A 141,657-nucleotide genomic window follows, 5' to 3' on the forward strand; every position below is an offset into this window, starting at 1 on the left:
TAGAGTTTGAAGATTCTGTACTAAGACAAATTTGTTTCACAGTACAGAATCTGTCTTGAAAATTTAATACTTCATTTAGGTGATTAAGAAATACGAGTGTCCTTGAAAGTCGAAGATTCGTTACTGTGTTCAAAAATAGCGCAACACTGGATCCTGTATCAAAATACTTGAATGCAGCCACAGTTTATCATATCATCTACGGTCACTTCTCCCATATTCTCTCCTTCTTGCAGATTTTCCTGCAAAATAATTACATGCATTTCTCGTTTCCCACAATATGTTACATTTTCCACCCATCTCATCTTCCTTTGTTTAATTATTATAGTAATAAAAATGGAATGAATAGATCATGAAGCATCTCGTTTTGTATTTATTTCATCATTGTTTTTCTAGTTTTCATTGGGTTTACACACGCTCCACGAGACGCTTATGAAGTCAAATACGATAACCGGAAACCGATCAGGATTCGAAGCTGGAACCTTTCAAAAATGAGCTAGACACATTACCGCTGAGCTCACCTGTTCGGACCGTCAATTCGTAACGTATAATCAACTGGATTAACGGGATTGGTCACTTACGTTTTATAATTCTATTTGAAGTATGAACAAAAAATGTCAATTTGCATCACTGAGGGAAACCGTGTAAGTTTTCGGTGGTGGATACCCCACTGACGACTGTTTCGTATTGTAAAGGTACTCTCTTAGCCGTGAGGTACTGAGAAAAACATGAAAATCCTCCGTCCAGAACCGCTTGAATACGAAATCCGAGCTGTGCCCACAACTTCCCGTGTCGTCTATTCTTTTACGGATCAAATTCAAACCCGTCTGTGAAAAATAAATCGATTATTTAACGCGACCTTGGACATCCCTAACAGACGTGTAATAAACAAGCCCCGTTCTGACGTTGTTCTGCAGTAACAGGTGACACCTTGGACCACAGGCTGCAGGACGATGCCACACTGGCTCCGGGCGACAGCCGACATTCTTGAAACTGAAACTTTAATTACGACGAGCGATGACAAGAAAAGCAGAGAGAAGGAGAGAGTTAATTTAAATCAGTGACATCAGCAGGAGAAGGAATATTAGGAGATTCTGTGCCTAGTGCCACGTGGTCTCCTTGTCTCTTTCACATTATTATATTATATTATGTTATAATGGTGTTGAGATTGAAAACTTCGAGTCTGTATTATACAGCGCCAGTACAAGTGTCGCTGGATGTGCCAACCATTCTTAACGCGGGCCAAGGCCGAGTAGAGTGAGGACTTGGTAAAATGCATATTTATGGAAGTGACATATACTCGACATTAATTAGGCTAGTTCTTGTCTGCTACATGGAGAGACTCCAAGGGAAACATAATTATATTCTCTCTCTCTCTCTATTTTTGTATCTAGTATATCACGTGAGATAGTTGAACGGAGCTGAGTGCAAAACAGGAAATACCATAAGACATGTTAATTTTAAAGGGTTAGTAATCGCAAGTACAAGAAATTCAATTCATTTATTTAAGTGCTTTACAACTGCCAAAAAGGCCAATAACTGCCAAGCACTAAACCAGAGTACAGGATAAAATATAATAAGTAATTAATTTATTTCAATAATAATAAAAGTAAAAGAAAGAAACAAATGAAACTAAATATTAAATGTACCATATTAATAATAATAATAATAATAATAATAATAATAATTCGATTCATTTATTGAATAATATTTCACAAATAAATGGGCTAAATACGATACCTAAGTAATATAATTCAATTTAATAATTCTAAATAAAATATATAATACTAAATAATAATAATAACAACAATATTTCAATTTTTTTGTTGAGTGTTTGCCAACAGCAAAGAGCCTATGACAGGCAAACACTAATACAAAGATAGAAATTTGATAAAAAGAAAATAACCTACCTAGGTAAACACTAATATAAGTGTAAAACAATAATAAAATATAAGGTACAAAATAAAAACATAAATGTTCATATTTATAGCGGGATGAATCCTGTATCTGTAATTTTAATTATCTCGTTTGTCCAATTTGAGTGATACTTTGATAGAATTTATGGTAAATGAACAAAAAAAATTTATTCCTAAATCCTGAAGAAGGAAGCCGCTTTGGAGACCAGGTCGTAGATGGGAAATTTCTCACGGACTCTGCGTCGTTTCCACCACAGAACTTCAGGCTACTATTATATTTCTTTTATTGTAAGTAACGAATTATATTACACAAAGGTGTGGATGTAGTGTTGTATACTTCGTTCAAAAGTTATTTGGAGGAAGAAATACAGACACAGTGACGCATAATACGCTATAAGCCTTCCTTTCCTTAAAAAGTAATTAGGCCAAATAGTTGTGTCATCTCTGGCAGTTATTGGCTCAGCTTCCTAAACAGTTTCTTCCAACAGGCCTATGACCCCTTTTTATGGCTTAATCCATTTCGTGACTTGCCTTTTCTTCGGAATATTCTTGTATTTAAAAGCTTAAGGTACAATGAAAGGACTCTTAGTTACACAATCATATAGAGTAAATACACTTCAGAAGTATAAGCTTAAGTGTTGTTTCACGCATTTAACGACTTCTGCACTTAATTTACAAGTAGAACTGTAAAAAGAGAGACGTTTGTTTATCCAAAAGGCAAGATTAAATTAGAGCATGTTTTATCTCTATCACTCAAACTTGACTGTCATTCGAGACGCCAGGATAAAGACCCCATTTACATAGCCTACCACTTTGTATATTATTTCTATGGTGTGTGTTAAAACGATGAAATGGTATAAAGAACTCTGTTAAACAGACGCGAGCATGGAGCTGGATTTGAATGATTATCTTCGAAGCGCATTGCAGAAGCTTAGGCGGGCAGGCAGGTAAACGTGCACTAATCCTACCTATAATGCCCCGTAAAATAACAGTCTGTCAGAAATATGAATCCTGAAGACACAGTTAATTTACTTTCCGGTTTACTCAAACCACTATAATAATGAGTTCTCTCGCTCATTTTGCGTTTGAAGGAATACGTAAATGTGATAACTCAGTATGAACCCCTCTAAGCTCTGGTCCTACAGGTCTCATTTTAACATACTGTAATGTTATTACTGTTATGAATATGAGAAAAACCAGCGAGAGGAAATAATCACAAAGTCTGTTTACTTTGGGTATGCATATTCTCTTTCGACACTAATCTAACCCAGGAAGTACACTACAATTAGAATCAAGTTACAGAATATTTTCAATAAAACTGCCTTAATTATATAACAAGAATGTATCAGCTACAGAGGAAGACGTTAATGAATTTTCACGAGATTATATTTAGGAAGACCATTGATTGTAACTATACATTTTTCCTCAAATACATAGAAAATTGCTGATTCTGTAAAGGATTGTGACAGTGACTGATTCAGTTGGCCAAGTGTGTTGATAAATCTTTAGCCGTTCTTGTATTTTGATGTCCTTTCATGTTTTATTAATATTTATTTAAGTGGATACATCTGTAAATATTTTTCCTCATGTTTCAGTGCATTAATCGAAATAACGTAATTTTCTAAAGTTGTTTTTGTTGTATAATGACCACCTTCAAGTGAACTGTGCCAGTCCAGGTTCGTAGTTCGATTCCCGAACGGGCTGAACCTTGAGATGAAAAGATAAACCAGACTTTGGCGCATTAATCTGGTTTATAAAAAAATTGATAGGCAGTGTCGGACACTGCCGCAGTTATTTTCGTGGAAACGTCAATCGTGTATAGTTCTGGTTGTACTTTGCCCTCATATATCGCGACATTTTAAGAAAATCGGGAACTTTTCAAACTTTTTCAAATTCACAGCCTCGTATCTTTTTGAGTTTTTGAGACACACACTTGGAGGCCAAGATGAGTTGTAACATATACACTCCTCTTCAAAACAACACTTGGTTCACTCGGATCGGATAATTAGTCTCTGAGATATGATCCCGTTTATGGACACGTGTCGAATCCGGAAAGTCGAAAATCGTGAGTTCACTTTGCGCGTGCGCAGTTCGCGACGTCCGGCCGCCACGAATGTCGGAGCGGTACTGGCACAAACGTTCATCCTTCCTCTCTAGAACGAGACTATGTCTATTTTTAGCCGAGTTATTGAAGTTTGAAATTACTTCGACAGAAACTGTCGCTCATTTGGGCGCGATTGCCTCCCCACACCCGGCATCGATTTTAAAGACGTCTTCACGTCAAAAGGAAGGAGGCGTAATTAGATGGTAATTAGACACGCCTTATTTCATCAAAATTTAATTAATTTCGTGAACGTTGGCATTGTTTAATGTATCAAATTGGAAAAGAGAAGCGACAATCAGTCGTTCTTTCCAGACTTTCCGTCTAGCGGTGACATGACTTCCACAAAGCTCTAGCACTCGTTAAACTTGTTTACGAGGCGAAAAATTAAGCCTTTCAAGATAAGGAATGATTATTGTCAAAGAACGGTAGCTGTGGGGCGACGGATAAATGAAATTTGAATATGTCTTTTCGGCGTGTTTCTGACGTCATGGGGAACGAATCGGATCTACGTATTCAATTCAAAATTTAGTACAACTACAAAATTAGGGGGTATTCTTTACCTGGCACTTGTGCTGTTGGGCTGCTTACGTTTTGTTCTCCATTCGATCAGACACATTCTACTTGAACCTAAAAATCTAACAAATAAAGACAAACATCCGAATCATCGCGCTGCCTTACATTAAGTGTCTGTATGTCTCAAGTGACAATAAAAGTGTACTTCTCCAAGAACATCTCAGTGTCGTCTATCAGTTGCCCATGACAAGAGATTTCGCTTCCTTTGTGCTTCAACCATCGGTTTCCCCGTATATTCCCTGAGACTCTTGTTCACCGATAGAACCCGCACAAAATATTCCTTTATATCCTTCCACCTACCTAAAAATATATCTTAAGTTGTAACCGCAGATGACCGGGCACGCTACAGGGTTTGAACCCGTGGCAACTTCCGTGGAGTGACAAGGCAAAGCGGAGGGAAGGTTACAGTACCCTTCATAATAATAAGAATGATTAAGATGAAGAAGAATTAGATGAGCCGGACATGTAGCACGTATAATAACTATATGAAGCAGAGATCTGCTTGGGAAAATGATTTTACGATCAGAAATTGTTTTCGTCTTTTGTTGAACCCGAAGTTCCTTTGCCTGTTCACAAAATCTCAACACCAGTACCTGTCCCGTGCCAAATGAATCTAGTCCACACTCTCCAACCTTGTCCTTAAGGTTCAATTTTGATATTATTCTCCTCCCATAGGTCTTCATATCTATGGTTTCCAAACCAAAATGTTGCATGCATTTCTCATTTAAATCATAGTTGCTGCATGTTCTATGCATATCATCCTAAATGTTTTTTATTATCTTTTGTTTCTATTTCGATAATAATGCAAATTGTGACGCTGTTCACGGATTTATCTCCAACCTCCCATAATTTCATCTCTCTCGCGTCGAAGTTCTGGAATGTGGCGCCTATGTGGTTTGCAGACCACACGGCCGAAGACAGCGATCTTCATATTCTTCGCCGTGAGAACTTCAATTCCCATTCTTAATCTGTGTTGCTTCCACAGAGACGCCAAGTTTTACACCTTCAAAAACCGAGCCACATAGTACAAAAACAGAACGCATCAACGGCGGAGACTCATTCTTTGCGTCATGTGACCTGCGATTCAAGGCGAAAAACTGTGACAAATACGTTCAAACAGGGCGATGAGTGTCTGTGACATACTCATCTTCGTTCTTGTTTGTTTCGCACCGCCGTGATGGAACTAACACCTTTGAAACGTCCGTAAACGCCTACCAAACCACACGGCGCAGCCATCCTCAAGGTCTTATTAAAGCTTGCCCCTGTTTGTCCGCAGTCTGACGGCCGCCCCCCGCAACCAACTGCTAGTGAACTCGTCTGGCAGCCCAGTACAGGTTAGCGTGCCGACCGTCCGCTAGGCTTCGCTCTTCAGTCAGTAGGGTTGCGACAGGCGACGTGTGTGGAAGCCGGTTGGTTAGAGCTAGGGCTCACGTAACGCGATCAAATCCCGCTCAACTCGTTCTTTGCACAGTTTTTTTCAACACGACACTAGTGACATATATGAATAGGAATTGCGTAATTGTTCTGATATTTTGCGCATTTCATGATAGTTTTGAGAAGTGTTTGAAGTGATTGTTTTGTTGTTAGTCCATTCCTACATATTTTCTTAATACATATTGTGGATGAAGAAGATACCTCTAACACGCAGTTTAAGTGTATTTTTTGTGGAGGGAAGTTGGAGAAAACGTTGTGAGGTAATCGAACCACTCATCAGGGATTCAGAAGAAACGGATGTCGACAGTAAGGTAAGTGGGAGCATTTCCATTATATTCTAATGAACCGAAGAATGTGGGCATCTGGTCAGACTGGAAACGGGGAGATTGATAAATCATTGTGATAGTTTTACATCCAACAGTTCTGATGCACGCTTTCGTGGGAGAATGTTAGAATAGCACAAATTTACGAATAATTGAACAGTCGTTTGTTCAACGGCCCTGCCTATGACTTTGAATGTTGAGGTGGGAGGAAGGTGTTTTACTTGTTTTGAGATACTATCCCAGCATTCGCATTCTTGGACTATGGAGAATTATGAATCTCAGAAATGAAATACCTTAGGGGGAAAAAATCGAATGTGCTACGCGGTGAATACGAATCGGCCATGCTAACCACTTACATGCACATCTTCGTAATCGGGAGGTTAATATTGAATACAGTTACGAGTGCGTTTCCGCGGATTGTGCAAAGTTGCACAAAATACACATTTACAAGTCGTGCTTCGTAGTATCGGTCGTTGCCTGTGGGTAAGAAACAGGATGACTCATGTACATTCTTGTGAACAGAAGAATAATAGGACCGCATCTGTATCAGTGGCGTGACGTCCTTCCTTTATTCTTGTTTATTCTGTAGAATTTGAAGTTGTTACAAAACGCGAATGAATAATAGCGACAGAAATGCAGCTTGATTGTGCAAGCCGACTAAAGTTACAAAGAACTAGCTAGTTCTGACTTCGGATTGGTGTATTTTACACTTTTTTCAAAATTGTCTATGGATTTATGTATTGTGATTCGTGTGAATTTTTTCTAGCTTGAGGATAGCTGTCATTTTGGGTTTTTGCGCTCTGTAGTCTGACAGAATTTTACCGACGTTTCAGAGGTGCTTGTTGCCGCCATCGACACCCTGAAACATCTGCCATACTACAGCAAGCCGGAAGACGACCATTTTCATATTAGCCGCCAGCTTTCCGGCATATTGCGCCTGTAGTATCATAAGTTGACCAACGCTTCGGAGGTGCGTACTGCCTCCGTCATCAGGACGATGATGATGGCCATCTGTATTGCTGAAAGCTGCCGATAGGTGTTCGAAAATTTACAATGGCACTGAGCATTTGGGGAAACTTCAGAGTGTAATATATACACGTCAAACGTATGAGAGAGCAACATGAACAGAATGATTTGCACAAATTCACGACTGTCAAATGAGATGATTAGAAGCGATTAATTTGTCATCGGATAGCTGCTAGTGACGGTCTCTGGTGAACAAGGTAATGAACTTTCGGGTTCTGTAAATATCTCTCCATTCTCGAGGACTTTGCCCTTTTATAGACAGTACCGTAATTTATATTGGTGTATAGTTGCAATCAAAAATGGTATTTAGGTAAAAACACTTCCCATAAACATTTTATATTTCCCATAATTAAGCTGCTTATTTATAAATATATGCTTCGCTGTAAAATGTGTCGTAAACACTAAAATAAACGAAATTATTTCACATTCGTCATGTTTTTGTTTGTCTGAGTATCGTTTAAGTGGAGTTCATGAACTGGCGTCCACTTGGTTAATGTTTTTAGGATTATCCATATAATTTCTGTACCTAACCAAATGCTTTCTAAGAATAGGACTCTGCCAGCTGACACACGCTTGGCGCTGGTTCACTTTGACCAGCTTGCTGTACCACTCTCTCTTTCGTATGTACTACGCATTTCAAAAACGTTTTGTATCCTCAGGCTATAAAAATAATACTGATGACTGTACACAATATATATTAATGATTCTAAAAGGACTTTACAACTTTGAAGGTATCTAGAAATTTAATCAGAAACCTTACATAATCATTTGAGGTGTCAAATTTCTATACACTTTCAAAGTTGTAAAGTCCTTTTAGAATCACCCTGTATATTAATGATTCTTATCGATATTAGAATGTAATCGAATAGCTTGGGAACAAACTACTTTTTGAGGCCAGATATCAAAAGCTTTTTCAGTTCCTTGGTGTAAAGAGGAGGGTTCTGAGGAATATATTTGCGCCCAGGAGTGATGAACTGACTGGAGATCGCAAAGAATTACACAGTCAAGAGCTTGACAATTAGTGCTGTTCCCGAAATAATTTTGGAATAACGAAGTCGACGATGAAGTCGGCAGAGTGAAGATCAGAAATTCGTACGTTTTGTTTGGAAAGCCAGAAAGGAGAGGCCAACCTGCGGGCTTAGGTGTAGGTGCGAGAATAATACCATTAATGAAATTAATCGTAGGGAAATGAATTTGGGAGTGGAAACTTCTCCCTGTTGTTTATTATTATTGTCATCATTTTATAAGTTTTTTTTGTTTTGTTTTATATAGTATTATTAATTGAATTATATGACTTAGGTATATTTAGTTTATTTACTTATTAATTATTTTGCATTAAATTAACACTGTACATTTATATATTTAGTTTTTTTTATTGTATTGTTTGTATTGTTAGTGCTTGGCTGTTATTGGCCTTTTTGGCTGTTGTTAAGCACTTTAATAAATGAATTGAATTGAATCATTATTATTATTAAACAATTATATTATAATTTCAGAACCGGTTAGGTTTTAGGCTCGTAAAGCCAAATTCATGCACTATAGTCCAATAATTGGTATTTCTTCTCTTTCTGGAACATTCTGGTGCATCTGTGTGTGCAGCAGTGCATCTTTGTACTTTAATTAACTGTGGTTAAAAGTTCTTGTACCGAAAGTTCGCGTGATTTTTCAGCGTTATTAACATGCATTCAGATTATCGACGGAAACCCTTTAATGGAAGAGTACTTGGGAGATTGAACGTAGGTCGTATGATACAATACTAAAATGGATTTTAAAACAATAAGCGCGTAGGGACGTGCACTGAATTAAACTGGCTCAGGACAGGACACGGGTTCCATAAATGGCGATGTTATTTATTAATTAGCTGAGCGGCTATAATTTACCTTTTCATGGTGTTATAATTGGACGATGTACAGCTTCCTAAAATGTTGTTACTTATCAGCTCAGACGTAAAGTCGTATTTAAAAATGTGAAATAAGCACATGCTGAGACAGTATCGAAATCGAAAATTGATTGGCTTCTTGTCAGTGTAAAAGTTTTTAAAATTGTAGCTATAACTCTACTTGATTGATGATGTGGACTGTTCAATAATTGATTAGCGTTTTTATTTCTAAGAACTGGTGGCAGGCCTATGTTATTATTTATAAACTTCTGGATTAATGCATTGGAAGTAACGCATTCTGTTGGATGCTGTGCCCAGTATGTGTAATGTTATAATCTGGGTGACAACTCATGCATTGGTTTGTTGAGAACTCGTGGTTTAATTTTGTAGGCTTACGACTTGCTAGGTTTGTTCAGCGGGATGCAATTTGGCTTTGGTATACTATACTCGTAAATAGCAGCATTGAATGCGAAATTGGCTAGCAGATCAGGTTCAGTTACCGGTTAGCTCGTCAGGAATTAGCAGAGGATGAACTTGCAGGTTTCCGGTCATGTCAGACACAGCTTTTATATTGTTATATACAACTGAAATATTATATTATCTTTGCGCGGTCTAATTCTGGTTTTTGTTTGTTTTCCTTGCTTCAGCGGCTAGACCAGCTGTTCAGCGACAGAGCTGTCACTGTTCTTTATCCATGGACTGTCTTCCGTTTTGGTACAGGTGATGTGGAAATTCGGTATCTAGCATTCTGGAGATGAAAGTTGCAAAAAAAAATGCATCTTTTGTCTTCATCAAGCCTTCCTGTTCGCATTCAAAAACTCTAAAACGGCGTCAGAGATATTTGTGGAATTTGATACTGGACAGTGTTGCTAAATTTTGTCGACACTTTCCAATTTTGGTTGAAATCTGACAAAAATAGCTGTCCCTTGAGGGCTATATGCGTTTATGTGTGACGGAAGTAAGAGCAGCCGCACACCAACTGCGTCAAGACAAGCATCAAGACATGAGACAAAAGACGCAGTCTTGCTTTATTCGTGATTCAGACTCGAGTCCGCACACCGAAGTAGCACGTGTCTGCGTCTTATCACATCTTCTCTAGTTGATGACATGACGTCGTCCAGTGGTTGAAAGTACGTAAAGGAAGGAAATGGAAGTGGATTCATGACTTTAATGAGTCGTGTGCTCAACATGGTGCGTACGTTTTAGCGCGCGACTTGTTAAACGATCCGATGAAATTCCAGTCTTATTATCGAATGTCCCCAGAATCCATTTGTGTTCTTACTTTTTGAAACCAAACGTAGCTCTTCATTTGTAGAATAAGTACACTTTAACATAAATCTTTTCGTTTTATGTGTGAGTGAGAGCAGACTTGTACGAAACGAGCTTAAGCTCAGTGTGTATAATAGTTAATTCAGTCATTAGCTCATTAAAATAAAATTAATCAGTGCACTTTTGAAACTGCATGCCAAGCTTTATCAACCTCCTCCTTGTTTGAGTGGCCCGGGGTCGAATAATCGTATATTACCGGGAATTTCTCAACCGTCTGCACTATCTTAATATTTGTTATTCTTCACTCATGTCGATAACGTACACTGGTCCTGTTACTTGAGTACTGATGTCTCAGTCCTGACGCACAGAAAAGGAACAATCCGAGTCTCGCTGCACGTGTCTGCAGCATGAAGCTGACGTCAACATCATGACTCAGACCGGTGTGCGGCGGTTTTCATAATCTCATTCGTTTCAATTGTGCTCTTTCTTTGCGTCATGTCGCAGACATCGTGTCTTGACTGTTACATGTCTTGACGCATGCCGGTGTGCGGCCTACCTAACGCGTTGGTGATTCCAAAAATGAGAATTCTTACGTACAGAATTCGCAGCCAGCCCCGCAACAACTTGGGGAATCCCCCGTGATTACGTCATAATCCAGACAGACAGGCCTCACGCATCTTTTCCGTGCATACGTTGTTAAACCCAGAAGTCTTGAAGTGCGATGTTAAATCAATGTCTGGGGCCGTGTGTGCATTAAGGCAACTGGAAACTGCAACTCAGTTTCAATTGCTTCTGTGTTTCGGTGGAAAACCAGCTGTTTCTTCAGTGCGTGTAGACAAAATAAATCTATCTCTATAGTTAGTTGTTCAGTAGTCTTTGTAGGAAAGGGTCTTAACTATGAGGAAACTGACATCCTGAATTATTTCTCGGTTGAGTTTCCAACATTTTCTTGCATGCGTTTTGTTCAGTCGTGGTTCATTGCGAGATGAGTTGAAGTTGAATTGCAGTTTCCAGGTGCCTCGGAGCACATCTATCCCAGGTGTCACGTGGGGTGTGTGTAGTATTATTAAATGCAACCCCCCCCCCGCTCCCGGAACAATCACACCAGAATGCGAAGGTATTTTGGTAATAATAATATGCAATCTCGCAGGTGCGAACATGATTTTGGTTGAAAATGAATGTAAGATTACTTATAATAAACTGAAAGTGTCTGACATGGAAATAAAATCCAACCAAGAAATTGATGAATGATTTTCTGCTTGAATATCTATTTGTACTGCGATTTATGGAATTACATTGTCGTAAACGGGTAAGATTTTAGTCCGACTGTCGATAAAATGTGTAATGAATATTTACTTTGATGGAGAAACATAATGGAAAGAAGGTAAATAAAATTGCATACGTCTTAGAAAGTGTATTTATTGAACATGCTTGTGATATGCGTCATAAATACTCGGGCTGCTTATGACGTGTGTTGAACAGCATTTTCTAAGTACCTCTACTCATCGCCCTGATGACGGAGGCAGCAAGGACCTCTGAAACGTTGCTAAACTTCTACCATACTACACGGCGCTAGAACCCAGAAGACATCCATAAAACTCCAAGGTCCTTTGGGATTTCGATATCCGTAAGCAGATTTGATGGTGCTTAAATCAAAGCACGTGTTCTTTCGACTTGAATTACACAGTCTTAAATTACCCTCTATTTTCGCTCTGTTAAAGAAATGTCAATGTCAAATTATTCGTGGACTTACTTGGCTTCATAAAGGACGTTATTTTTCCTCGCTTCTCGTGATAGACATAGATACATAGATAGAAGACAGCACAGCATCTGTTTGCTTTCTGTATCTTTCGTACTGCCCTCTACTCGATCTGCCCCGGAAGCTGTTAGATTCCCCCTGGGTTTGTGCTAATGCTCACAGTCTGAGACCAGCGTTGCGCAAATGTTCTAGGCTGTAGACCGACGTGGTGATTAGCTCATTACCCGACCTTCTCAGGATTTGAAAGTGGCAGTCAAGGTTATCATCAAATGATCACAGATACAGTGAACTTGTTGTCCCTTTATCTGGTGTCTTGCTGTGAGTCCAGTAAAAAAAAGCGAATACCTTGAGTGGGAGTAACAACCATACATCTTTAAGTCATATGTGCTAAAAGATTTTCGATAGATAAAATAGGAAACTTTCTGTAATCTTATGATTTTTTAGAACGTAAAATAACATGACCGTGTAAAAATGTTTTTTTTAAAACTTACAACATAATAGCTACAACTGTAACAAATTATTGTCTGTAATAGATGACTTTTGTATGAAGACAGATAATAAGTATTCAATAAAATATTTATGAAATCTTCTCGGGATATCATCCATTTCACTTGGTTAAAAATCACCGATGTTTCGGGGACCGTCTGTGTTCCTATAATTAGGTTTTCGACGTGATCACATATTTTACTTATGTTCGTTGCCGTGAAACCTTTAGATCAGACCTTACGAGGGACAAATGGCTTCAGAAACATTGGTGATTTTCAACCAAGTGACATGGCTGATAATCCGAGAAGATTTTATAAGTGTTAGTCACCATGAAAGCTTCAGATTGTGCGCTATAAAATATTGTTTGTAAATCAATTTCAGTTTTGGATTTCCGTAAATTATGCCGAAATTAGAATTGGTTGTGTACTCGAATAAGGCCATCGCTTCACAGCTGAACGACATTGTTCCATTTCAGTCACTCTTGTAGAATGGTCGGTGTCTGGGAGATGAACACACACCATCGCGGAAACTCTGCGACCCTTAGTATTTCATCGCCATGAAATTACCATTTCGTTTCAATCCTCGTTTCCATCAGACAAGATTTCATTAGAAGAGATTTTGAAATCGTGTAACTTCTTGTTTTGTGAAGTAATTCTCGCCAAGTGGAGAACCGTTCTTTACGATCTCCAATGTGGAGACAAGACGTAGATAGAACAACACAAAAGCTGATCTAGTGCCTTTTTTTACGGAGATGAACTGACACCTGGCGTTCATAACAATACGGATTTGTTTGTGGATACTCCAGTATTTATCTCCAAAACGGAATGCTGTTACGAAGTTAATCTTTATGCCCTTCTTGTGTGAAGTATGTACAGCAAAAGTAGGATAAATGAGTAGTGATGACGTCATTGTGTAATGCTGCCTGGTTGCAGATACCTGCAGCTGGAATGAAAGGCAGCTTTTGTTACTTACGTGCCTGAAGACGCAAATGAATAACTTTAATTCAATCCAAACATAAGTGACAGCTAATCCAGACTTGAATTCGATTCTAATGTGTAGATCATCGGAGTCGAGACTTCTGTTAATTCCTGCTACGAGGTTTGGCGTGTCACTTAAAATTTGATGTTGCACAAAAGGCCGGCAATCTTGATTTCGTTGTATTTCTATCACAAGGGCCAGCTTGTCCTGACTTTTAATTCATTCCTCTCTCAGGGTCTCGGCCGATCCTGACGTCAGTTCAATTCCACACGCGTTTCGGGAAAACTTGACTTGAATTCAGTTCAGTCACCTCAGAGTCTGTTGCACAAGCTTCTAATAGCTGTTGCAGACCAACAGTTATCCAGCTCACTGGAAGAAACGATAATACGTAAGTTAGGCGTCTGAGTCGGAATTCAAACGAATTCAATGGAGCAAACACCCTGAGACGCTGATAGTCGCTCAGCTGGTCAAGAAATTAACGGCCCCTTGCTGTGGTGTTCTCAACAGCCCGCTGCTGAGGTGACACGTAATCTGTAGGTGTCCAGGTTTAATTTTGAACGACTATAAATGTTAAATCCTATCAGTATACGCCAACTTGTGTTTACACTTCGGCAACCTTCCATTAGGCAACCTTAAATAGGTAGGATTTACTCGTCGCCCTGATGATGGTGGCAAGAAGAACCTCTGAAACGTCGGTAAACTTCTACCATACTACACGACGCAATAGCATAGAAGACAGCTATCTTCCTAACCTTAAATAGATAACTTAAGTGCCAAAGGTTATAATTAAGCTGAAGGTAGCCATTCCTTTGCATCCTGTTTAGTGGGTGTGGGTGTATTTTTCACTAATCCATTTTCTGCAATGCCGTGGCTACTTAGAGTTGCTAATTCGTAATTATTATTATTTAGTGTTCTGTCTGACGACAGGTCCATATGAACAGGATCCTTCCATCCTTTTCTCTTCTCGGACTGGGACCTGTTCATATACGTTCTTGGCAGATGATCCAGAAGTGGTTTGCCATTGCCTTCTTCTGTGTGTGAATGGAGTAATTGTTGGGATGCCACAGAGGAAAACTCCGTGTTGCCTAGACCACGGCCTTGCCCAACACAAGTTATAAATTCGAACCCGAGACCCCAGGATTACAAGGCCAGCGTTCTAACCGCTAGACCACCTCATCTTATTATTATTTAGTGTTCTGTCTGACGACAGGTCCATATGAACAGGATCCTTCCATCCTTTTCTCGGACTGGGACCTGTTCATATGCGTTCTTGGCAGATGATCCAGAAGTGGTTTGCCATTGCCTTCTTCTGTGTGTGAATGGAGTAATTGTTGGGATGCCACGGAGGAAAACTCCGTGTTGCCTAGACCACGACCTTGCCCAACACAAGTTATAAATTCGAACCCGAGACCCCAGGATTACAAGGCCAGCGTTCTAACCGCTAGACCACCTCATCTTATTATTATTTAGTGTTCTGTCTGACGACAGGTCCATATGAACAGGATCCTTCCATCCTTTTCTCGGACTGGGACCTGTTCATATGCGTTCTTGGCAGATGATCCAGAAGTGGTTTGCCATTGCCTTCTTCTGTGTGTGAATGGAGTAATTGTTGGGATGCCACGGAGGAAAACTCCGTGTTGCCTAGACCACGGCCTTACCCAACACAAGTTATAAATTCGAACCCGAGACCCCAGGATTACAAGACCAGCGTTCTAACCGCTAGACCACCTCATCTTATTATTATTTAGTGTTCTGTCTGACGACAGGTCCATATGAACAGGATCCTTCCATCCTTTTCTCGGACTGGGACCTGTTCATATGCGTTCTTGGCAGATGATCCAGAAGTGGTTTGCCATTGCCTTCTTCTGTGTGTGAATGGAGTAATTGTTGGGATGCCACGGAGGAAAACTCCGTGTTGCCTAGACCACGACCTTGCCCAACACAAGTTATAAATTCGAACCCGAGACCCCAGGATTACAAGGCCAGCGTTCTAACCGCTAGACCACCTCATCTTATTATTATTTAGTGTTCTGTCTGACGACAGGTCCATATGAACAGGATCCTTCCATCCTTTTCTCGGACTGGGACCTGTTCATATGCGTTCTTGGCAGATGATCCAGAAGTGGTTTGCCATTGCCTTCTTCTGTGTGTGAATGGAGTAATTGTTGGGATGCCACGGAGGAAAACTCCGTGTTGCCTAGACCACGACCTTGCCCAACACAAGTTATAAATTCGAACCCGAGACCCCAGGATTACAAGGCCAGCGTTCTAACCGCTAGACCACCTCATCTTATTATTATTTAGTGTTCTGTCTGACGACAGGTCCATATGAACAGGATCCTTCCATCCTTTTCTCGGACTGGGACCTGTTCATATGCGTTCTTGGCAGATGATCCAGAAGTGGTTTGCCATTGCCTTCTTCTGTGTGTGAATGGAGTAATTGTTGGGATGCCACGGAGGAAAACTCCGTGTTGCCTAGACCACGGCCTTGCCCAACACAAGTTATAAATTCGAACCCGAGACCCCAGGATTACAAGACCAGCGTTCTAACCGCTAGACCACCTCATCTTATTATTATTTAGTGTTCTGTCTGACGACAGGTCCATATGAACAGGATCCTTCCATCCTTTTCTCGGACTGGGACCTGTTCATATACGTTCTTGGCAGATGATCCAGAAGTGGTTTGCCATTGCCTTCTTCTGTGTGTGAATGGAGTAATTGTTGGGATGCCACAGAGGAAAACTCCGTGTTGCCTAGACCACAGCCTTGCCCAACACAAGTTATAAATTCGAACCCGAGACCCCAGGATTACAAGGCCAGCGTTCTAACCGCTAGACCACCTCATCTTATTATTATTTAGTGTTCTGTCTGACGACAGGTCCATATGAACAGGATCCTTCGATCCTTTTCTCTTCTCGGACTGGGACCTGTTCATATGCGTTCTTGGCAGATGATCCAGAAGTGGTTTGCCATTGCTTTCTTCTGTGTGTGAATGGAGTAATTGTTGGGATGCCACAGAGGAAATTTCCGTGTTGCCTAGACCACGGCCTTGCCCAACACAAGTTATAAATTCGAACCCGAGACCCCAGGATTACAAGGCCAGCGTGGCTAATTCGTATTATGCTTCCTTAAACTTGCCTGGTGCAGGCTGCACGCTGTTCTGTTAGATCACGAGCTAGTCAATGGTACGTGAACCCTTCTGCGAATGTTTACGAACCGGTTGTGTTACTTTGACCAATTCCTTGCTGTTCAGCCATTTTTTTTGGGCCGTATGCTAAAAGGGAAAGTTTAAGAATGCTGGAAATTACATGAAGTAAGTTTAGAACAGTGAAAGGGCAATCTGAAGGAGTACGAACTTGTGTTCCAACCCTATTCTGGGTATGTATGTATTTATTTTGTGTTTGTGTTGTCTCGTGTAGGTAGTGGCGTTGCAGTATGCCGATCCTCCTCCTAGGGAGTCCTACCATATACCCAATAAGCTGTTTAATTCATAATTCTGAATCGGAAGACAACTTGTCCATGACAGTTTAAGAATAAGAACTTCGTCGCTGAAGATGGAGAAAGTGTGTTTCCCAGATTCGTTGGTAAATTACACATGCATCGAGGTAGCGCGACCCCATAGCCCACAAGAACATCGACAGAAATGTTAAAGTTTTTAGTGTCCTTTTATGTTAGTACTCTTTAATATGGTCATATTTAATTTGATTTTGTATTTTTTATTATTTGTAATAAAATATTGAGTTTCAGGACCTTCAAAGGTCGATGTTTATATCGATTAGAGAGCAAATATTTTCTGTTGCAGACACGGCGTTGTAATATTGGTAAGATAACCGATGTTAAGCGCCATTTTTGTGGCCGCAAATCTCGACTCTTCGTTATAGGATATGTGGATTTATCTTTGTATGATTTGCTTTGAAGAACGAACCCAGCTGAAGACACGTTCTCCATGTCTACTGTAAAGAATTAATCCTTATAAGGTTTAATTTCCCACCTTTGTTCTCTTGAGTGGTAGTACTTACTATTTTCTTCATGTGTGTTATGACGTAATGGCTGATTCAGCTTTGTATGCGAAGGGATATCTGTTTCCATTTTCAGCAACATCTGTGTAGTCGGTCATTCGCATACTTTATTTTTTAAGCAAAGGTGTGCATGTATGTACTGTGACGACGACTGCCTTCATTAATAATATTAGAACTTCTTGCCAGAAACCGGTGTCCCGGTTTGATGGCCAGCAATCGTGCTTTGTATTCGTGAGTTATCGGTTTTAGACGTAGGCTTGGAATTCTGCTGTCCTGATTTAAATTTTTAGTCCCCGCAGGCAAATTCTGAAATAATATATTGAAATAGGCCAGGACCGTTTTCATCCTTTTTTGTCATCGTTAGAAATTATCCAAGGCAATTAGGTGTAGGTGAACAGAAAACTAACTTCGTAATGAAGTCGAATTTTCTGCCAATATCCTTATGAAATGTGTTAAAGACGCATAGCCTGTAGAATATTAATTTACACATAACACGTCCTTACAAGCGGTAAATACAAGTTTGTTAGAAACAAGCAGCATCATTGTTTCAGTACAGTTGATTGCATGAAAAAACCGTACTTATAAGCTGTGGGGGGGGGGGGGGGGGGGGGTTCATCAATATTATTAAACTCGTGACCAAAATGGTTTTCAGTACTTACATATGCACATATTTTTGGGTTATATAATTATTTATATTAACTATTTCAATTTTGTTTACAATCACAAAATTATTTGTAGTCTGTCTGAAAAAGTAGCAAAATTGGTTTTAGGATAATTACATACGAAACATACCCCACAGTTTCATGGTACGTTCATTTCGATTTATTTGCTGAGGGCTGCATCCTATTTCAAATAGAGGAGCGCCACAAAACGTTTGTAACCCAGTTTAAAGGACGACCAAAATTTTTTGTTAAGACGGAAGTTATAAATTTCCACGTAGAGTTTTATTTAGTAAGTCACTCTTCTTTGCTTGTAGTATCCATGGTGACGTAGGCATGCCTGAACTCATGAAATGCTACAATAATTTGAATTAACAAAGGAAAGGCAAAGAAAGTAATTTTTGTCATCGGCCTCCACCTTGGTCGCCTCTAAATAATCGATCTGTTCATGTATTATTTATTTATTTATTTAGTGTTCTGTCTGACGACAGGTCCATATGAACAGGATCCTTCCATCCTTTTCTCGGACTGGGACCTGTTCATATACGTTCTTGGCAGATGATCCAGAAGTGGTTTGCCATTGCCTTCTTCTGTGTGTGAATGGAGTAATTGTTGGGATGCCACGGAGGAAAACTCCGTGTTGCCTAGACCACGGCCTTGCCCAACACAAGTTATAAATTCGGGCACCGCCGGGAATCGAACCCGAGACCCCCAGGATTACAAGGCCAGCGTTCTAACCGCTAGACCACCTCATCTTATTATTATTTAGTGTTCTGTGTGACGGCAGGTCCATATGAACAGGATCCTTCCATCCTTTTCTCTTCTCGGACTGGGACCTGTTTATATACGTTCTTGGCAGATGATCCAGAAGTGGTTTGCCATTGCCTTCTTCTGTGTGTGAATGGAGTAATTGTTGGGATGCCACGGAGGAAAACTCCGTGTTGCCTAGACCACGGCTTTGCCCAACACAAGTTATAAATTCGGGCACCGCCGGGAATCGAACCCGAGACCCCAGGATTACAAGGCCAGCGTTCTAACCGCTAGACCACCGTGGCGGTATCTGTTCATATAGGCTATATAAATTATCGACAGGCCTACTAATTAGTTTTACCCCACATACTTAATTTTAATAATGGTAACTATGTAACACCATTTAATTTCATCTGACGTAGCTCATAAATAATTATCAAGTAAAGAAATTTTTGTGTGTGCATTTTTAGCATGTCTGTACTTCTTTTCTATGTTGTACAGTGCTGTGGAAAAGAATAAATCAAAATGTGGAATCTTTTATTGTATAATAGTCAACATTTTAACATGTCGTGACAATGGTAATGTTTTGTTTCGAAATCTGTGTTTGCATTTGAGGCAATGCGTGTAGCAAAGTACTAAATAATTCTTTACAACCCTCGTCCAGTAGATGGCAGTTCAATCGAAAGCTTTTTTTAGATCCTGTAGTTGTAGGTTTGTATAAAACTTTGGGTAATTATGATACAGTAAATTCACATAATGAAGAGCTTCATAATTTTGTACACTTCGCTACTTTTATTACGGTTACGAAAGTAATTAACATGTGATGCATGAGGCATGTAGTACACATTACGAAGATGACAAATGCATACACAGTTTTCGTCTCAGAAGTTGAAAAGGCTTAAACATAGGTGGGAGAAGAATATTAAAGCGGTTCTTAAAGGAATATGATGTAAGGCTGTGAACTGGAGTCATCTGCCGATGATGGTCTTCTGTCGTTTGACGATGTGTGGACTCGTAGTTGGATACCCGCTTTTCGGATTTGCCAGTCTTCAGGGTCGAAGAGAGAAAACCAACACCCCCATATTCACCGCAGTGAGAACCTAAGAGCGCACTTGGATTCGTCTGGTTCAGGATATTGCTGGGCGGGTTCTTTAGACCACGGTAGTGATCCTTCGGGTTCCGCAACTGGCGAGGAGTTGCTTGATAAGCGGAGAGAGTTTCAGCTTATCGAGGAGGACTTCCGTGATAGAGGTAATTACTTAGGTACTTACAGTTGATGACAAATTAATGACCAGAAACACTTTAATCTTGTATCTAGCTACGAGTATGAGGACATGGAAACCTCCCGTGCCTAGTTTAGTACTTTGCTTATCGTTTCTTACTCTGTTGTTATGATTCAGAGTTGCAGTTGGTAACGCGTTACACAAAACTCTTAGCCAGTGGAACAGTTTATGTAATAAGCCGATATGTCAAATTCACATCTGTCGGCCATTGTGCGCAAGTTAGCGCGTTCGTTTGCTCAATGTACAAGTTCGTAATAAAAGTTCTCAAGAATACCGATTATTTCTTCTATTATTTTCTTCAGTTATTTTCTTCCTTCTAATTTGTTCGTCTGCACTGTAATTAAATTTTAAATGACGTTACACTGTAAGGTCCAGCACACAGAAACTTCGTATTACTTTGAAACAGAAACTTTCGTTCTTCAGCTACTGATTAAGATTATTTCGACTTCTTTTCTCATCAGTTTTTTTTAACCTGAAGGGGAAATCAGAATCAAAATAAGAACTTAATTCAGTTCGCTTCCTGTACAGGGATTGTTCTGAAAAGTGAATGGCGGAATATCTTCCAGCCCACCTCTTTCAATTATCCACTCTGTTTAACTTGCGACAGGCAGGCTTAACTTTTCAACCCTTCTCTTTCCAGTCTGTCCGCTTCGTAGATTACTCTTCAAGTGCGGATGTCTGTAAATCCCTCGTGAACAATTTCCAATGGATACTGTTCTTTCGTTCGTGATCACTTTCTCGAGAAGAATTGTGTGCGATGGAACGGGGAATAGATTACAAATTATTTTTCTTGCTTTTTGTGGTCGTCTCAACTATTTTATATGCAGATGGCCGACGGCATTTCTTATCTTAATGCAGTCCGCACCGTCACAACTTATTTCTTAAAATCGATTTTAATATTGTTCTACCATCTGCTATTAAGTCTACCAAGTACCCTCTTTTGTCGAGGTGTTCCTGCCAACAGTTGAAATATTTATCATCAGTAAGAAATAATAATAAGATCAATCTATGTGTTTACGCAATGTATAACAGATTATGAAGCTACAAGATTTAATTTTTTATGTAGATTACTGCTGTAGGTCTGTAATTACATAGCCTGCTTAAATGTCTCGATAGGACGAGAGAGAAGATATTCGCGGCTGGGTCTGTAGTCTCCTTGGTTCGATTCCTGGAGATTCCGCTTTTAATCATCAGTCCCGGGGTTAGTTATTCTGCATTTTTTTTTGTCTTTCTATGGTTCCAAAAGTCAAGAAGGCCCGCCTAAGACAATCAACTACCGTTTCCTTTCATATCCATCCCAGTTCATTGTCTCATATATAAAACAAATATTGTGTGTTTATGTACGTATGTTCGCCCGTAGCGCGAGAATGGATACGCCGCTTTGAACCAAACTTGGCATCCTTTTTTTTTTGACACTATGAAGAGATTTTAGAAAGGACAGAACTCCGGAAAATGTCTTGTCGTCTTTGCCGATCGATTGGTTATAATTTTTTGTTTTAATTCGTCAAGTCCCGAGACGATTCTCACGGACGCTGTCGTTTCGTGCTAAGGGAAAGGAACTGTGCTATAGCGAACTTGCGATGTTTGCGAGTCAGCCTGTGCGTTGTGTAGAACACGTGTCGAAAGGCCCACTTGGCGGTCGGAATGATGACCAGGGACACGACGTTGATGGTGATGGACGTCGTCACCGAAGAATGTCTTTCCTCTCTCGTCTTTATGGAAAGAGGCACACGATTCGTGCGAGAAGCAACGCAGTGCTGAGAAGACCTGACACGCCGTAGCGAAGGAAAGCCACGGGTTTCCGAGCTCTGAGGCAGCGTATGAATTATTCACGACGCCCCTCTGCTCCCTCCACTATCTATTTTGTCCCTTCTGTCTCTTTGGATCCTCCTTCAGCCAGAAGCTTGCAAAGTGTCGCTGTACTCAGCGTCCCTGCCATGGACAACAGTTCAGTCATTGCTGAATTTAAGCCCATCTGATACTTGTATTCATCTTTTCTGTTATTCTGTGGTTTCGAACAAGTTCATCTAGCGGTAATGCACTGTACTCGCTTTCGGAAGGTACTCCTTGCGAAATCGACCAGATCAGTTGTTTTTCTCATGGTTTTGGTGATTTTTCTGATTTTATTTAGGAGGTTGACAAGACAGTACTTGAAAATAGATTACGAATAATTCATTTTGGTATAATACCTCCTTGTCGTTCATTACCTTCTTTTCATATCTTCTGACTGTCTCCAGTTGAAACAACTTCGTTGTATAACATAGGAATCGTTTCATCTTTCGGCAAGGACCGATCAGCTTACACTGATAGTATGTAGTATTTTTCCCTCTGTCCGAACGACGTTTCGGGAATTGCCTCTGTTTTGGTCTTCAGATGATTGGTTATCATCGTACCGATACTTGCTGATAGCAGTCATGTCTGGTCCGCTTCGGTTCTCTGGTGGAATCATGGTACTACTTTGTTAAATTATTCAGAAGGACATTGATTCGATCCCAAACGTCACCATCAATATTAAGAGAAAGATGCGACGGTAGGAATCGAACCCAGGACCTTTTGAATACTGCATGGTGTTATAATAAAACAAAGTGCGGGCCAGCATGATGACAACCCATCATCTGAAGAAGGAGGTACATGCAACTCCCGATGCGCGATAGGTGTGCTTCAGACAATGGACATTGTCGAATGTAATACTGGTGAAACTAGTTTCAGACGTTTCGAAAGCCATGGTATTTCGCGTCACTCTGTCTTGTACGGTCGTTAGACTTACGGGATGTCCGATTGGGGATTCCGGTTCCAGACAGGCTGCGTACTCCACCCAGCCTCCTCTCCGCTTTGTACCGGGCACTTTCCGTGGGGTCAAAGCGACCTGGCTGTGAAGTTGATACCGCCATCTGCTGTTCAGGTGAAGGTTGTGGGTCTTTGTCTCCACACCACTATGGACCTAGTTTTTGGTGTGTTGCTTAATTAAGCGCAGGAACTGTGCATTTCCAGGTTCAAGTAGAGTACCTCCTTTTTTTTTACAATTTTTTCATTTCTGTTCTTTTCTATTTGTGCCCCCCCCCCCCCCCCCCGGGACCACGTTAATGTCTGTTCCTGTGAATTCTCCGTCACCACGGCCACCCGCATGGCAGCTGGGCAAAGTACTCTCGAAGGGGACCTCATGGGTTGCAGGTGTTTGAGAACGGGATACAGGCGCGATATTTGGACCTATGCGGAAAGCGTGAACGAGAGCACAGATGCAATTGCATAACGAGGATTATCATAATTTGTGCTGTTGATGAAATAATATTGCGGTGGTGGAATACAGCACCCCCATATCCTATTCTCTGACATCCTCCTTAATATTTGCCAATTCTTTCGTGATTTCCCAGCCAGCATTCTGTTTTATGCTCTGTGGGTGTCAATCTTTAATCTATGGCTATATAGGAAAATGCATATCGATGTTTTTGAAAATCTGCAGAGGATAATTAAACACTAGAATCAAAATCGCTCGCCTTTACGAAGTAATAATTTTATGTTAATGTTGCTGTCCTTCGTTCTGATCTGTAGGATGTGGTTTTCGGAGGCGCTGTGTATTTGTTTGTCAAGTGAAAACTGCTCTAGAGTTTTCCCACTGTTGGAGCCTCAAACTCGCTTGGCTGGTTACTTTGCAAGTTATTTCTGTGCATTATGGACCCCAGTGCCCTCACTCCAGCACTGACTTTCTGGCTGTCATGTTCTTTCTTGTCGATACCGCAAAGATGACGCCCTCTCCTTGTTCGCGTTTCACACTTCATTCCTGATTTTGCGAGGGACTTCGGTCCCAGCTGTGGGAGGTTCCTTTCTTGACTGCCTGTACACATCCTCTTTGTAGCTTGACTTTGGCTGGCGAGTTTCCGTCGAACAGGGCGACGTGTAAGCTCGGTCGACTGTAATCCGCTTTGAGCAGTGGCCATGCACCCATCCCGTACTGAGGGTCTCTTCGTGTGTTCTGTTCCTTACGTATGGGAAATTGTTCACACGCAGAGTGGCTTAAGAGGCATTTGTATGGTATTTGCTCTATTTTAATGCGAATCACAGGTGTGAAGTTTGTATTGAACGTTTCTAAGCGTCCGATGTCATACGTGCAAAATTATCTCTTTTTTTTAATATTGTGACGTCATCGATGCATTAAAACATTTTGTGGAACTGTATTCGAATTATTTAACGTGTTAGGTTTATAAAATTTGGAGGAAGTGCTTGTTACATTCGACCAGATTTCATGTCTCACACCAGCAGTTATGAAACTTTTCGTTAACCCATGTAGCCTAATGGAGGCTGCATGATGTAGGCCACATGCCCTGCATTCATATTATCAAACACCAACTTTCCTACGTATAAGGAAATAAATGACTGGTGTGTATGAACGAATTGTCTAGTTCCTAACATTCGAAGGTTAAAGTTCATTAATTACAACCACCAGAGAGACGTAAACAGTGCCTTCATTCTTTATAACTTATTTTGTGCCAAATTGAACGCCGTCACTTCCGAAGTTACCGCAATATTAAATGGTGGAATAATATTCTGTATTGTAAGTGGAACAATATTTCCTCAGTAAGGAGAAGTTCTTCGTTGCAATAGACCACTCTTGCTATTGTAGAGCAGCTTCATTCCTGAATGCTGAAGAAGTCAAACCAGCTGTAGATGAAGCTGAACTTGGACCAACTAAGGCTTGCATAATAGCGGATTTGTCGGCCATGTTAAGTGCGGTAATGGAAGGATACTGTTCTGTATTTTGTTAGGATGAGCTAGAGGACAGAAGTATCATTTGAATCTCTCCAAGTCAGCACGTTCCAAGAGCTAATAAATTAGAAGGCTCCTTACAAGCGACCAGGAGTAGAGCAAGAAGTTCTGAGAGGGACTTCCGACATGTGGTCTCCTTTAAATGTTTCACTGTACATGGCAAGGATAACAAGAACAGTTAATTAATAGGCCTAAGGACGCAATTTAATAATCCATTTCTGTCTATAGCGTCACTAGTACAGAATCTGTCTTCCTTAAAATTTGTCAGATATAACTTAAGCGTTACAAACCATCGCTATGTTTGTAAATCTCGCTAGGTTCATAAATTTGTGTCATACAGCAGTCGTCAGATTATAAAAAATTAAACAAAATTTTCCGTACAAAATGTTGGCTCTGTATTAAGCTGCTTTACCTTTTTTCGTATCTCAGACGCCCACAAGCTGTCACGCTAGTTTAGTTGATGATTTAAAAATAGGTATTGGCTCTTCATGGGGTGATGCTTAGTTATACACAGAGCCAACAGTAAAAAAAGCTGTCCCACTATACGCCATGTAGGCGCTTGGGGGGAGTGGAGGTATAGCTCCTACTCATTCTTGACCTCGGCACTAGATGGGGTGAGTGGTCAGCATCATGCCCCGGCCGGCTTTACCCCCGGAAAAGGACCCGGATTCCAATTGGATAGGAGGCTGGGTGGACCCCAGAGCCGGTCTGGACGCAGAGGCTAGAGGAAAAATCCTCTGCCCCCGTCGGGGATCGAACCCCGGTCGCCCAGCGCCAACAATACATTATTAATATTATTATATTTTGTTTTTATTTTGTTCCTTGTATTTTATTAGTGTTTACTTTTTATTTATTAATTATTTTGTAATAAATTAATTTTGTATATTTATATATTTAGCTTTTTTGTTTGTATTTGTATTGTAAGGTTTGTATTTTGTTAGTGCTTGGCTGTTATTGCCGTTTAGACTGTTGTCAAGCACTTTAATAAATGAATTGAATTGAATTGAATGAATTGAATATTGCTGTTGTTACAATAATCGTGTTTGGGCCGGGTGCTGATAATGGTTGATTTGATGGAAATGAAGGATACTATTAAATGGTCTTCGAGAAGTAGGGTGTGAAGATGTTAGCTGGATCTCTCTTACTAGTGATAGATCTATGACTGTTTCGTATGAACACGGTAAGAAACTTCATAGTTCCATAAAAGATGACTAACCCGAACTCCTGTTTTAGCTTCTTAAGATGCCCTGTACTGGAGTTAGCTATAATTATAGTAGCCTACGGAAATAATACGAGATTTTATTAGGAATCCAGTCGTATTGCCATATCGGATTCTCTTTTCTCCATCTGATACACGTAGATAATTAATACGGTTCGTGGTTTTATAACATAGGCCTACATTCCTCTATTGATCCTCGGCAAATAAAGTCAATGAAAGAGGTTTCGTTAGCAGTTGGCAGAGTGATTCATGAGGCCAGCCAGATAAAATATGAATAATGTGAATGTGAATGTGAAACATGGCGAGACGTCAGTCACATGCACCCAGCAGGTGGGACAGAACTAAAAAAAATCTCCGTGCTACTAACCACAGCTCACATATCTGACTCATTTCCACAAACTAATCTGGATCAGTATTCTGTATGGACCGATCAGGAAGGTAATTCAAAACATAAAGGATATGGAAGGAAGCGATCTTTATTTGTTTGTCGGTCATATTTAAATAACAGTTCTTGGAAAGGAATTCCTTTAGTGTTTGATGTTAATGTGAGGAATATATTTTATTTTCGAATATTCCTCACGAACTTCACTCATTATCCTGATGATGGAGGCAGCAACTACCTCTGAAACGCTGGCAAACTTCTTCCAGACTACACGACGCTACAATTCGGAAGACAGCGATTTTCGGACTCACCGATGCGAGAACCACTTATGCTATTTATTTGTGGTTTATTTTACGACACAGTCAGTACCTTAGACAGTATATCATTGAATGACTTGATAGATAATCCATAATGAATTGGAAAGGGTATTTGAGGATTCAGATATCCTCCATATATGTTCCTCCATTAGAATGAGGGACCAAGACCAACATCGGTATGAACCATAGGGGGAAAAGATACATTTTATATATTTTGATCTTTGGGATTTTAGGTAGAGTACGAAGGTAAAAGATTCTAAACTAGATAGCTGCAAGAATTTTATGATTGATTATAACTTAATCAGTTTAATGGCGGGGTTAGTCCCAGCAAGGGTTGGACTTTCCTCTTTTCCACCCAGCCGCCTGTGCAATCGATATGTAAATTCTTTTTCTTGGGGGCTAAGGCGACCAGGGCGTGAAGCTGACCAGTTATCTCCATCAAAGTTAATAATGCAAGAAGCTGTACCTTCCGTACACCATGCTAAGCACTAGGAACAACTTCAGTTTTACCTGTGTCGTTTTGACCCTGAAATTTAAAACGTGACGATTTCAGTTTGTGTTGTAATTTGTCCGTCATTTTTAAAGGGCGAACCAATCCTGTTTCACTCTAGCTTTTCCGCTACTTTTGGAGGGCGCTTAGTGCGAACTGCCTCTTCTCATTTGTACAGCGTATTTCTTTGTTTTGGTCCAATACGCGTGATACGAAAGATAATATCTTATGCTATGCTATTTGTCCTTCTTGCATTGCTCACACCCCTTGCCTCAGGAACTTCCTCTGCAACTTGGTTTATTTTCGAGTTCCATCACGAATTTCAGGTTTGACTTATGTCCCATAAAATATAAACTTTTTTAGGTATGTGACTATTCTGGTAATGGATGAGTGTATGTAAGTAACTAAGCAAAAGAAAATCTACTTTTATTCCAATTGTAGAACATTTTTTTATCTTTCTATGAGCTTAGGGATTAGGACTTGGTTGTGTGCATTCTGTGAGCAGGTACTGGGATTTGCCCTGGATTGTTATTCTACAACGTTACAATTGTTCATTGATCAGTTGCTTGTTTTTTTTTTTTAGAGAGAGATTGGTAGGAGGGCAGCTATACCCGATTTATTGCCTTTTGTTCAAAATAAGCTGCCATATCTCAGTCAATAAAAGGACGGAATACAGGTCAGGAACTCTATTCCTGGAAAGGATTTTGAGGTTTTCTGTTCGCCGCTACGTTGCTGTTGTCCTCACACATGTCCAAGGCTTGTGGTTAGGTAGTCCTCTTCTTTGCCAACCCTGTTCTCGTTGTTGATTTGAGGCCTTGTGCGTTCCCTTTAGCAGACCTAGTCCTGAAGATTGCTGAATTCTGGGGTTCTGCACCGTTTGTCTGGTAGAAAGAAGTTCAGCGACTTTTCTTAGGTGCTTCCTGCGTCCATTGTCTTAAGCTCGCCGCTAGACGGAGCTTCACGCTCCAGTTACTTCAACCCCAGGTGCCCAGCGGATAGCGGAGCAGGTCGAGACGTTGCATAAACAAGAATTTATCACGCTTCGTTGTCTTGAATAGATCGAATTTGACTCTTTGTCTGCAGCCAGTCACACCGAGTAGAATCTTTTCTGAGAAGCAGATGATCGCTCAGCTGTTCAACTAATTTATGGAACCCCACAGTTGATAGTCGTTTTTAAAACAGCCTACCTCTGGACTTCATATTGAGCGCAGTGAATCTGTTTTAATATTATCCTCTCATTCACGCCTACAGTGCCCAGGTGGTCTGTTCTCTTCAGGTCGTCCACGATTCTACCAGAATGTCCCCCACATCTCCATACCCGTAAATACGTCATACTGATAATGCTTGGCGAAGACTAGATCCAGTTAGTTAGATAAACACAGATCCAGTGAAGCCTGCTTGTGTTCGCGTCGAAGTTTCCGGCCGAGCGCGAAGTGTTGTGACGTTTGTGTGTGGTGTCCAAGCAGTGTACAGGAATAGTGCTGATGAGTCACAATTTCTTACGCAATGTTAGACGGCGGAGGTGGTCGCCCTCTGTTCAGTCTGGGCCAGCGGGCGTTTGGCCACGACTCGTGTGCGAGCGATCAGTAGGTCGTTAGCCCCTGCTCTGTCTGCGTCTATGTTAGTATTCGTATACAAATGAAGGTCCGGATATGGGATTCGAACAACGCTATTTCCACATTTTAAAGTGAAACTGAGAAATGTTTCAGGCTTGTAATACTGATGAACACCGAACACCATGGACGTGTGGTTAGCATTCCTTCACATTCGGGAGGTCTAGGTTTAAAGTCTCTACCCCAGAGACCGACTATCCTGCCAGGATATTCATGAGTTTTGTAATTCATCCCAGGCAGATTCCGGGATAGTACCTTAAATCAGGCCATGAATTTTCTGTCTTCCTAACGATACAGCAATATATCCAAGTAATATGAGTATGAAAAGCCACAAATAATACGTTTGATGATACATTTCTTCATTGGAGTATGCCTTTCCTCTTTAGTATTAATATACCACTGAAGTTTTAAAAAAATGCGATCTTCGCCGAAGATCATTCCGCGGGGTCGGCCTACAAATGGCGTTGAACTTGAAGGATGTTCGGATTTGTACCAGACGCCGTAGCAATTAGAGTGGCGCTTGTGGACACTTATTCTAGAGACCTGTCGGGCATGGTAAGGTAACCAAGCCTCGTTCCACTCTGGCGAAATAACGCCCATGGTCTCTGTATAATTAAAGCCGGCTTGACGTCTGAGGCTCTGAAATGGCACGCCTGTAAGTTAATTAATTGCATCGGCTGAAACGTACGTGTAAGAACAGAGATGTCGATATTTATCAAAATACGTCTCCTAAAGGCACGTTTTAAAATCTGTATTAGTGAAGACAGGTAACTTATTATATACCAGTCAGTTCGACCCGCCCGAATTTGTGTTCCTCAGAACCTCAACGCTAACGTCTTTATTTCAAGTCGTAAGAAGAAGTTCATGTACAGGTTTGCACTGAGGAAAAATGACATATATGAAGATACTGAAGTCTGTTTATTGTTGCCCGCCTAGTAGCCAATATGTGTTCTCAATACGAGAAACTATTAAAATTTACCTCCATGGAACAGAGTCCTAACAGAAGATAATACTCGCTCAGTCCCGCCTTTTATTGAACCCAGTGGTTCTCTACCATATTCAGAAGACCCCAGCCTGAGCCAGATTAAACCTTTCCACAACCTCACACCCAGTTTATTCATGATCCATTTCAACTTTACCGTGTCTTTTACGCTTTGATATTCCGCCCAGGTTTTAAACAAAAATTATGTACACATTTCTAATATTTCCAATACCAGAGTAATGTTTATAAAGAGTAAACTATTTTCGTTGCATTAGTATTTTAATAGCGCTTCAGCTGTCTTCGTAGTTTTTGTTATATGGAGTATTGGTCCGTCTCATTGCCTGTACCTACACACGACAGTGCTAAACAGCGTATCCTTACATCACGAACAAATTTGAACTCGAGCACACTGTTTGAGTGAACTAAGACTTAAACCCGCCTAAGATTTGGCTCAGCCTGAGACCCGCAGATGAGTCTTTTAACCACCGAGTAAATCTGTAATTAAATTGTTATTTAGCGTCTCGTGTATTTGAGTATATAATGTAGCATTAGGTAACCCATAGTTAGTAGATTGGATGGTCGAACTAGTTCGTTTGGCTTGTCATACTCCCGTAGCTCACAATCGATTGCACAGTTATTATCATGAATTGTAAATGATAATTAACGACTCGTTAAATACTATTCAGAGTCTTGGTACTATTTCCTACATGAGATAATTAAGGCTGTCTTCATGACATAATCTTGTTTCATAAATCAGCCCATAGAACTGTTGGAAGTTTACCAACAGCAGGCTGTACGTGGAAAGGCCTTGAGCATCTTCGCCAGGAACATCTAGGGATGACGGTGGTTCCACCCACACCGACCTTTTCACTGATGCTCTGAATCTTCGAATGAATGGCTGGACTATCAAAGTTGAAATTATATTTTGTAGTCCATCCTTAGCTGTTTGCTGTCTTTATTGATTCGGGTCATTGCCCCTGATATTTACATTTTTATGAGTGGTTATTTCTTATTGTAACCATAACCAATTCTGAAAACTAAGGGATATGAAGTTCAAATACCATATAGAAAAGTTGAAATACTTTGGGTATGTTAGTCACATATCGAAATCTTAAAAGGTCTGTTGACTTTGTCACGAAAATGGCACGTCAGCGTATCAGCAAATTGCAGAACAGAGTTCGTGAGAAATAATCGATCATTTGGTCAAGAAATTCCCTGACTTTTATGGATCCTGAAATTTCAGTACCGTGTCCACAAAAGCCGGCCACAGATATTAAATTAGAACCTTAAATCCAAGGGTACGTGTTCGTCGTTTCGAATATTTTAGTGTGAACGCATCATTTTTGTAAAGCTTCCTAGATGTGATTTGTGAGTGACTGGTGCCATGGCAAGTTCAAAGAACGGGAACAGAGACAAAAACTCTGACTTGAACAAGAGAGCTAGCAGCTTGCCTTGGGGGAGCCTTTCATTCTTAAGAGTTTTCGTAATTAAACATTTGGGAAGAAGGCGTAGCATGACTCAGTACTACGGAGACACCTATGCCGTTGCTCTTGCCGCGTTCACATTGTTCCTTCAGCGTCTCTGGAAAGGAAGAGGAAACACGCTGAATCGCGAGGTCACGTTCAGCATTGCCTATAGTTGGCAGACACCACAGATGTAAGATTTGAGGTTTTCACAGCGGTGAGTATGAAGATTTCTGTCTTCTGAGTTGTTACGCTGTGCAGTCTGGCAGATGTTAACCAACTTTTCAGAGGTCATACTGCCTCCGTCATCAGGGTGATTAGTATGAAGATTTCTGTCTTCTGGGTTGTTGCGCTGTGTAGTCTGGTCGATGTTAACCAACGTTTCAGAGGTCATACTGCCTCCATCATCAGGGCGATGAGTATGAAGATTTCTGTCTTCTGGGTTGTTGCGCTGTGTAGTCTGGTCGATGTTAACCAACGTTTCAGAGGTCATACTGCCTCCGTCATCAGGGCGATGAGTATGAAGATTTCTGTCTTCTGGGTTGTTGCGCCGTGTAGTCTGGTAGATGTCAATCAATGTTTCAGAGGTCATACTGCCTCTGTCATCAGGGCGATGAGTATGAAAATTTCTGTCTTCTGGGGTGTTGCGCTGTATAGTCTGGTCGATGTTTACCAACGTTTCAGAGGTCGTACTGCCTCCGTCATCAAGGGGATGAGTATGAAGATTTATGTCTTCTGGGTTGTTGTCTGTGTAGTCTGGTCGATGTTAACCAACGTTTCAGAGGTCGTACTGCCTCCGTCATCAAGGGGATGAGTATGAAGATTTCTGTCTTCTGGGTTGTTGCGCTGTGTAGTCTGGTAGAAGTTTACCAACGTTTCAGAGGTCATACTGCCTCCGTCATCGCCGGTCTCCAAACTTCTTACACACCGGAGCGGCTTAAAAAATATAGCAAACAAAAATTGTTCATCTTTGAGAAACAACTGTGGGATGTTATTAATTTTTAGTGTATTTCGGAAAGAGCGCAGTAGTACCCAAAATACAGTTTATCGCATTATGAAAATTCAAGCAGCTGAAGGTTACCTAATGATGCATCGTAGAAATAATATATATATATATATACACTGTTTTTGGATTTCCCGTTGGTTTTTAGTATTTGGTCAGGAACTAATTCTGAAATCCAAACACTTCTACATCCGATATAACCATTGTTCGTACCAATTTGACTATTGCATAAAATTTGTGATGATACCTGATTGAACTCAGTGATTAATATTCTTCTGCATCGTATTATTTTCTGTGTTTGTTGCAGGTGTAATTAAGACAACAAGTAGAAAACCCGACAGGGAGAGCCAGGCCGAACACATTTTGGAGGTGAGTACAAGTAAACCTTTTTACCTACTTTATTGGAGTTTCAAATTAGTACATTCCGTTTGTGTTTTTAAATAGATAATTTGTCAACCTGGTCATATACGAGTATAATTCCTTGCTTGGGGTAATGATTTGCGTATGTATACCGCGAACAGTCGCGGTTGTTTGGTCTAACTGTCAAAACCTGGGAGCTTATCGTGACGCCACATCCGCGCTGTACCGCGGTTATTTTGGGCATTGTCCATTTCCTGAAGTGTATTGAATATGACCTCTTAAAAAGCTGGATTTTCTTCCGCCTGCAGGCGTGCTACAGTTACAGACACTTGTGAACACGTAACGAAGTTCGGGTTGCTTAGACGGCGGGGGATTTTTATATGGAAGGAGGGAGTGTTGGCAATCTTGTTCGAAAGCACTATCTTGGCGTTCGTCTAGTGTAACTGAATAAAACGACGACAAATTAGGATTAGGGGGTAAAGTTTCGAATAGCAAGTCTCCCCGAATGAAAAAAAAAAGATTAACGCTTGATGCGTTTATATGACGCCCTATACCTGGTGTTAAACGTAACACAACAGCTCCTACGGTAAGACGGTGTATCGTTGTTCTGTTTCATCTAGAACGTTTTACACATCTCTCTGCAGTGATCTGGTTGTATCCCACTGTCCAGAGTGCAAAAGTGTTCTCCTTCTTGTTGCACGTCCGAAAGAAGGAGGAAAATAACAAAAGAGTCGCAGAATATCGGCGCTTTGTCACAACTATCGTGTGTCTGACGTCACTTAGGCCACGGTTGTCTGGCGACCGGATTGTGTGTCTTCATTGTCATCCGTACCACCTTTACAAAAACTCTACCGTCGTTATAGTGGTTCTAGTGTGTCTCTCCGACGTCTAAAATTCAAACAAATGAGACAATATGCCAAGACGTCTTATTTTTACTTCCTTTTTGATAAGTCTCACCTTAAAAGAGGATTTTTTATTGGAGTAAGAAGGTCTATGCGATATTTCTTTGTCTATCGAATTAAAAGTACGGAAGCGGGCTGTATGTTCGTAGCTTAACCACGAGTTAATTGGTTCTTAGATTATCATTACGTCTTTTCGTTGATACACAAGTGAACGCTTGATAGGGAACTCGGAAATTATTTGTGTACTAGTGAATGAATTTTAATCAAATATGTTGTTGATCGTCTGCATTAAAAAATGTTACGAGAAGTTCTTATTCTAGTTGATGTGGGTCTTATAGGTATTTAGGTATACTTAAATTTGCATGGAGTTCAAATTAAACCTCGCCAGTTTTCTTATACAGATTATTGGTAGTCCTATATAATGCATGAAACATTTTTAATATGGTAAATATTTAGTGAAATTCAAGGAAAGGTAGTTACCGACTGTAAGTTGTACATTGTGTCTATGCTACGGTCAATTTTTGCAACAATGATCTGCCTCTCCTGCGTTATCTTATCTGCCATCTGTTGTTGGTTTTCACCTATTTATTGTTGCCATGAAACGCACAAAATAGAAACTCATTTTTATTTAAATTACATCCCACGTGAAAAAGACAAAGAACGACAAATGTTTGTGTAGCATTCATAAAAGTTTCTTTCCATAAATTAAGCTACGCATCATAATTTTGAAAGGACATTACAAGTGCGTCTTGAATAATTATTAGGTTTAGCGGTATGCGCAGTGCATAAGACTATAAAGAACTGGTTTTAGACGCAAGTTCCCTGACGTTGTTCTCTGTGTTATGGTCTTGTTCATGATATCCGAGTATTACATGAACTGTTGAGATGCTACACGTTAGCCAAGGGGCAGAACAAAGTCAACAGAGCGCTGAAAAGCCCGTTTCCATGCAAATGAGGAAGTGGATGACCGTTACTCCAGCTTTGTACACTTTCTGACTAAGTAGACGATAAGTATTTATTTTCTTACCCATTCTCAATATGTATTTGCAATATACTCTATGTATTGGCCTGTATGTGTGTGCCCAATGCCCGCGTTTCCACTACGTTCTGCAGAGTATTATTCGATGGTAGCTTTACGTATTTTTATTCTTCCATTTAGGCCTGCATACTACTATAGATTGACGTCGACCTGTAAGTTTACGTGTTGCAGACCGCTTCAACGACTGTGCAGTCCCCTGTGAAGCCATATATTGTCACAAGAAGTTCCCGGCCTGTCGGATAAACGTTCTGCATTCAGTCTGAAGTTAGGGGGCCATATGTTTTTCCTAAACTTAGGAGGATTTGCGACTAGAAGACTCGAAACTGCTAGTTTGTGCCACAGTAACAATATTCTGAACTTAGAAACTTCATCTTGCAACGTAGTCATTGGAAAGTTGTGCTCCGATTCCTTGTCCAGAGGGACTCTTTATTTTGTGAGTGAGTCACAATAAATTCATACAAAATTTTATGTTAGAAGACTTTGCAAGGAGTGGGTTGCATCGAATTTTCTTGGAACCTGGGCTAATTGTGGAGTTACATGATGACGATAATGCGACTTTGCGTGCTTAAGCCAGTAAAATTTGTGTTACAGTCTACGTGAATATAAGCGAAGAATTATCTGTTTCGATGGAACTATGTATGGGTATGAAAAGGCCTCATATTAATATTGCTTTTATTAAATAATTATTACCATTAATTCATTTATCTTCGTAGTTTGAATTGTCTAGTTTTTGCTGCACCGAATTGCACAAACATTTGTTAAGGACGTTGAAGAAAATGGTCGTGGCCTATTTTAGACACTATCTTGGCGTTTCCTTTAGATGTTGCTAAGACTTATCAATAGCCTCATCATGTTATCCTCGACGTCGAGATTTAAACCCGAGACCCACATACGAACCAATGAAGTTGGACTTCCGTGGTCTTACCGTATCTTATCACCTTCCGCGTTTGAGGCATCACATATGTCAAAGTCGATATTAATGAGTTAACACAAGCTGTGTGTAGTTGCGAACTCTGTAGGCCTAACAGTTTTCAGATTACCTGTCAAAGCTAATGCGAAACGATCATACTGAGGGGTGGTAGACTGATCAAGTGATTACAGATAATTTAAATCACGAATGACATTGATTTGAATTGTACAACCTGCATTATGTTACATATTGGTGATACTAACCATTGCACGATTTTGAATAAACGCATGCAATTATACCACGGGCATATTCATGTAAGTAATTGAATTTTACCGATACATTGTAATTAGATTTGTCAGTAAATTTATCGATTGAACCACTGTAAAGCTCGTCGTTGAGCTACTGCACTTTAACTTTTTTTTTACTGTTTGAATCTGTAGAAACCTAATTGACTTGTTTTCCAAAACGGCTAAATGTTTTTAAACGTGAAAATGGGCAGAATGTGTTTTTAGTAACTTGTAACCGCATACCTTTCGCGTTAATAACACACGGGAGGCAGTTCCAATTTATCAAGTTCCTAGAATAGATTATGTCTTCGAGTTAGTTTCCAAGTTGGTTTCTGTACGATAAACTGGGACTCAGAGAACAGTTCCCTTGCTCTGACTAAAATGTTGTTTTCTGAATTTCATAGCTCTCCGAACTGAGATGCGATGGCTCAGTCAGTAGGCTACTCTTGTGAATACGCTACGGGCTGGACGACCTAGTTTCGATTCCTGACAAGGCAGGGTTGTTAGGATTTTCCTCCTTGCCACGACGTCTGGACCGGCACTATGGCCCGCATAGCCTTCTACACAGTGGGTACGAAATATCTTCCCTCGGATGCAAAGCGGCGTGAGTGTGAAGCTAACAAACCTCTCATCTCCATCTAATACTGAGGTTAAGAATGTTTGGAGCTATATCTCCACACCTTCCATACGCCTGCATGACGTAATGATTAGTTAAGCACCGGAGACACGAAGCACCATAAATTTACACAAATAATCTCTGCTTTTTCTCTCTTGTATTACCTTAGGAAAGGGAAATTTGTGCTTCTGGACACCACTGAACCTAATGGCGCCATAGGACATGACACTGGCAACCCGACGCTCAGTGTCGCTGACATGAGATTTAGAATAAGGCGAAGACCAGCCTCGAGTGCTATCTAGGGGCATGTCTGAGATCGTTTTAGGCGTATGTGAGAACAAACAAACACCGATCTGGATTTCATATGTACAGAATGTACAGATGGACATCTTCAGAGGGAATTTGTGCCTGAACGTCGTAGTTTCATGGGAAGCCAGAGGTCTTTACAGTTGAAACTTTTTCTTCTCAACAAAGTAGAAGCTCTTACCAAAGATTAGAAGTTTGTAAATACAATAGTATAGGTTTCTTTTTTAGAAATACCACACACTTGAGGATAAACAACCTCTTCTTGTATTCAACACTTTCTTTCAAGACAAACTTCAGAAACTTTGAACACAGTAGTTTAAACCGAAATCGGTTGAGTTAAGGGTTAGCGTTTTCGCCCATCTGGGAAAGCTGTCCTTGTTGTAACTGCATGGTTAGCTTCTTGAAAGTGTAGTATGTGGATGTGTTTCCAACTTGTGGAGTTTCTATCCGGCATCACAGAACGCTGGTTAGAGTTTCGTCGCTATAGAATGTACGGACAAGCCATGAGAGACGGGCATGCAGACGAGGTTTAATATTTCCCGATGTAATATAGGATTATTCTTTTTTGTTTAAATATGCGTGTTACGTAAGTAACTAGCTGTCTGATTGAATAACTACTACTTGAATATCCTGTTAAATATTCAGCGGGCTGACAAATTAACGAATTAACTAATTGACTGCGATTTTGGACTCAGATCTCACTAAGCCACGGATTTGCGTCGTAAGAGAAGGCGGAACTTTATGTTATCTTGAACGTGTTGCTGTAACATATAAAGTTGTTTACTACGGCTAGTCCTCAACAGTAGCAGAGTACCCGCTTAAGTACAGATATTTTATTTGTTGTTTATTCAATTCATCGAGAAATATTCTGTTATGAAACTGTAATATTCTTCTCCGTCATGACAACATTTAACAGTTGCACGCCATTTCGAGCTGCCTCGGTCCAATTTGCTAACTACTGTCCAGGTAATGCGATAGAGTACCGAAAAAATTACGTCTGTTTCCGTCCAAGTATGCCATACATTTGTTACCAACAGTAATAGCAATTCTTTTCAAAACACTAAACTCTTACTTAGCGTAAGAAACTTTTTAAGGTGTGGTACTTGGAAGGGACAATGAAAGAGTACGTAATGAGCGGAAATGTCTATGTCTTGTACGTTACTGACATTTCTGTTTCTTAATGAAGCTTCTACCCTGCACGTCGGTTGTTTTCATCGTACTGAGTGAACCGTAATAAGGCTTACGGTGCACGGGGATAGCGGATTCACCATACTAAAGGCAAAGAAACTGAGACCAGCCAATAACAATCGGAAGGATGTATAACATGACGTAGGACATTGATGAATTGCCTTGTCAGAAAGTCAAGGTTAAAGATTACCGAAGCGCTTGGGCGGAACTGGGATGTTCTTCTGTGCGTGCAATCCTCATTCGCCTCTGGGACATGGCTGATTAAGAGGTAAGGTTTGATGCTCCCAGGGGGCTCTCTAGATAGGAGGAATTAATGGCTCGTCGCGGGTAATAAAAATGGTAACCGACACGCTCCTAGTCCGTCCCCCCCCCTCTGCCCCCCCCCCCCCCCCGCCAAGAAAGACGACAAGATCCAGTCTAACTCTTTACGTTTCTGGAAACGCTGTTCCGTTTGGGGGTTCTTTCTTTATATGTAATGACCCTATCTGATCTCCCTGGATTATATGGCTACTGATGATTAATTAGAACTGATGGAGGGAAGTTCTATATTCTTTTAAACTCTGAAGCACAGTGGTAACTATCTGTACCAGCTGCTTTAAAATTAACTTACTCTGACTCGTGCCCAGCCCGACTTGACCCTTTTAATCATATAATTTCATAGTTTTCCCAGGATTGTATGGGGGGGGGGGGGGTGCAGCATTCAAGCTTTACCTCGGGAACAAATGTCCTTCGGACGAATCCTGTTAACACTACGTTGAAATAGGAAGTGTCGGAGATGCGCATTTCGACGGCCATCTATTGTAACAGGTCGATAAGCAGATGCGGAATAACCGAAGAACGGTCATATTAGATTGCATGTCGTATTAACACTGCGTATGGAAAGCAGCGGTTTAGAGATGACGTAAGGCCGGGTTGTGAAACATTGTATTCGGACAGAATAAAATAACCAGTCGAACTCTGGATCCAATGCACTGATTATAACATCTAATTACTGTGTGATGATTTTGTGTGAATGTCTTTTTTTTTTTACTGTCTTCGCACTTTTATGTTGCGGAAATCAGTAGCTTCATATTAGGGGAGTAAACTTTTAGAAAGACCGGGAAAAGGATGTGGGAAGTCAAACAGACGGTATGTTCTTATAATGAAAATTGTTTTCAATTGGCTCATATTCGAACCCACTTCCTGATTGCTGTATTTTCCAATCCAAACGATTTTCTTCTAAGTTTATACTTTTCGTCTTCCGTATTATGTAGTTACCCATTTCTTCGTGTTAGGATGTAATCATCTGTATCGAATTATTACTTGATATGTAAACTTTCTTTGCATATTAGGCTTATATGTAAAGGACCTGATTTCAAGATTAATTGCAGGTATATAAATGTTTTACGAGTTTGTCAGTTATATAAACATATGAGGAGTTCAAAATGACAAGCTCTTACGTATGACCTTTCCTTGTTTTAATAAATTGTGCATTAATATTCCAATAATTAATGAACTTTAAATCGTGTTTTCAGTAACGACAACCAATATGAGATACCTAACGACTGTCAGCACGCAAAACGCAATTAAAACTAAATTAAACGTCTACCAGTGATTAATATAAAAATTGTACAGGCAGTTAAAAATACACGCAGTCTAAAATCGTTGGAATAATTTAAAGCTAATCTGGGAAGGAATTGTGTGTCTGTACGAATCAACATGCAAAAATATTTAAATTACAAGTCATTTCGAACTAATTTTGTGGAATGTGGTAAATTTATCTTTTGTGTGTTCCCTCGATCCAACCACAGTCCGACTTTCACGTGGGAGATAACGTTCGTCTCGCCCAGTGTTGGCTGCAGTGCTGTGTGTTCATACTCGGTGCCAACCTCGCTTTTTTGACACCCAGTTACCGGCTGGCTGTCACTTTGTCTCCCCCCCCCCCCAAGATTGATGTGCGTGAATTATAAAATTCAAAATTCTGTTATTATTAAGAACTCGACTGTTACCACAGGTACGGAAACAAGAGGAAATTTAAGTTCAATCATTCGTTTCCCCTTTTAAAGGGGAGATAGTCTAAACATGCGGAAATTCAAAACTGTACTTCGCTTTGTTGAAGGACTGAAGCTGAACGAGAAATTACTTAAGGCACTTTGTTTATAAAAGGCGCTGTAACCCAGTGACAAAAAACGTCTCTATCAGAGTCAGATGTCATTCAGTTTTGCCATTTCTTTCTTCATGTTCTCTTAGAAGTTCCTACTCGATTTATTTAACTTTCACTGCCCCATCGTCTTGCAGCTTAGAAGTTTACAGCCACGTGTTTGATTATAAGCTGCTTTGTGGAATAATTTCTGGTGTTTCATTATTCTTTGCAGATCTTCACGACATCAGTATTTTATTTCAGAAGTTAGTTTATTACACTGTCATGTGTTTTTGAGAAAGGCGAACTTGTCACGTGTATTTCTCGTCTGTTCGGTGCGAGTTTTTGTTGAAAAGTAGAAATTATGAAGCTCCATATTATGTAGTTTTATCCATTCTCATAATTACCTATCTCGGATCCAGAAGTTATTTTGATTACTTTGTTTTCATAAAACCTTGATCTGTTCTCTCCTCCCTCTCTCATGTAATTTGTTAGTCTGTGTGGAGTGTTTGGTGGCGCGCGCATCGTGGTTTCGAGACTGTTTAAGCACACTTTTGTCTTTCTTTCCAGGAAATGAGTTTTGAAGTGGTATGAGGGGCGTCATCTCCGTAATATGATATAGAAGTGGGCATGGTGTTTAAACAGATAATGTGCAGACACATCCACTGTCAGATATTTGAAAGTGATAGTTGAGTTGTGAGGAAAAACGTTTAGTACAATTGAAGCAGCGGAAATTTTTTTAGGAAATGTTAAAATGACTATATTAAAAACCAAGATATACGCAAGGAACTGTCTACTTTTTTCAAGTTGACAAATACATGATTACTAAGAAGTTCATCAAATATTATTTAAGAATTTAGTCCGTACCGCAAAGAAAACAACGCTTAACCATGACTAAGATATATGTATTAATGTTGTTTAAGGAAGTAATCCGTTTACACAGAAATTTGTATAAGACTCATAAATAAAGAAAAACTTACTCTTATTGGTGGTACATGTGGTTCAAACTAGGCCCTGCTATATATAGCGTTAGGTGCAAAATAGTAGACGTTGAAAAGTTATATTTTAAAATATACCTTAGTGCAGAAAGCGACATTTTAGCGATGGATATCTGCCAGTTTCAGATCGCACTAGTGAATTCGCGTCTTTGCCATGCACCTGGCAATGTGTCGGTTTACCTACCCGGAAAACATACGCCATACATCGGCCCATCGTGTTTCTGCGTGAATGCATGTGGATGATTATGGCTGCAGTGGATATTACTAGCGAGTGAAGCCTACATACACTAACTATTATCAGCCTAGTTGGTTCAGAGCATATTAGCTGAGAGTTGTAATGGGTGATTGTAGAATGGTTCGCACATCGAATCCCGAGGTTACTAACCAGATTAATCCCACCCTGGTGGTCTAATAGTTAATCTAAAAGTGCAGTAGAAATGTCGACATCAAAAACTGTTTGGCCACAGGCAGTGTTAATTACCGTCGACTAAAGTTTACTTGGGGGCGGATCACTGTTTATCGAGGCGCTTAGACGAATTGATTTCGATTGGTATGGAACTGTAAATTATGTGTCGTCGTGTGTGTGTTTTATGAATGACTATTTAAAAATTTAAAGCATGAATTTTTGTTAGAAACTCTGTTTCACTACATTGTCTCTTTCTTGAGTAAATATTTATGTGCCTAATCGAATCAGTTTTGATCATTATGGGATAAAAATTGTATCACATGCGCCTTGTTCGGTTCTGAACATTCGATTAATTACTTAACTCTTACACAAGAATTTATACAGGGAAAGGTAGGATGTGACGTACCAGTGAACATTATTTGCAGTATCTAGCTTCGAGCTATGGTATTCATTTATTTTTCAGTTTCTGATTTTGTTGCTGAACAAGGGCAGAGAAGACTGGCTAAAATCAAAGGCGTGCTAGCAATCGTGTTAAATATTTGATAGTCTGTATTAGGTTTTGATTTCTTTAGTCATAGAATTTATTCTCTCACGCACATGAAATTATATATATATATATTTAAATATACTTTAAGCAAAATCTAAACTTCTACAGCAGCGCAGAGGTTTTGTACAAACTTCCTTGGGATATGACTGAATAAGAACAATTTTTGAAATCCAACCGATATGCTCATTCGTATCATAAATTTTCGTATGAAACCTACATCTAATGCAAATTGGCACGTGTGTATTTATACGTATGCATACGCACACACACATACATACATACATACATACATACATATATTGTAGGCTGATTATAATATTCAGTTTAAAAAACTATGGGCGAAATACTCGTAATATTTGATATCATAATAACATTCTCAGGCTAATATAATGCGTTATTTAAGCGCGTGGAGTCGGGGGTTTAACGTTAAGTATTTCCTGAACATTTCTTACAGACCGTCTTTAAACATTCTGAATTAATATCCTTGAGTAAAAGAATTCAGGGATAAATCCATCTTTCCTACTTTGTATAAGAATATATTAGTGAAACCGTATTTCATTTTCTGTTAGGGAATGAAACATTTTATACATGAATCATTCTGGCGGTTCGAGCTACACGGATTGAAACAAATGTTATAAAGGTTACGAAATGCTTCAAGCATTGCTTAAGACCGAGAGAAATGCATAGAAGTGATTTATATGGGTAGATATGTGTAGGTGGCCCTATTAATAAATATACAAGTGGTTAAATGCATTTTTGCTTTTAATGTTCATTTTCTGATTATTTTCCCACCATTTTTATCTGAATTCTTTGAATGACCGCCTTCCTGAGGATACAATGGCGTAATGGCGTGGGTGTATCATATTCCGATATACCGTTAAAGAACCGAAGAACAGGCTAAATCAGTTGTAATAAGCGGTAATGGACAGTGGTGTTTACTTGGGCGTCGTGTTTCAACCCTACTGTAGGCCATCTTCAGGCATTTATATAAACTGACGCAAAATCACAAATATATAAATTTTGAAACTGAAATTGTAACACTTTTAGTAAGTAATTACAGGACCACAATTTTATTGTGGTAGATATGGATATGTGATGGGAAATTTCATTCGCTCTAATAGCACAGCTGTCAGAACTGACAAATGACTTCTTTCCTTCTTCGTGATTAAAACAAACTATTCCTTTGGATCAAACTGTGTCACGTCGTGTCAATATGAAAAGTTATTAATTTCACCGCCGTTATTATCGAATGTAGCAGCCATCTTGAAAAAGCAAAACAAAGGTGACATACGAAGAAACACTTCCATTTTTCACTTGTGGAGTAACTTCTTTAATGTGTAAGGTTAGCATATTACTTGTGCAAAGATGAAATGGTTGGGAACAGTTGTGACATAACAGCTCGAAGGGAAAGTATGTGTTCATTTGCGATCAATAAGGCGTTTGTAGACAAAGTGCGCAGGTAATTATTTGTACCTGAGAATGAGATCCATGAGATATTACGTACATGAGGAGTAACGTGCACTTCAAAGACCGTTAAGGAAACTTTGTAGGATAGCTGAAGGATCGTTCTTAGGCAGTCAGGTTGAGAGGTGGGTCGAATTGGCTCACTGTCATGTTCAGTGATGAGTTTGGTTGAGTATTGTTGGTCTTATGCTACCGGAATCTTTTTTAGAACAGCAAGGCTAGAGCATAAAACCATTCTTTACAAGAGAGACTAATTTTCTGATTTTAATTAAGGGATGAAAAGATTTCTGAGTCAGGACTTCTGATTAAAGTAGAAGTAAAATTTTATCAATTTCGGTTTGTCATGTTTCAAGAAGCAATTTTTTTTAGTGATGAACATTATGTTCGTTTGCGAAAGTCTTAGAAAGCAGACATGAAAGGAGCGCTCCTGTTGGATCGGGGTCAGTGGGCAATAATTAATGAGCGCAGAAAGAGTAAAGATGCTTTGATTAAAAGGGAATATTCGAGTTTTCAAAAGAACTGACTGCCTGATGCTCTTCAGAGGAGGGGCGTGGTAAGTCCTGTACCGGTAGACGAGCTGCTGTGACGTCAGCTCCGGTATACAGAACTAAAACGAGCAAAGGAGCGTAACGAGGAAAAGTGGTAGAGCAATGCATTTTGATTTGGGAGTTTCATGTACAAAATTTAGATCCGAGTAAAGGGAGTTTTATGATTTATTATAATTGGCTCAGTTAGCGAAAAGGCTGAGGAAATTTATATTCATCCGCCAACACCCTTCCCCCGCCCAGTTTTTATATTCCTTCGTATGTGTTTGGCATTCTGTTTTAAGAGTGCGTACTTTCTGGAACACTTACGTTACGTGTGTTAATACGATGCTGTGTCTCTTTTACAAGATTCTGCTGTGTGGCGTTAGCATAAGACACGAGATTCCTGCGAAATCAACTCAGCTGTCGGTGTCTTCATTAAAAGAAATTGACAGTGGAACCATGGTTGAATAACGTTTAACTGTAGAAGTATATTTGTACTGAAATAAAATTTTATTTACACATTAATGTATACATTTACATCTTATATATACGTGACGTCATCCGCCGACAGCTTATCTATGTGTTGCGTCATGTACTCAACACACTCACTCTAGAACCGTTCTTTGTTACCAAATAAATGGCCAGAACTCCTAAACCGTAAGAGTTAGCTGAAATATGTTTGCAAATTTGAAAAGCTCGTGTTTATTTACGTATTTCACTTACAATATGTCTAGATCTAACTCTTACGCTTTAGACGTGGGAAGCGGTTGAAGTTAAGGAACGAGGGTATAGTTGTTACATGTTTTGGGTAATTAATTCAATATGCATTATAGAATAAAGCAAACATCATGTAGAAAAAGCCCTTTATTTACTCTTTAATTTACATGTAGGTTTATATTCTCTATCTTACATAGGTCTCGAGTTATTGGCGTTTGAAGAAGTTACACACCATTACCTTACATCTTACAGTGTCCGTCGAGTCTACCGTGATTTTACAAACGTTATTCAACGTTAAAAATTCATTGAACTTATCACCTGTTTCCATGGAACCCGAAGTTTCACGAGGCGGGTTATTAAAAGCTACCACTGGATCCGACCTTTAGCAAGAACACGAAAAATCTAAATCGGTGAGCTGGTAACCCACATTATAAGTATAAGCAGAAGGATTACTCTATGCCTGCTGTCCATGGAACGTATTCTCAATTATCTTGAATATCCTTTATCCGAAGACCATCGCCTGTCGTGGCGACGTCGCCAAATTTAGCGCAGTTAAGTCTCGCAACGCCGCGTAATGACGCCATATTTAACATAGATTCTGTCGGACAAGAATTTAGTTCGTCACGACAATTATCGTTGCAAACTCGCCACAAGACGCCATTTTGTGCAGATGGGTCAAAGGACATTATAATCCGGCATTTCTGAAGCTGAAATGAAATATGTGAAGATGATTCTTTTGAAGGGAATCTTTTTACTCTGATAGGCACTTCGCAGTTTCCACAGGCGAGTGATCTCTACCGCCTGTTTCCAAATTTCGTACCTAGTTATTGTTCATTATTGTTTTCTCATATCATTAAATGATGTATATTATTTAGAATCGTTACATAACCCAAAGGTACAATAGTTCGGCCCGCTTAAGGTCCTCGATAACATTAATATTGACTAATTTTAATATTATCCGTTCATCTGCAGTTTATATAGCACAGTCTCCTATAATACTGGTACAATTGACAAGGTTATTGAGTTAACGTTGTGTAAGGAATATGATCATTCGAAGTACGCATGCGCGCTGTGAACTGTATGCTGAGTTCACGGAGCTGTAAATGGCTTTGTGTAGCTTAATGTGGATTTCACATTAATCTCCACACAGCTACCCGTCACCAGTGATTAACATACGTACACAAAACGGAACATACACGTATAGACTGCTGTGTAAATAGCACATGCATGTCTCAAGAGGACCAACAAGATAGTTCCCGTCTTTGTAATTGTGTTTGTCCGCGGTGTTAGCCCACGACATGGACCCTTTAGGTTGGTTTCTTTTGTCGAATATCTCTTAAGCTTTTTGCCAGTACAGAGGTAAACTGACACCATAATGTCTGTTGACTGAAGCAGATATTGTTAACAGTTGTTGATAAAGTAGCAAAACGTCGGTGAATGTATTCCCTGTGAACACCGGTGCCCTGTATTTAAATATGTACATGGTAGTGACTTACGAGGAAACCGCTATGTACATTGTCATGGTACAAAAATATACTAATGACCTGCGTGGAATGTGGCTTTCCGTCTCAGATTGGTTTTTTTACCTACCGATCTTTAGCGTTTGATAACTTAGACTGGAGAAGGGGGATCGCAACAGTAACAGATCTCAATAACAACGTATTCTTCTCATGTCAACATGTCGGCGTTGGTCCCAGATACACATCATTTTAAATATTCTCAAATGATTTATTTCACATACTTAATTACACATTACTCAGTGATCGTGTTCTTGGTTTTGTTTCTAGATGGGACGAATCAGTAAGATATTTATTTCGTATAAGCTACTTTGGACATTTGCTACCTGTTATGGACTCTGATGGTTCGTTACCGGTTACATAAGAGCCGCCATTGAGCATTATGTTGAGCCAGTTTAATCCCGGAAGTTACAAAAGAGACATTAACGTCATAACTCAAGATGACAGTTTTATCCGGAGCACCTCTAACTTTGATTACATGCAGTTCATTAAAATGGATGATATTGCCAAGTAAGCTTGCACAAATATCACGTTCAATAAAATAACTTTGTGACATATGCTAGGATATCTATTTGGCAACACTTGTAACAGATATGAATAATATGTCAAGTGTTCTGTGTGATTTGTGTAAAACCGCTATGTGACTTTATCCACTGTTATTGGAACTTTGTTCTGATTATTTCCCCCAGTTTGAAATGTTTCCTGAAGTCATCTCGTGGAGCGAGCATCCTCCTCCACTATGGATGCGTCAGACATGAGAATTCTCGAGCTCAGTCAGCTTTACATGCTGCAACTAATACGTTTCCCGGTCCTTCTTTTGCTTCATATATTCAAACTCTACGAGACATGTTGGTTCTAGTGCTGTATGGTTCAAACGAAAACTCTTGGAAATTACATGGAAATACTAAACAGAAAGTAGTTATTCTTGAGTGAACACTCAATATGGAAACCTTTCTGGATTCTTCTTAGACTTGCACGCAGAGTTCTCTTAAATGAATAAAGAAAAACTTTTTCTAGTGGCTTTTGAACAGTCGTCTTGGTATCATGGCGTGCTGTCTACCATCTGCTGCCTCGCTGAGCTTCCTTTCAGAATTAGTTGGCAATGGGAGACACCCCAAACATCAAAACACACGACCTTAGTTTGATAATTACTTGTTTGAACTATTTAAATATGGAGATGGTTTGTTTAATTATAGAGCTCGTATCTGTAGATTGTATCAATCTACAGGTAGTTGTCAAAAGGGCCGGAAACCGAGATAGAACTTCAGACTCCTTTCATTATTTGAATGTGGTGAACAATTCATTTCTGTAAGGGGATAGGAGTTTACCTATCGCTGCGTAGGACAACAACAACCGAAATGCCGTGAACAAACTTCCATGTATCTAGTGGGATTCGAATCCACGATCGGTATAGAGCCTTGCTTATGATCGCGTGGTCTCTTTGATCGGCAAAATAGTATTACACATGTGTTAAATGCAGCATATCGAATCGCTGTTAAGTCGAAAAATATTTTGAAGTGTCGTATTCAAACCGATAACAAGGAAGGTAGTGTCGTAAACGGTCCTGTCCCAAAGGAAAATGTTAAATTACCTGAACCAGATGAAGAACTGGGAGCATGCTTTTCAAGTCTAACGTATTTTAGTGCCGTCCGTTTCATCACTGGAAAGTGCATATCACCGGAAAGCTGGTTTGTAGAACGCCTGCACGGGTTCGTATAGACTATTTGCCGTACGGGGACGGCGGAGAAGTTGCCGCAGAAACACGGCGTCTTTGTTGTACCATTTTTATTTGTATTTGCTATTAAGTCGCAAGCAATAAATACTTGTTTGCATGCAGATCGTAGATTTCGGACAGGTACGTGCAAAGGTGGTCAGTGTAAACAAGCACTGTAGAGGCTGTTTCTGTAAATTACTGCTCTAATTTCCGTATTATCGAGATTTACTGTGCGCTGCGAATTTTAACATGTTTTGTTATCACATTATAACAATTCTTCAGATGAAATATGAAAAGCAAGTGCTTTTTCTTAACTCGCTAAACAGTTGTCTCGACTCTGATGACAGATCACGTGGACTGAATTCAAATTAAAAAAAAATAACATAAATCTGGCCCTGTGTCTAACATCACGCCATCGGGGCATGGTGCTGAGTGCCAGCTCATCTCACCTCAGTACTTGGTGGCAAAATGCCAGCCACACATTCCATCGGCCTCTGCGTGGACCTCGAGGCCGGATTTTGCGTTCTGATAGAAAATTTTCTGCCCATGTTAGAATCGAACTCCGGCTGTCTGCCTCATAACCAGTAGCTCTACTGAATGATTCCCCTTGCAGAATCAAAGTGAAAGCAAAGTTGGGTCTTAGAACAATTTTTGTAGGAAGTAATGGGAAGTTTTGATAAACTAATAAAATCCTTGCTCTGTTTACCAGCATCGTTCCGTTATTCTGTATTAACAATCTTCAGTTGATATTGTATTATGTTAAATAATAGTTGTTTTAATTTTAGTATACGATATGTGCTATACACATGTAGTTATATCTGATAAGGGTAATAATCTGCTGCAAATAGTTGTCACAGAAAGAAATTTCCTCCTCGTTAAACTGTAATGTTGTGTGTATTAGTTGTTTCATCAAGTAAACGTATTTCATAGCATGGTACGACATTTTGTAGCTGTGATGGAAGATTAAGTTACGTTTTACAGATGTAGAGCGCGGCATTCAGTGTGAATTTTTATATGCTTCTCCCCCTTTATTATTTTGCGTTTTCTTTTCTGGCGAGGAGAATATTGGATGGGTTTACCATTCCCACGTGTAAACAGATGGAAGTTCTTTTATATGCAACATTTTTACTCCCTTTTCTGAGCTCCTACGCTCCAGCATATCAGGAATGACCGGTGGAGGGAAGGAAGAAAAAGGAACGAGCGAGAAGATCTTTTTTTAAGGAGTGTCAGCCATCGAAGAAAAACAATTTGCCATTTGGAAGGAGCTGGGACGCCGTTGTCAGAGTTGGATTTGTAGCAAAGCGCCACAGGCAACTGCATTTTGGTCCCTACAGCAATCGAATCAGTTTCTATGACAACCAGAACCCTCTGTTGTTCCAATGCAGATGTTATCTCACGCCAGACTTTATTATATATGATATTTACAGATTGGGAGACTTGAGGGAAACCGAATAGTATTAAATGGAAGACTGACACATCTGTTGACTGCATGTCCTAAGCATCCGCGTGTTTAAAACTGAATCCAGTTACGCGAACCTAGATATTTGCCGTTGTGTGTCTCAAGGTGGCAATTTATATACAGAAAAAGAAATTGATAGCTTACGCATGAAGGGGTCGACGTTTGCGGTGGAAAAGACTGTAATGGCGTCCGAGACTATCTTTCTAGCTTTATCGCTGCAGTACTTCGTCTGACACTTTCTATAGGCCTGTTTTATGTTTATTGTATTTTAAACATATATTATGCATATTTTATATTTAGTGAAGGTACAGGAAACATAGGCCGTGTTTTTCAAGAACGTAGCCTGAACTGTTGACGAGTGATTGCTGTAGTTATTAATTTTTTATTATTCTTATATTTACAGTTAGTATATTGAGTGGCTATGGGTTGAATTAACCAGGTTTTGATTTCAGGGAGAGACCGTATTTTTCTCTTATCCACCATATCCAAGCCGCCGTGACAACCTGAGATCTCTCAGTAAATTAATCTGATTACGATTCTGACCAAACACACCTCGAAAACAATGAGACGCGGTATGTTTGTTATTTCAGCTGGGTATCGTGATACACTGTTTGAAATAAAACGTATTCTACATCGGTTTAGTTTCTGTGACTGCGGAACTAAACATATACTATTTATGGGTGATTACTTTATGAATATTGAATCTGAAATGTCATTGGCTTTACAACATTAAAATTGTATCTAGTAGATGAATATATACCAGTGAGCTGTGATAAATTGCGAATAACACATTTGAAGAACATTTTTATTCCATTGGAGTGTATTTTTTAAAATCTCGTTATAGTCCATCCCCTGTGTAGACTTCTTAAGGTGAGTGATTGCAGTGGGTTGTAGTAATACTGAAGCGTTGGATTTTTTAGTCATCAAGGATGAAATACAGGAATATACAAGAATGTACTTTTAAAGTAGACTAGATAAAGACGAAATTGCTTACTTTTCAATATTCCCAGTGTTACAATTTCACGGAAATTTGTTCTGCGTGCCTCCTTCATATTTCACACAATTCTTTCTAGCTCTCGTCCACTTATAAGTAAGGTTGTGTGCCTAGCTATTATTACAGGAAATGTGACCTGTATATTTCCACAGAGAATTATTATATACGGCTTGAGCGTAGTCGTTGACTAGTTTTCTACCGGTGTAACACTCTCTGCCTTGTGAATTTCTTCCTGTCATGTACCGATAAAGAATTTGTGCCCTTGTCCGGATGCGTTTGTGTGTGAGAGTGCGTGTTTACGTTGGAGCGTACGAGAGATAGTTTGTCAGTTTTATAAATATATAACGAATTATATTGATTTAATATATGCATTTTCAATTTGTTGGCCTGGGAACGTGGTAAATACGTATTGCAATTGACTTTTAGCTGGAATATGACGCAGGTAAACTCGTCTCAGGTTTTAAAGCTCAGTGGTAACTATATGTACCTTTAACAATCAATAACTGCTTGGTGCATTTATGGATTTCTAATGATTCTCAGTGTTCACCGCGATTATTTTCTTAAACCTCATCGACCAACTGATGTTTATAATGGAGAAGTGTTTCGTCTTCAGAGTGTTAAATAAAACGTTCTTGTGTTTTGTATTATTACGACTGTATATTATAGGTAAATACGTTAGGTTAGAAACTCTTCCTTACTTTCTTCTTGCAATCTCTAGGCAGAGTCGAGGTGAGGAAGCCTTTGGCGTTTAATTCGCGTTGCACTTTGGTAGCACTGGAACAGTTCCGAGATGTCACGGAAGGGGCTTAATCACAAGTAAGTTTGTCTAGAACGGCTTATCCACACGTGGGGCGGAAAGTTTTGAAGACTTTATGAACGAGGATGCTGGCTTGCCGAAATTTTTACTGGGACAGAGGTCACGTCCTCTGTATTTTAAGGGTCTCATGGCGTGTGTGTAAGTTTATGTAGCTGACAAATTCTTATTTGACACGAGCTTACAATAAACTACGGCATTGACAACGCCGTACTCTTGAGACTTAGGTATTTGTTGTTTGGACATTGGCACCAAGCTCTGCGATGGCGGGGAATGTAACACGCATGGGTAACATTAAAGTGGGTTAAACAGTTTAGTACTAAACCTGAAGAGATGGGGGCCTTAGACTGGATGGGGTGGTAGTAACTTAAAGAGTGTTCGACTCAATGCATCTGGCCCTGTACAGAGACAAGTGGCGGGCTCTTGCGAACATAGAGATGGAGTTACGGGTTACAATACGGCGGTGCATTTCTTGGCTGAGTGACTATCAGCTTCTCAAGGAGGAAGGACTCTTCTCCGTGTAATTTTTAAGACACTATTTGGACTAGATGGTCTCCCAACTTGATACTGAATGTTGGTTGCGAATATCTTTTCTCTCGTCAGTGAACAAGTTCTACCGGAGAGAGAAGATTTATTTTGAGCCACTGAGCTTGCGAAATGAGCAATTCAGTTATGGTAATATTTAAGACCTTGCGTTCTTGTTGATATGGCGGCGAATGAAATATTATTTCTTACATTGAAATGGTCAGTGGGTAAAAGAATCGAAGTTTGGATTTTCTAAAAATATTTTCCATCATTTGAGTGCGTTATTTAACAACCATCCACTATATGGATAAAAAGATACACGTTTTTCTGAGTCTAAGCGTCTCCATGTTTGTATATAAGGAAATGGCGCCCGTTCGTTCCTTCTACTTGAAGAGGGAGACAGCCTGCCTCTGAATAATCGTAAATCGTTTCTGTTCAGACAGTGGGCAATGGAATATTTAAATATAAAAGCTTTAATGTATTTGTACTAAGAAGCTTTCTCAATTAAACAAGCTCCTAAAGGTAGCTGCCTTCTGTTGTAACGCCGTGTAGTATGATAGAAGTTTACCGACGTTTCATAGGTACTTTCTGCGTCCGTCATCAGGGCGAAAACACTCGAAGAGAGCCATCTTCATACTTGTTACTGTAAGATCCTTAAAAAGAAAGTCCATTGATTGACTCAATTCTTCACTTCCAGCTTGTGCATTGCGCCAAGGACTGGAAGTGGTTCTTCGGCGTGTAGAATATTTAAGATCTTCATCAGACTGTAGCTATTTTGACGGGATAATTGTGGGCAAATACTGACACCACACAATTACTTGTATCAATACTCTGGTGGAATAAGCTAATATGTTGACAGTTCTCCTTTGATTAAATTTATATTTGCGTACGGTGTTAATTAAATGCTGGTCACAACGGACAATCTTGCTTAGTATTTGACGATTGTACTCAGTTTCATAAGGCCAGCGTTCAGTTACGTCTGTGGCATGATACCGTAATTGTAATTTATCACTCTGCTCCTAATATAATAGCCAATGACCGCCACTCTTTACTGTATTACTGTACGAGTTCACCGATCGTGCGATGTGGGAAAATATTTTAAACAGTTCTGACGGTGACGACTCTGATGTTATGGTGATGCCTATGGTGGGGTCTGCCGGAGACTGAGTTTGAAGTCTGGAGTCAAACGGTCGGTTTTGTGTTGGTGCGTTTGGCAGGCTTTAGTCGCCGTGAAGATGTTTTCACATTTTCGTTACATTATAAAGAAATTTGTTTACCTGCATTGCGATTTGAAAAGAAAATGCTGCAATGAATTGTATTACTGTTCAACATAAAAGTTTATTCCCGTCAAATTTGATGGGTCATACTCTGCTAGTGTAATTTAGTGTTGACCCGTTCGTACTTTGTTTAGTTCCAAGATTGTTGAGGGCGGTGATAAAGAGAAAGGCATAACATTTTATCGTCGGACAGATCGATCCTCCGTTTCCGGCTTGTACACCATTTTCTGTTTCTACCCGCTACTGCCCCCTGTTAATCATAATTGTCTTAATCTGAATATGTTTCGAGATGATACGTTTAGACGCTGTATCATATCACAAGGCCTTAAAGTGACTGAATAGTCGAAACATGCCTTTGTGATAGAAATGTATCATATTATAGTTGTGTTGACTGGAATATGGGTATCATGAGGTTGATGTTTCGCACATGAGGTTTAAGAAATAAGGACAATTTCTGACTAGCTTAGGAAATGTCAGCTTTTCAAGAAGTGTTCTGCTTCGTGGTGTTAGTTGTGTTGGTTGATGCAGGACTTCTGACTTCACAAAATTCACTGAAGAAGGTCAGAGCATTTTAGAAGTAGGGGCGCTAGATACTAGTGTTGTACGTATTATCACAGAAGCATTATATTGTAGCCAGTTGTGGCTTTGAACATTGCTGTCCTTCGAGACATATGAAGCCACATGTACGAATATCCGTTATGAAATTCGAGTCCATACACTCCTCTCCAAGGGCCCTGAGTAGCACTTTAGTGACCACAGCATCCAGCTAATGGTCCATTCGTCTTCAAAAAATGTTTGTAGAGTCGCTGTGCTCTCTGTAACATAGGTCCCGCTCTTATCCTGAAGGAAATGGCGTGTTTGTTGAACACTTGGGGCCTATTTTGTCAGGGAGCACACGCGGTGCTTTTTAAGGCAGTATGTGACCCTTTCCTTTGATATGAAGCCCCTGCTGCCTCAAAATGTGACGTCAGTGTTCACATTCCAGTTCCTTCAGGTACACTATCTGTTAAATTAGTTTTGTTATCGATAGTATGTTAATATGCTTACGGTATAATTAACACAGTCATCTTAGTTGGGTAACTAGATAAGGTTTATGCATTTGTATTTATCGGTGTGCATTGTTTATTATAACAGTGACAGCGGTTGTTGTCCGCGCCACGCCCATTTCACTGTGTATTGGATCCTCACGACCCAGAAAAAGAACACTCGGGTTATAAACAGGCCTAATATCACCACGATAGTTGTAAGGCCTGCCTTGGGTAGGGAATTTTCTTTGCCGTGCATACATTTTCAAAGAATCTGTTGCACTTTGAGTATTTTGTGACTCACAATTAGTTACTTCTCAAAGTGAGGGCTCTTGACCATTGACAGGCGATGTTAAAATGGAATTACAGGAAACCGGGCTGGCAGGGACAATATTTGAACATATGAGGGACGGGGATTTTGGGGCATAACTAGAACTTTGCGATTTATACAAGTCACCGCTGATTGTTAGGTCGAGTGGTTTGAATTCCTTCATATTCGAAAAGTCCCGGGTTCAAATCTTGGTCCGGATACTAGCTATTCTGGCCGAGGTCTTTCGTGCCATCCCATCTGGCCGTAGAATGTACTGTTCCGGTTGTGTGAAATCAGCGGACTACATGACGTAATGATCCAGAAGACAGGTCACTGTTTAAGCTTACACTGCCGTGAATACCTGAACTCCTCCTGCAAGACAGCGAGCCATTCTTCAGTTTGACGCTTCTGGCACAGTAGATCCTGTTTGAACAATACTGTGTACAGTATTTCATTAGATTCGTTGTTGAGGAAATAATGTCAGCTTGTTGTAAGATCAAGGGAGAGAACGGCGTGTGTCTGCGCATTCATATTGCCCTCTTCGCTTTAAAGATTAAGTGGCAGGGTCGGCCTAACTGAATGAGAAGTGAACCCTCAACATCACTTATTTCTAACGTCAGAGGTTTTAAGTAAGCGCGGTCGGTATTTTTGTAAGCTACCGGAGGATGTTGGGATGGGGGTGGCATTAGCTCTGCCTGTCAGGCAGACAGGATTTGTCTCCCAGAGTTCACACATATGGAAAGAAGGTGCTTCAGCTGGATAGGGAATCGGCTTTCTTCCTGTTTTAATTATACAGTCTCTTCCATTCTTACTTGACTGTCTTTTAATCTACTGCTTTCTGAGACTAGTCCTTTGGCTGACTGAGTGATTGTATTGTTGACTGATAGCTGACTTATCAGTTCCTGAATTGCTGATATAACTAACTAAGGGAGTGGTTGTTTGTTTATGTGACTGGGTAGCTCATAGGAATGACTAGTAAACTGACGAAATGTTTTGCTGACTTACGGAGTGCTGATTGTGTGGATTTAATAGTCCATTATCCTTTATTGTGTCTCACTTGAATGGTTAACTGAAGCATTTGGTGGTCTAGAAATTGATTGACCGACTGACTAAATAAAAATATTTAAGGGGGGGGGGTAAAATAATAATTGAATGACTGGTTGACTGTCGGAGCTAATTGTTTATTGGTTGGTTCTCTTATTTATTTTGCAGACAAAACCTCTGGTTGTCCGATTCGTTGTGCAGTTATTTCCGTAATTGGCCTCCAAGCAACGGGATGTTGGGGACGGGTGGTTGGTTCGTTTTCTGGTCGTGTGACCGGGCGAATGTTGGCTTATGATTGTGTGAAGTAATTGGCCGCTGTTGAATCATTGGAGCTTCCGAGAGCCGAGGCATGAATGACAACACCCCGTCCCATTTCTCTCCGTATACGTACGTAGTTTACAACTAAGGAGAAGCTGTAGACATTCCTTGTCACGAATTAGAAGGGGCTCCTAACAGCATATACATGTCAGTATAGTGGGTAACTACACGTATTCTCCATCTACCACGTCTTTTCTTTTTGGGAATGAAATCCCGCGCATGTTGACAGTATCGGTGCCTCTTAGCAGGAAGTATCATGAACCGGGAGAGGGGATGGGGTTAAGACGTGTTCTATTACCACGGTGTTACCTAGCCCAACAGCAGGTGCTCTGTTGGCATGCTCCGTTGGCCATGCATGCATATATTTATTTATTTCTGATGCCATTTAAACTTGAAGGCGAGGTGAGCCGAATAAATTTATTTTAAGGTTTATTCATCGACGATGCCAGAAACTCGGTCGGTGTACCGCCGAATGTTAAGAAGAATATTGATTAATTAGTTGGAAAGGTTACGGAAGGAATCGATTGTTGCCGAATTTAGGATACAAACTCTGCATTTACTCTGTGCATTTTAAGAAACCCGTGATGAAGCTTAGTAAGTGTCTTCGGGCCCAGAACGTCCCGGAAAATGAAACGGAACGCGACGTTTGGAGAGAAAGTTAATATGTTGTTACTGATTATTCGGTTAATTAAGGACATCAAATTTCATGCGTCAAGGCCACGGAAGTATTTGACCAACACCGGACCCCTACCCATCCTTCCCGCACGGCGTTGCTAGCTTTGCAACGGTGCAAGTTCTGAGCTGTCTTCATTCGCCTGGACTCCGTTGTTTGTGTTGCATCGTTGTATAAACTTGTATGCGATTATGGTGTGACCTTGAGGCATGCAGTTTGGTAATGGATATACAAAGCCGAATGATAGTGTAATTGTGAATGACTCTTAGCCTAGCCTGTCTCATTACGTACTGTACTTATCATATAAATATGTTGACATTTAAATGAGAATTTTGCTTAGGATTGAGACTCTGTGCGTGCTAAATTAAAGGAATGCATAAATAAAAGGAAGCAGTTGTGATCTTACCGTTATATCATACAATATTAAGTCCTGTAAATTTATTTCCTGAACGTTTTTGTGTTAGCGGTAACGTCCTTCCTGTATGAAACCAGACTTCAGAGTTACGAGGGCAGAATAAAACCAATCCCGTCACAAAGGAAGCCTGCTCTTGGCGTTCCTGTTCGTTATTTCCCTCCTAATTAACGCAAAAACAGAAAACGCCCACCCTACTCAGTCATAACACTCTTGAGCTCTTACAGTAAGTTCAAGTTTTGTTAATTCTTCAAGCCAAAGGAGTGCTACCAGATGGCGAATAAAAGCGAAACTTGTAATGATGAAGTAGCCGACAGTTGTTGATGGGAGCATAAAGAAGAAAGTAGAATAAAATCCACGAGATGGGTCGCGAAATTTTATTATTTGGTGTTTTATTAGTTGCGGCAGTAGTGGTATGATTTGATGGAGAGAAAGATGAAACCAGAGAAGTAGTGCCCTCCATCGCACTTTATCCTACCCTCCACTTTGCCCTTTGTTCCATACACACCCTCTTCCTCACCCGTCGAAACCAAAGAGCCAATAACTGTCCCGGAAATGGGCCACAAATCCCTTCTGGAGAACGTTTTCCAGGCTTCAGTTATAGAGTGCTGGAAGCGCTTGAAACGTCTGATATAGCTGCTAGATATTCCTTTCTTTCCAGTGGCAGTCTTTGCTGTTTCTAAATCTCTTTGATATCTGGCTTATGTTCGCGATATGCCGCGTCTAACCTTTAGTATAAATGACGTGCAACATACGGATACAGCTTTATGTGTTTCGGAGAATCTAAACCGAGTGAATTGAGGTACAGATGTACAAGGCAAGAATTTAATTCGTTCCAAGTTTTTCTTTCTGTATCAGCGCTTGAAGACATGGATTGTCAGCAAGAAACGTCTACGCCTAAGTAACTGCATGGGGCAGAGTCCATGAGAAGGTATATATAGTTATTCAGCTATTTACGGAATTCCTTTTCTTGTTTCTGACTCGAACGTTTATTACCGCGTTCCCAAGTCCCCAGCACCTGAGCTGGACAAATCCTGTTCATACTTTCCCACACTGTTTAAAATACGTTTTAATACTAGGCCACATCTTGTCATCTGCTCCTAGATCGTCAGAGTGGCCTCTTTCCTTCGAGTTTTCCACAATATCTTTCACGATTTGGAAAACTTTGAAACTTTATTGCTATCTTTTGATACAACATTATCTGCGGTACTTGGCCTGGGACCTTGCAGACCTCGAGTGTACTTTTGAATAATGGTTTGAAGGTTCTTTTCGTTACATATTTTGATCTACTCTTTGTGTATAATCAGTAGAGCCTTGCGTTGTGTATTATGCATGAATGTACACCGTAATAATAAACTCAGGCTGTAGCATGAGAAATGAGGTGTAGCGAGGCGAATTATCAGACGTACAGCCCAAAGCTTCTAGTTGTGTATACAACGAGCACTTTGCTTATGTTCGTGCGTCAACCCTTCTTCATTCATGCGCTACAGATTTCGTCTTCGTGCAAAGATGGAATGAGTTCAGGCAGAAGCCCTTACTGATATTGGAGGTTGGAATAATACTAGCTCACAAACATACAAACACACTTCGAACGAGTTCAAGGAAATATTATCTCTGTAGCTGCACGCACGCGTGCGGGTCGGAGAGGGAATCTTTGCTAAGAATTTGTGGATCTTTTGCCTGCGGTTATAACTACGAGTATCTCGAAATAGTTCCTGCACCTGTCATTAGCGTGGGGATAGTGATGACCGGAACCGCTAATATTTTCATAGTCCAAGTCGAATATTCTGAGCAGTGACAATTAATATCCTTGCGTCTTGCGGAAAACAAACAGTAATAAAATGTTGAGATGAGTAGGAGACTATTTTCTTGATTCCGCCTGGCAAGTCAACAGCTGAAAGATGTGCAAGGCGCTTACGGGGCCGTTTTCTGTAATCCGGCTCTCACAGAATACCTCATGTCCTGATAAAACCATTCGCCACAGGCCATGAGGTCAGGCCAGGTGTTCAGAGCATGTCATTCGGTTCGGTTCGTCTGTTAGCTGCTGCTGTTGCTGCCTTGCGGGTTAATGAAGAAAACGGGATTTCCTTTGATCTCCAGGTTTGCACAACCTCATAACGATTGTTCGGCTGAGATAAAGGAGGGCCCGACTTCGAATCTGGGACTAAAACTTTCGCGGCCATGGCCTAATTTAAGATACTCCCAGCAGTTGCCGGGAGAAACTGAGGAAAACGTGAAAACTCTAGGTCATGTTAGCGGGTCTATGAGCTGATATTACAACCAGAGACCTCCCGAGCACGAAACAGGAGTGCTAACTACTTGGCTGCGATTTTCTTTTCTGTAAACAGTGGTTTTAAACCCATTCCCTTTCTTTCCTGCGTTTTTTACATTAAAAATAAGATCAGTTTTCTTGTTAGATGTTGCTTATTGTAGACATCATTAACAAATTCAAGGAACATTTTCTTCTTGAAAAACTAATAATTAGTAAGATAGTCAAAGAATTGCCCGTCGCGTATGGAATTTAAATGTTTAGGCTGTGTTTGAATGAACCCACCACTGAATCTTTTGCCGAATATATTGCTGTCGGCCAGAGTTAAGTAAATGCCTGCGGAACATGCGGTTTGGGAAGTCTTTTGCTACATTACAAGTAGACCAAAAATGTCGTGCTTATTCTGATTTGATGTAAAATTTATAGGCAATATTTTATAACACTAGAAATACTAAAGAATTATAATCGATTCTCATCGATCATGAACAATGTAGCAGCGGGAAGCGACAAACGCGCGTACTAAAGACGGATGTTTTCCGCTAAAGCTTGTGGTGTTACGCATGCGCACAATATTACTTTCCTACCGTGTCACCTGCGCAATTGGTTTTGCTTAACTCTCTCTGATTTTATTTCTCTCTCTCATGCTTAAGACTGTTAATTAATTAATTATGTTGTCTATTGTTTATTAATGGGTAATACAGCATATCAATCAGTCTCACGGTATGAGTCAGCAATCTAGTGCTGCAGCCGGTAGTTTCTCACGCTGATACGTGTCTGTTGTAGGTGACAGTGAGTGACAATGGAACACCTGCCCTGTCTTCTACGACACGTGCGGTAGTTACAGTAGCAGACACAAATGATCATGCACCAGAGTTTGAACAGATGTTCTACAAAGTCACAATTCCAGAGTCTACAAATTTAGATGAACCTCTGTTCCAGGTAAGGAACCTGTTTTGACTGTTACCATTTTAGGACAGATATTTGGTATTTATATCTTCAGATCCACAAAGATTCTATGGAAATAAGTGAACCTCTTTAAGGAAATTTAAAAAATATTTCCCGGAAACCAGAAGTCTGTATTCTAATCTTAACTGTATTTGGTATAATTTTATACGATTTATACGAGATTTTAAGTGTAGTAACAGTAACCGGAATAATCATGATTTTAGCGATACAATTGGGAATTATTAATGCAGTTGTAAGAACTAGTAATTTATTTTGCAGCGTCTGATAAAAATAAATTAACTAAACTTCAATATATTGATGGCAGTCTTCTGGGTTGTAGCATCATGTGCACTTCTAAACTTCTACATGGCGCTACAATCCAGAAGGCGGCCATCTTTATTCACCACCGTGAGAACCTCAAACCCTACTTACAATTTATTCGCATAACCCAAAGGTTCGACACTGCTAGAACCAAAGTTCACCATTGGACATGGTCCTGCCTGTTGGTTAGTGTCAAAATTGATAACGTTTAATTCTGAATTGTATGACAGTTAAGGGGAAATCTGTTCTTTGTGTCCGCTGTTTGATGTAATATCAAATATCAGGCCTTGCTTCATTTCTCATACATATTATCATACGTTAGCACTCTTTGCATGGATACAAATTTTATGCTCACCATTTCATTGTTTAAATTTCATCACAATTTAAACATTACATCAGTATTTAATAATAATTTGAATATAATGATAATAATAATCCGTGGCATAACAGCCCTCTGAGATCCAAAGCCGACTAGCTTGACTGCTGGCCTCACGCTCACATGCCTAAGCAGAGTTGAACGATCATCCAACCAGATATAGGGTGACATGTGGTCAGCACGACGAACCCCCAGCCATTGCTAGCTTTCCTGACCGGATTACGCTACTCACTGTAGCTCCCCAATTTCCTCACGATGCTGGGTTGGCACCGGTCCCATACACTGGTCGAAAATCTCATGAGAAAATTTCTTCTCCCCCGAGACTCGAACCAGCGCGCATTCCGTATCGCTGGTCCGAAGCATGATGCCTCGGACTGCGCGGCTACGGCGCGGGACAATAATTTGAATATATCCATAAATAATCACATAATGTCCAAGGACTAGTTTGTAACAGCAGTATTTAACATTTGATTTATATGGAATTTAATTTTTTTGCATGCTATGGAAATTGGGACAAATAGTTCATATATTTATCATGTCACATTTTATCTCATTTGACTTGATCTGTCTACTTATTGTTACCCACTCTGAGTGTCATTTATGTGAAGACGTCATGTAATGCCGCTCACTATGCAGTTAACTACATTGGCTGTTGACATCGTGTTTACTTTTGTGTTGCAGTTTCAATTCACAGTTCTAGGAAGAAATTGCACTGAATGACTTTGTTAACGAGATCTGCTTGGCTAATAAAACAATACGATGTCTTTTTTTGAGTTGGAATCTTATATTTCATAGTATGCTGTCTTTCTTGTCTGTGTGCTAGATTACACATTTAAATAGTGGTGTTATGTATTACATATGTACTTTATTCTTCTGTGAGGTTTTGCAACTCTCTTCCAGGTCTTATGAGGTAGATGGTATTGTGGCGCACATTGTGATGTACGCTGAACTGTAGTTAGTTAAACAAACATGCATCAGTATCTGTCAATATTTAAACTAATTTTTTTAAGAAGAAGTATGTTACAATTGAAATGATCTACGTATAATTAGTTTTGTGTTGTAGAAAAGGAATAAATGACTCTTACATCGTCTTATATCTTTACAAGATTGTTAGGTGCAGATTGTCTACTTTATTATTTGTTTTAGATTTTTATATAAGTCTAAAGAGCTACACATGATGTTATCAGTTCTGTCTGTTCATTATTTCAGTGTTAGTCAGAGCTCTACCACCACGGGGGCTTGTAATTCTGGGATCCCGGGTTCGATTCCCGGCGGTGCTCAGATTTACAACTTGTGTTGGGCAAGGCCGTGGTCTAGGCGTCACGGAGTTTGTCATGTTTCTAGTGCACATGATACAAATGAAATGCATTAAAGGGGCTCAACTGTTGAGCGGTACAGCGATGACAGAGGCATTTATGCAAGTTAGATGGAAATATTACTTTATGTCATCATAATAACTAATGCAGTGGGTGTTTCTGTGCCTTGTTGATGAAGCTGCATAGGAAAAAGTAAATAACAGTTTCAGTTATAGAGTGTTCAATTGAGAAGTTCTCTTCATCAAGTATACTTTCCACCAAGAATGAAATATTATTTTACATTAACGTAATTTATATTAGATTAAAAATGAACCTGAAGTTTGCTGTAGTTTCTTCATAATTGATACTGGGAATGACCCATTCAAGTGCCTGAGCACTGCGGGTCCCAACGTTTTCGTTGGCTTGATCTATGGACATTCGGTAGGACTCCTTGAACGAGGGATCGGCCCGTCGCAAGGCATCTACCTGTACACAGGACAGCACAACACCGAAAAACGCGGACAAACGTCCATGGCTTGAGTGGGATTCGAACCCACTGTCTCAGCGACCAAGCGGCAGAAGGCCCACTCCTCAGACTGCGCCGCCATAGATCAAGCCAACGAAAAGTTGGGACCTGCAGTGCTCAGGCACTGAAGAACCGGTCATTTTCAGTATCTCAGTATAATTTTGTAGGAACAGTCATATGTTTAACCTATGTTATTATAATTAGTTCTGGCCAGACCTTATCAGCGGGACATTCTTAAGGTGGCGGTCAAATTTATTTCTCTGCTTGTCAGACTTATGTTTTATGTATCTTGTTCCCATCAGTTTAAATATATTGTAAATATGACTTTTTCAATTTTCATGATCACAGAAAGTAAATGCATTAACTATTCTACATGTTTCGAGTCATAACAAAGTTAAACGTTTTTCATTTCCATGTTATGTAAAGCGCCTAGTTGTGTATACTGTCTGGTATTTAAATACCAGTGGGACACGCAATTAAACAACATTCACCATTAGTATGCTGTGTGCATTAAGTTAAGAATACCTCTATATAGCATATATTTTGTTGAAATTTAAATCTTGTATAACAATTTGTAAGTAATGCAATATCTTTGCATTTTTCGTTGTGTAAAACACTTGTAACAAAAATTTATATGAACAAATTGCCCCTTCAAACAATAAATTTTCATTAATGTAGCTGTACTTAAAGCTGGGCTGTTTTCTGAGTCTTGTCAGAAATTATGATCAGTTATTTCAGTGTAAACATTATTTTAAAACAATTCCCTATTGGTTTATGTTTCCTTATGTCCTAAATTATGCATTTAGATTTATGTTTTGAGGGAAATCAGAGAGAGATGGCTTCCAGGGTAACATAGTGAGTGTTTTAAATAAAATAAACATCCATTATTTCCTAAAAGGTATTACATTATATGACTATTGATATTCATGTAAGCTTTGGTTTCTAAAGTCTTCAATATAGTCTTGGATGAGCCGGGATAGCTCAGTTAGTATAGTGACTAGCTACGGGCTGGACGATCGGGGTTCGATCCCCGACAGGGCAGAGGATTTTTCCTCCAGCCTCCTCTACAGTGGGTACCGGGGTCATTTCCCGGGGGTAAAGCCGGCCGGGGCGTGATGCTGACCACTCACCCCCATCTAGTGCCGAGGTCAAGGAAGAGAGGAGCTACACCTCCACTCACCCCAAGCGCCTGTATGGCGTATAGTGGGACAAACTTTACTTTACTTTACTTTTGATATAGTCTTGGGTGCCCAGATCATCAACATTAAGTAGAGAAAGGGGTCATGCTTATAAAAATAAGATCAGTGCAGTGTAATATCTTGCCTTACTTTTTATACCCCATCATTGTCGACCTTCTCACTTTCTGTAAGCATTCCCCTTAAACGTTATTGACGATGGTTCCTGTACAATTGGTCGGATAGTTTATTGCCAGTTATCATTGTTCACCGATTGTAATTTGATGTAAAAGTGATAAAGCTTTTTAAAATTTAGTTTGGTATAGTAACTAACATTTGTATCAGTTGATCCTTCTAATTTAATTAAGTAGAATTCTTTCAGAAGCTGTGTTTGGTATACTGTTTTATCATAAAATTTGTAATTACATTGAGGTTTACGATGGACATTTTTCATTTTTTTGGATTGAGTGTTAAAGCATTTTTAGTGATTTGTTGAACTGTTCAGAGAAAATTTGGCAAGATTTGCAATTGAAATCATTGCAGTTATTTATTGTAATTCACATCTGATTGAACTAATATAATTATCTTTGTTATTCTGTAATATAATTGATATTTATTTCTGTATTCAAATAACTGACTTCTAGCCAGAGATGATGATAATAATATGACCATCATCAATATATGAAGAAATCAAGTTTCTGATAAACCGTTTAATAATGCACATCAACCATTGTCAATATCATTTAAAGCAAGCTTGTGTTTACGCCTCACACAGAATGGCACAGAGGACCTTGAGCTAGCAGTTGATACGTTTCTCGAAAACGGCACTTGGGAGAGTTTTGATCCCGACACCTTATCAGGAGAACCAATATTAAGGGTAAGGAATCTACAGATCAGTGCCAGGGTACTTTGTATGACAATGTACAGCATCATTTAAAAATTTATTAATGGTATGTGCCTGCCTTTCTTTCTGTATTTTGTGTTTTGTTTGATGCTAGTTTGGAGTATGGATGTATATGTGTGCTATGCTTTTGGGCATGTAAAAATGCAAATGAGCACTTTGTTCTGATATGGAATGTCAGTCAGTGTTGACTAATAATGCATCTTATTGTGTGTAATTATAAAGCATTGGCTACTATGCCTTTTGGTTTCTAGTCTGTATATATTAGTAGGCAGCCTTCCAGACATAATAAGTGAGGTTATGTTTGCTTAGCTTATGTATGAATTTTGTAATTTATGGGTTGTACTTGAAGGGGAAATAAGTATATTTGGCCCTTCTGAAACATTCACCAAGGTACTGAATTTAAATTGATTATTAAATATTTATATAAATATTCGTATTGTCCCTTTTTTTGATCTTTTTGGGAGATATGTTTCTTGAAAGATGACATTACAATTTTATTTGCAATAATTCAGAAGTAGTCGATGGATTTTTATCGATGTAACTACAACATTTTCAAACCTGTGCACTTATTAACACACACTGAATAGAGATTTTGATTGTAGTTAATGCCACATTCCTTACTGTTTTGTGTGTTTTTGTGTATGTTGTTAGACTATGAGTAGTTCTTACAACTTGTACCATAGAAGTGGGATAGTTAAGTTTTAGTTGCTTATAATGCAGGATGCTGAAAGTGGGGTCTGGATACATGATCGTTATGTTGAAATTCATGTATGTTCTCAGTCTTGGTGATTCATTCAGCTGTAAGATCCAAACCGGTAAAAATCGTTTCTTAATTCGTGATTTCTTTCAGAAAAATAGTTATGGCACTATTTATTGGAATGTTTTAAGTGCAGGATTATATTAAAATTTATGTAAAATAAACATATAATATTTTTAATTAATTATATATCAATACAATAAATTCAGGGAAAATGACAGGAGAAAGTTATACACCACAGTTCATGAATTTTTGTGAGCCACAGAAGAATTCCTTCATAGAATCTTTGCAGTTCATCAGCAAATGTCTGTCTGCCTGCGTGTTTGTTATTATTTGTGTTCATTAAACAGTTCTCTGGAGGAAACATGTTTATTCTGATGAAAGTAGTAGCCCGTAGGAAAATGTATGAGTAAACTGTAAAAATATTTGGTTGCTGAAAAAATAGCGAATGAAAAGTAAAGGCTTCAGATACTGGAATTCTTCTGCACAGGATGAGAAGTATTATATTAGTGTTTCTAAATGGTTATGATAGTTTAACATTTATCAACTGTGAATCACAGCTTTCATTGCAGTAGCTTAACCATTAAACCTTGTAGTTAGGTTAAAACATGTTTTCTGGTTTCATAACTTACGTTCTCATACCATCTTTTCTGCTGTTATTGCAGTGTATATCTGTTTAAAATTGTATTTGACATCACAATACATCATCATTCTTCTTTTAAATCTATATTTTATAAGGAACTCAGAGTATTAATATACGAGGGTCGCTCATTAAGTAATGCCCCACATTTTTTTCCTCAGAACATATTTATTCAAGATGGCTCAAATTTAGTGACAATATAAATCAATGTTTCCTTTACACATACTATTTTTCCACATAGTCCCCATCAACTTGTACGGTTTTACGCCAGCGTGGAACAAGTGCATGCATGCCTTGCCGGTACCAGCTCTTGTCCTGTGCACGTAGCCATGTCCTCACTGCTTGAATCACGCTCTCGTCATCTTCAAATCTTGTTCCGCGGATAGCATCTTTAAGTGGCCCAAAGAGATGGAAGTCGGAGGGTGCCAGATCTGGACTGTAGGGTGGATGGGGTAGCACCGTCCAACCCAATTTGGTGATTTCTTCCAGGGGTCTCAGACTTGTGTGAGGGCGTGCATTGTCGTGCAGGAGCAAAATTTCTGCTGGATGCTTGTGAGGCCGAACTCGTCGAAAACGCTTCTTGAGGGTTTTCAGGGTCCTGATGTACGCGTCTGAATTGATGGTCGCACCTCTTGGCATCACATCCACAAGAATGACCCCATCACTGTCCCAAAAGACAGTCATCATGACTTTTCCGGCGGAGGGAGTTGTCTTGAATTTCTTCTTTCTCGGTGATTGAGGATGATGCCACTCCATTGACTGCCTTTTTGTCTCTGGCTCAAAGTGGTGTATCCAGGTTTCGTCACCTGTAATGATCCGGGACAGAAAGACCTCTCCCTCAGCATCAAAACGCTCCAACAATTCAGAAGAAATCGTTTTCCTTTGAATCCTGTGGTCTGCTATGAGACTTCGTGGAACCCATCTTGCGCACACCTTCGAATATGCGAGAGCCTGGATAATTGCAATCACACTTCCATTGCTGACTGAAAGCTGTTGGGCCAATTGTCGAGTTGTGATGCGCCGATCCTCACGAATAATGGCATCCGCGCGGTTCAACATGTCTGGAGTGGTGGCTGTGGCAGGACGCCCAGAGCGCGGCAGATCACGGAGCTCGGTTTCTTCACTTCCTGAAGCTTTAACTCTCTTAGCCCAGCGACCAACGGTGCTCCTATCGACTGCACAGCTTCCATACACAGCACACAAACGTTTATGAATGTTCACCACCGTTTCTTTTTCAGCAACAAGGAATTCAATTACAGCTCGTTGCTTGTAACGAGAGTCGTTCACAGACGCCATTTTAACAGTTCACTACAGCTCCGCTATCGGTTGGAATCATTTGAAACTCCGTACACGAACGCGGGAAACATCAAATCTCAAGCATGTAAAAGTACACTTTTCTATCTTCATTATTGGCTGAGAAAAAAAATGTGGGGCATTACTTAATGAGCGACCCTCGTAAATAACCATTAATGTGTATTATTCTGGAATGTGTACTAATCCAGCCATAATTTGCTATACTCGATTAGTAGTCACTTATGATCGAGACCTTTACACCCTTAGTGCTGCTGTCTGAAACGAGCCTTTTGTACCAGGATCGTGTTAGATGAGTATGTGGTGCTGGTGGAATAATGATTAACAGAATGTTACGGTACTTGGACAAACCTGTCCCAGTATCACTTTCATTACAGCAAATCCCATATGTACTGTCTTCTGATTGAAAAGATTGGATTGATAAAGAGAAGTGTGTGGCGTAAATGTAAAATGCTATCAGAAGATTAAATGTAATTATTATGTTAAAGATATTACCTTATAAATTTAATTCAGTATTTTAACAGATTTCTGTACAGCCTATTGGCTGATCTAATTGCAAGGTGTACATGATGCAATTTAAAATTCTGTAGTTTTGTTGAAATAAACATAGAAGAGTTGCCCATTTATTCCTTATCTATTATAATGACTTCCATATTGTTGCAGATAATGCATACATTTGTGTGTTATTTCTGCTGCTTCATCCAAAGAGAACTTATTTATATTATGAATGAAACCTCTAATACGTCAGCAACCCACTTTCAGCATTGTACAGTTTGTTTAAAAATATTAACCTTTAATTTGTTTTTATTATATAAACCAAGAGAATAAGCATGGAATTATTTTGACAGGTCCTTGGCTATGATAAAGATATTGGCCCTAATGGGGAACTACAGTACAGCATCAAATCTGGTCGAGGCATAGGGAAGTTCAAAATCCATCCAAAAACTGGCATTGTTTACTCACAGCGTGGGTTCACAGCAGGACAGGAATATGATTTAAGGGTAAGCTGATTGTGACATTAATTGTAATGACTTTTGTGGAACTCATTTTTTCCTCACCATTAAAGTGCATGTAGTCTGTTGTGTTGAAAATAAGATTCTAGTTAATTAGCTAACGGCTGTGGGTAACGTATTATTATTGTTGAATTAATTACTCAAATTGATTAAATTGTACTTTAAAGTACCCATTTGTCCACTTATCTCTCAAGGTTTGTAGTCACAGATGACTCATTTTAATAAAACATACATTTTTGCATTTTTGTTTAAGATATCTTGATCTGCAAATTTTACTTGATAACGTGATATTACATTTTAAAATGTCATATTGCTCTTTCTTAGTGCTTCAGGATTGAGTTGATTTATTAGTGAGGATTGAATTAACAGTTATCTTGATACAACTAGTTTGAAATTATAGTGGTTTAGTGATTATGTATTCTGGATATCTTCTGAAACAAACAAAAAATAATTTTACACGAATTATCAATACCTTTGTATAAGTCGCTGTTTCATATTGCTAGTATATAACATTCATGTGATCACTGTGGTTTTTATGAAGTCATACTTGAACCATTTATAAATAGGTAAAAATTTTTGGTTATAATGACATTCCAGTTTTGAAAAGTTCTTCAAGTTTGCAACGCTAGATATGGATTCGTAGTGTCCACGTGGAAACATGGTACCATTTTTCACATTTCTACTCTTAGGTAAACCTGAACAAAGAATCTTTAATAATGAATTGTAATGAATAGATTCGAGCTCAAGATAATGGCCAGCCACAGCGCAGTCATGCAATTCGTGTGGCAGTTCAGGTGGCTTCAGTACCTCGAGAATCACCGCACCCACCACAAGTGAAGCTTCCTAATCAGCATGTCGAGATCACAGAGAGTGATGCGGTGGGGTATCTAGTTGCGCTTATCCAAGCTTCTGATGACGATGGAGACTTGCTGTGGTTTAATATTGTGGGTAAGCAACCGCAGCAACACCTGTAGCTAACCACCTTTGTTTTAACAATTTGTATTGAGGAGTTTGTGTTGTCACCGAGAGAGAATACCAACACGCTGTGGTTTGAGCATTAAAGCGTGTATATGAGAAAAAAATTAAGAAAAGAATATAATACAAGAAAAGATTTTTATGTATTTTTTTCACAAATTGCATACCTGAATGCATAATGGTCATCTGTCTTTAATATTTTGAAATTCGGGGCTGAAATTGAAATGCAGGATTTATTAACCATGAAGCACCGCGCTACAGCGTTCAGTCAATGTCGTACTCTAACGCATAAAGTGAGGTTACTAAACAAAGAGGTAGTAAAGATTTGACAGAGAATATTATAATCTATTCCAGGCTATAAAGTTTAATTAAAATTATCATTTTATGTGCGTATCGTTATATACTCGTGCATGTGACTTTTATATATCCATTTAATTAAATATCTGACATAAATGTATGTCAGCAAAACTGATATCTGATATGATTAATTCAATTTCAGTTGAAAAATAAAATTTATGTTAACTAAATGTTTTTCATTCTTTTCATTATCTTGGTAACTGTACATCATTTGTATGTGTAATTTAAATATAAATTTATATTTTAAATCTTGTCCCGTCTAATCACAATAAATTCTTATTAAATATTAAAATATTACAATAATTAACATTTAAAATATATCAAATGATGTTCTTTATCGAAATATTCGATTTACATTAGACCATCATTTTTTCACGACATGTTTCAGTTCCTAAAAGAACTATCTTCAGGTGAATATAATTATAAGGGTAAGGAAACGAAATTCTAAGTTATATTAATGCACAATGTTCTAGAAATAACTAATTTCCCGCTTTTATTATAATACTTCGAAACTATAATTAGGTTAGGTTAGGTTGGGTTGGGTTGGGTTAGGTTAGGTTACATTACGTTAGGTTAGGTTAGGTTACGTTAGGTTAGTTCAGTATAGGTTGGGTTGGGTTACTTTAGGTTAGTTTAGGTTAGGTTAGGTTAAGTTAGTTTAGGTTATGTTAAGTTAGGTTAGGTTAGGTTAAGTTAGGTTAGTTAGGTTGGGTTAGGTTAGTTAAGTTAGGATACGTTAGGTTAGTTCAGTATAGTTTAGGTTAGGTTAGTTAGGTTACGTTAGGTTAGTTCAGTATAGGTTAGGTTGGGTTGTGTTAGTTTAGGTTAGGTTAAGTTAGTTTAGGTTAGGTTAAGTTAGGTTAGGTTGGGTTAGGTTACGTTAGGTTAGGTTAGTTCAGTTTAGGTTAGGTTGGGTTGGGTTAGGTTAGTTCAGTTTAGGTTGGGTTAGGTTAGGTTAGTTAGGGTGTTAGGTAGTGTTATGTTGTGTTAGGTTAGGTTACGTTAGGTTAGGTTGGGTTAGGTTAGGTTAGTTCAGTGTAGGTTACGTTAGGTTAGGTTCAGTTTAGGTTAGGTTAGGTTAGTTCAGTTTAGGTTAGGTTGGGTTACGTTAGGTTAGTTAGGTTAGGTTGGGTTACGTTAGGTTAGGTTAGGTTATCAGACGTTATACTTTGTTACTAACAACTTATTTGCTCAACATCTATAATTTCTCGATTGCATTTTAAATATGTCACACATAAAGCAAGCGTTTCCATATTTTTAACTTTAAAATATAAACTATATATCGCATAGATGTTGTAAGACTATGTTTGAGCTGTCTCCAATATACTTTCACGAGTCCATCTCCAGTGGTTCAGTACTTTACACCACAAACGAGAGCACTGAACATGATCGCCATGCTCTTTTTCTATATTGCAAGGAAAAGGTCCTGATTCTCGGAGAGCAATTATTAAGTGATGCTGATGTCGTGTCTACGTCAACAGTTTGACGATCGCCAATTTTACATTTTCCTCTATCACTAACATCGTCCATGGAAAACTAGCAGATCATTCAGGTTTAATAAAGAAACTTTATGTTTTCCGTCTTCATGCTCCACTTTCATTTGATCTCACCTTCTGTATTCTGAATCATTTTCCATTGCTAAATGAGACTGCGTTCAGTTTCTTAAATACTTTGTTAACATTCCCTTCTCATATTCAATTACTTATAATTAATCATTAATATTAATTCAGCTGTTGTTTCTTTTAAAAACTAAATTGTAACAATAATTATTTTTCTGACTCTGTAGTCAGGAATATTACCAAAGCCCGTCTTTTTATCTGATTCTCGACTGGTTCCATATATCTATCTCATGTCCTCAGTATCTTCAATCTAAAGATACACTCTATTTAAATTTTTAATTGTTGATTATTAATCAACAAATCGGTGTATAGAAACGTAATTAAAGACAAATAATTGTGATTACCTGTTTCCATAACCTCAACTGCAGTCAATCAAAGCCCGGAAACAAGTTGATGTCCTTTTATATATAAAAACGTAATAGACGACCTTTAATATTTATGGTAAAACTGGAAGAATGCATAGAAAATTTTGTAAAAATATCTTTATTGTTTATGCAAAGTGAGATATTCTTATGACCCATAAAGCTGCTTGTAAGTAACCAATCACTGCCCAGACTTTAGAGTTTCGACACAGAGTGGCGAGTTTGTTCGTTGGACTATTCATATTGCAGACTGAGAATTAGTTCATATAATGTGAGTCATCAGAATTTTTTATCATTTTGCGTGGGTATAATAATCTTTTGTTTCAATGTAGTAAGCTTTATTTTTAGTGACGTGTAACAGAATACAGTGAAAACAAAGAGATTCTACTTAGGCAGCTGATATTATTTTATCTTTGCAGTTAAATAATGGATTATCAATCAATATAAGTCTTTTGACGTAAATACGTCTATATTTTCGGGTCAGTGTCATTCGGCAAAAAGTGAAACGAAAAAGTGAAACTAAAACGTGAAACGAAAACGAAACGAAAAAGTGAAACTAAAACGTGAAACGAAAATGAAACGAAAAAGTGAAACTAAAACGTGAAACGAAAATGAAACGAAAAAGTGAAACTAAAACGTGAAACGAAAATGAAACGAAAAAGTGAAACTAAAACGTGAAACGAAAACGAAACGAAAAAGTGAAACTAAAACGTGAAACGAAAATGAAACGAAAAAGTGAAACTAAAACGTGAAACGAAAACGAAACGAAAAAGTGAAACTAAAACGTGAAACGAAAATGAAACGAAAAAGTGAAACTAAAACGTGAAACGAAAAAAGTGTAACTGCATTGTTATGTTACCTTGGAAACGTCAATTGTTTATCAACAAATCAACAATAATGGTCTTAATCAAACTTTACGCAATTGTAAAGCATGTATAAACGAAATATTTAGAATAAAGCCAATATATAAACTTCCTTTCCGTATAGACGTATTCACGTCAAATTCTCCGGAACCGTGGTTCCACTGACAACTTTTATCTATGCTTTCATTCAATTTATATACGTGTCGTAATGGTTCAAGAGACGGCGTTACAGTGGTGTTCTACTGTACTGACAAAGTTAAAACTGCACGCAAAAACTTTCATTAGATACGCCGTAGTGAACTTATTCATTAACAAAATACACTTGTCCGATGTACAATTATGTAAACCCAAGGGGAAAATGGAGATGATGATGAAGACCTGGCTTGTATTCAAAGATTTAAGTCGTAGCAATTTTATTTTAATTTTTCCATTCGTGCTCATTATGTCGTAACATCCTGAGGAATGACAAAATTTCGCTTTAAATTTACACTATTTTGATAAAAGGCTTTCTTTTGTTGGTTGAATAAGACTTGTTTATTGCGTAAATAAATCTTCTTAGTTCTTTGTAATAAGTTACACACTCTGGCTTCTTAACAGCCCAATAAAAGATCACGTTCATCATCTGTGCATTTACATACTTCGAGCAATACTTAATTTATTTAATATAATTGGACCCACCTCGGCTGTTGCAATGAGAATCGATAGCCATGATGATGGAGGCAGCAAGTACCTCGTGTTTGAGCACGTTCTTACGACAGACCTTTGCATGAAGACGTGTCTGACGGACTACGAGGTGCAGTTCGCTCGCGGCCATCTTGCAATTCCCGTGGTAACAGCTGTAGTTAGGCTAGCTCGCCCGAGAGGGAGAGAGGTTTCACTCCGCGCAGACGTACGAAGCTGCTGGTCAGTGCAAAGCGAGTACAGTGTTGCCAAGCACATGGAAATCAACAGTATTTGCCGATACATGGAACTGCTCACGTTACTATCGCAGCCACAGAGGGCGTTATCATTGTTTCACAAACAATGAATGAAGTCATGTCCATATGGAGGATGTAGCTTTACGAGCGTGAACATGAATCCCTTCTGTGTTTCTGACTGAGTGAGACTAGAAATCGTGTCGGAATGAAACAGCAGCAACAAACAGATCAGCTGTAGCCGGACAGCGATAATACTAAGTTCCACCTGCTTTAATATCCAGCAACTGCTTTTTGCCCAATGTGTGGTATCGCATGATTCTCAGAGAAAACAGTGATTGAAATGAGTGATATTTCTATAACAGTGACTTGATAACTGTTACTAATAACCACGTTTATCGACAATTACTGTATCCTGATCAGATATTGCTAGCGTCACTGTTTACATTTCACTGGCTAGGAGATGCACTTTCCAATAACTGGTTATTTGCAGCAACTGTTTGAATTAGTGGAACTGATAACTGCCATGTCGCTGTTAGTGGAGGTGCCGATCACATTTCAATGTACAGCACGTTTCACTGAACAGTAGCTGAGGTCGGCAGATGAATTACCAGTAACCAGTTTACTGCTGTTATTTAAATAACAGGAACTGGTAGTTGACATTAACAGTTATATTAGTAGCCATTTACATTTCACTGTAGCTGCACTTTCCAATAACTGGTTATTTGCAGCACTGTTTGAATTAGTGGAACTGATAACTGCCATGTCGCTGTTAGTGGAGATCCCGATCACTTTTCACTGAACAGTAGCTGAGGTCGGCAGCTGAATTACCAGTAACCAGTTTCCTGCCGTTATTTAAATAACAGGAACTGGTAGTTGACATTAACAGTTATATCAGTAGCCATTTACATTTCACTAGTTAGTAGCTGCACTTTCCAATAACTGGTTATTTGCAGCAACTGTTTGAATTAGTGGAACTGTTAACTGCCATGTCGCTGTTAGTGGAGATCCCGATCACTTTTCATTGAATAGTAGCTGAGGTCGGCAGCTGAATTACCAGTAACCAGTTTCCTGCTGTTATTTAAATAACAGGAACTGGCAACTGACATTAACAGTTATATCAGTAGCAATTTACATTTAACTGGTTAGTAGCTGCACTTTCCAATAACTAGTTATTTGCAGCAACTGTTTGAATTAGTGGAACTGATAACTGCCATGTCGCTGTTAGTGGAGATCCCGATCACTTTTCACTGAACAGTAGCTGAGGTAGGCAGCTGAATTACCAGTAACCAGTTTCCTGCCGTTATTTAAATAACAGGAACTGGTAACTGACATTAACAGTTATACCAGTAGCCATTTACATTTCACTGGTTAGTAGCTGCACTTTCCAATAACTGGTTATTTGCAGCAACTCTCTGAATTAGTGGAACTGATAACTGCCATGTCGCTGTTAGTGGAGATCCCGATCACGTTTCACTGAACAGTACCTGAGGTCGGCAGCTGAATTACCAGCAACCAGTTTCCTGCTGTTATTTAAATAACAGGAACTGGTAACTGACATTAACAGTTATATCAGTAGCCATTTACATTTCACTGTAGCTGCACTTTCCAATAACTGGTTATTTGCAGCAACTGTTTGAATTAGTAGAACTGATAACTGCCATGTCGCTGTTAGTGGAGATCCCGATCACTTTTCACTGAACAGTAGCTGAGGTCAGCAGCTGAATTACCAGTAACCAGTTCCCTGCCGTTATTTAAATAACAGGAACTGGTAACTGACATTAACAGTTATATCAGTAGCCATTTACATTTCACTGGTTAGTAGCTGCACTTTCCAATAACTGGTTATTTGCAGCAACTCTCTGAATTAGTGGAACTGATAACTCGCCATGTCGCTGTTAGTGGAGATCCCGATCACGTTTCACTGAACAGTAGCTGAGGTCGGCAGATGAATTACCAGCAACCAGTCTCCTGCTGTTATTTAAATAACAGGAACTGGTAACTGACATTAACAGTTATATCAGTAGCCATTTACATTTCACTGTAGCTGCACTTTCCAATAACTGGTTATTTGCAGCAACTGTTTGAATTAGTGGAACTGATAAATGCCATGTTGCTGTTAGTGGAGATCCCGATCACTTTTCACTGAACAGTAGCTGAGGTCGGCAGCTGAATTACCAGTAACCAGTTTCCTGCCGTTATTTAAATAACAGGAACTGGTAGTTGACATTAACAGTTATATCAGTAGCCATTTACATTTCACTAGTTAGTAGCTGCACTTTCCAATAACTGGTTATTTGCAGCAACTGTTTAAATTAGTGGAACTGTTAACTGCCATGTCGCTGTTAGTGGAGATCCCGATCACTTTTCATTGAATAGTAGCTGAGGTCGGCAGCTGAATTACCAGTAACCAGTTTCCTGCTGTTATTTAAATAACAGGAACTGGCAACTGACATTAACAGTTATATCAGTAGCAATTTACATTTAACTGGTTAGTAGCTGCACTTTCCAATAACTAGTTATTTGCAGCAACTGTTTGAATTAGTGGAACTGATAACTGCCATATCGCTGTTAGTGGAGATCCCGATCACGTTTCACTGAACAGTAGCTGAAGTCGGCAGCTGAATTACCAGTAACTAGTTTCCTGCTCTTATTTAAATAACAGGAACTGGTAACTGACAATAACAGTTATATCAGTAGCCATTTACATTTCACTGGTTAGTAGCTGCATCACGTCCTTTAACAGGCAGCCTGACGGATAATTATGTGGGAGACATTCTGTTCACTCCTGGGTTATTTTCTCTCTCGCTTTGAATTTGTACGTATGAATTCGTCAAGAACGTTAAAGTAGCTGTTATATCTGTGCATTTATTTTCGGGGGGGGGGGGGGGAGGCTTGAACTAGTGGTGATGTTTGGTATTTTCTTTGAAGTATTATCTGGATTCTTAAATATCTATAAATCTACTTCGTGTTTCAGAGGGTTCGCTGAAAACTCACTAGGGTCAATTTGTTAACATTATTTTCCATGAATAGCAAGATCGTGGCCTACCCGTCATCATTTCCCTGCACCATATACTTTAACGGTAAACAAATCTACATTTTCCCCACACAATGAATTTATGTGCTCAAAATAAACAACATTAACAAATGTATTGTTGCTATAAAGACGTTTTTATTTAGGTACTAACTGTATATTTAAATATTATTTAGAAGAACTGATAGACTAATCTAAAATGTCGTTCTAAGTAAATCGTTGTACACCATTGCACATTCCTAGTATTTGCTTGGAAGTACTCAGGAAAAAATAAATCCAATATGAGTTTGTCTGGCAAAAGGATTATAAATATATCGATCCATCTGTGGCTCAGACGAATTTATTCATGCGATAATTTACGTTTTACTAACCTACGCCAGTGAACTTGACCGTGTGTAATAGTTACAAAAGTACAGGCGAGCGGTAATACTTAACAGCTACACGGCACCCACTGGAAAGTTAACAGATCCTCTTGAACGACTTGCGAAATCTCAGTTTTGTTTACTTAAGAAACAAGAATTAATAAAGTGTGTTAGGATTTATATGGAAACTACAGACACATTCTTGGTACTTGCGATGGAATGATTCAATGTCTGTGAAACTGAGCCTTTGTTCACCCCTGCACTGAAGATGACAGACATTTTACATGTGCTTACTCCTTCCATCATCAGGGCGAGGAGGCATACACACACTTCGTACGCGGTAACACGAAAAGATAATCTTCAAACACATCACCCAGTAATATACTGGGCTTTTAAAATGAAGGGCTTCAGCCGTGTTTGAGCAGACACTTTCCACAAAATTTCCACTTAATATTACCGTTTTAATTACTCGGATAAGGATCCAAAGACTGAACAATAATGCAGGGACGAAAATCCGTTTTATGAATCATCTACAGCTAATTCAAACACGTAGATCTATGGACCTCTTTTACACGTTTAATCGAGAAGCACGAACTATGAAAGGAATCGTAACCACAACGAGAGAATTAGTTTCTAATGCTGTACAGTCAGACAGTAAGAAACACTTGTATGTAATATGCTAATGCACTACATTCTGCTACCAAGCGCGCTTGATCTTCAAGAATTAAAAGAAACTAAAACATATGACTCTCGATTTATGTATTCTGTTATGATGTATCACTGCATAATTACGCACACTTGTTCACAGTTTAAACACACGAGCACCACCACACAATCAGAAAGACTAGAGCGTCACAAGGACGACCCATCATGGCGGCTAGCAACTACAAACTGAAGCCGGCCAATCACGAGAGAGGAAGGAAAGCCACGCCCCTGTCAGGTAGTCTTGTCCCCGACACAGACTGCGTGTCACCAATACTCCGACTGCACATCGACATGTTTTCATTCCGTCTAGCTTTGTACTATAATATTTAATCTAAACTTTAAGCATTCTAAAGATTCGAATTATAATTTGTATTTCCATCTGCGATTACTTGAGACTGTCCTGAGTTCGATGCTCGCCCATCTATCGCTTGCCACAACGAAAACCTGTTCCACGGTCGCTTTTGCAAGTTCGATGACGTTCCTGGGATCTCGGGCTAGACTTGAGGACCCTGTCCTGGGTTCGATTCTCGCTTCAGTGATTCGGACCACCTGAGACACCGCGTGCAACCACATTCATGTCTTAGGCCACTCCATCAATACGATTAAGCCAACTTAACAGTATTTAAAATCCCATTTAAGTGTGGAGAGGAGTACAACTGACGGTAATTTCCCCACATTAAGTCCCATTATGGTTGCTACTCAGTGTACGTACGCTCTGCCTTGTTCACTGTTCACGATAGTGGGCGCCCGATCGGAGCTGTTACCCTGGGAACGAGGAACAACCGATGAGGTTACGAGAATGCGTCTACCTTAAATACTCTTAAAACCTGTTGTCAGAGGAAACTATCACACAAAGAGACGACAGATATTTCGAAATCAAAGGCATCTGACGAAGGACAGTGTTTATAAAATTATTCCTTAAAATTTTAAAGGCATTTAAAATCGGAGAACACCCGCAGTTCGGAATCTTCCATCTGATTTATACCACGTTGCAACACGTGTTAAGGTAAACTCTGCGCACATGAATCACGAAGTCAGCTGACCGGAAGAGGGAGGTCGCTTCGCCACTTTGCTTGGGGCCATCTGTCTCCAGCGTTGCCATGTTGAGAAGGAACGTGTACTTTAATGACGTAAATTCGTCTATACGGAAGGGTCACTCGGCAAATCAGCGTAAGATCCAGCGCCGAGACACATTTAAACGTTAATTCCTCAGGAATGGTAAGAGTAAGGGTAATGTAATTTATATGTAAAATGATCAGTAAATGAAGACCTTTAAGAATATGTAATGTATTTTGTTGTAATTATAATTGTTTATACATTTATTGTAAATTTAATGAACCAACGTGTACAATTTTCGATGTATCTGGCGCGTTAAGCGCCCGCCTCTCGAAACCGTAAGAGATGGATCTGGACATATTGCGTACGAAATACGTATTACGTCTTGAGATTTCCAAATCTGTTTTCAGATTTTACATATCACGAACGGTTTAGATTCTACAAACATTTGTTTAAACGAACAAAGGCGCATCGCACCTCACGCTACTTCTGCGTCTGCGCTCACGCTTTACAATTGAGTATCTCTGCATAGAGATACTCAATTGTAAAGCGTGTATAAAGGGAGTATTTAGAATAAAGCCAATATATAAACTTCCTTTCATTGTATTTATTGCCTAAATATAACTCAAATACAAAGACTTATTTACGTCAGATTCTCCGGAACCGGTCCCACTGTCAATCTTTAAACAGCGTTAACCAGTTGATATTTGTAATGGTGAAGTGAAGTGTTTTCTTCGCGGTACGGACCGAATTCTTAAATACGATTCGGACGAGTTCTCGCTTCAAAGGGACAAGCAACGATGCAACGCTCTTGACATGTGCAATTCTCACTCGGCTCTGCAATATTTAAACTTGTTTCGTTTCTGGTTTCCAAAATTAACAAATTCCGTCACGTCTGTTTGTATGTGGCGGAGGGAAGACTGGTGTGATATATATAGGCGGTTTAGTCGTCGGGCGCCATTGATCGCTACAGTCACGTACATTGTAAGAAAGGGATGCCTATATTGCAGGAGATGTAGTTCGTTCCTATGCGTGAGTCTGGTCATGGAATGTGTGGTACAACCAGCGGGGAAACAGAGTGTAGTCTTGTAATTTCTACCCAAGATTCAATATAGAATTATACAACATCTTGGGAAATGTAAGCACAGCGAAGAATTGTGGTGTTATATTACTTCTAGATTTTCAGCTCGTGAACGCGGACGTCATAAGGGAATCGCGCATTGAACACCGTGAATCACTTCGGCGTAGTGGACTAGTGGCTCGTTCAACTTCATATAAACCTGCTTGTTACTGAATTTAGACGTACGTATTTTAGTCGCAATAAGCAGATTAATTTTTCCCATTTTCTAGTTCATCTGTCGCCTTCGAAAACAAACGCTCAGTGAGCAATATCGATACGAGCCTTTTCCCTCGCTCTGTGGCCACGTCACGAGTTTAGCTGTTGCCAGGCAACCGTATCAGAGACGGAGAGACGGAAGAATATTAGAACTGCAGATAAAGATTACGAAATGTTTACTTGTGAACGGATTGTACTGTTTCTGTGGTTATGAAAGATGTCAGGCCTGAAGAGACGCCACCAACAGCCAATGGAAAAGTTCTCAGACGTGCCGCCATGTTGTGTTGAGCTTGGCCGCGTTTGGAACTGAAAATATCGACAGAATTCACTGCCGTAACTTAGGTCATGAGAATTTAAATGTGTTTGTTTCGCCATAGAGAACACAGACTGCTTCTGAGACAACGTGCGGACTTGCTGTCTTATATTTTACTACGTTCCGAGGCGCAAAGCGAAACCAAAACACAAAGTCACGTTCAGATGTGAAGCCCGCACGCGTGTTTCATCTCCCAAAATCTCACTACAATCAGCAGTGAATGCCTAATATGGAGGTCCGTCCAGAACCACTCACTGGACTGCAGTTTTAATTTCTGAATCTGTACACTGCAGTGTGTAATTTGAGCCCTGACGATGGAGACAGTATGTTCCTCCGAAATGTTTTCATCCATCGAAGAGTCTACACGGTTCCAAAAAGTAACAAGAATAGTATTATTATGAAGGGAAGAGATTAGTAGAGCGTAGGTAGGAGGATAATATTAAAATGTATCTTAAGAAATCTGCATGAGGACGTGGACTGGATGAATCCGGCTAAGGATAGAGTCCAGTAGATGGACGTTTCGAACACAGCAATAAAGCCTCCGTTTGCATATGATTCGTAATTATCTGAACAACTAGCAGCTTATCAGAAATAACTATGGAGCCAGGTTGATGGATGGTGCAGACCGCTTAATGTGTTCTGCCGATCATTGTCTCCTCGCTCTGATCAATATTTTAGCAGAGTGAAAGTCCTTAGGTGATCCATCAGTCAGATTGAAATGAGGGGCAGAAACCTTCAGGGCTGGGGACGAGGGCGTACGCCACTTGTGATGTCCCCTGCTCTAGCAGAAGGCCGTGGGCTCTTCTTCGCTGTTTCTAGCCCGTAGCGTCCACCGAGTAAGGTCATGTCTACCGTAAAACGCAGCAGATCCGTTTAGAAGAACTGTCAGTTGCTCAGCTGGCCAAGAAGTGAGCTACTGAAAGAACGGACGCGCTGATGTATAACGACAGTCATTTAGAGTCACAAGCTTAAAGCATCTAGAATGCGTTTCAGCTGAAATAAATAATATTTAGGAAATCAGTCCGTACCGCGAAGAAAACACGACACTTCACCATTAGGTAGATCAGCTGGTTAACGCTGCTTAAATATGTAATAAACAGGAGTTTTCCTCCGTGGCATCCCATTCACACACAGAAGAAGGCAATGGCAAACCACTTCTGGATCATCTGCCAAGAACGTATATGAACAGGTCCCAGTCCGAGAAAAGGATGGAAGGATCCTGTTCATATGGACCTGTCGTCAGACAGAACACTGAATAATAATAAGATGAGGTGGTATAGCGGTTAGAACGCTGGCCTTGTAATCCTGGGGTCTCGGGTTCGATTCCCGAATTTATAACTTGTGTTGGGCAAGGCCGTGGTCTAGGCAACACGGAGTTTTCCTCCGTGGCATCCCAACAATTACTCCATTCACACACAGAAGAAGGCAATGGCAAACCACTTCTGGATCATCTGCCAAGAACGTATATGAACAGGTCCCAGTCCGAGAAAAGGATGGAAGGATCCTGTTCATATGGACCTGTCGTCAGACAGAACACTAAATAATAACAATAATAAACAGTGAGAATAATACGAAATATTGATTTTTATGCGGAAGAGTACGTAGGCCCAGGTTCGATCTCAGGACCTCCGTAGTTTGAAGCAGAAGTGTCTTAAGACCTGTTCAATTTTGAATATTTATATTTATTACCCTGTCCATAAGCTACAAGACAAATTATGGGGATTTTAAAAACGCGCAAATGAATTACATTCAGGTCACAGCGTGAATTATCCATCGTAGACAGAATCCTCTCGTTATGTCTTTTCCACAATCAGATTAATTTGAAATACGGTTAGGTTCTTTTGTGTGCAAAACTTTCGAGAATTAATATTTATGTTTTGATACGACACTGAATAAAACATGGCGTTTGGAGTGATCATTAAAGCGTAACGATACAATCCCTTGTTCCTTTTCTCATTGACAGAAATACTCCCACTCCCTTACCCCTTTCGACTCACAGACGAATTTTGTTGTAGAAGACGGAACTGGAAATATACTTTTAACTCTCAGTTCATAAAATCTGGAAATTGTCAGTGATGAGTGGGCGTGTGTGTGCCCCCCCTCCCGGACGTTCTGTCTCCAGAACAGTGTTGCGGAAATGCCTTGAAGATTCATCAACGAAAGCATCTTATTAATCTCTGATCACAGGCCTTACAGCCTGTGCCTAATGCGAGAAGATCTTTTATTGTTCCTGAGAATATAGCACAGAATGGGGTAGTTTATAATTTATATTGTTCGCCGAATATTTTGAGAAATTCTGTAGATGGAGGCAGTACGTTCCTACGAAGCGGCGGTACCCACCTAACAGGCCTGTACACTTCCTCATTGGGGTTTTCTTTCGTAAGTAGACGTTGGCAAAACTGTTTCTGTTCGTAGTCTGTCCTTCTCACCAAGTAGCCTCTTGTTAGGGTCGTCTAAATAGCTCGCATGAGGAAGTAAGAATTGCACAAAAATTTTCGGTTAGAATATCCCGAGGAATTCTAAAAGGTTTGCAGCAGACGTAACTATTAAGAAAAGGGACACAGAATCAAGCGACGAGGTACGTAAGGCTTGCAGGCCTACTGGACTAGGCCTCCTCAAGAATAAGAATGCGAGTACTGTACAACACAACGCAGAAGACAGGAGAGCGAATGAAATCAAAAATACTGGATTCTGCTTCGTCAGGATAGGATAATGGCGTCTTTTGATGAAGCCACTAGGCCAAAATTCCGTTGAGCCTAGACATCACTAGGCCTAATGTCTTAGGGATCAGACGGGAAGAGATGATATTCCGAGCTGGATGTTAGCGAACATTCGTAGAATTTAATCTGCTTATATCGAGGAATCTGTACAAATACATTCTTCCTTTTAATCATTCTTTCTCAAGAGGTGTGCACCGGGTATTGGTTGGGAAGCCTGAGGGGAAGAGACAGCTGGGGAGACCTAGACGTAGATGGGAGGATAATCTCAGGCGGGATCTATGGGAGATAGGAGTCGAAGGAGACTGGGTCCGGTGGAGGGCTTTGGTTAATTCGGTGATGAACCTTCGGGTTCCGTAAGCCATCTGGTTGGTTGGGTCCACTATTTGGGAAGCCTGAGGGGAAGAGACAGCTGGGGAGACCTAGACGTAGATGGGAGGATAATCTCAGGCGGGATCTGTGTGAGATAGGAGTTGAAGGAGACTGGATTTCGTTGGCCCAGGACAGGGTCCGGTGGAGGGCTTTGGTTAATTCGGTGATGAACCTTCGAGTTCCGTAAGCCATCTGGTTGGTTGGGTCCACTATTTGGGAAACCTGAGGGGAAGAGACAGCTGGGGAGACCTAGACGTAGATGGGAGGATAATCTCAGGCGGGATCTGTGTGAGATAGGAGTTGAAGGAGACTGGATTTCGTTGGCCCAGGACAGAGTCTGGTGGAGGGCTTTGGGTAGTTCGGTGATGGACCTTCGGGTTTCCTAAGCCATCTGGTTAGTTGGGTCCACTATTTGGGACGCCTGAGAGGAAGAGACCGCTGGGGAGACCTAGACGTAGATGGGAGGATAATCTCAGGCGGGATCCATGGGAGATAAGAGTCGAAGGAGACTGGATTTTGTTGGCCCAGGACAGGGTCCGGTGGAGGGCTTTGGTTAATTCGGTGATAAACCCTCGGGTTCCGTAAGCCATCTGGTTGGTTGGGTCCACTATTTGGGAAGCCTGAGGGGAAGAGACCGCTGGGGAGACCTAGACGTAGATGGGAGGATAATCTCAGGCGGGATCTATGGGAGATAGGAGTTGAAGGAAACTGGGTCCGGTGGAGGGCTTTGGTTAATTCGGTGATGAACCTTCGGGTTCGGTAAGCCATCTAGTTAGTCAGTTAGTTATCATTCTTTCTCGGATGCTACTAATTCAGTGTCTCCACCATAATTATCATTTGTGCTCATCAAACCTGCATAATCGTCGCCAGATGTTATCTGAGCCCTTCGGTACTTATCGCCTAGTGCAAAGTCTTGAAAGAGATTCCACTGTAATTAATAGCATTTAAGATACTAATTCTGTTGTGATTGGACGATGACACAAATTTCTACCCTCGCGGCCATCGCCACAATATTTTAATTCTTGGAGTGGCGTTGTTCATATTCAAGATGATTTTGAACGAAGCTCCGTGTTGTATTCTGTGCGATTAATTGATTTACAGACGAGTTATGAAATGTAGCCACATGTATCATCGTCGTTCGTTGGAAGGTTGACAGAACTGTGAACATGGGCCACAATAATTTTCTGACATTTTAACTTCACTGCACTCTCATAGATTTCTGTTCTTCGTAAACTTTTATTTTCCACTATTGTCCTCAGTTTTTCAAGAAATGCAGTCTTTGTGAAGGGAATTCGCCTGTCTTAACAGCTGCCATCACCAGAAATCGGTAGCCAGTTTCTGCCAAGCATAATCAACATTCAGTGACGTCAGGGAGTCAATCAGTACATATTGCTCTATATCCCTGGAATTGGAACCCACGATAACCTCTTAGGTTTCTGACCTTTGATACAGCGAATCTTTAAAAAGAAATATGGTACAGGAGAACGTGGGCAGGTCGATATATTTCTGTTGAAAAATCACTCACGCGATGGGAGGCAATTCTGTAAACGAGAGCAGCTTCACATCCGGGCGAGAAATGGCGCAACCCTTCCTTCCATTCACGTGGCTTTTGTGAGTCGGGTCCAGTCAGAAATTCAATTCCTCTGCGTGATTGTACATTCGTACAGTGTGGATACTTTTTTAATTATTATTATTTAGTGTTCTGTCTGACGACAGGTCCATATGAACAGGATCCTTCCATCCTTTTCTCTTCTCGGACTGGGACCTGTTCATATACGTTCTTGGCAGATGATCCAGAAGTGGTTTGCCATTGCCTTCTTCTGTGTGTGAATGGAGTAATTGTTGGGATGCCACGGAGGAAAACTCCGTGTTGCCTAGACCACGGCCTTGCCCAACATAAGTTATAAATTCGAACCCGAGACATCAGGATTACAAGGCCAGCGTTCTAACCGCTAGACCTTTATAACTTAGTAAAGACCTGAACTATTTCTTCTGTTCACTGATGCAATGTAGCATGGCTTCCCTTAAATTAAAAGGTTTTGTGGGAGAAATAGTAATTGGTACGTCTTTGTCACAGTTTCATTTATACAGACAAATAGCAGTTCATACGAAATTTTGAATAATGAATTCGTAAATTTTACTTTAAAAAAAAGTACAAGAATTGTATCTGCAGATTTTTACTAACAAGCCCCCTTCACCCCCACAGCGATTAGCTGAATCCTTCTTCCTCAGGACAGCGCGTAGTTTCGAGCTGGAGCAAACTCTGTATCGACCCTCGTGGGGGAATTTCTTGGCCGGCCGAGCGAATATCAGGACAGGCACTAGAAAATGTTTGAGTTCCTCGAACTCTCTCGCGGTAACATTGCTGGAAATCGGCTAGTCTTGCGGACCACGAGTTTGCTAATGAAAATGACATGTGCGTGGGTCGAAAAGGGGATACTCCGACGCCATGTTGTTTGTATCGGCGACCAGGTTGCAGAAACGTCGATGTCGGTGACAGGGACGAGGGCACGACCACATTCGAGTTGGCGTTGTCGGACGGTCAGTCTAATATTAAGGTTGATAATTGAATAACACCGGGTAACTGGAGTCAGGAGGTTCGGGAATGGATGAAGGCTTTTGTGGACGTGGTAATGAACGTCCTTGTTTCATGAAAGACGGCAATTCTGTGACAAGATGAGCAACTATTGTCTTTTCGAGACGCATCTTGCACGAAGGCTTCATGAGCTCGCGTCAACATAGGTGGGAGTGCAGTGGGCTTTAGCACCGGCCGATCTCAGATCAGGTGTGACCGGGGGGGGGATCTGTGCTCCGTGAAATATCGATCTCTAAACTCGAGTCTCCACCTTCTGAGCCGACCGTAAGGTTTGCATGCGGAATGAGTCGCTGCCCGCCAACTTTGCATATCACGTGATGGAGCTTTCTATTGGTTTAAGCCCTGCCCCGGATGCTGCGAAGAGCATCTTTCATTTCATCTCAGTTTTTGTAGCGTCTATGAAGGATTCCGACGGCAATTTAATTGAAGATCAAATTAACTATTGTTTTGCTCATTTCCTGTGACGTCGTACTCATTCTATAAGCAACTAATTTCGGCTCTGTTTGAAACTCTCGTTATTCCTGCGTCCACAAGATAATTAATTCAAGACGTGCCGAAGACGCAAGCCGATTGATCGGCCTAACGACAATCTTCGCGGTTACCGCTCAGTTACGTTCACAATATCACGAGTTGTCGACTACCAGTGGACGGTTCTTGTGCGTAATCAAACAGCACATCATGACAACGCAGTCTACAGCGAAGACGTGGGAGAGTATGCTGTTTTAGGCTACCTACTTTGCTGTGATAACCCTTCATTAGCAACTCCCAGGAAGGAATATTGTAATATCATCACTAAATGGTGCGAGAAATATCAAATATTTCCTTATAGTATTCCAGGAACACTGTGTCTAAATGGTAGTTTATAGGGTTTGCTGGCGTCTCGGTGGAAGTTGCTGCCTCCTTCTTCAGGATTGAAAATTTCTGTAGTCTGCAAATTTTGACACTCTTTGCAGAACGTTCGAGACATGAAGTTTCTTCGAAACGGTATTAATCTCAAACCTTCGGGCACAGAAACAGAGATAAATGAATCCCCGGAATGTCGGTAATCTATCATTTCGAAATTGTGCTATACCCAGAAGAAGCCCTGAAGAGGGAGGCAGCAGATTCCTCCTAAACGTCTGCTGTTTCTACCCAGAAGGAGAGTCCGAGGCCTCTACCGTGCCACAAAACTGCGGTGTCCCGAAACGTCGACGCGGTGCCTCTGAAGTTGAGTCTTGGACCCCATCAAGTAATTGCAGGTAGCTTCGGACACTGTTTGCGGTAAGGACTACAAAATGTTTGATGCTATGTGCAATTACATCCTCTGGGATTAGGGGGCATAGATCGATTATTTCCCCGTATCGATTGCTACTCTCCGTGTCTTTCTCATACGAATTAATCGGACATAATCGACGTTGAAGCCTTCCCTGCCTGTGAATCGCCAAAGTCGAGTGTGTGAGCCCATTAAAACGTGATCTTACTCAGTTCCTCCAGCCAAATGCCCGGACAGAAATCCTCCCATCATCACCTTTCCACTTTTCCCGTCTCTGTTCATTGTCTTTCTTTCTTTCCTTCTGTTTACAATTTCGCAAATTCTGCTCGTAAGACACGGTTAAGAATAATTACAGCTCGCACCACGTGCTTTCGGGGTGATAATTCGCTGTGTTACGTAGAAAGTTTTACATTTTTGACAGAATTCTGGTGTTTCACGCTGCAGATACCCGGAGTTTTCGCTGATTCCGGTGCATTCGCTCGCCTTCCATAATGGTTCCAGTTAATCTTCTACTCTTACGCAAGGAACTTACGTGTGGACGCGACGACATATCGTGACGTCACACAACTAAAGCCCCGGTTGTATTCTGTTATGTGTTACATTAGCTCACGTGTGTCCTTGGCGTCAGACCTGGTGAAGTCTCCTCAATGTCAGTAATCATACCGACATAACGGATCTCCCGAAAATACTTAATTGCATTAGGTCGTCGTGAAACATTCGTAGCTTATTTATTACTTTCTAGTTTGTGTCGGAGGGACACTTGATCTCTGTCAGGCAGAACGGAAAACTCTAAAATAATTAATTAACTACGTGGCTTAGGGAACCGGAATGTTCATCACCGAATTGACCAAAGCCCTCGCCAGTCCTTGTCCCGAGCCAGCAAAATCCAGTCGCCTCAGTCGTAATTTCAAGTATTCGAGCCTAGGGACAAGACACGCGTGAACGAGGAAGTGACAAATGCTTGCAAAATTTTCTTCAGGAAACCTGAAAGCTAGTGACCACCAGTTGGTCTTAAATAAATAGAACGCGATTGTGTGGGTGGACCGGATTTATGTGGCTCGTTATTGTTGTTAGCACGGCGATGAACATTGAAAATTCCATAAAATAAAATAAACGAATTTGACTGGTTTGTCGGTTATGTGAGCAGTTTATCTATTTGTGGTTTATTAAATGACGCTGTTAGTAGCTAAGATCTTCTAATGTTACGTTTATTAATGAATAATGAACTAGAAAGGAAATATGATTAACCGAGTGCCTCTCCGTGCTTAAACTTTTTTATGATTGCCGGCCTTGAGTCGAGATTTAAAGCCGGAGCGTCCCGAATACGGATCAGGGATGCTAACCAGTCCTCCTCGTTTCCTTCTTTTGAGACTTCGTGCTGTGTCTTATGCCTCCGTTAGTGTTCACAAAGACGCACTCGTCTGTAAGTGGCTCTTACTATATTTATTCCATTTATAAAACTCGTCTGAATATTATTTATGAATTCAGTCCGTACCGCGAAGAAAACACTGCACCTCAGCATTACGAAAATCAGCTGGTTAACCCTTTGAAGCCGAAGATCGTCTTCATAATATTTACGAATCCAGACCGAACCGCGAAGAAAACACTTCACTTATCCATTAGAAGTCGAATCAGGCGGTACCACATAAGATTTAACAAAAGAACATCCCGGTCAAAGCCTTAAGCTCTTCGCACACGAAAGGACGACGGATGTTTCCAGGTTTAAATCGAGTTTTGTAAAAAAAACTTCCTTATGCGATTTTAAAAGTTGATGCTGCGATAAACTGTATTACAGTTAAACATAAAAGAGTTTAATTCCCATCAACAGGGGCCTTGGATTCGTACGATGCCAGAAAATGTGCGTCTCTTCTCAAAGATTGTTTAAGAATGACATAGAAATTCGAAGGAAAACATTCTTCAGTTTTCGCAAGTCCACCTGCTGTTCGATCCGTGAGAAACTGAAATTAGTAACTCGAACTACCACTAGGCGTCCGTAGCAGTCTGTGGGAACGGAGGTATCAGAAAGGTACGAAGTGTTGCCACATTCTGCAATACAAACTGTCATCAGCGAGTACGACATGGATTATGTAGCTGACAGGGAGACCGTCTGAGATCCTCTGACGAGTGTGGAGTACGTAAAGACCAAACGCTACTCACAATATGAATATTATCATCATCAGATGTTATCCAATAGTAGTGAAAATATTTCACACACGTACACCCCAACATTTTCGTGGCATTGTCCTCCCATCTACACCAATGTCTCTCAAGTGATCTCTTTCCATCAGGTTTTGTGACTAAAATTCTATATGCGTGCTACAAGTCCTGTCCATCTCAGTATTTATCGATTCCACCACCCTCATAGTATTTGATGACAACGAAAACAAAGATGGATTTAACGAAAATATATTTTATCTGTTATGAGACTAAGAATCGTGAACAGTCGTGTTTAAAGTTAAATTGTAATAAAACACCAGTGCCACTAATATCAGTTTTGAAATTGCAGTTGAATTTTTTTTTTTTGAGTTCGAAAATACAGAAAATTCGGTTCCTGCCTCCAAGAATGTTCAGCTTATTTATATCACAAAAATTGGAATAAAAAGCTGGTTTATTGAGAATCGAATGAACTACCTAAATTCTGTCTTTCGTTTAAATATCGATTTTATAAACGTTAAAATATGTGTTAAGGAAAATAGAGTATAATAACGTGACCTGTTTACTAAGCGAATGTATAAATCTCGCGTCATTTGGACTGTCATGTTGGTACGCGTCTGCAGTGAGTAATGGCGTCTTGACAGAGTTTGTGTGGGAAAGTGTTTCCTCGCGTTTCTCTTACTGTTTTACGTCTGCAGTTTATCAACGTTGGCAGTGATCAGTTTACTGAAACCGAGATCCAGTGAAGATTCTGAAAGTAAGTCATAATTTATACTAATTGTTAATATACTAAGTGTTTTTACGTAGTGGCTTGGATACCAAATACAGCCAATGACACGGCAGGTCTGTGCTCAGACAACAGCGTGCTTGAAGAGGTTGAGTTCAGCGTTGTCAGGCTTTCATACGAAGACGTTAATTTCTAACTTTATTATTTAAATGAGTTCATAGATTTCTGTTAATAGGAAGGTGCTGTGTTATGTTGCCCCATTTTCTATAAAACTTCCCTGTGCGTTGTTAATCACATTGATAAGATACTTGCTCAATTTTATCAGTCAAATCACAATAAACTATTATTATTAAATGTTAAAATATTTTAAGGCTTCGACCGGGATGTTCTTTTGATAAATCTTATGTGGTACCGCCTGATTCGACTTCTAATGGTTAAGTGAAGTGTTTTCTTCGCGGTACGGTCTGGATTCGTAAATATTATGAAGACGAGCTTCGGTTTCAAAGGGTTAAAATATTATTACAATTAACATTTAAATATTTAAAATATATTAAAATGATGCTCTCTATCGAAAAGTTCGATTTACATTAGAGAATCATCTTTTAAACTACATGTTTCAGTTCTAAATGAACCATCTTCAGGTGCATGATCTATATAAACTCAAATGTAATATTCTAAGTGCAATCCTTCGTCAGATGTCCAATATATTTTAATATATTTTAAATGTTAATTGTAATAATATTTTAATATTTTAACATTTAATAATAATATTTTATTGTGGTTTGACTGATAAAATTGAGCAAGTATATATTCAACACAATAATGACGCAACATTATCATCTCACATTGATAAGATTCCATGTTCTGTTATAATTGGTAAACGTTTTGCCCTGGGTCTGGGCTAAAAGTACAGACTGTTGGAATTTGATATTTAGTTTCTAAAAATGTCTTCTTGAAGACTAGTTTACATGTACATTTCACCATAAGAGGTCAGTGGTAATTCGTGAAGCCGATTTATATTTATGGTGTGTCGTTAGATGCGTGCAAAATCAGCCTTTGTCCCTTCCTATTGAAATCGTGCGTGTTCTGTACGTAATCGCGTATCAGACAGTGATTTAAAGGGGAATTAAGTGTAATTAATTGTAATCATTCTCATTTAATCCCACAATATGGAAGTAATTACTCATTTTGTATTATTTAAAAGACCCGAAGCGCAGTCATGCTATCGGGGGTTGTTATGAAGTATTGCCCACGTCTTTCGACTTCGTGGACAGGGGGTGTACGTATTCCGGACTGCAGCCCGAGAGCTTCAGTCCTCCGACGTCATCTTTTAAGATTATGGGCTTGGTTCGAAGTTTTCGGGAGGTCTTCGATTCAAAGCTCGGGGGAAATATAACCGTAGTTGTCTTTCCCAACACAGGTCGACCATTGTCGCAGCGTCTGACTCAGGACAGACAACAATTTAAAGATATTTAAAAGGCGAGAGATTCAGCTAAGTGAAGCTTCAGTTGTCGAGCGTTCTCCTCCGTCTCTCTGACAACGCGCGTTACAGTTTCTACTATGGAGGCGGGCCTATGAGTTGATCTGTTCTTTGTTGTGTTTAAGGCTTCGACCGGGATGTTCTTTTGTTAAATCTTACGTGGTACCGCCTGATTCGACTTCTAATGGTTAAGTGAAGTGTTTTCTTCGCGGTACGGTCTGGATTCGTAAATAATATTCAGACGAGCTTCGGCTTCAAAGGGTTAACCAGCTGATTTTCGTAATGGTGAGGTGAAGTGTTTTTTTCGCGGTACGGACTGAATTCATAAATAATATTCAGACGATCTTCGGCTTCAAATGGTTAATGACGGTGGGTTTTTCTTATTAGGAAAATTTGTGGTCATAATTCTGAGGCTTTATTTCAACTTTTTACTTTGAAAACTTTAGAGAATTTTTAAAGGAGCGTGATGCTGTGTTTGTTCAAGATGTGTACGGAGCTGGAATGTTGAGACAAGGTCTGAAGAGGGGGACAAGAGACGAGCGTGATTTTGTAACACGACGTTGCTTATATATGAGCTCGGTGGAAGGCAAATTAGCTACTCGGTGTAAGCTTTGTTCCGTGGCTTCGTATCGCTGGCTGACCAGAATTTGCCAGACATAGCGGCACTTGTTCGTTTTTCTGAATTTTGTGCGCCCCTGGTCTGTGTCCATCAAATATCACTGACTCCTGCTGGGCAAACTTACAGTAGTAACCATTGATAATAATTTAGTACGAATATTTGGTGACTGTCCCTTTAGTACCTACAAGTTAACCTTTCAACTGGGGAAGGAATCACGCGTACCGAAAAAGGCCGTAGAGCCGGCACAGTCGCCGATTATCCTTACCGTAAGAGTAATAAGTAATTCGATGGGTCAGATTCGTAATTCAAAAACTAAAATATGCTTAATTTGTCAACAAATCCTCTTCGTTCTTGTGAACCGGAACGTTCATTACGTGTTTACAAAAGTCCGCCACCGTGCCATACCCTGAGCCAGATGAAAATACGAACTGGTACGTGGATTTGTGTTTTGCAGCGAAATTTTATAAGAACGGATCGGGAAACATGAGAATAGATTCTCCGTTGCTGACATCGGGATTAGAACCGTGAACCGCAAGAATTATGGGACTTAAACTTGACATTTAACACGAACTTGGTTTCGTGTATTGGATTCCTCAAGCGAGTTATTGCGACGAAGACTTCATAAAATGCACAGCCTGTGTGAAAATCAGGAACTACGATCGGCGTCATGGGAGATGTTGGGTAATGCGACGATTTTAAAACAATATTCTTTGTTATGAAAGTCTGATTCTTATTAGAATGTTAATTTTTCACTCGTGACATCTCGAACGAACTGCAAAGTAGTCGGATTTGAGATTGTCGTCCTATAGCTTTGTCCTGAGGATGCGGAGATATTTTTGCTGGCAGTCAGCATAAGATAATTTGAAGGAAAATTTCCGTTTCGGATCCATGAAACTGTTCCAGGTCCGGGGGAATACAATATCTTTTCATTCTACGCAAGACACACTTCGTTCTGCTTTCCAAGTCCGGGTTTATTTAGTTTCGAGGGGCAGGTGAAACGGGGCTCGTGTCTTTTGTACGGCCAAGTCGCCCTCTTGATCTGGTCAAAGCCGTGGTTCTTCTAATTGTCGTTTGATCAGTTTACGCCGATTTTAGGTTTTGGTGCCACTAAGCTGTTTGCGTCATCCGAGATTCACACAGGATTTTTGGTTCAATTCTGAGAGTGGGATCATCGTACTGATACTCAGTCACTGCGTGGAAGAGGGTCTGTCTTAAGGCTTCGACCGGGATGTTCTTTTGTTAAATCTTATGTGGTACCGCCTGATTCGACTTCTAATGGTTAAGTGAAGTGTTTTCTTCGCGGTACGGTCTGGATTCGTAAATAATATTCAGACGAGCTTCGGCTTCAAAGGGTTAACCAGCTGATTTTCGTAATGGTGAGGTGTAGTGTTTTCTTCGCGGTACGGACTGAATTCATAAATAATATTCAGACGATCTTCGGCTTCAAAGGGATAAGGAGCTAACAGCAAGATCAGGAAGTTAAGGATATCCCCCTGGACTCATTATCATGTCCTCCTGCGTGTTCAGACGCCAGTTTGAAATAAGTGGCAGCGGATTTGATCGAACCCGGGACTTGTTCAACGCTAACCGTAGTTGGATAAGTTTCCGGCGTGTCTCTGCCCTGGGACCGCTATAACATCGGATGGGCTGAGAGCCTTGTCCTTTGCGTAAGGTCCGTCCGTCTGTGACGTCAGACCAACTACTCGATGTTCGTAATGGTGACGCCTTGTGTTTACTTTGAGGTAAGAAAGGAATCATATAGTTGCCGAGACAACGCGTGTTTGCTCCATCAAATTCTATTTACATGAGATGTACTTTAATGTTATCGTCCCATGTATTCGTGTTCTCTGTTCCTTTCACATTATCCGACTACAAAAATGTAGTACGAATCGCTCAGTTTTCTCATGCGTGCTACATGTTCCTTTCAGTTCATCCTTATTCATTTGAAAACCGTAATAATTGGTTACAAAATGCAATTAAGCAACTGATATCGTAATGCTCGTACTGGAAAGCAGTTTGTGTGAATTCCATATTCCACTCCTGCGGGAGACACATATGATTATGAGTTTTAAAGCAGGTGGTATACATAGTTACCACTGGCCTGTGAAGGTTTATTCTGTTATTTAGCCAGGAAACTTTTATTGTCGCGTTGAGCGTCTGGTGAGAAAACGTTTCGTCATCCTGACACGTAGGCTAGCCGCCAGACGGCATTTAGCAAATACAGTTGAAGCAGCGTCTTTAAATAAACCAAGAAACAAAAACATTATAACGACGATGATTGCAGTTGCGTTGTATCTTATGTTTTGTCCCTTGAAGCCCGAAACCTGTTTAAATGTTATTTATTATTTCGGTCCGTACCGCGAAGAAAACACGACACGCCACCATTAGAAATATCAACTGGTTAACGCTGTTTAAGGAAGTAATCGATATTTATTGTGAGAGCCATAAATACAAATTGTAGCGTTACTGATTTTTAAATTACGTGGTACATATAGTTACCACTGGGAATTGAAGGGTTAAAAGTATTTTTCAGTAAGAGATTAACATAACGCTGTCTCTGGAAACACGGAGAGAAGAAACGATTCCTTAAACAGCGTTAACCAGTTGATCTCTGTAATGGTGAAGAGTTGTGTTTTCTTCGCGGTAAGGACTGGATTCTTAAATATCATTCAAGGATTCATTCGCTAACAGCATTCTGACATTGTTTCCACAAAGCAGCATATAAAACACCTGCGTATTATATACTTTTAACTACGCGAGAGAGAGAGAGAGAGAGAGAGAGAGAGATTTCTGGAGTATTTCCCTGCCTTCAACCTTTCTCCTCGAGCTCAGCTGCAATGTACCGGTGAATGGCGCGCCGCTGTCTCGCGCATGCGCGGCGGAGCGAATTTTAAATATACGTACCAACTTTGAGCAATTTTTTCGCACCCTTGCACAGCGCATCAGCAGCTTAAATTTTATGTACAATCATTACTAGACGGTCTCTGTAGACGAGCAACATTTCAGGTGAGGTCTCGGCATGACCGACCTAACCATTCCCTTGTGAGATGCATTAGCAAAAGGAAGTTTGGTGTTGCAGGCCTGGTTTTTGGTAATCGCCCACTGGTTGTTGGCAGAATTTCGATGGAACATACCTCCTCCATCTTTAGGGTATGAGTGTTGCTCCCAAAATCGTTTCTTTTTATCGCCATCATTTTGAATATACGTGAACGAATAAATATAATGAAACAGAAAAATTCAGGCTGATTGGATCGTACCATACCATTAGCTGAAATATAAGGTCTAATGAATTAATTGATCCGGTGGATTCATGAAGTCGGTGTTTCCAGTCTTGTGTACTCGTGCGAAATATTGAGTAAGATTACGAGCCTTGATAGCAAGGCACGTGAATTCTGAGAATGTTTACAACAGGGGTGGCCAACCCGCGGGCCGCATGTGGCCCGCCTTGAACATTTTTCCGGCCCGCGAGATTCATCACACTTTTACAAAATATATTTATTTTATAATGGCCAAAGTAGTGAAAATCAATGTATTAAAAAAATACATTATTTGTGCATCCATATATTCAAAAATAATCTGTCGAAATTATGAGAAAAAATTAACTTTGATTTTAAAATAATATTCTTGTGAATATATGGCAGATATTGCCTGGTTGACTTACAGTGCAATATTGAATTAAAACACATTTTTGAAACATCAGAATCAAAAATAGATTTTTATAACACTTACGTCACAAAAGAGAAATTTTCCAATTTGAGAAATCTGGCACAAAAAGTTGTTAGCGCTTTTGGTTCAACTTACACCTCCAAAAAAATGTCTATAGTGTATCTAAATCTAATATGGGGATATATAATTTTATATGTGGCCCGCGGAGTTATGATGCATTTCCAAAGTGGCCCGAAAGATCATTTGGGTTGGCCACCCCTGGTTTACAAGTTTCGTGTGAACAACTGCGTTGAATTTTGAAAGGGCATTAGGCTATTATGAGATCGTAATGAAAATACAAACACGCGATTCGATGATGCTTACGGAATGATGACTGGAACTTGGTGATTGCAGTCGTGATACGTAGGGGCTGTGTTCGAGGTGGTGATAATATCTTATCTGCAGAATAAGATTAATTAGGCTTACGCGAGAGACCCGCCACGGTGGCCTAGCGGTTAAAACGCTGGCCTTGTAATCCTGGGGTCTCGGGTTCGATTCCCGGCGGTGTCCGAATTTATAACTTGTGTTGGGCAAGGCCGTGGTCTAGGCAACACGGGGGCTTCCTCCGGGGGCTTCCCCGGTTTCTCCGTGGCATCCCAACAATTACTCCATTCACACACAGAAGAAGGCAATGGCAAACCACTTCTGGATCATCTGCCAAGAACGTATATGAACAGGTCCCAGTCCGAGAAAAGGATCGAAGGATCCTGTTCATATGGACCTGTCGTCAGACAGAACACTAAATAAATAAAATATGCGAGAGAAACAGAATTCATTTAAAAGGATGTTCTTTTTTTCAAATCGTGTCTCATGTTCGACGTACATCGTAGTTTTTGCTTGTGTAGTTGATAAAATGTTGCAGATCTTTGAATAAACGAGTTCGGCTAAACGTTCTTCGTCACGTCGTCGCTAAGAAATGTCCATCGCCTGTTTTCCTTGACCCGACTGGATAAACACCCTTCTGCCTTGTTCCTTCAGTAACCGCCTCCTGCCTGATTTATCGCCCATAATACGTTATGAAGATGGCAACTACAGTATTTGCCGAAACGCTGGAAAAGTCTCGACCGAGGTCGAATATATGCGTTGCTTTTGGCAAAAGCGCTTTTGCTGAAACGTGCTTTCGTATTGTTAAAGATAGGACCGATCGAGCAGAATGAAGCAGAAAGCATTTTGCTCGTCTCACTTTCTCAGACCATTGCTCGCTCGTGAAGCATTTTGTTGTGCGCATGCGCCGGCTGCTGTTCGTCATTTGTTTTCTACAGTGTTGTGTTGTGATCCGTTCTCCAGCAGTCCGTGTCCGTGGTTCAATTGCCGAACGGGCTGAATCTTGAGATGAAGGGTAAACCAGTATTTGGCATATTAATATGGTTTATATAAACGAAGGAGGTGTGATTAGATGATATTTTAGTGCGCCTTACTTCATCCAAATTTAAGTCATTTTATTAATTTTGGCAATTTTAAATGTAGATAGGGACAGTGGGAATCTCGTTAATCCCCCTTAAGAGAGTCGTAGTTACTGACATTCAGAGCACTGGGCAGAAATACTTTGCTTTGAGAGGAAAATATCTTCCAAACTAACCATTTGTAAGACCAAGACCGGTATATAAAATAATGATACAGAATATCTTTTAGAACTTCTGAATGGGTTGAACTGGTTGAGGTTCGTATCACACGCAAATTAGCAGCTAAGCGCTTTAAAGACACACTATAAAACAAACGACAGTCGTTAAAAGTATCGATGAGTAACACTGACCTTTGGACGAGCAGTCAAACAGAACGCTTCATATTACGTTCCTTTATCTGTCAACAGAGAGTGCTCGAATCGCAGTGTAAGTGGACAGGTGTAGTGGATCGGTACTTCAGCATACTGCCAACCTTGCAAGTGTTGCGACTTCATTACAATACTAGTAGTGGTAAAGGCGAAAGGTAACTTTATACCAAGTGTTTAACAAAGAACCTCGACATTCAAACGAGTAGTAGCGCCAGGGCGCGGGGGGTGGGGGGTGAAAAGCAAGGTGCGCGCGCATCTCCACGCTTCTACCCGGCCGTTCCATACACCGACCAGGCCGTGCCGAGCTCAACTATCCTCAGTACTAGTAATCTGCATATAATGGAGGTTTAGGTAGACGCATTCTTAGCTCAGACACTAGATCGAGGCACACTCCGGCCGCTTTAGTTCAGAGGAAATAACACCAGTAGCGACTCTGCTTCTGCGTTCGGCTGAAGTCATGATTCTCGCATTCCGTTTTGTTCCTGTCGTAAAAAGAAAGAAAATAGAATAAGGAGCGAAGGTCAGTGCTTTGAGAAGCAGCAGACAGAGCGGGCCCTAGGGACTTCGGCCGATGATCTGATTTCGCAGGCGACGGTCGGACTGTTGGCCGGATTCAATTCCCCCCACATCCGACCTCGTGAAGCCACACGATTCGACAGATTCTCTAAAGAAGCAGAGACCGGCTGCCTTACCCCTTCTTCGTCAGTGACTCCAACCAAACTCTGATCATTCATTCGAGCATACGCGTTACATTTATCCCGAGTCATCTCATTCATGCGAAGAGTTAGTTCAACCGGTAATTCGTGTTTCGCTGAGTGTATTTCTGATTTTATTCAAGTCTTTCCACATGTATGACAAGACACTTTTTGTACCTACAACAGTCTCTCAAATTCCAATCCACTATTCAAAACTGAGCGGTTTCTGAGGAAACCGACATAGTAAATCCAATATTAAACTTTTTTTTTTGGAAAATCCTTAAAAACCATCCCAACATCTGAAATTAATTTTTTTTACGATTCAATTTCAAATGAATGCATTTATATGCAGTTGTGTGTGGTTACTTATACAAAATATAAGACAAAAATATATAAATGTTTTTATTTTAAAAGTACAGCAGCGTAGACAGGAAAGAAGACGAAAATTTTACCACTCATATTCCTCTAGACCAGTAGTATTCAACCTTTTTTGTTCTCGTACCCCTAGATATAATTTCTGTTCAACTTTGTACCCGCAAAGTTGTTGGTGTATAATTCAAGTTATACATAACATATAATCTACATCTAAAATAAATTAAATAAATTACATTACTGATTATTCAGTGTTTGACATAAAATAATATATATGTTTTTTTTTAATTTCGCGTACCTCCGGGGGTACGCGTACCCCAGGTTGAATACCACTGCTCTAGACCAGCGATACATAAGCGTGATTGTTTGCAAGCGAGCATATAAAAATTATTCTGCCTGGCGACCCATAGTTTTTCAATTAGGGACAAATTAATTATATATTTTTTTGGAAATACGTCAGCGTTATATTTTATTTATTTTTGTGTGAATAAAAGTGCATTTACAAATACGGAAAAAAAATAAAATTCGTTGGTAACATTTACTTGACTAAATTATTAATAATGTAAAATAAATTATGCTTTGAATTTCGCAACGCGAACCACGAAAACGTTCTCGCGACCCAACATTTATGAACCCCTACCCTTCACTAATGCGTTTTTTTTGCTGAAATAGTATTATCTACATATACGTGAAGGGTTAACGTAAAAGATGACAATACTAACTACAAAAACATTTTGGAATAAAATCGTTTTTCATAGAAACTCCAAAATCAACCTAATTTCCAAATCGGCGCTGTTTCAGCACTATTTAAGTTGATATAGGTTCTTGAACTAATCACGAAATAATTACTTACCACTAATCTGATGCATTTTATACTTACCAGGATTTAAGGTTTATAAATTAACTCATATTAGTTTTACCTGTCAGGAAAAAAAAAAATACTGTTCAGCTCACAACGTGATCCGTCCACTCTATACAAGCTTAATATACTTTTAAAACCCATTCCTGCGCTGAACATCGCTAGTTATGTCCCCACAATACAATTTAAAATATATTCATAAAAGGTGTTTTAAATTCATCTCTCGCGTTGCATGCTGCCCATGTGAAATTTTATGAGCGGCTATGATATTGACGTTAAAATTGAATATGGATATTTGATTAAATGCCAGATAGATCTGTGGAATTATTAAATAAAGTTCCGATTACTTTTAAGTAAAAATTTAAATAATGATTTGAGCTAATTTGGATTGTTATAGAAATCCAGTATTATTCTACAAGTGCCACGAATCAGCCAGCCAAGAAGCTAACATTCTCTAGCTTAGACCATTCGCATAGGTGGAATTGGTAAACAGTGCCTTGTAAATTATAACTGGGTAGTTTTGTCTTGGCTGAAACTTGTCGACTGCCAACTCCTTCACGGGCAGTTCCCGATAACTGGAACAACGGAGTTTAAAACGCACCCACTCGTGACTGGAGGAAGGGCAAAAAGGCTTTTAAAGACAAAGTTAAATTCATCTTCACAAATGAAATTGTTTGACGTTGAAAGCTTCTACAAGTAAATTAATACTATTTTCTCCGTACCGGGTAAGAGAGGTTCATTAAGGCTCGCCTGAAGCAAACCTGCTTCTTGTGACGTATGGGAGATTGACCTCAGTCCCAGGCCACGGGTGACGGCGACACCGCGCAGCCTACGATAACAGTTTAAAAACTTACGCGAAATGTAACCATTTTAAAATATTAAAACAATAAAAAATGCCAGAATGGCCTTGCGATGGGCTGATCATTCATCCAAGGGGTCCTAGCAATGTTAAAAAAAGATTACGAAATCTCCCGTGTATGAGGCGGCTAAAGGTCCTTCAATGACCCCACTACATTTCTCCCTTGAGATCCCCTGGCTTCCAACACATCCTGCACACCACGGGTAATACGATCCGTAGTTCCGTAGTATGTGCCTGTCGTCGGGAAGAGGCTACCTTAAAACATTGTAACCGTCCCTTTCCTTCCACCACACGTCACACTGCTTGTTTAGTGTACTCGTAGTCGTAGCCTGGTTTGCTCATATGGTTACAGCTTCTTGACGTGGGATGTATAAAGATACAGAAAGGGATTGTTGATGTGGTGTGAGGTTGTCGGTGAGCACGAGTTTCCGACTCCCTGGGAATATACGGGAATTAGAAGGTGGAGCAGGTTTCTGCACAAATGGATAACAAAGTCTTTCTGTGTTGCACTGATCGACGACACTTTATTTTTCCTTAATACGCGCAGGAACATATATATCTTTTAAGCACTATTCACGGAGGCAGCTGGATGGCTCGGCTGTTCCTTTGTTCTGTCGTACGTTTGTTAAGAAAAACACCCCCGCTCAACCGAAGGACCAAAACTTTTTGAGAGCGCCCCGCAACCACGGTCGCGCTTAAATACCCCTGCATTACGTAATTTGTCATTGAATTTGGCTTAACAGCTGCGACCTGATTCGTTCCTCCACAACGGCGGGAACGCGCCTTAAGCTGAGCTCAAAGTCAATTGGCCCATCGCAATGATGCGATGGTCGTAATGCAGTCATCACCCCGCATCTGGAAGGGATGCACACCATGTGTGGGGTGGCTTAAGTATTTCCTTTGTTCGTTTAGGTTTGCCCATTTTTTTGTTTCTACTTCAGGCTCCCTTGGGACAGAAGGAAGGCCGAGGAGGGTGACCCGCAAGTGGCCATCTGGGCCACATTCCTTCAACTCAATGTGTTTAACAAAGCCAAAATTAAGCATTCAGTCTAATTTAGGTGAAGTAAGGCGTTCCAGAAATCATGTAATTACACCTTCTTCGTTTTTCTTATAAGCCAGATCAACATGCCGAAGCCTGGTTTACCTTTCATCTCAAGGATCAGTCCGTTCGGGAATTGAACCACAGACCTGGACTGGCACAACATCTTCCACCATTCTGTTTTATTCTGCCAAATAAATACGAGTACTGAAATGAGGTCATATGAGGTCTAAGAACGTCTTTCGCTGACATATTAATTTTTTAATTCAGAAACAGAATTTAAAAAAAAACTACGAACACTGACATCAACAACAGGTAGAGATCAGTATTGTCCAAATATCGGTCCGTGGGACACTTCAGGCCCAATACGACTTGTAATTAGAACCGTGAAATTAATTGTTAATTCGTTCACTTATTTTCTTTACTAATAAAGGGTTTGAAATGAAAATTCGATTCATATCTCGTTTGCTGTTTTACGTACAATTGGCACAAATGCTATTGGCTTTTAAAAGCCCCTAATGTAAAATGTAAGTTTTTCCAGGTAGAAGTTGTGTCAAATACAAGATGCTCCATAAATTAACGCTTTAATAATATGTGCAGACTTCAATAACATTCATATATGAGCATATATTATGGTAATTTCTCATTTCTAGATAAGTATTGTTAATTATTGGTTCCCCAAAAATAGTTCCAGGAGTTGGGCCCTCGGGTTCAACACGGCCCCCCTCAAACTAGCCTTCGCAGTATGGTACTTACTGTCAGACGCAGTCCCGCATAACAGCCATCTTCATTATCTCCGCGGTGAGAACCTCAAATCCTCTTACGTCTTGAGAGACTTGGTTCCCCTGCAAGACATCCACTAGCCCACATGCAGTACGGAGAAGTCGGAGAAGTTGCCGCTCAATTAGACTCGTGATACAGGAGAAAGGTGAATGCTACTATGATATGAGAAAACTGCGTAACGCAGGGCTACATAATTTTTACTTTTTAATAAGTAATATTAGGGTAATAAAATCAAGAAGCTTATGTGGGAAAGATAAGAATATGTTTTAAATTGTGGTTGGAAAGTCTGAAGGTAACAGACAACTCGGAAGATCTAGGCATAGATGAGACAAAGATTTATATTAAAATGGGTATTACGAAAATAGATAAATTATTGAGGACTGGATTCATCTGCCTCTGTTTCAAGTTGGTTAGTTGGTTACTTGGTATATTTTACCACTGCCTACCAGCGCATATAAAGCGGATATTTGAAACCTAATCGTCTCATTCAGTATTCTTAAAATTACAATGCAATTTTGGGGAAATAAATTATAAATACATAACGGAAACGCGATATTATAATTATGGAAGCCTTATCTGTAAATGTAAAGGAGCCAACGTTTTTATGAATAAACCTGTACTATGTAAGAATTTGAGGTTTTCACAGCGGTGAGTTTGAAGATTTCCGCCTCCGTCATCACGGCGATGAATAATACGAGGGTCGCTCATTAAGTAATGCCCCACATTTTTTTCCTCAGAACATATTTATTCAAGATGGCTCAAATTTAGTGACAATATAAATCAATGTTTCCTTTACACATACTATTTTTCCACATAGTCCCCATCAACTTGTACGGTTTTTACGCCAGCGTGGAACAAGTGCATGCATGCCTTGCCGGTACCAGCTCTTGTCCTGTGCACGTAGCCATGTCCTCACTGCTTGAATCACGCTCTCGTCATCTTCAAATCTTGTTCCGCGGATAGCATCTTTAAGTGGCCCAAAGAGATGGAAGTCGGAGGGTGCCAGATCTGGACTGTAGGGTGGATGGGGTAGCACCGTCCTACCCAATTTGGTGATTTCTTCCCGGGTTCTCAGACTTGTGTGAGGGCGTGCATTGTCGTGCAGGAGCAAAATTTCTGCTGGATGCTTGTGAGGCCGAACTCGTCGAAAACGCTTCTTGAGGGTTTTCAGGGTCCTGATGTACGCGTCTGAATTGATGGTCGCACCTCTTGGCATCACATCCACAAGAATGACCCCATCACTGTCCCAAAAGACAGTCATCATGACTTTTCCGGCGGAGGGAGTTGTCTTGAATTTCTTCTTTCTCGGTGATTGAGGATGATGCCACTCCATTGACTGCCTTTTTGTCTCTGGCTCAAAGTGGTGTATCCAGGTTTCGTCACCTGTAATGATCCGGGACAGAAAGACCTCTCCCTCAGCATCAAAACGCTCCAACAATTCAGAAGAAATCGTTTTCCTTTGAATCCTGTGGTCTGCTGTGAGACTTCGTGGAACCCATCTTGCGCACACCTTCGAATATGCGAGAGCCTGGATAATTGCAATCACACTTCCATTGCTGACTGAAAGCTGTTGGGCCAATTGTCGAGTTGTGATGCGCCGATCCTCACGAATAATGGCATCCGCGCGGTTCAACATGTCTGGAGTGGTGGCTGTGGCAGGACGCCCAGAGCGCGGCAGATCACGGAGCTCGGTTTCTTCACTTCCTGAAGCTTTAACTCTCTTAGCCCAGCGACCAACGGTGCTCCTATCGACTGCACAGCTTCCATACACAGCACACAAACGTTTATGAATGTTCACCACCGTTTCTTTTTCAGCAACAAGGAATTCAATTACAGCTCGTTGCTTGTAACGAGAGTCGTTCACAGACGCCATTTTAACAGTTCACTACAGCTCCGCTATCGGTTGGAATCATTTGAAACTCCGTACACGAACGCGGGAAACATCAAATCTCAAGCATGTAAAAGTACACTTTTCTATCTTCATTATTGGCTGAGAAAAAAAATGTGGGGCATTACTTAATGAGCGACCCTCGTATAAAGGGTTTACACAAAAGAATGGTGCGGTTTCAAACGTTAATAACTCGGCTGAAAATAGACATAGCCCCGCCATCTTAGTCTCGTTTTAAAGAGGAAGGATGAAAGTTTGTGCCGGTACCGCTCCGACCTTCGTGGCGGCCGGACGTCGCGAACTGCGCACACGCAAAATGAACCCACGATTTTCGACTTTCCGGATTCGACACGTGTCCATAAATGGGATCATATCTCAGAGACTAATTATGCGATCCGAGTGAACCAAGTGTTGTTTCGAAGTGGAGTGTACATGTTACAACTCCTCCTGGCCTCCAAGTTTGTATCTCAAAAACTCAAAAAGATACGAGGCTGTGAATTTGAAAAAGTTTTAAAATTTCCCGATTTTCTTAAAATGTCGCGATATTTGAGGGCAAAGTACAACCACAATTACAAAAATCGGGCACGAATGCGTAGAGCACAAAATTCCAAAGAGAATGACACGGAAAATGTCGGGCCCGGACCCATCGGACCCACTTGGGGCCCAAAATTGGACTTGTACCGGGGCCGACAACTACTTTAAAAAAACATTCTTAGACGACGACTTTGGCCATAAATGTGACATTTTCGACTGCCTGTGGTTCAAAAATGATTTGAAGCCTACCAATAGGAGTATCACTGGCGTACTGCGAGAAGAGTTCCCTACGGAGGACGTGAGTGGTTTCAAGCTCTGTAACAGCTGTAAGGCGCGGATTCCAGCGTTGAGTCGGAGTAACGGTTTAGTATATCCGCCGATCCCAGACCCACCTCTGCCCAAACTCGATCCCTTGACTGAGTGCTTGATTTCACCGCGACTCCCTTACATGCGATCAAGAATGTTGCGAATGGCAGCACAGCCTCCCGGGAGATCCTCCACGCCCTATGTCGACATTCTCATAGTCAATCTGAACGTACAGAGTCTGGGGGACCTACAGACAGTCGAGTTAATACCGAAGGCGGACATTATCGTTCTCACTGAGACCCAGACTCTATCGACATGGCAGACTTCTCTCGCATTGTATCCAAATTTTGTGAAAGAAACGAGGGGCGAGGTGGTGGCGTAGCAGTGTACATCTCCATAGTCAACTTAGAATGGTCGTGTATCCCAGTTGAAATCAAACTCTTGCCACATTTCGAGGCATATTGGAGAAATTGCAATAACAAAGATAACTGTACCCAATCATAAAATAATTTTGGCAAGCATCTATATACACCCTGGACTCTCTTATAATGACCGCTCGTACTGATGGGCGATTTCAAGACAAGTGACGAAAATTTAGAACTCTTACGTGCGTACCTTCAGAAATTCTTTAGACTTGAACTAGTGAATGATTTGGACAAACCAACCACGTAAGGGAAAACTTGTATAGATTTGACATTTGCAAGAGGTATTCAAATAATTTCAAAGCCATATGTATCTTACTTCTCGTACCACTAGCCTGTATTCAATAAATGTAAGTTGCAAATGAATTAAACGATTCAAAACAAAAATTTTGTTTAATTTCAATATGTGATGTGTCCCATTCAAGGTAACTCTGAAAATTAAGCTTAACTGTGATAAAACTACGCGGACTTTTTAAGCGCTTTGCTACATGTTTTAATTGCCAATTTGAACAAAAAAGAATAATAAAGCGTATCTTGTGTTTGAAACATTTTTTGTTAATGTCATTTAATTCGACATGAAAACTGCTTTATTCGCTCGGAATAAGAAGCGTTTCTGTAGCGTAGCTTGCCAAATAGCTCCTAAAATTATTTGTTTCCTGTGTCTTTTGTTTTAGTAAATTTGAAAAAGTGTCACAGTTACAACTTTGAGTAACAAGAAATGTCTTAGAATATTTCCAGGTCTGTGGCAACTACAAGAACCTGATGTCGGGTATTTAATTTCGTGTACGCAAAATTTCAGTGATAAAATCACGAGTACAATAAATTTGACGTAACTTTTAACATCATTTGGTTATTAATATTGTGGACGTTCCGGCATTTTCTTGGAGAGACTGAGGAAAACCACAAAAACCCAGTCAGGATACCTCGTCTCCGGGCCGATATTTAAATCCGAGATCACCAATGAACGAAGCAGGAGTGCTAACCACTTCGGGAAGCTAAGTTATGTAATCTCACGCCATCGAGAATAATTTCGCAACTTGAAAGACGTCTACATTTGTGTCATCATTAACAGATCATCTGAAACAAGAACGTGTCGGAATATTAGTTATCATATTGGTTGGATTCCTCCAAATTCCTAGCCAGTAAAGTCGACCTCTCGGGTCTGCTAGAAGTGGCTGTAGGTAGAACTTGAAACTCCCACTTCATAAAGAGCGGAATTATTTTTCATTTTCATGGTCACCGCAGTTTCTGGATTTTCGACGATCTATAAGATACGTAATTAGGTTGACTGTCTGAAAAATAATGTTTATTAAGAATCCACCACATGTTTCGACCTTACCTGGTCATCTTCAGGCGGTTCTCTTTAAATGTCACAGTCCATCGCATTGTAAAGTCAACAACAGAAAACGTGTTTATAAATTAGCAGTCTCATCTATCAGTTTCGAAAGCTTCTTGAAGAGATCCACCTGAAATTGTCAATGAATGGATGCATTCAACTTGGTGTTCTGAGTAAAAACACGAAAATCGCTGTCAGTAATGACGAGTTTCGAAAGCAAGACCTGCGGAACAAATGTTTCGAGACTCCTCTGTTTGTACCGTGGGGAAAAAACTACGCACATATTCTCTGTTTCTAGGTCGCAAAGCTCTGGGGTACGAATAGTCAAACTCTGGTAGTTGATGCAGTCAAATTCCCACTGGGAGAAACGAATCTCTATAATTGAAAATGTGTTTCGCTTATGAACGGAGTTTAAACTTAAACCGGCGCTTTAAACACAATTTGCTTTTAATATCGTAATGTACGAACACCTCTGCGTCGTATGTAGTATATCTCGAGTGTCATACCATTTCTATCATCTCAGTTAACACAATTAGTAGAGAAAATGTCTACGGGTGGACGATCAGGTGTCGATTTACGGCAGACAAGAAACTTCTCTGTCCACAAGTCATCATTCTGCCCAATAATTAATAGGACTAAGACAGACGGAACTTCAAGCTGCCAACTCGTCTTCGTGTAGTAAGGAAGAGTTCATAACATGAGGCACATTAGAGACTGACACGCGTTTGTAGAACACGTCGCGAGCAGGAGTGTTCTGGGGCCAGTAGATACAGTCTCTGTCCACAGGAAGTGAATCAGTGAAGTTGTGGTGAAGGAGCCCAATATGTACGAAGCGCCACGTTTCGCGTACAAACATATTTCGGTAGAGAACACAGAGTTTCAAATTTTATCGTAATTTTACATACGTCACTGTTCTTCGTGTCATTTTTGTTCCTACACAGACATATTCTTGAATCAGATTATATCAGTTTATTCCAGTGTCGTTAACTCATCTGCAAGGTTTAAAAATACCAAGTCCTCTCATATTTCTGTAAGATGGGGTAGGTTTGATCCCAGGTAGACGCAGGGACCTTCCGCTAGGCCAGGGTGTTGCGTCTGAGTCAGGCTCTGAGCGCACGGATAAGGCGGCCGGGGAGCGAGGCTAACCACTTACCTCCGTTTCGTGTCGAGGTTAAGTCATGTGCTATTATGGCAAAGTGCTTTATCACAGGAATAAGTATCACTTTGTCTGAAAGTCGAAATTCGTTAAGTGAATGTATGAAAGGTAAAGTTTTAATGCCAGCTGCTAGCATGGCAACATCGATCGTCAGTGCGCAGGTCCACAGGGCCACTGAATCCAGAGTCGATCGCGTCAGTAGTGGGAAAACGCCTGACGAGCGAGCATCTTGGTTCCACGTGCGAGATCCGCACTTCACTTGTTCGTGTCTTGGGAGAGACCGGCAGAGTGCGTTGTCGTATGCGGCTAGCAGTGTTTTGTTCAATGTGGCGTCTGTGAATAGGCGTTGCATTATTAGTGCTAATGTGACTTTTTAATTGAGTGATTAGAAGTTAACCCGCACGCAAATTGCCTCAGTATTTCTCAACAATGTGCAGTGCAGAGCGGGATTACCTTCAGTAGCCGCCGAGATTTATGGTGAGTGAATTGATCAACAGTAATTCTTTCTCATTCTTGTTCACCCAGTCGTATTTCAGGCTTGTGAACCTTTAATTCCAGATGCTTGAAGCTTATATGTCGTCCACACCCTTTCTGAACTATAAAATTCCCATGAATACTTGAATTCCGTTCCTTCTTCAGTCAGATTTCGACTTGTCGTTGTTTTTAACCTTCTAATGGCATTGTTGTTTCTTTTTAATTGAATAATTATAACTGAGCAAATGTTTATAGCGTACATCGGCATTAGTAGGTTACTGATTGTAGTCTTCATGAAGAAGAAACACGTGTTGTGGGTTGTTTGGCAGTAGAGAAATGCACCACGTCAGGAGCACAAAGGGAATGGATTCTGCATAAATGCTGGAGATGAAATGTGAAGTGTGAAATTAGCCCGAAATATGAAAGTATTAATATGACGTTACCAAAGAAGACAATTATTAGCAAATAAATTATAATCGGCATGGGCCAATTTGACGTAACTAATAACTTCACTGGAAACCACGACTGCAACTTGTTCTAAAAATGGTTATCACGATTTCAGTTAAGCGGGGGGGGGGGGGGAAATGATTCCACTTTAACCACCGAGAGGGACCCGCTGCTCCCGACCGAGCTTTGCTGTTCTTTACTCATAAATCCGTGCGTAAAACTACAGCCTGTCCCCAGAATTGACCATTGTCCATGAAATCTGTCTTCTTGGTCACGTGATGCGTCTCTTTGCAGATTTAGCTTGGGGCAGTTGAACTTCCTTCTTGAACCCCTGAAAGGCGAACCGCACCCAACGGGCCCATTTAGCAGAGTGTCCGAAGCCACTGACACCCGTAACCAAGAAATAAACCCACTTCAATCCTTCAAATGTAACTGAAAAATTCTTATTGACCGAGAAATTACTTCGCGTTGTGGTTGATGCTATAGCACGGGAATCAAAGTTGTGCGCCACAATCTTTAACCTTTAGCATGCTACGTACGATATATATCGTTTAGGAACACGCGCCCCACTTGCTAAGAATTGGACACTATCGGTGGACTGAAGTCTCTGCAAAAGTTACTTGATGTTCTCTCAATTGCAGTGTGGTTTAAAGGTGGAACTTTTCTCTGTTTCCATGGTAACGTAATGGCAATACTGTCCGGGGAAGTTTCTTTCGCTGTCTTGAGACTAGCTTTTGTGTGACGAGGAACTTCGTGATTTATCATAGGCTTTCAGCCCGCGTCGTACGTTCAGGACGTGGCAGTGTTGCTAGGAACGAGGGCGAGCGGAGTGCGTGGAGCATCGGATGAAGGAGCTTCAAATTCCCGGATCCACCACAGAGAAGGACGGAGGAAAACCTCGAGATTAATATTGGTGAAGCAGGAGGTGGACGGATATGCATTGGCGGCATCTGGTATCAGCGGACGGGCTCTGCTACTGCAGCGAGTTATATCGTGAATAGCATGGAAGGCCTTACGGTTGATCAATATACAACCAGGGGACAATGTCCTATTATTATTATTATTATTATTATTATTATTTAGTGTTCTGTCTGACGACAGGTCCATATGAACAGGATCCTTCCATCCTTTTCTCGGACTGGGACCTGTTCATATACGTTCTTGGCAGATCATCCAGAAGTGGTTTGCCATTGCCTTCTTCTGTGTGTGAATGGAGTAATTGTTGGGATGCCACGGAGGAAAACTCCGTGTTGCCTAGACCACGGCCTTGCCCAACACAAGTTATAAATTCGGGCACCGCCGGGAATCGAACCCGAGACCCCAGGATTACAAGGCCAGCGTTCTAACCGCTAGACCACCTCATCTTATTATTATTTAGTGTTCTGTCTGACGACAGGTCCATATGAACAGGATCCTTCCATCCTTTTCTCGGACTGGGACCTGTTCATATACGTTCTTGGCAGATGATCCAGAAGTGGTTTGCCATTGCCTTCTTCTGTGTGTGAATGGAGTAATTGTTGGGATGCCACGGAGGAAAACTCCGTGTTGCCTAGACCACGGCCTTGCCCAACACAAGTTATAAATTAGATGAATGTGTGAAGAAATCGGCTTATTTCTCAACCTTTGTCGTAGATCCTCGTCTGTTGCATGTTGGATACTAACGAACAGAAACGTTTAACAGAAGCGTTGGACTGTTTGTGAGATGTTTAACGACGTTGCTTCGAAACCAGACGTTGTTTTGGCGTGAGATAGTAAGAGTAGATGCGGACTTGGAAGGGTACGGTCGTGTGCTATTAGTAATAACATTTATTCGATCTTCTAGACTGAGGAAAACAAAGGGGAAACTCTGTGAGGCTGTGGTAATCCGGCCAAGATTCGAACAGATTCGTGAACCAAGTAGCTGTTTCTGGGATGCTTGTGGTGTTGGCTAATTGAAATAAACGTCCAGAACACCGCAGATGCTGACAGGATGGACGCGTGCGTGACCTGGACACGGGAATTTAATGCAAACAGCTCGCTTGTTAAACGCGGACCCAGATAACTTTTTGAATGATTCCATTTCAGATGTTAGGCCTTATTTTTAATGGTGTTACGTCTCTGTATAAGGGGCGGTATGATGGCATTTGTGTTGTCTATTAAAGATCTTATGACCTAAAGCCGATGATTCTGCTTTATGTAGATTTTTCGCTGCGAGTTGCTCCATTGTCCCTCTCCTTCGGTCTGTCTGTCTGTCTTAAGCAACGTGGGGTATTCTGTGAAGCCTGCAGATTTCGCTGCCCCGTTCTGTTGCACGAAATCTTGTCCCAGGTCCCGCTTTAACCTTTCTCTTTGCGTACTAACAGCTGTCGGGTTATACATTTCACAATTAATAACACTATATGTTTTTCACAAACTTATTACTAAGTAACTCCCTTGTATCAGATCACTTTTAAGTCATTTTAAACGCTTAAAATGATATCTTATCTCCTTTGTGGATATTTCCGTTCTTGTATTTAATTCATTTGGTTCCACGCCATAAACGCTCTCTCCAATGCAGTCCTAAGCAGATTCAGACTATAATTTGTAGTAGAATTAATAAATCAATACAAGTTCTTTACTGGAGCGTTTGCCAACAGCAAAAGTGTATGACAGGCAAACATTGTTTGAGATCCACAACACTAAAGGAGATTATTCAAACGAAACAAATTAAAACAGAATTAAACTAAAATATGGAAAATGGAAAAGATTTTTTGTTTTTAACATCGGAGGTACACGAATACTAACAACGCCCATCTCGGAATGACACTTTATTTTGCCCTTAAAGAAATAAGAAATCAAAGATCGGTGTCGGTATCAACAGCTTGAAGAGAAAACGTCATTACGTGAAACATGAAATTGGCCCATAATGACACGAATTATGTAATCAACCCTGAATAATGTATTAGACTCGGTCAGTGTAAGATTGTTCCGTACAGCCAAGGCACACTTCAGCTTTTATCTGATTAAGGCTTCGACCGGGATGTTCTTTTGTTAAATCTTATGTGGTACCGCCTGATTCGACTTCTAATGGTTAAGTGAAGTGTTTTCTTCGCGGTACGGTCTGGATTCGTAAATATTATGAAGACGGGCTTCGGCTTCAAAGGGTTAACCAGCTGATTTTCGTAATGGTGAGGTGTAGTGTTTTCTTCGCGGTACGGACTGAATTCATAAATAATATTCAGACGATCTTCGGCTTCAAAGGGTTAAGGCATTGTATAAAATAATAAGACTGCAGTGAAGGTAAAGAACTCTGATGTCCTTAGTGACTGAGAATTTGCATAATCAATAATCAATAATAAAAATAATGTAATTAAGAAGGAAGCTGAGAATATCTTGAAATACAGCGAATGTAAAAAGTGAAAGCAAAAGTGATCCCAATAATTAGAGGGTCAACTGGAACTGTCTCCAGGTCACTCAGAAAATATTTGGCCCAACATCCCGGGCGAACACGACGTCAGGGAAGTTCAGAAGACCGCCATTTTGAGATCTTCATACGTAATTCGAAAGACGCTGTCGTAAAATATGTAGTCATCCCTCGCAATAAAATTATACACGTATTAAGAACAAAATGTATTTCGGAAATAGCCACTGCGCTGTGTACCTCAGGGGCAAGGTTTGTCTCGGGTACATTGAAGTAAATGCCCTATAAAGTGGGGTATGGATGGGATAATAATAATAATAAATTGGAACGACAGTAATGAAAGAAAATTTAATTCAGTGTGTAATAAAGAACAGATTAAATTCACGGAATGATGTTGTTAGTCGCTTCCCATCCGGTTCGTATTAAAACGTAAATATTAAAGGATGGATATTGCAATGAAGATGCAACCAGAAATGCACTGGGTGGAACTGAACCCAGGACTTGCAGGCGGCGAAACGTCTGGTGATTTAGAGTGCGCTCATGCAAGAGAGACGGGACACTCCGAAGCCACTCATGGTCTTAGGTCGCTGCGTCGAATGCACCATTAGCTTCGTTCGTCACCGCCTGTTACCGACTTCATCTGAGGCGTCCGGCGCTGGCGAGACCCCACGCCGGCTTAAGCCACACCCACGGGAATCACCTGCAAGACAAATGTGAAAGGAAAGGGAACACGCTTGTTCCCAGTCACATGGCATTTACTCTCAACTGCTTTGTTTAAAGCAGGTTAATGCTTTAACATCTTTTTTGCATTTCGAGTGCGCAAATGGAAAGATGTAATATTATTTTAATTTTATTATGAAATTTCATAAAAAATGTGAAGTTAACTTGAAGATTTCTGTCTTCTGGGTTGTTGCGCCGTGTAGTCTGGTCGATGTTTACCAACGTTTCAGAGGTCATACTGCCTCCATCATCAGGGCGGTGATTCAGCGCAACAACCCAGAAGACAGCAATCTTCATACTCACCGCTGTGAAAACCTAAAATCTTACATGAAGTTAACTTAATTCTCCCAGAACTACACAGTTGTCATAAATTTTACACTATTCAACTGCTATGTGTAAGCGTTTCCTCATTCCAAGACGTACGATGTTGGTGGAAGATGAAATCCTCCAGATGCTGTCCCAGATATCAACTCAGTTCGGTCTACAGACCTGTGACTCATACAGAAGGACCCTGTACCTCTAACAGACGAGTGTTAATGCAGTTACGTCTTTCAGAGTTATAAAAATCGAATGCTGGGAATAAAAAAGAGAAAACATCACTTTTGCCTGCGTCACTAACCCTTTAAAGTCCATGTGCCGTAACACATTTTAAATTGATGGGTTTGATATGATCCTCGGTGTAAACGGGGATTATTTACTTAAATAGCGTTAACCACTTGATCATTTACGTGGACAGGCGTTGTTTTTCTATTTGTGTTTGCTGCAGGGGATTTATTATTACGTGTTAGGTGAGCAGCGACTTGAAACGGGGAAAGAAATTTTCAAATTAAACATTCTTAAATTAATTTTGGGAATGAAAGAGGAGAGACGATCGAACTGTGTATGAAACGAAACATAACTGCTTGAAAAATGGAAGAATTGAGCGTCACTGTTCTGACATTATCCTCGGAATTTCTTCAAAGTGATTCATGTCAGGACTGAGGCGCTGTTGCAGTGAGGGGGGGGGGGGGGCGCACAGAACCATAAAATTATGTTTTCGTAGAGCCGAGGAACGCTGAATGCATGCCTAAGACCCGGTTGGAGAATTCACGGCAATTAAGAAAATTTACGGCTTATTTAGTAAATCTGTATTCAGTTGTACGTGTTTTGTTAATTTCAAAGTAACAGATTCAAGGATAATGGGGCGGGGACCCAGTAGATGGCTTACTTTGTACGTAATTGTAATCATTTGCTGTACGGTCCTGCATTAGGACAACTAAATACTCAGCCTATTATAAATACGAAGGATTTGATATAGGCTTTGAAGGTTTAAATTATTTATCAATTAAATGATTTTGTAATTATGTAATTATTAAATATGAAATGGTAATTTGTCAGGAAACGTATTGCTAGTATTTATGGACGCTTTCATTATATCAAACTGCATTGGAAAGATTTTGTCGTGGTACTATCCCGGCATTTTCCTGAGGGAACTGAGGAAAACAAGGAAAATCGTGTCTTAGGGCCGATATTTAAACCCAGGACCACCGGAATATGAAGCAGGAGTGCTAACCACTCCACAGCGACGTTCGGTGTCAAACGTTTCATTGTGGTACTAGTTCTCCGATGGGACCGCAGGAATGTGACTTAAGGCTTTGACCGGGATGTTCTTTTGTTAAATCTTATGTGGTACCGCCTGATTCGACTTCTAATGGTGAGGTGAAGTGTTTTCTTCGCGGTACGGTCTGGATTCGTAAATATTATGAAGACGAGCTTCGGCTTCAAAGGGTTAACCAGCTGATTTTCGTAATGGTGAGGTGTAGTGTTTTCTTCGCGGTACGGTCTGGATTCGTAAATATTATGAAGACGAGCTTCGGCTTCAAAGGGTTAACCAGCTGATTTTCGTAATGGTGAGGTGAAGTGTTTTCTTCGCGGTACGGTCTGGATTCGTAAATATTATGAAGACGAGCTTCGGCTTCAAAGGGTTAACCAGCTGATTTTCGTAATGGTGAGGTGAAGTGTTTTCTTCGCGGTACGGTCTGGATTCGTAAATATTATGAAGACGATCTTCGGCTTCAAAGGGTTAAACAAGCGAAATCGTTATCATTAAGCATTTTACTAATATAGGAAGCTGAATCAAATGAAATTGCGGAATTGCGTTTTCCCCGCAGACAAAAGTATGCCCCAAAAAGGCATAATTCAATTCCGATTTAATTTCTAGTAGTAATTATTTTTAAGGTTAGCCAAAACACGGTTGCGAATGAGAAACGTAATTGACCTAATTACGTTTCAACGGAGGCTCCGAAATGCGAGGAACGATTGAACTACTTACTAAAGCAAAATTAACTTCATTCCAACTAGTCGTACAGACCTCACAATAATTTTTGTGGCACTCCATTACGTCCGAACATTATAGAACTTACAAAAAAATATCTTGAACCGAGCTGAAATTGTAGGATCCGCCAATATTACACAAAAAAATCGCAGATTGCAAACCTTGGGTTAGCAGCAGATGTCAGCTGCGTGTGGGAACGAATTCGTTGTCGCCTGGGGCAGGTTCCGGTCCAACGACTTTAGTCTCAGCTGGCCGATACATTCAGCATCGTTCTTGCGATATATCAACTGCGTCCGTGTCTCACCGAAGCCTTTGAACCCAGATTGTAGCGACTGTTCTGTCAGGAATTCTCGACGCAGGTCGCCGTCTCCCGCGTCCGCTCCAAAAAGGCGCGTCTCTAAGCGACGTTCAGTAAGTGTGTTTACGCTAAACTAAGTTAAGGTGAATAACAGCGGAAACTTCGTTTCGACGCCACGCGTCGTCGCACAGTCTTCTCGCATTACCCTTCAATTTTGTTCGAAGTGAGTAATGTCACCCATACCTGACCGTCACTTCTCACGTCATTAAACAGTTTTCATCAAAGTGAGTCACCACGTCATTCGAAACGGTGGCCACCAATTCAAACAGCGCCTTCAGGCGCTGTTAAACAAGGAGGTTACTCTGGATTTGTATTCTGGAGGGGCTAGTCTCCCGTTTAAGCACGCCTAAAACTGAGTTGACTGCAGATGTTCGTGATAATTATCGCTGTCTTTGAGCAAATGCTGGACCAGTAACCTGAAGTTTGTCTGGATCGATTTCTTCCAAATCATTGCCTGATTTTTGTTTTGTAAATTTCTTTCCATTTTATTCGACTTTATATGGAACTAAATTTAACAGACGAAACAATTTTATTAAATATTTGGGAATCGATTACAAATCCTTCGAAATGCTTGCTTGGAGAAAATATATATTCCTTCTGTCGACAGTTTTTGGAAATGAGGTTTTTAATTTATTTTTGTCTAACTTTAATGACAGTTATTGGTCGACTGAATCATCCTGTTGACACAAATTTCAATTTGTGCGTTGTTAAAAGAAGTCATAAATCCGTGATATTGGGAGCGGCCAACATCAAAGCCTGCACGGACAACATATTGAACATCTGAAGTCCCCTGTTACGCAAACAGCTCATTTCTGCGTCTGTTTTCATGGCTACTGATGATTGAACGCCAGTCGGACACACCTCACATATGTCCGGTTTATAGTTTCCAAGCATTTAAACTTACCTTTACATTCAGGTCTTATTCGTAATTCCACCAAACTTCGAAAAGTGATGTGTCGCGTCTTGCCAAATTTCCTACTAGCCAATTTCCATATTTACTCTGAAAGCAACCTCTGACCTATTCCGGGCGTTGGCTTTACTCCCGAGTACACGTTATCGGCTGGTTTGATCATTAATCTCAAAAGAAATGAAAATAATTTATCAGCAGTGTTTTAGAGAAGCTGCAAGCCGATTGGATTTGCTTCAAGACTGGGGAAGGCAGCGAAGTTCAGGTGCCACCATTTCTCCTACACTGACGTCGTACGAATAAACCAAGATTTTCTTTTCTCTGTCCTTGACATTTTAGGCCTTCTCGTGTTATGAAGATTCCAGAGAAAATAATCTCCGAAACGACTGTTTTTACGAAACTCAGGAAAATTTGTTGTTTCTATCAGAGTAGACCCCGTTGGTGTGCCCCTAACTGTGAGGACAACCACTTTAGAGTCGCAACGTTTCGGAAAAAGTTCGTGGAAATAATACTTAAAAATTCAGTTCCTACCTTAGGGTCAATACGACGTCTGTCCCATACCAAAATAAGACCTACTGGTCGATGCTGTTTGGGAATATATTATGATAGTCGCACGAAACCCCGTAGATGTTGATTCAGCAAAGCAGGTGACGTACAATGGACCTGGTGTTAAACGTAGAAACTTACGATTATGGCGTAATCTTCTGAAGTGCCATAATTTGAGATGTGCTTGCAAAATTTTAAGTCGTACCGGCTGTTCTGACGCTCTGATAAGAGAAAACTTTCAAGATTTTTTACATCAGAAAGTAATACAGACAGAAAATGTTCTCTGGCGGTGCTTACGAAATCAAGCTGATTTGCATAAATGAGACGAAGGGCGAGGTCTGTGCGCCATTAGCATGTCACAGAGTTCATTTTGACATTTCCTCACAGTGCGCAGTCAATATAAATTTTCATTTGGGGCAAAGCCGTCCCTGACCTTATAATAAGCTCAGTGAGCAGTCTGCTATGCGCAAGACACTTTACTTAAGCCAGCAACTGAGATTAAGAATGCATGAAGACTTACCTCAACCAACCCTACTCATGGAGATGGCGGTGGAAGTTTATCAACGTTTCAGACCTCCCTGCTGCCTCCATCATCAGGGCGATATGAAATTTAGAGCATCTGAAATTTTGGTAAAATTCTACGAGACTACACGGCGCTAAAGCCCAGAAGGCAGCCATCTTCAGACTCACCGCCAAGATAACCACAATTCATACAAACCCACACATCTTCTCTGACATATCCACCTCATTACTGAGGTTAAACTCTGTGTTGTGTTTAATTAAAACTGGGCATCAGCCAGTGTTATCATCACGGGAGATCTGACTGTGAAGAATGTGGCTCGAGCCCTCGTATGGAAAATGGTGGTCAGGAAAAAGTACTCACGTGCACGGTTAATGCAGGCGTCTTCAAGTTCGGGTAGCATCGGGCAGTCCATGTTTTTCGAAATTCAACACTGCTGTCAATTTTGTACGAGATGACTTTATTTCTTTTAGCATAATTCACATAGATGGTGCGAAACCCCTTTTCAGACATCCGCCCGTCTCTGATGAGCCAATTTCTGACAATAAATTCGATCTTCTTCGAAACTTTGTTCAATAAAACGCATGATGATGTTTTGTTGTCGGTACAGCTGGCAAATCGTACGTTCTAAGTTGTGTCAAATGAACCTGCTTTCTACATTTTAAATTCTTCTTCGTTTCTTTCTCGATGATCCTCTCCGCCGTGAGAATCTTACTTCCTTCAGCTTTCCTTTACGACTTTGGAGCCTGGTTTATTTATTGCATCTTTTACGGGCAAAATCTTTCTGAATATCTTTCCAACATGGCCGCCACTATTTTCCACTGCCTGCGAATTGCCATGTTCGAGAATCTTGTTCCTCCTGTTGTCTCTGCTCTCCTCGCGTCATCAACGGAACCGGAATCAAGGCCACAAAAAAATAGAATCTTGGTTTATTGGAAAGATTCCAGTGCAGGAGAATTGGTGGCACCTGAATTTCGCGGCCTCTCCCTGTTTTCGAAATCCAGTCTTGAAGAAAATCCAATCGACCTGCAGTTTTAGCCGCCAGCAGAGACACCGCCAAGTTTTCGACAGTCCAGGAGCCCCTGTCGCTTTCCTTCCCCTTGAATGTCGGCATCCTGCGATAAACACGTAAAAGTTACGTAATTACCATACGCCCGCGGAAAATGTCCGGAGCCAACTTGGTAAGAGAGCGGTCTGACAATCTGTGACTGTGATTGTATTTTAACAGCGTCTTGTTTATAAAGCGATGAAACTAGGAAACATTCGTGGAGCCAATGAAATTAGCGGGTGCTGTGCTCTGAGGAAACAACTATTGGATAGGAATGACTGAGGACAAGGACGAATGTAGCATCTAGGCTCAGGGCGGTATCGACCTACGCTGCCTGTGATCTGACAAGGAGAACAGTGGTCCTAAATGCCACGACGTACCTGCTACCTTTATAAATAAAATACGATTGTCCGATAATGCTCCAGGGCTGTCCCGTTTTCAACTTAGTGGCGAACATTCTACTCATTTACGTCGCACAAATGTGTAGGTAGAGGGAAGGCTACGTAGTTGGGGCAGACGTGCATGGAGGTTTTGCTGAACAAGTGGCTATTTTTTTAAAAAAATTCTCCGCTTTCTGTCAATATTTGTTTTTAAAAAGTGCTCCACGTCACCGAAGCTGCCAGTGTTGTACCTGAGCAAACAGACCGCGAATGAATGAGACGAACGTGGAGCGGCGTAAGACGGCTCAGCGTTGCTTATTCGACGACATTTGGAATAGAACGTGGCTGTTACGTGCTATCGCGAGAATCTGTCATTCATTTGGATTTAAATTTATTTTAAAATGATGTACCAGGATTTTTATGCCTGTTTTGGATCACAACTTGCCTACATGTTGATCGGAACTTGGTGTCCTTTTGATGTATTGTTTTTTAATACAATCAGCGTAGAATTTTCCAAAGAATTTGAAAATTACACTGTAAAATGCCAAGTATAATATAATCAGCATACGAAATCTGATCTTGTTCCTTTAAAGCGTTATAAAATGTATGCATCTCGTCTAAAATTCTAATTATGGAGATAGGGTTGAAGGCGATACCGAGATTTTGTGACTACGGTAATGAACATTCTGTTCTCATATAATAGGTGAGTTGTTGGTCAGCATTTTAGGCGTGAGTCTTTTCCTTTGAGGCATTATTCAGTACTCGGAAACGGTTATTACTTGCTTTTAGTCGTAGGGCGCTTTGTCGTTATGCGAAGATTTTCTTTTGGCACTACCTGAATTAAGTCCGTTGCATACAGCTGTTAATTCAAAACTAAGCCCTTAAGGTAGTCTATCACCAAAGTTCTGCAGTAACCACTGTCATTAACGTCTGAAACAGAAGAAATAAGTGTTTTTTTTCGAAATATTAAAATAGTAGAGCTGTTTGAAAGTTGCTCGTTATCGCAGTAACAACCAAATAGGCCACACGTCAACTTGTTCCTCGCTTGTTCTGAAACGGACTGATATTTCATAATGATTCTCTTCCTTACGGATTCATAAGCTGGTCAAAGTGAAAATTACTCGTGCAGAAGGACCACAAAATGTAAGCAGTAAGCCGCTTTAATGCAGGTACGGAGTAGTTTGCTTTGTCAGTGGTTACAGATCAATCCCTTTAAATTAATCTATATTTGTCAGATCAAACTGCTCTGAAATGTGTTAGGATACAGGAATCTCTTACATATGGAGGCAGGTTCTAACTGCCTGGTATTGTGACGTAGATCCCTTGTCACAAAAGCACGTTAAGGATGAAGGGAAGGTTTCCACATGTGGAGGGTGGCTGTAATTATTTGAATAGTTGCAGACAGCTTGCGAGCGGTGATATTGAAATGTGGGGTCCTCTACTATAAGATGTTTAGTGAATTAGAATTTGTATCAACAACTAATGCAATTCTGGCCGAGGTAACTCGTGAGGATCGAAGTTGGGCGGAACTGCCTCTGGAGTACAGAGCGACGAATGGACCCAAATTTAAAGCCTGAAACGCTACTTAACGTGACGGAAAGTGTTTACAGTTTAAGTGCAAGCCACATTGAGGTAAATGGGTTCTCAAAACTATGACGAACTAGACCGGGTTCGTAATTTAGTCACCACAAAGACGGCCAGCAGAAAACGTCACCAACGCGAGGACAAATGGATTGTGACGGGGAAAGACGCGTGTGTATCCAGCTCATAAGAATTTCGTTTCGGTGACAATGATGACAAAAGATTTTGTGTTCCACGTCAACCAAATGAATTCTTAGCTTCCGTCGTCGTCCTTGAGGTTATCTGCCCGTTAACAGAGGCTTTACTCAACTGTCTTTTGACGAATCTATGATCAGAACAGTCATTTATTTTATTTTATTTTAAATGTAGAAATCATTCAAAGCTGCAGCAGGTAAGAGGTGTCGACCGCTCGTGATGGAATTAACACTGGTCTTTCGTTACGCGTGAAGTATTTTCGTTGCAACAATAACACGTGAAGCCACGCCCCCCCGGCTCTTTGTTGCGCTGAACGACAATCGCATTTCCGGTGCGTGCGTCCTTGCAGCACGTTCTTTCAAACAATCAGCCGTAATTTTTTTTGGAAACTTTTCCAATTTCAGTCAAACAACTGTAGGTGTTAATAATGTGGTTGTTAATTTGCGATTCATAAATTGTAAAATATATCTAGATCATTCCAAGCCTCAGTCGTCCGTGTGCTGTGTACTTATGTTTCCAAGAGTCTAATTAAGGCTGGCACCAGGGGTATATAAACTCCAACGTCAAAAGGTCGGCCCAATTAATGGACAATGTTTTGTGTTGCACGCAGATGTGGAGTCATTATAAGCTTCCTTAAATTTTTGTCCGCTCTCGACGAAATAAAGCAATTACCAATGAGATTTTCTTTCTAGCAGTTCAATCGCGTCCTCTCGACCATGTAGCCGAAAGCTAAGCCTTTCCAGTGGTCTCTGGTTGCTTTTTTATTTATTTTCAGGGAACATGGATTTATCCCCCAGAGAAATGCTTTGGTCCAGTTAGGCTTGGTTACTCTGCCCCTAACATTCGGATGCCGGAGAGTGCAACTGCGCATGCCCGTTACAGATAAAATACGCAATGTAACACGGGAATAAATTAGGCTCTCCCTCGCGTTTAGACTACCGGGCACACACACGCACAGTTCCCCCCCCCCCCCCTTGATCCAGGCAACCCTCGAACAAAGGCACTAACGCCAGTTACTTTCAGACTTGCAGTAAACTTACTGGCACCAGTGCACGATGTTCAACTTCTTACAAGTGAAACATTAGGAGATTGGGCGGGGAGGTTGAACCGGAGGGTGAGTCGATAAAGTTGCTGAAAAGTTCAGGAGACGGTCGACAAGGAGGTATTGAATACTATGAATAACTTTGCGATTAATCCCAAGGTACCAGTATACCGTGCAAGTTTGTGGAACTCTGGCGTGTGCGAAATCCAGACAGCAAACCGCTGTGGATCAGGAGTTCAGTCACTTCTCTCCCCCCCCCCCCCCCCCGTGATACGAGCAGTTCCCTGTACCCTGGCGTTATTTCTAAACTAGACTAACACGATTCTAGTTTTGGAGGAAAACAGAAGTTTTGTTGATACAAGAAGCGAATTGATGTGTTACGTTGTCACACGAGGTCAGTCGACTCCGGCCTAGTTCTTGGAATCTAGTTCGGATACTTATAGCACCCTAAATTTTGAGTGCGTCCCTCATTTTAGTCTGTTTTTGTCCGCAGTTTTTATTAATTTATGCAGTCAATTGCCCTCTGACATAATTATCTTTTAGGTAACATCTCACAGAGCGAGAGCGGTAGAAGCACTTACGAATGACTGCCTTAGTTTTACATGAAGGAGGGAAATCCTTAAATCAGAATTTCCCGTTTGTGACTTCTGAAATCCTCCGTCTAGGAGTCTTAAGGCCTTTAGGAATTTTCGGACTTTTCGTTTAAAAGGAAAATCAGTCGGTGTCGATTCTTGTCTGTGCAAGGAGAGAGGTTGTCCGATACATGACAACGCTGTGTTAATTGTAGATGTTATGAATTTTTGATGTCATAGGATGTAGGAAGGAGAATGAAGTGGTGGAGCCTTATCACGAGGTACTAGCCCAGTAAAAAAAAATGAAGGGGCTGAGGAAAACCACGAACAGTTCCGGTCGGGACCGGCGGTGCGGCTTGTGAGATTGCAGCTGTTTCGCTGTGGTTTCCTTTGCCACAGCGAAAATCGGCGGAACTGGAATCAGACGTAGCCCGTGTTCATAAAGCAGTTGGGTAGTTTGTTATTGAGTTAGAGTAAACGTGAATAGAAATTAAGCGACGGATATGCTGGGGTCCCTCTAAGTCAATTACGAAATGGGACCGCGGCCCCTGCTTCTGCAAACGTCTGCAGCTTTCTACGCGACGCACGAAGAAATTGTGTTTCAGGAAACAGAATGGAGTGTCGTAAACAGAACAGGAATGACATTTAAGTGAAAATTCTGCTTCCCGGCCTTTAATTATCAATGATCTATGCAATAGGCTAGGTCTGTCTCACTTATTGATTTTTTTGTTGTTGAATTTGGGTCGTATTTATCGACCGTGTATTGCGGAATTATGTGATGCAATGGAAGAAATAGGGAAGGAAGCGTTACCGGCCTAATTAAAAATACTATCCCAGCATTGGCCTGGAGGGAATGAGGAACGCCACGAAAAGCCACTCGAGGTAGGCTTGTGCATTTTGCGGACGGAGATTTGATGTCGGATCTCTCGAGTAGGAGGTATATGACTGCAAACCATTCGGTCAAGACCTTCAGCTGTTTAATCTTATAGTTCTTTTAAATTAACTGTGTTGCTTTAAAGTGTGTCCCTCGTCGTTTGGATTTTGACGCTGTCCTGTCCTGTAAGCATTTCGTTGCCGTGAGAATCTCAGCTCGCAATCAACTAAGTAGCTATTTGACTGCACACTGGGCGCACAGTGGACAGTTCTCCTTCTTGCAGCCTCAGACTTTCATTTAAGACTTAACTATGTCGAACAAATCTCGGTTAGTACGCCTAATCTAATTACAAGCTTTTCGGTGTTTCCTTGGCTGATTTAGGCCATCGCATTTTTATAGGACAAACAGCTGTCATTGCCCACCGCTGTTCTGTTGTTTGTAAAGCGGAAGTCACGACTCAAAATTTTATAAAACTGGTCATCGGGAGAACCCAGTCCTGGAAATCTCATAATAAACAATCATTTTGATTCTGAAGGGTTGTGACGACGGTGTAATGAAATTATTGATGTTTGGGAATTTTTTTCATCGTCTGATATTATAAAACACACGACGTTTCGAGTATTGGATCTGTCTTCGACTTCAGATTTAGTGGGGGAGGCGCGCCTGCTCTGTGGGGCCTTTATAATGAGCTAATACACTGGGGTTAGCTCACGAGGAATTAGAACACGGAGGACAAACGTAGGGCTCTTTTCCGCTGTGAGAACATCGTATCTTATACAGCGCATGATTTTATCGTGTGATGCACGTGTTAGCTTTCAAGTAGATGGTCAGAAATTGTATTTGAATTCTTCATTTCGAGTTGTGATGACAGCGGACAACGTAGTGTGAAGGTGACACCAGTTGATTCAAGTCAGTCATGTGTAATTTAAGATATGAGTCGGATACTGTATGCCTGCCAGTTGTCCTCAGAGTTTAAATGAGCACCACGTCACGTGGGCGTATGGGGTGTGTAGGAATCGCTCCATGCATTCTTAACGTAGGCACTAGGTCGCTTAACTTCCGATGGAGGAACCCCCAAAGTGTACTTAAAAGATTCTGGGTGGGCCTCGGAGCCGACCTGAAATTCGGGACAAAGAAAAAATTCTAATTTTCCTGAACTAGAACCCCGTTGTTTCAGGCAGTATGATAGTTAATATGTTTTTCATATACAAGAGAGAAAGGTTAAAAGGGCGGAAATTACAAATTTAAAGCCCGAACCGGGGGTTAGAAAAGGAAAGAAGAATTTTGCGCATCGTAGCGACGACACCAGCCAGGATATTGATTCTGGAAACATTCGCGCCTATGAATGAATTTGCAGAATTACATACATTTTAATTACTCCCTTTTTTTTTGTAAATTAAAACTAATTACGCGAGTCGAAATACGAGTTATCTTTGCTTTTCCTTCGGCACGCTTTCACAATCGGGCACGAAGGGACATTGGCACAGAACGGATGACACATCTCGAAATATCGATAAAGCTTTCGGTTTGAAGGAGAGAGAGAGAGGGAGGGATTGAGCACGCGTTTCAGATATGACAGAGTCGACGAGAACCAGCTATGACAATTTTTAGACAGCTCTCTAACACAATAGACTTCGTAAATGCCGTCAAAATGCCCTGCAGGAACACAAATACCTTTCAATAACTGACCAAGATAGAAGTACATATAAATTCAGGCCTTCCAGAAGGACATATCCTGGTCCCTCTTCGTAACTGACTTGCACGTTCCAGGAGAATGGGGAAACGGAACGTTGGTATCCATAATGGAATTAAAATGGTTGGCGACTGCTCCATAATCAACATCTTCTTTGCAGGTGACCGAATACTTACTTCTTCTGTGGCGAGGCACGAGATGCCCCTCGAATACGTAAAGTGTGTGTTTTTTTTTTTAAAAGTGGCGTTTTAAATAGTCTATTAACTTTAAAATGTGGCATCTTCGAACACAGTATTCCGGCACGAAGTGTTTACATTGAGAATACTAGTAATCCCCTTTTATAGCAAACGCTGGGGGCGGGTGTGGGGGTGGGATGGACGGTAGGTCAGTGAGTGAGTGAGTGTTTGAGCGTCTAAGCCAGCCTCTGCTAGCGCACGGCGAGTTGTCATCATTAGCACGGCGACCCCGCCATCCATTTGTGGCTTCCGTTCGTCCTGAGGCTAAACGTTTTCTGCTTCGTGTTGTAGACGAGGAACACGTCGACATCGATTTGTGTTGCAGCTTCTAGTGTTAATTGCGTTTCCGAGCGTCTGTCCCTCTGCATTAGGTGTGTCTATCGTTAGGTTAGGTTGGAAGCCGCAGATGAACACGTGTCTGTGATGAGATCAGGCAGCCTGACGTCCGATGGTTTTACTTTTGGGCGCGTTCAACCCCACGTGACTAGCAATGCCTGACGTTCCTTTTATGCGGGCGGTGGCGGGAGACACGTGATGAGGTTTGTAGTTATCCGCAGTTTTAATAAGCTACTTAATTCATGCTGGACAACAGACCGAAACATTTGATAACGCACGCTTTGGACAGATCAGAATTTTAGTCGGATGAACTCAGTGTCGTAGGTATATATGGAGGGATAATACTAAAATGGATCCTAAAGTAGTAAGGTGAGGGTGTTGTCTGGATTCATCTGGGTCAGGATAGGGACAGACTTCGGGCTCTTGTGAGTACGGTAATGAACATTCTGGTCCCTTAATAGACGGAGAATTTCTTTACTGGTCGAACGCCTGTTAACATCAACAGGATAAAATCCGCTCACTGAAGATAACAGTGTGAGTGTGATATATAAACATTGAAAATTATATTAAAAACTACAGTGATTGATAAGGAAGTATTGTTTTTAGATGCAGCTTAGGACCTTAAATTGGTTTCGTCTGTGTGTGACCCGTCTTCTTTTCGTGTTCAAAATATTCGTATGCGGCTACTAGAAGCGTTTTAACCTAAAGATACGCCAGAGCGAACGCCTTGACAACGTTTGCTGCTTTCATGACGTCCCGTTTCTTAGAAACGTGATTACTCGTTATGTATATACTCACTAACCCTGCTACTTCAGAGACAGAAACCTGCAGAATCCTCGTTGTCATGGAGCCGGCTGAGTTTCATCTGCGTTGGAAATTTGGCTCAAATCCATTCTGCCGCACTGTGGGTCAGTTTTCTTTCGCCTTGGGTGTGGTAATCCGAGCAGTCACGAACAGTGAGATGTTATTTGTCGCTTCGTTAACACAATCACAGGGAGAACTTTCCTGGTCACACGGAGGAAGTGACAGTCATTCTCAAAGAGTAGAAAAGCTTATTTTTCTCCATAAAATAGATATCATGACAATCGACGATTAATATTTTCCTGTTAGTGGTAACTGAGTTTGCTCCCCCCCCCCCCCCCCCCCAGTGCCGCGCAGACCAAAGGAACACGATAGATAGCCGGGACAGTGGATACTGTAGATACAAAGTGGGCACACGCTCCAACACAGTCATTTGTCTGTCATGAGTTGAATCCCCTGCTGTCAGAAATTTGATGGAATGTTTTCATTTATCACGCGACTGGATGATCCGGCAGTCCGGAATGGATTTCCGGAAAGTGACGTGGTTTACAGACTTCGGCTTATCGTATTTCGACTACACGCAACTCCGCGGAACTTGGAACGGACACACGTGCTGTGGCATATAAGGATCCACATTTTTCAGCAGATTGAATCCTTTGTGAGGCTAACAGAGATTTTCGGTAATCGTCGGTGAATCGGTGCAAACTGCAAGGCCAAGTACAAATTCCTCCCGCCTCCCCTGATGCCTTACGTCCTAGGTGTCAGGTCATATCAAGTAAATGCACATCCGTGATTCTTAGACGGGACGTCGGTTTGTTTTGTTTTAATACGTGGAAAGCATGTAATTTTTCTGACGTTACACTGAGTGATGTGCCATTCTCTGACCTGTACAGACATGCCGCAGGCCATGACACGGCCATATTTTTATATAACACATGATTCCAGAAGAGTTAAAAATTATTTTCCTGTTTAGAAATTTCTGTAATGATTTTGGGAAGTGTCAATTTTTTTGACAGGTTTAAAATAACCTCACGTCCACAATTGTCAAGGAGTTGAATGTCGGAACAGATTAGTAGTTATTTGAATGTCAGTTCTATGAATAACCTGAGACCTGTATTGGACTGAGTGATAAAATGTTTAAGTATTCATAAGGAAAGATAATCTGTGAAAATTATTTGAAAGCTGTACAAAGGTTCTCCAAATGTTTCGAAAGTCAAAATTTGATTTGTCGAGCTCACAGCGACATACACCAACAAGTGAGTAACACGTTAATTTGTCCACAGTGCATAGGAACGCTCATCGGATTCTTTCCTGAAGACATTCTGACGTGACCTGCGCCCTCTGTGTTTGTCTTCACAGAGTAAAACGCAGAACTTTACATTGTGCCTTGTATTGTACTTTGGAGAGGCCACGTGGAGAGGTGCTGTGGACCGAATCCTGCCCGCGGACCGCAGGTTGAATATCCCCGCTTTAGACTGAAGCACTTTGCTGGATTACGATGCGTTTGTTTCTGTAAATGCGTCGTTAACCTGATTTTCTCTCAAACAGTTTGCGGGGGAGCTCACGAGTGAATCTGGATGTCTTTCAGTCGCATTACAGAGCAGTTTCAATGCGGGATGAACGCGGGCTTTTGTTTCTGCAAGCAGAAACCAGACGCGTGACAAATATTAGGCCTGTATTCATACTATTAGGATATTGATATCCGGAAGACACACGGTGGGCTGGGCATACAGAAAGGAGCAGGCAAATGCTTAAAAGATTTTGATCGGAAAATCTGAAGGTGGGAAACGGCTTTTAAAACCTAGTCACAGGTGGGAGGATAATATTAAAATGAATCTCAAGGGTGCAGCGTGGGAGGTTGTGAGCACGATAATGAAAGTTCTGGCTGCAAAACCTGCGGAAGACTTGTTTACTATCTGAGTGAGTGTTTTCTCTTTAAAAAGGACACAACCTCCATGAGGGTTTATGCGGAACCAGTCCGGTTATATAATTATCACATCCGATAAGTAATTATTTCTAATGTGGTCCTTGCCTCTCCTCTTTTGTGGCTTGATTATGGTCGCACTGAAGAAAACCACTGCCATCCTCAACCACGGTGACAAGGAACCAATTAAGAAGAATCCCTTTTACTGTTCACGTGCTGGAAGACGGCGAGGCAGATTTAGCCCCCGCTGCCTCATCTCTGACTACGGGAGAGGGGAGAAATGGAATTTGCAGTAAAGCTGATGATCCACATCGTGGGCTTGTATGTATTTCCTGGCTGTTTGTCTTGTACTTCAAAAAGACCGCCCGTGTATCAGCTAACTCTTCTCTGACGTATGTTCGTTTCAAGTAAACTATTTTAACGAGGGCTGTACAATCAAATAATTCAGGGAGTTGTATCTTATAAGCAAACGACGGATTAACTGGGGAAACATGTTTAAACGCTCCTATCGCTTGCTACAATACGCTGTATGCGAGTTTAAAACACGTGACGTGGCTAATCCGACATAATTGGGGTGCGTTGTGGTGTTTCAGCCTACCCCATGCAATTGGTGTTTAATAATTACCCTTCCTACCCCCTACCCCCCACAAAGAGCTATGAAATATGGCAGATGTGTTATCAAATCGTGTATTATTGTTTACTGACCAAATATGGTTTTCAAACCGAACGTAATATTTCTGCTCGTGTTAATAACTGCGGTTAAGTTGAAACACGTTAAATACGCGCATCTGTGCGCTGTGGGGGCTTCGTACCAGATGGGAACCAATTCAAGCGCTTAACGTGGACTCTACAGTAGCCGGGACTAAACTGTGCGTTTCGAGTACGTCACTAGTTCGCGGGTAAAAGAAAACAAATTCATTTACTGTTCAAACCAAGACATCGAATGGGAATATCCGAGCAATGGCCGGCTGTACTTCTCGCCTTTCGTCAGTCCGTTCTGGCACGAATCCTCCTGAAGAGGCCGCTGTTTCTACATGTTCATATGTCTGACTGAACACCACATCTCTGCACATGATACAGCGTCGCAAAATTAGTAAATCCCTCCAGTTTTTACGCGATTCATGTACACGTGTTGATTTCTGTTTGCGTGCGCTAATTAATCCTTACATTTCAGAGACAAGAAGCTTTGAATTGCAAAGTGGACACTTTAAAAGAAAGTTTTCAGTTTTTGCCACAGGATTTCGAGGCGCGATCTGTCAGTGATAACAGCAACAATTACCAAATCAGCAACTTTTACCTGCTCTTTTAGGCGTGTATTCATCTAGCCAAACGAGTTCCGGCCCTCCCGGACCATTATTAGAGGTGACACATTCACAATTTTGAGGTGTCAACGATGTGGTTTTGTTGACTGAGAGGTTTGTGTATCTGAACCAGACATTGTGAATGTTGAATATTTTATGAGGTGAATTGTTGATTTGGTAATTTTTATTACGCGCTACTGTACGTTGATAATGGGTTTTATGTCTGTGTGCCTTCCTTCTGTTATAATTGGAAAGCACGTGAGAATTTGTGGTTTTTATATTTCAAAATCATTTGCATCAGCAGACACGTGTTATTCACAAGAACTGCTCAAGGCAATGAACAGGACGTGTCGGTTCGCGTGTTTTATCTCCAATATGGCTCAAGGAACAGGGATTGAATTCGTGGCTTGGGTTTACACAAATCGCAATCCGGTGGATTCTATTTTATGCTCAACACTTGAATAGGGTCCCTAAATCTTTTTGGGTGTGGGAGGTGCTTAGTAAAACTTCTTTGTCAAGACTTGGCAACAAAAATACAAGACATTATTTTAACAGAACTTTTGAAAGTGCTTCCCAATTTCTAGTTCACAAAATAGTGCTCTAAAAGGAGACGTCTTACTAGAGGTTTATCGGAATGAAAGTGATAGGCAAATTGAGCTCTTCTCGAATTTCATTTTAATCCTCGCACACAAATTCTGTAGAGTTCTATTTACAAAAATAAAATATCTTCGATAATTTCAAAATAACGAATCTTAGAAAAAAATGTTTTGTTTTGAAATACCTTTTGGCATTATATATATATATCTCTTAAACATGTTTCACTGCGGATCTATCTTAAAATAAGACGTATTTGAGGTTATTAAGCAAATGTGTCGGTACAATTGACCTTAAAAGATTGTCACTCAAAGAGGCGTGGGTATATTTTGAAGTCTGTCATGCGCATTGTAGGGCCAAAGTAACTGCCCCAGGGTGAGTTGGGGGTGGACAGACTGGCGCCATATTTATTTTACACCTGTTACCAGAACTTATGTTCCCTGCACCCACGACATTTGAAACTTAGTGGTAACTTCTGCGCACTCAGGCTTGTGGTTCTAGCATTTAAACACAATTCGCAAGGACTCTGAAGCTGCCATTGGTATCCCCCCTCCCGAGCCCCTTTAACTTTGTTTCTTAGACCATTTAACAGTGTCATTTAAATTGCACAGAGAGTCTCATTGCATGTATTTCACAACATACCGGTTAAGACATGAAGTTAAACTGTGGCCATTGGCCATCTGGTGACGTCCAAATAAGGCCACATTACCTGAATTTAGTGCTGAAGATCGCTTCCTGTACCTCGCCTCTCCTGCTCTTACGTCTGTTGTAATGTAAGTGGTTCTTTGATGTCATTATGGAGGGATTTCAAAGTGTTTGTAATTCCGATGACGGAATGCACGTTAAATAAGGCTTTTGAGAGCACGTTCCGCAGGATGTGACAGACGACGCTTAGCTTTTAGCGTAGAAACAGTTTCTGCGTCAGTTCATCCGGCCTACGGGCACTGCCAGAATATTGCAGAGGCCTCTCGAAACATGATGCGTTTAATCGAGTCATAATTTCCGACTACGTGGAGCAAGATTTTTTTTTTTGTTCATTTTAATAACGCTGAAGCGACAGATCGGCGCTGTCTGTGTCCGTTGCATCGCGCCGGTCGCCGTGCTCTATTGATGGTTGCCGAAATGTATCCAAATCCAGAACCGAAAGGTAAAAATTTGAAATATTAAGATCGGTCTCAGTAAATATGGTGTGAGGATGTCGGCTAGATTCATCTGACTCAAAACAGGAGCCGGTGGCTGGCTCTTATGAACACGGTAATAAGTAAACGTTCGTAGTTCAAAAACAATTGGAAGAATTTCCTGGCTAGCTGAGCGACCATTCGGATTTCGAGAAGGACTCAGCTCCACGGAGTTTGTTTCGTCCGCAGCAACGCTTGAGATTTCGTGCAGGTAAAGCTGACGAAAGCACGGATTCAAGATGTTTCGAAATAGCCTGATCTCGAAAATATTTGGATCTAAGACGGGAAGGAACTAGCAAACAACAAAACAAATGAAAGTGTGGAATTCAGAGCTTGGTAATTTGGCTCTGGAACCTAACCTTATTAACACTGAGTTATCAAACCAAGAAGAATAAGATGGGAGCCCTTCTTCATAAACTGATAGTCTTTCATCTGGTTAATAACTTTCCCGCTTTGTACAAAATTCAGAATTTAAATATATTGTTTAAAAGGTCTCGTTTCTTGTGATAAACGTCTGTATCAAAAAACGCCCTGTTCTTCAAGATCCTTTTTTTAATATCCTTCCATCATGGCTTAGATCTCCCAAGTTATGTCTTACTTTTATGTTTTCAACTCATATTTTACACGCATTTCTTATGTCTCCCATGCGAAAAAAGTTTTTAGGAATGAGGTAAATCCAACTGCGTGGGTGAACCACTTCCATGATCTGTTCGCTAGGGCAGCTGAAGGACGATTGGTTTACCCAACGCAATTGCTGGGCTCCCAATACATAGAGGAACTGGGTAGGGACTTTACGGCAGAAGAAATTAGGCAAAGTATATCAAAAATGAAAAATGGGAAAACCACTGGCGTCGATGGGATACCAGTCGAGATGTGGAAAATGTTTTGCACCGTGGAAGGAGGAACTGAAACTTTAACAACTTTGTTTAATAAAATTAAGAAGGGGAAAGATTTCCCAGCAGAGTGGGGAGTTGCAGTTATCAGTCCAATTTACAAAGGGAAGGGTAAGAAGAATGAGCCTAATAGTTACAGAGGCATTTCGCTTCTGACGGTGATAAGCAAGATATTTTCTAGCGCCTTGGCTGGTAGGCTGAGAGACTGGCTAGTAGGTAATAAGATCCTGTCAAGGTACCAAGCGGGATTCGTAAAAGGGAAAAGAACCACAGATAATATCTTTATTATCAAAACCGCAATTGACAGGTATCTAAGCGTTAAAAGAGGCCGTATATACTGGTGTTTGGTGGACCTGGAAAAAGCCTTTGACGCGATTGATAGGAAGGCCTTATGGTTTAAAATGAGACGGAAGGGAGTGAGTGGAGGAATGGTTGAATGTATCAAGAGAATGTATGAGGGAACCAAATTTTGTGTGAAGTGTGGAGAAAACGAAGTGACGGACCTGGTTGAACAAAGTAGAGGTGTTAGACAAGGGTGCAGTCTGAGCCCCTATCTGTTTAACATTTTTATTGATGATGTTATCGACTATATCCAGGAAGGAAACGTACACGCGCCTGTGATAGGGGATGAATCAATTCCGGGGTTGTTGTTTGCGGATGATTTAGCATTTGGGTCGTTTACGGTGAACGGCTTGCAGAAGGGAATCAACCAAGTGGCGAAGTACTGCAAGGAATGGAACTTGAAATGCAACTTGGAGAAGACGAAAGTGTTGGTATGCAAGAGGGGAGGGAAATTGAGAAAGGATGAGAGGTGGTTTATGAATGGCAAAATAATAGAAACAGTGAAGGAAATATGCTACCTGGGTGTGACCCTGGAAAGCACAGGAGGGTGGGCTAAACAAAAGGCTAAAGTAGTGGCGAAAGGGAAGCAGGCCTTAGTGGCGATAGATAAGTGCTTAGCCAGAATGCCACATATGAGGATAAATATTTTAGAAAATGTATATGAGATGGTATGTGAATCGAGAATGATGTATGGGGCGGAAATATGGGGATTAGAGGAGGGATGGAAAGAAGTTGATGTAATCCACGGGAGATTTTGTAAGAAGGTCCTAGGGATACCAAGGGTCGGAGCAAATGGGGTAGCCGAAGTGGAACTGGGGAGAGACAGCAGGAGGAGCAAGGTTTTAGGGTTGGTCACAAAATTTTGGTTAAGGATTTTGCAAATGGACAGGGATGATTTAGTAAGGAGATGCTACGACTGGCAGGTACTGAACTTGAAAATTAAGGGATGGGCTAAGGGGGTAAAAGAGGAATTAGATAAATTAGGGTTGGGGTATATTTGGCAGGATCCGCAAGGAAGAAGTGTGGGCAGGACGTGGGAAATTTTAAAGGAAAGGTGCAACGCCATAGAACGACAGAACGTTTTTGCTAAAATTAGAGAAAAGAGATCTCTGGCGTTGTACGGGGAGATGAAATCAGGGTGGGGTAGACAGGGCTACATTGGTTGCTGTACGAGGGTGGAGAGAGAGGGATGGGCATGGTTCAGAGCGGGTATTTGGAAGCTGAGAGGGATGAGGGGGGGCATGGATGGGAAAATATGCCCTTTATGTGGGGCGACAGAAAGCGAGATTCACATACTATTAAAGTGTACGGAAACCGGGAGGTGGAGGGAACAGCTCCTGAGGAACAAGTGGTTCACCGTTGGCGAAGAGTTAGCCTTCAAGAAAATTTTAAGCACTACGAATGACACGGAGGTCAGGGATGTAGGGAAATTACTGTACAAAGTAAGATGTAAAAGACAGGTCAAAATTAGGAATTTAGAACTGCCACTGGGGTAGAAGGCACGAGAACAATACGGAAGAGTTATGTAAATAGTATTAGGGATTAAGGAATAGTCATGTAGAGTAGCATTAGTGAATAGTTGTAGTAAGCAGTAGTGCTAATAGTGCTACGTATGTAAGGACTGTGGCCGTGAAAACCTGGTGTTAGGCGGCCACAGATCTCTGTAAATAGTCTAAACCAAATATATTATATTATATTATATTATATTATATTATATGTCTCCCATGCCAGAAGTGTACTACGCCAACCTTGCACTCGCTCTGTTTCAGTATAAGTATTAGGTAAAAGGTATAGATTGGGAAACATTCTTCCGTCTTCCTCTTACTTCGGTCCAGAAATTGTCGTCAGCTATCTCCTCTCATACGCCGTCAAACAGAGTTTCTGTTCAAGGCGAGCGAGTCAGTTTCATACCCACACAGAACACCAGTTAATAGTGCTTTATATTTTAATGTGGAGGGGAAACCATGAAAGGTGTTCAGGGACGCCATCAGCCAGCGAGCAGTGTGCAGACTTCAATGCGTATTGACAAGAGCAGAAGAAAATGGATAAAATAGAGCCTTGTCACTCGTAAGATAAGGAGGGCTTCGTTCTCTTTGAATTCAGAAATCTTTACCGGAAGATTCGGATCACAAAGTGAAGGACAAACCGCTCTTAGCTGAATATTCAAAATGATTTTTCTTGTTGTCGCTACTGAATGAACCCTCTCACCAAGCCTCGTCCTCTGCTCGATTCGTGCGCTCTTTCCAAATATCTTGCCTGATGGGTTCTCGCTGGAACTTCATGCAGAGCAGTGGAAGACATCGAAGATAAAGGAGGAACTTGAGCATTGACTCCAGTTTCCTTCCGAAGTAGTGGATATATCAATAGGATCTGAAAGATTTCCTTCCAGTAATCGAATCACATCACTTCACCAAATAACAGGAGTTCATGGGTCGCGCTGATTGAACGTGGCCTGCTTTATCTTGATGCCAGTCTGCTTAGTCGCATTGCGCTCCATCAGATCTCAATTGTCCTTTGTTCTTGATGCAAAATGTAGTTCCTCGGCAGAAGACAGAAATGAGGTAATTCTGACATTCAGCTCAAACGTTTACTCTAAATCGATCTACTGTCTGAGCTGCCTTCTGTAAATAGGCCATTGTGTTTTATCTGCAACCAACGCAAGAATAACAGCAGATGATTAAAATGTTACAGGCTACATCTTCATTTGTAATCCCGTAACCAGAAGATTCGACATCCCTTATCCCAAATTAAGTCACTCAACACGATTGTGAGTCGATTTCAGCCACCTTCTAAATTAAACTGAGCCCTGGGTCAAAATAAATACAGACAAGGCAAAACTGAAATGCTCCGAATAGATTTTGAGGGAAATAAGTTCTAGGAATAAATCACGACGCCAAAATTTTTCAGATGCTTAATACACAGAACAATTATTGAAGCTTAATTATAAATTTCCAATGTATAATTTTCACTAGTACAAATACTAGCTATTTTAAATTTTCCAAATATAACCTCAAAGACTCCCACTGAGACCGATTTTATAAATTTAATATAAGATAACATTACGTACGTGATTTTATGTAGATACGTCTATGTTCTCCCTTCACAGTCGTATTTTGTTGCGGATATCCGAGTCATAGACTGCGTTAGAAGGACGGAAGAAAATTTTAGTTACTCAAAGTATTATTATTAGTCTTGCCTTCAATCAAGTCAGAAATATTTATATACGAAATGGGACACAGATTTGCATATATGACTGTATTTAAAAATATATTTCAAATTCTATATTTTATTTTAAGATCCTTTCATTCAAAACATCAGACGTATCAGAACTTGGTATAATAGAAGAGTGTGAGCAAGCTAATAGACTATACTCACGTATGGTTGAATTTCTGATTGAATGAAAAGGGCAGTCCGCCCCAGTGCAGCAATTTCACACGCGACTGTGTGCAGACTCTCTGTAGAAATGGAGTCCCGAGTGTGTAAATTATGTAACTGAATTTAATTAAAATATGTGTAACATATGGGTGGACTACGCACTGCCCGGAGTAGAGAATTTGCGCTATTTAGATGTCAGGTCGCGCCAAAATGCAGTATTATTAAATAACCCCAATAATAGTTCAATAATGCTAAGGGGAACACCGCCACGGTGGTCTAGCGGTTAGATCGCTGGCCTTGTAGTCCTGGGGTCTCGGGTTCGATTCCCGGCGGTGCCCGAATTTATAACTTCTGTTGGGCAAGGCCGTGGTCTAGGCAACACGGAGTTTTCCTCCGTGGCATCCCAACAATTACTCCATTCACACACAGAAGAAGGCAATGGCAAACCACTTCTGGATCATCTGCCAAGAACGTATATGAACAGGTCCCAGTCCGAGAAAAGGATGGAAGGATCCTGTTCATATGGACCTGTCGTCAGACAGAACGCTAAATAATAATAATAATGCTAAGGGTTTTTTTTTGTAGAATTTTGGTTTTTACGGCGGTGAATCCGAAAATGTCTGTCTTCGACAAGGTTCTTTCAGACTGAACCCAGAAGTATTTTGACAATGAAAGAAGGTACTTTATTACCAGGTGAGGCAGAAGGGTTCCATTTAGGAAATAAAGGTTTGAAGAATCAACTGTTGATATCAAAATCAAAATTGGAAGACTGCAATAAGAGAAGAAATTATCTAAACATTGCATGGATTGAATATCAAAAGACACTTTGTAGTGTTCCTCACAGCTGGATAGCAAAGTCAATGGAATTGACAGGAGTGAACAGTAAAATTGTTAAATTCTGCAAGTTGTTTATGGAGAAATTCAGAAAAAATACAGTCGAAAGCAAACGAGGAATTGATGCAATCAGGGCGCATAAAGATAAATAGAGCAATATTTCAGGGCGACTGTCTGTCGCACAGCGCTTATTCGCTTAATTCATGAGTTAATGTGGTCCAAATGTGAATGCCGATTTCGTGGGACCGGAAGGAACACGAGCCATTTGCTCCTCATGGATGATCTGAAGCTGCGAGGGAAAAGTTTGGGAGGAATTAAGAAATGAAATTAGAATTGAAAAACCATTTAGCGATGATATAAATGTGCCAAAATTTCTGTAAGAATTGGTACAGTGTACAGAAAACAGGACACAGGAAGGTCCTCGGAGTCTCCTTCCTCCTCCGTAGGTACTTTATTTCTCCGATCCTCTGTTCTAATTGTTCTGGGGTATTTAAACACAATTCCTACCAGTAAGCAGCATTTCACTACAAACAAAGATCGATTGCCAGAGATTACTTACGATTTCTACTGTTAAATTGTTAAAGCGATCTTACGTAAGTGCTGTATTTAGCGTTAACAACGCTTCATGTCCAGTTCGTAGTTATGAAGTTTCAACTTATTTTTCAAAATGTCTTCCATCATAAATCGTTTCTCCCCCTTCGCTTTAGGGCTATACAGAAAATCGCGAGTAAAGTTTTGTGTGGGGGGGGGGGCTTTACGAAAATAGGACCTCTAAATTCTGTGCATTATTATGCAAGAAGTATCAAGAATGATGCGGGAGAATGAGTTGGAAGAAGGTGACTAGGAAGACAATAGGAGGACAGAAAAATTGTGTTTGTACATTCTGTTCGGTCTGTTCGAAGTTAACGCAGAAAGATTTCCATGACATCGTAAAACCTCTTAAATAAATAAAAAGTAAATTGCTCTTAGTAATAAAAATGTCTGTGTTGGGGGATTTCAGTATCTTGGCGAGCACGTTTAATGAAGTCTGAATAGCCTGTTTCCTAAGATACGAGTAAATTACATTTATATATCAAATCTAAAACTTCTTGACGATGGTGAAGAGTCAATTGAATAAAAATTTACTTGGATATTATCCATCGTCTAGTAATAAAACGTAAAAAACGTAAAACGACGTTTCGGAGATGGGGTTCTATTTCCGTCTTCAGGTTCCTACTCAGTTGGGCCCACTAGATAGAGCTAATCCCCATCTCCGAAACGTCGTTTTACGTTTTATTACTAGACGATGGATAATATCCAAGTAAATTTTTATTCAATTAAATTACATTTATAAGTGAGTAATTACATTTTATAATTACTGATTTCAATCTTTATAGCCTTGCCATTGCTACTGAAGCAGTGTGACAAATATAGGCATCATAACTTCATGAAGTGGTTTTCCTGTGAACAGCTTCAAGAAACTCAGGAGCCTGAAGTACGCTTGAAATATTGAAACATGTATCAGAGCTTGAGGACAGCACGGAAACCGCCCGTCTTTAACGTAGGACGTTTGAAATTTAAATTGTAACTTTGTGCTCGGGGGCTTGCATTTAATGGGAGTGTAAACATTTAGGTCGAATCCTTTGGTCCTTAAAGCCCTTGAAGGCGGCGAAGTGTATTGTTTCTGGCCCTGCGTTTGTATTGACAGTGAACGTGAGTTACTTACTGAAAGCCGAGCTTCAACTGGCTCCGGATGTAGCCGCTAATTTCCTGTTTGGACAAAGAACACAGTAGCGGGATACCACATCGAAACGCGGAAACATTTGATGGTTATGCTGAATCCCACAGTTGACACAAAAGCATTCTCACACAGCAGCCCGCTATTCTGCTGTCTAATGGTTTAACTTCCCTAATTTAATATAAGAGTCTCGAAGTGACGATCCTTTGCCTCTAAACATGCCTCACGTAGTGAGAATATATTTCTATACGCGCTTAAAAGTTGCTGTGGTGAAATACGAAATTTCGTGTTTGATATTTGCTTGAAGTTGTTCGAAAGGGAGCGAATTCTGCATTACACTTATTTTTTTCAGCGTGTCCATACACACGTTAAGTAATTTAAGGTCGAAGAGTCTTTTGAATTTGGATTTCTGAAACCACCTAGAATATCGTAATCTCACTTGGCAATCTGGAGGCAAAATCCTGTGTATGTAACTGTGGTTCTGTAAGGTTGGCCCTTAAGAAAATTGTACCAATGTGAGTTGTGCGTTCTGCTGCCCTGATCCCGTAGAACGTATTTTTGTTATATCGTCCCTGTACACGGCAATTCTCTCCACGAAGAACACCGTACAAATACGTCGTAAATCAAACATTTCTGTTCAAGACCTCTCTTCATTTTTGAACACAACATTTGAGAGAAATGCGAACTGCGTCTATACGAATTTCAGGAACGACTAACCTAACCTAAATAAGAGTGAGATTGACGGGACACGTAGCACGCATAAGAGACGTGAGTTATGCATGCAGAAACCCTTGAGGAAATCCGGTCATAGTTAGGAGGATAATGTTGAATGCATCTTAAAGGAACGTGATACGAGGGTGTGCAATATGTTTATATGACACGGGATAAGGACTGCTGTTGAGCAAGGCAATGAACCTGGTCCCATAAACTGCAAGGAAGTATTTGGTGAGCCGTGAGGATATCAATTTTTCAAGATGTGCTCCGTTCCATTCAGTTAGGCATGTCTGGAACTCGGGGGGGGGGGGGGGGGGGGAAAGGAGACATTTCCTTTGAAGTAATCCTGTTTTACGTCAGACAATCTAATTTTCAGATGATAAAAGGACGTGGTCGGGCTTATATCAGAATGAGAACGCTTCTTCGCTGTTGACTTCATTTGTTACACCTGTTAACCAAGTTCTTGGTTGTTTCAGCCTCAAGCAGGAGATTACTTAAAATAAATTTCATTCGTTTTGATAAGTTTTCCTTTCCAGCACGAGATCAAAATAAACATAAGTGCAGAGAGAGTAATAAGTTTTCCTCGAAGAAGTTGAAGTGACAAGCGTGTGGTGTTCCCGAGGGCACTGAACTGGCCTGAGCGTGGACAATCAATAGACATTTGCCACGTCCCTCTGGGTCAGACACCGTACTACGGTAGTTCCATCTTGTATCTGTCATTTCCTATGTTTTTTTATTTCATTTTATTTACTTTTCTTCTAACCAGAGGTCAAATTGGCGCCAATCATTTCAGAAGTTCTACCCCAGTAACCACTAGCAGAGAGCAGTTTGAAATCAATAACCCGGGAGTGCTCTGCTCGTCACGAATTCTTCTTGCAAGTGTTTCGTCCCTAAGGTACAGATGCTTCTTTGTTTCTGAGTGAACTCATTTAATTGTAATTAACTAACTAATCACATTTGCAGAATCTTTCTTGTGATACTACAATCAATTGCATATAATAATGAAGTTTATCGCCTTCATTGCCGTTCTCGTAAGACCCCAACACTAGCTGAGGTCGACTATGAAACTGGTACACAGGCTCTGAGTACAGAACAGTGGAATCAGTTGCAAGATTTGTCGATTGGCGTATTCTGTACCTACTACAGAAATACAATCCGTTATCTGAGAATTTCGCGGCTTAATAAGATAAAGAGATGAAATTGCGTGCTTACAGAACGTGTTACATCTGCTATTCGAAGCACATTAATGCAATTCGGAGATCGTGAAGGGGGACGTACCAGTTGAGAGACCGTGACCTAGATTGGAGGGAATAGGCGAAAATGTTGAAATGGATCCTGGAGAAATGTCGTACGATGGTGAGGAGCGGATTCACGTAGCTCATAATAAGGTTTAATGACGTGCTTTTGCCAACAAGATCGTGGCTTTCGTTCCATAAAACTGGGGGTTCCATTTATCAAGGAAGTTTGAAGCACGGAGGCTACTCAACTCAAAGTAAATCAGATGCTTCTGGGTTAATTCCGACTTTCACTGACGCTCGTCCACTTTCGTCCTTATGCTTGGTTGACGAAATTTCATCTTATGTTTCTTTCGGATTTGTGGTATGCAGTTAACTTCTCGGTTGCGGTGTCGTGCGTGGCTGCAGCTCTTCCTGGGGGTCACGAGAACGTGACAGCGTGGCAGCTCCCTTTATTACCGGCCGGTCTGAGACAGGTGCAGGGAATTTCGCGCTGGCAAGGCGAGGGAGCAAGGTCTCGAGATTAATGGGAACTCCGGGGTGGGGGTGAGGATGAGATTATATGCGTGCCCTGCTCGTCGTTCTGGACATCTCAGTTACCTCTGCCTTCCTTGCTGAAGCCCCACCCCTTCGTCTGAATGTTTGCTCAGGCGCGGAAGAGTAATCAGGTTACCAGTGCCTATCGTTGTTTGCTTTTCTAAACGGCTTATAACAGCGAACACAACGCGGAAAACCAGACAGAAATGACCTCCGGTACCCATTGTGCAGGAGGCTTAGAGGTCCCTACAGCCAGTCTGGACGCTGGAGGCTAGGAGAAAAATCCTCTGTCCCGTCGGGGATCGAACCTCGGTCGGCCAGTCCGTAGTGACTCAGTATACTGACTGAGGTGCCCGACGACGACGAC

The 141,657-nt window shown here is 40.6% G+C and overlaps 1 protein-coding gene and 2 long non-coding RNA genes across 4 annotated transcripts; 2 read left to right on the forward strand and 1 right to left on the reverse strand.

Moving 5' to 3' along the window:
• Positions 1–9,903: 9,903 nt before the first annotated feature.
• LOC147871835 (protocadherin-15-like) lies at positions 9,904–71,976 on the forward strand. Its single transcript, XM_087360073.1, has 6 exons — positions 9,904–9,972; positions 32,993–33,054; positions 60,206–60,361; positions 64,836–64,937; positions 68,521–68,673; positions 69,420–71,976. The coding sequence occupies exons 3-6, from the start codon at positions 60,305–60,307 to the stop codon at positions 69,657–69,659; spliced, it is 552 nt and encodes a 183-aa protein (XP_087216199.1). The 5' UTR covers positions 9,904–9,972; positions 32,993–33,054; positions 60,206–60,304; the 3' UTR covers positions 69,660–71,976.
• On the forward strand, positions 34,386–41,356 carry LOC147871836 (uncharacterized). 2 transcript variants are annotated; one of them, XR_015538209.1, is made up of 5 exons: positions 34,386–35,419; positions 36,588–36,787; positions 36,969–37,238; positions 38,292–38,561; positions 40,983–41,356. It is a non-coding gene; the product is annotated as an uncharacterized LOC147871836 (long non-coding RNA). The 2 variants fall into 2 exon arrangements; XR_015538208.1 differs by having other exon boundaries at positions 36,588–36,754.
• Positions 71,977–73,263: 1,287 nt separating the features above from the next.
• On the reverse strand, positions 73,264–74,213 carry LOC147871837 (uncharacterized). Its single transcript, XR_015538271.1, has 2 exons — positions 73,540–74,213; positions 73,264–73,316 (listed from the first exon to the last, which is right to left on the reverse strand). It is a non-coding gene; the product is annotated as an uncharacterized LOC147871837 (long non-coding RNA).
• Positions 74,214–141,657: the final 67,444 nt, after the last annotated feature.

This window comes from Zootermopsis nevadensis, unplaced genomic scaffold (genome assembly GCF_977971745.1).
Source record: "Zootermopsis nevadensis isolate Lab colony 2312 unplaced genomic scaffold, Znev_1.0 Znev_ptg000037l, whole genome shotgun sequence".
NCBI classification, from domain to species: domain Eukaryota; kingdom Metazoa; phylum Arthropoda; class Insecta; order Blattodea; family Termopsidae; genus Zootermopsis; species Zootermopsis nevadensis.

Bases quoted from the DNA above. Each gene is read 5' to 3' on its own strand.
- LOC147871835 (XM_087360073.1), top strand. From the start codon at position 60,305: ATGTTCTACAAAGTCACAATTCCAGAGTCTACAAATTTAGATGAACCT. The intron at 60,362-64,835 runs GTAAGGAACCTG...CGCCTCACACAG, and splicing joins TAGATGAACCTCTGTTCCAG to AATGGCACAGAGGACCTTGA. The intron at 64,938-68,520 runs GTAAGGAATCTA...TTATTTTGACAG, and splicing joins CAGGAGAACCAATATTAAGG to GTCCTTGGCTATGATAAAGA.